At 42.0% G+C, this 144,179-nt stretch overlaps 3 protein-coding genes across 15 annotated transcripts; all 3 read right to left on the minus strand.

Moving 5' to 3' along the window:
• Nucleotides 1-823: 823 nt before the first annotated feature.
• On the minus strand, nt 824-37,667 carry Fam151b (family with sequence similarity 151, member B). 8 transcript variants are annotated; one of them, NM_001134748.1, is made up of 6 exons: nt 36,797-36,908; nt 26,615-26,740; nt 22,401-22,566; nt 16,970-17,187; nt 16,006-16,141; nt 824-1,418 (listed from the first exon to the last, which is right to left on the minus strand). In NM_001134748.1, exons 1-6 carry the CDS (start codon nt 36,819-36,821, stop codon nt 1,259-1,261), a joined length of 831 nt encoding a protein of 276 aa, NP_001128220.1. In that variant the 5' UTR covers nt 36,822-36,908; the 3' UTR covers nt 824-1,258. The 8 variants fall into 8 exon arrangements, with proteins under 8 accessions (NP_001128220.1, XP_063138407.1, XP_038958751.1 ...); XM_063282337.1 differs by having other exon boundaries at nt 835-1,418; nt 26,615-26,697; nt 36,797-37,667; XM_039102823.2 differs by lacking the exon at nt 36,797-36,908 and adding an exon at nt 27,279-27,795 and having other exon boundaries at nt 835-1,418; nt 26,615-26,697.
• A 2,038-nt stretch (nt 37,668-39,705) lies between these two features.
• Zfyve16 (zinc finger FYVE-type containing 16) lies at nt 39,706-86,622 on the minus strand. Of its 6 annotated transcripts, XM_006231784.4 has the most exons (19): nt 83,400-83,537; nt 80,885-80,943; nt 74,629-74,737; nt 71,405-73,677; nt 70,045-70,141; nt 67,090-67,251; nt 64,646-64,788; nt 62,377-62,755; nt 60,941-61,063; nt 59,940-60,095; nt 58,954-59,178; nt 56,532-56,614; nt 55,164-55,268; nt 54,585-54,732; nt 51,649-51,729; nt 48,009-48,171; nt 46,935-47,040; nt 45,915-46,082; nt 39,706-41,024 (listed from the first exon to the last, which is right to left on the minus strand). In XM_006231784.4, the coding sequence occupies exons 3-19, from the start codon at nt 74,696-74,698 to the stop codon at nt 40,863-40,865; spliced, it is 4,644 nt and encodes a 1,547-aa protein (XP_006231846.1). In that variant the 5' UTR covers nt 74,699-74,737; nt 80,885-80,943; nt 83,400-83,537; the 3' UTR covers nt 39,706-40,862. The 6 variants fall into 6 exon arrangements, with proteins under 6 accessions (XP_006231846.1, XP_006231845.1, XP_038958754.1 ...); XM_006231783.5 differs by lacking the exon at nt 80,885-80,943 and having other exon boundaries at nt 83,523-86,618; NM_001191958.1 differs by lacking the exon at nt 80,885-80,943 and having other exon boundaries at nt 40,271-41,024; nt 83,400-83,496.
• A 36,616-nt stretch (nt 86,623-123,238) lies between these two features.
• Nucleotides 123,239-124,835, minus strand: Spz1 (spermatogenic leucine zipper 1). The gene has a single exon (NM_001024297.1). It carries the CDS (start codon nt 124,643-124,645, stop codon nt 123,443-123,445), a length of 1,203 nt encoding a protein of 400 aa, NP_001019468.1. The 5' UTR covers nt 124,646-124,835; the 3' UTR covers nt 123,239-123,442.
• Between the last annotated feature and the right edge of the window lie 19,344 nt (nt 124,836-144,179).

Consider the following 144,179-nt stretch of genomic DNA (forward strand, 5'->3'; position numbering starts at 1 on the left):
AATACTGTCTGAACCTTACCAGGAAAACTTGCTTTGGGCATACAAATATTTTATTTTGTGATGTAGCTGTTATTTTTTGTCTCATTTTTAAAACGCAGGCTTTTGGCTTTTTACCAGTTGTATAGGAGCTCTTTGCGTAAATAGCGCTCCGTTATCAGATACGCCTCAATGGTGTCTCTTCATTTTTTTTTTAAGAAATGATTTTCATTTCATGTGCATGGGTGCTTTGTCTGAATGTGTGCCTGTGCACCACGTGAGTGCAGTAGTTGAGGAGGCCAGAAGATAGGAGATCTGGAGTTTCAGATGGTTGAGAGCCACTGAGTCCTGTAAAAAAGCAGCCAGTGCTTTTAATCACTGAGCCATCTCAATGGTGTCTTTTAAGGTGCTCCTCAGTCACCTACGAAATAGTGAAATAGTGTGAAATAGTGAGTGTCACACACAAGAGGCCATTCAGAATATACCTTGCAGCAGAATAGATCTCACAATTTCATTTAAGTTCTCTTGCTTCTCAGAACACAAAAGAAGCTCCTTTTTGCCTTAATCTGAGTGGCAGCGTCTTGAATGTCACCTAACTGTTATGCGCTACTGTTTTAAGACTGTTAGGCCAGAAAGATGGCTCAGGGGTGCAGCTTCTTGCTGCCACGCTGAAGAGCTGAGTTTGACCTCCAGGATGCACATGGTAGAAGGAGAAAGCCCACATTGTCCTCGGACCTCCAGACACCCGCCATGGCATGCATATCCATACAACCAACGAATACGTGCAGAAAAACTCAAGGAAGTCGCTAAGGGTTAGATAGGAAAACTTCACTCCAGACAAATATACTGCACTTCTAATTTCAGTAAAAAGTAGTTCATTTATTAATTCAGGTTTTTTTTACAAAATTAATGTATGATGATTAAAGAGACGTTATAAAAATTTGCTTTTGAGACAGGGTATTACAATATTGCCCAGGCTGGCCTTGAATTCTTGATCTTCCTGTTTTAGTTCCACAAGTCCCATGTGTTACCGCACACAGCTGGAACATTTTTACTATAATTTTAAAACAATTTTATTGCAGTTGGTAAAATCTTGTACAGACATGAGACACTGTAGTCAGAGGAGGCATACAATATGCATCTGATTAAATGAATTTAACATAAAGCAACAATTACAATTAATACAGCCATTGATTGAGACCAAACAGCAAAGGATCATAAAACCAAAGAGAAAGTGATTTAAAAGAAAAAAATATATATATATACATTTTAAAATGTATTCTTAGAGAGTGACTCGGATTCCAATGGCTTGTTTAAATTCATAGTTTTGTGGTTCCAAAATATCATAGAAAACTTGGGTTTTGTTAAAGCAGTCTCGAATGTAAAGTAAATCTTCAGTGGGGTAAATGTCGTCTTTTCCAGTCCACACGGTCAAGCTGTACCTGTATTAAAACAGAAGTGGATAGGTAAGACGGAGATCAGAAACAGGTGGAGAACCCCCCAGGCCCCCGCACTGTCTGACCGCACTGCCCTGCTCCAGGCCTTCCGCAACATCAAAGCCATCAGCAAGGAGACAGATCCCACTGCTGCCGTATAAATTATGTAATTTCTACATTTCAATTACGAGATGCTCAGTGGCTTAGAGACCCACACGGTAGCACTGGGAATGAGTCATGTTTTGTAAAAGGAGCTGATGAAAGATTTTGCTGCTGATCAAAGACTCTGTCCTCCAAATAAAATTACAACTGTGAACCTGGATTTGCTTAATAGCCTGGTCGGACTGAAACGAAATGCATGATGGGAAGAGATTGTGAGGTGATCAGCGTCACTGTCAATCCCAATATGCAGTCACTAATGATGGCCCCATTATGCCTTTGAGGTTTTCTCATGGAGTGACGGAATGCCAAGAGATGTCATTAACAAGAGCAAATGGGCTGGTGAGAGGGCTCCTCGCTGAGCCTGGTGACTGAGCTCAGTCCTAGAGACCCACTGGTGCAGGGAGAGAGAACCAGCTCCTGGCAAGCTGTACTCTGACCTCTGCATGCACACTGTGAGGCACGTGAGAACCTCACCACATACAATATACAAAAATAAAATGAAAAAAAAAAAGGGAAGAAGACAATTTTAAAGTAAGAGTCTATGCAAAGTTTTATACACGCACAGACGGCGCGTGTCTGGGGATTACTTGCCCTGTTTCCCTCCTTACTGATGTGGCCGTGTTGCCTGTGCCTGGAAATAGGACTCTCTCCAGGAACTGCATCCCATTTTCCCAGCTAGTGGGGATCCAGGAGAGAGCTCTAGGGCATTTCTGCACTGATGGGGACACAGAGCGAGTGAGGGGTGTGGCTTTGTTAAGCTCCAGTCCTGAGGAGATCTGAGCAGAAAGAAACACACAGAGGAGGAAGATGCCTCAGACTTAGTTCTCGAAGTGAAATGCAACACACTGAGAATTTTAAACTACAGTGTAGGTCACAGAAAAGAAAAATACACTTTTAATTCTATTATTTTTTTCTCAGATGGGATCTATTAATTTATCTGGGTTCCATGGTAACGAACCTTATAACAAGACACAGATATGATCATTTAGGTTAAGAAAAGAATTTTCCAGGTCATTTCTGCCTCATTAAACAGCTCTCCATTTTATTAAGACTGAAATGGGATAATAAAATTGTTATAGGATATCTTAAACTGGATTCATTTAAATCAATTCTCTCTCTCTCTCTCTCTCTCTATATATATATATATATATTTTTTTTTTTTTTTTCCCGGAGCTGGAGACCGAACCCAGGGCCTTGTGCTTGCTAGGCAAGCGCTCTACCACTGAGCTAAATCCCCAACCCCCTCAGTATATATTTTTAAAAACATTTTTATTGTGAAAAAATCACAGATGGTATATAAATCACAAATGTAGATTTTTAACCAGTTATTATATAAGTGAATGCCAATGTAACTAAAACACAGAGCAAGAAACTGTGGGCGGCCGGCACCTTGGGGCATCTGTGTGTCCCTGCTGCATCACATCCTGTCCTTGGATCCTCCTCTCACCTGTTCTACATGTTCATAACACTGCAGAGTGGTCCCCAGCCTCATCACTAGAGATGGAGAAGCATTCTACATGTTCAAAAAGGAATAACCCATAGAAAAGGCAGAAAACAAGAAGTATTTATACACTTAATCTTTAGGACTCTCAGCTTCATAAGCAAGGTATGCGTTAAAAGGCATGCAAGGTCAGATAGGTCCTGACTGCAACAGTGGGGGAACTCAGTTCCTCACTCTGCTTCTTATCGGGGGGATCTTCCAGACCCTCCTCCAAATATCAAAGAAGTATCAAATCTAACTTAGGCCATAGCTAGATCAAGACATGGCTGTGGATGTCTCACCTGACTGGCAGGGAGCAAGGACTTCTTGGTGAGAGATAAAATCTCTAAAATCAATTAAATTGTAGGCCACAAAGCCAGATTTAATGAAATTGAAATACTTCCTAATAATGTATCATACTATACTGAACTAGAACTACAAATCAGTAGCAAGGGAAACCACAGAAACTAAGCTGGCATTTAGCCTGAATGATGCACCTTTGTTATGTATTTACTTCTGAGGATCAAATCCATGCGTTTTGTATCCTAGGCAAGAACTCTACCAACACCCTAAAAAAACACACTTTTGAATGAACAGTGAGATGTTGACTAAAGCAGAGAGGGAATTTTAAAAGCTTCTAGTCTCAAATGAAAACAACACAATTCACAAGAACCCTGGATGACGGAAAAACTGCATCTGAAACTGCCAGAGACAAACAGGGAAACAGGGAGTATAGGCAGAGGCAAAGGCCTTCTAAGCGGAGCTCTAAACATGCAGGAAACAACTCTAAGAATTGACAATGAAACTACATGCAGTCAGAATGTTCCTGCACAGCACGAGGAGCCACCAAGAGGGTGAGCCCACAGCCTACAGAAGGAAAGGAAGTCGGTGCCAGTGGCACTCGGGCTAACATTTAGAAAACAGAAAGAACTGCAGAAATTAAACATCCAAGCCCTAAATCTTATAATCAGTAGAGTAAGCTAATGAACTGAGTAGAAATTTCTCAAAAGAACACAAACAGCCAATAATACTTTTAGAAAGCTCCAACACTTTTTAGCCATCAAAGAAAAGAAAAGAAAAATTTTGAGGTTCCATATTAGAACAAGAAAACAAATTCTGGAGAGAATGCAAGAAGAGAGAAATCACTGGTGGGATGTCAGACTGCAGGGACAGTGAGGACATTGGTGTAGAGGTTGCTCAAAATACTGAAGATAAAACTATCACAAGACCTAGCTATGGTACTCCTGGACACACGCGCAAAGCATCCCACATCCTATCAAACAGATACTTGCACGTTCATGTCTACTGTCTACTATTCACAATATCCTAAACATCCATCAACAGATAGCTAAAGAACATGTGATAATTATATATATATATTATATATGTTTATATATTATATATATATGTTTATATATATTATATATATATGTTTATATATATTATATATATATGTATAAAATTGAATTTTATTCAGCCATAAACAGAAATGATACCACATTTGTTAAAAATCATAGCTGAAAATTATTTTACGTATCGCAAGCACAGAAAGATAATTTTCTCTGAATTAAAACATTCCATCCCTCAGGACAACTCCTTAAGACCTAGGAAGTACTCTAAAGGAAGATGACTTAACATTCAGAAAGTAAACAACTCACAAGTCTCAGGAAGTTCCTAAAACTTACCAAACTCAGAAATCCCCCTCCTCCTCCTTTAATAAACAGTAAGGCCTGTTGTAGAGAGGAGACTTTGATCTGTAAAGTTGCCAGCCAGTTAAGTAGATAGGTCTGGGATCCCAGCTTTCATAAGTCACCACTGTATTGGGGTGAGCTCTTCGTGATGCCAATGCCTCTGAGCCATTCATACTATAGTAGTAAACAATCTTGCAAATAACCCAAATAAACTTAATGGTTCACCAAGTTGGACTTTGGTGATATCAATCCTCTATCTGGGGTAAGCAGTTATTGCTCATGTCTTCTGGGATAATGCTGTGCAACATACAAACACCATATATTTTCTCTTCTTGAAGATCATAGATTTTAGTATTATATGTGAAGGGAACAGAGTCGATAAAAGTAGAAAGGAAAGGTGACCTCCAAGGGGAGTAAGAGGTTTAGAAGGGAGTGGGAAGAAGGTAGCTGATTACATGTGATATAGACTCTATAATAATATATGCTAATTCAAACAAATAAAACTGTCAAAGCAATAAATTTAGTAAATGTGGTGGTTTAAATAAGAATAGACCCCAGAGGTTCACATATCTGAAGGTCTGGTTACCAGCTGGTGGAACTGCTTAGGAAAGATTAGATGAGGTCTTACTGGGAGATTCCTTCATGGAAGAGTGGTCTTCAAGGTTTCAAAAGCCCCTGCCAGGTACGGTTCCTCTCTCACAGATCGCAGTTACTGCTGCAGTACATGCTTGCTTGCCTGCGTCCTGCCATAACAGTCATGAACTTTACCCTCTGAAACCATAAGCAAGCTCCCAATTAAATGCTTTCTCTTGTAAGCTGCCTTCGTCACGGCAGCTCTTCAAGCAACGGAATACGAAGATGGTAAAGTTACATGAAACAACATAAAAATCATGCATTTTACATACTAACAATAAATAAGAAAATAGGAAAACAATTCCAATCCAAGAGCATCACAGGGAATTAAATAGGAATAAATTTAACACATGAAGTGTGGTGTCTGTAGACTAAGGATGACGAGTACAAGTTAACACTGTTTATCCATCAAAGCAACCAATGAGGTCCTAGCAAAGTACCTGCACTAGCTACTGTTCTGTCACTGGGAAACAACACCATGGTCAAACATGGCGAGCTTGCTTCAGCTTATGGTCTGGAGGGACAGGAGCCCATCACGGTGGGAAGGGACAGAGGTGGCAGCAGCAGGCGATAGGCATGCTGATGGGAGCAGGAAGTTAAGAGCTCACATTTCAACCACAAGCACAGAGCTGAGAGAATGAATTGAAAGTAGGGAAGGATTTATAATCTCAAAGCCCTCCCCAAGAGATGGACTTCCTCCAGCAACTCGGTACCACCTACACCTCCCTGAACAGCACCACTAACGGGGAACCTCGTGTTCCAGTACCCGAGACTGGAAGGACATATCTCATTCAAACCACCATGTTCCACTCCCCGGCCTCCATAGGCTCATGGGTATAACATTATACAAAAATGCATTTAGTCCACCTTCCAAAGTCCCCATTGTGGAGCACATTTTTAACCCTATTTAAAAGTCTAAAATCTCTTCTGAGACTTAAGGCAATCTGTTAACTGTAACCCTCTGTAAAATAAAAAAAAAAAATCATGTATTTCCAACACACAGTGGGGCAGAATGTGCATTACAGTTGTTAAGGGGAGGAATGGGAGCACCTCGAAGAAATACCAGGCCTAAGGAAGTTCAGAGCCTAGCAGGGTCACAACACCAGGCCTGTAGCCATGTCTGACATCTGGGCTTAAAGGGCTTAGATGCCTCTGTCCCTGCAGCACACATCTATCTTTTGGGCTATCCTACTCCCAGTGTGTAGTTCCTCTGGGTAGCTGTCTCGGAGGTCTAGCATTGCCAACATCTTGTAGTTTGTTGCTGCAAATCAGGCCTCATTTTCACAGCTTTGAGTCCTCTCACAGCCTCGTGCCCTCTCTGGGCCTTCACGCATGGACTCCAATGCACATGCTGCCTGACCTCAGCAGCAATCTGAGCCCTCGGAGGAGGAATCCATGAGCCCTTCATTGTCTTGCCTCTAGAGTTGGAAGCTTGTGGGTCTTTCACCTACGTTTGTCCCAGTGCGGAGCAGAATGCTTCTCCTCAATGGTGCCCATCTCCCTAACAGTTACAGTCTGTCCCCCAGGACACACCTGGGCTCTTCTTCTCTTCAAGTGGTGCATTTGTACTTCTTTTTGCCCCCTCTGCTCTTTTCACTGTATACAACAACCACACCACAGAATCAACATCATGCACTCTTGAAATTTCTCCCATTAAAGAAAGTCCTCCTTTACTTTTTAATTTAGCCTCAAGTAAGTTCTTACAGCAAAGACAGAAAGCAGCCAGAGCCATTGCCGAACACCACAGGAATGGTCTGCGGCCATCTGCTGTTGAAGTCCTCGCTTTCCTCTGCTGTCTGGAGCCAGGCCTTCCTCACAGTAGGCACTGCTCCCTGAAAGGCTCTGCTCCAGGGTCCACTGTGGCTGCTGTAAACTCTGTTTACTGCACTCAACCACTTTTCTAGTCCAGACCTCCAAAGCCCTCCACATCTCTCAGAAAGGTTCTCCTCACATGATCAGCTCCTCACAGACAGCCCACCCTTAGCACCAACTTATGAATGAGCCACTTTTCAGTTGCTGTGAAACACCACAGCCAGAAGCAACTCTTGGAAAGGGGGTTTCTGTTGGCTTACAGTAGCAGAGGAACAAGCCCATGATGGGGACACATGGCAGCCAATGGTAGGCATGGTGTATGAACAGGAAACTGAGAGATCACAAACCACAAGCATGAAACAGAAAACAAACAGGTAGAATTCTACAATCTCAGTGCCCACATCGAGGGTCACACTCCTCAGAAGGCCGCACCACCCAAACCTCCCCCAAACAACACCAAATGTTCAAACACCTGAGCCTCTGAGAGACACGTCTCACTCAAACCACTGTTGTACTCATTTTTACAGAAATAAATCGACCTAAAGTTATATGGAACCATAGAAGATTTGAATGTCTAAAGACTCTTGAGCAAGAAGAAAAATATTGGAAGTATCACATAAATTGTAATTTGTAAACTCAAATTACAAAGCCACAGTAATCAAACCCACATGCTAGTGTCATCAAAAGACTCAGAACCATGAAACAGAGCAAGGGAATTAAAAATAGTTCAACAGATTCAACATCAAAATATTCTCTTATTTGAAAAAAAGTAGGAATATTGGTATTATTCCTTACATGACAATAAAGGCAGAGGGGATTAATGAAAGCGAGACTGATAAAGCTATCACTGAGGTGGCTGAAGTTTCTTTCAAGTAATGTCTGATATGACACTAAAAGAGAAAGGGCCACGGCTGCAGCACAGTGCAAAGCAGCAATGCAGGGAGCTGCAGAGACCGACAGGGTACAAGTCAAGCACAGGGCAGAGAGAGAGCAGTCTTCAACACCTATATTAATGTAAGTCATTCAGAGTGTCATCTCTACGAGTGCAAAGGGGACAGCCAGCAGTATAAGCATCCAACAGGAAGTGAACAGAACTATGTTTTAAGGAAGAAAGGGAAGGGATTACTAAGTCATAAGCCAGAGAAATAAAACCAATCCAAGATCCTACTTAAGGAATTATCATCCAGTCTAGGGATGGGGAGACAAGATAGCCCAGTGGGTAAAACTTTGTTTGTTTGAGATAGGGTTTCTCTATGTAGTTCTGGCAGTCCTGGAAGTAGGATGTGGAAAGGGGTGCCCAGCACTCAGGTAGAAGAAGGGTGTGATGGTATGTGCACAGACCAGCAACCTCAGCATGGCGGTGGGGGAGCAAACCCCTAAGCAGGGTGGCTACCCAGCCTAGCCAATCCATAAGCACCAGGTTCAGTGAGAGACACTGTCGCAGGAAATATGGTGGAGTGTGCCTGAGGAAGACACGACATCGCTCTCTGGCCTGTGAGTGCGTCTGCATGCCTGTGGGTACACATATGAGGATGTACACATGAATATACCACACAGGCAAACTCTCTAGTCTAAGAAAAGCTCAGGTGCACCAAGGAACTGAAGACTCGTAAGGAACTAAGAGTAACAGGCTATTTAAGTCAGCTGTAACCAAATACTTTTTAAAGACAAAACGAACAAATTTCCAAAAAATTATAACTGACGCAACTTGGTTTCTAAAGCCATTGAAAGAGAAACAAATCCATTTCAGAACAGTATGTAGAAAGGTTCCTCAAGTTCAGCTTTCCCCAAAGCCTCAAGCTTACATTTCACATGCAGGCCATTGCAATGTTCTCTTCAATATCCCTGGATATATAACAAAGTACAGCACATCTTATGAAATGCACAGGATTCCCATAGCTAAAACTGGGGAGCAAAATCACGAAGATGAGCACAGAATTGGCGTCGAGACATCTCATGCCATACCCTCATGGGGAAGTGAATGGATGGTCAGTGCGAAATAGCACTAAATATTCTCTCAGTAAGCACAGAGGAAAAGAAGACACTGTGTGGGGGTTAGTCTAGATGGAACTTGCTGTGCAGACCGGCTGGCCTCAAACACATATCGATCCACCTGCCCCTGCTAGCCTGCTGGGATTAAAGATGTGGCCACCACAGGGGGCCGGGACTGCTTCTGAAGGAAGTGAAGAGGCGCTTGGGAAAACTGAACAGCCACTGGGAATCTGATGCTTGTTTAGACTGGGATCTTTGCAGGATTTGGAAAGCGTCCACATTAACAATGCCCACAGTCACTAATAATTGGATGCCTTTCTCAAATTCCCCACATGGGCATTATGTCATCACGTGAGATTGTTTCTCCTGCGGGTGTCCTGTGCAGTACAGAACACACTCAAGACTCCTGTCACGAGATGCCTCCTGGAGTCGCTGCCACACACACAAGTTTGGAGAACCAAGATGTCCTGAGACATTATCTGCTTCAGAGTTAGCTTTACCCTAGCTGTGAGCCCCTGTTCTGGAAACACTAAACAGCATGCCTTAAAAGCGAGAAGAAATGATAGCTCAAAAGGAAGAGAAAATATTGTTTAAAGAGAATATACATTTTTTTTTGCTTTGAAAACTTGAAAATCCACTGAAAGCCATTTAAAATGATAGAAGTATTAGAAGATTAGGACATAAGCAGGTACAAATAAAGACCTTCCTATACGTGCATGTTGGTATTCTGTTTAAGCTCCACCCCCACAGCTACCTGGCAGGCAGCAGCCTGGTATGCTGTGCTCTGTCCCATAGTTGCCTGGCAACAGCCAGCTGTGCCTGACACTATAAAAGGGGCTGCTTGCCCCCTCCTCCCTCACTTATTCTCTCTTACCCTCTCTTACCCCTCTTGCTCTTTGTTCTTCTCTGTTCTTGCCCCTTTCCGTCACCACCCCCCCCCTCCACGTGCCCATGGCCGGCGCCTTTCCTCTCTTCTTCTACTCTTCTCTCACTAAACCTCTCCACGTGGAACCACGGCGTCTGGGTATATCCTGTCTAGGTATGGGCCGAGATTGGAAACCCTAACATGGCAAGTGAACATTACATATACTTTAGATCCAGGCAGGGCACAACCGCCGCAAAGGACTTTTCAGAAACAGTAGCCTCCGGGGTTAAGAGCCTGGATTGCTCTGGCAGAGGACCCAGGTCACGTGGGGTTGCTCACAGCCACTAATATTTACTCCAGCTCTAAGGGATCCTGACACCGTTGCCTGCACGCTGCAGCTTCCAGTGCTCACATGGGCATGCTCCCTTGAGTGAACAGACAGAGACACGCACAGTTTTAATACACTGGGGATTTGTTACTTTTTGGAGCTGGGAAGTGAGCTAAGGGCCTCCCCCATGCAAGGCAGCGCTTGCCACGGTGGTGGTCCCGGCACCTAACCTCTAGTCTTCTATGGTAAAATCATGATCAGATTTTGTTGTTTTATCAACTTAGATAAACATCTCAAGGCTTTTGCTCTAATTTAAAATAAATAATAAATTTCCCACTTCTTCCTGTCTCAAGCTGTGTAAGGCCATTAGAGCTGTAACAATGACAAGGTTTTATAGTCTCTACAATCAGAAGTTCTGGGATGAAGACCGCTCAATTAGCTGGTACAATGAGTCACTGCATAATATCCACAGCAGTGGCTCTCAACCTGGGGGTCAAGTCTCCTTTGGGAGTCCAGTGATCCTTTCACTGGGATCACATGTCAGATATCCTGCATATCTGATATTTACTTTGAAATTCATAACAGTAGCAATTACAGTTATGAAGAAACAACAAAATAATTTTACAGTTGAGGTCGTTACGACATGAGGAACCGTATTAAAGGGTTGCAGCATTAGGAAGGTTGAGAACCACTGCTCTATAGTTTAATTTCACTCATCTTGTGTCTAGAACAGTGACAGTCATGGCATAAATTTCAAATGTAATTGTACTTATTTTGTGTTAGACTTTTGTTATGGCTACTGAAGAAAATATGCCCTTCCATAAGCTATACACTTTTCATAAGAGTAAAATCTAGGATCTGAGAACGTAGTTCATTGGGGAACTGCTTTGTTCGGCATGGATGAAATTCCCAGCATCCCCTCCATACACACACGCACACACACACATGCACACACATGCACGTGCATACACATAGTATGTGAAGTATATTTTAAATGCCAACTGAAGATAGGTAAAGTATTTAAATAAAAACATATTTGTCTTTATTCATTAATGAAATGATACTGAAAGGAATTCTAAATTGTCTTTTTATTGGTGATTAGTGTCCTTTTAGCTACTTGTTTCCAACTACTTCGTGTGACAAATACTTAGGGAATAAACTGAAGGAGAATAAACTGAAGGGAATAAACTGTTTGTTTCATATCACTAAAAAGAGGCTTAGCTTCCACAGTCTTCTAAGCCTCAAGCAACTTTAAATACTGTACTTGCATTGGGGGAAAGATTTTCCATATACAGGTGTGCATCACACACTTATACAAACATACATTGCACACATACACATGTGTGCATTACACATACATAGACGTGTATGCATCATACACATATATTTATACGTGCATGCCTCACACACATACACATGCATCACATACACATACATGCATCACACAAATACACACATGTGCATGCACATCACATACACAAACATGGATATAACACACATGCACACACGTGCATCACACACATACATGACTGTGCATCACACGCACATATACACATGCAAAGGCTAAGAGAACTTGGTAAAAATGACATGATGAAAACAGTATGTAGTCCATAAACATGAACAGATAATGAAATACAGTGCAAGTTAGCAACCAGGAGACACATGTCAAAATGGCTGATATCGCTAGCGACGACCTAAGGTATACCATTGTCCCAACTTTCCCTGATCATTTTTTTTTAAGATTTATTTATTCTATATAAGCTGTAGCTGTCGTCTTCAGACACACCAGAAGAGGGCATCAGATCTCATTATAGATGGTTGTGAGCCACCACGTGGTTGCTGGGAATTGAATTCATGACCTCTGGGAGAGCAGACAGTGCTCTTAACCGCTGAGCCATCTCTCCAGCCCCCCTGATCATTTTTAAAGCATTGTTCATATACAAACTTTTTTTTTTTTTTTTTTTTTTTGGAGCTGAGGACCGAACCCAGGCGCTCTACCACTGAGCTAAGTCCCCAACCCCATATACAAACTTATTTACATACCACTTGCGAGCAACATTTGAAATGCTGGTAATTTATGCTGTTTATGTCATGAGAACTCATTACTTTAAAAACTATTTCTCACACAATGTCCTTATTGTAAATAGACAGGTCATGGGTTAACAACCATTGGTGTTTGTCCAGCGCTTTATACAGATTCAGAATGAGGATGAAAGTAGCCACTCACTGCTCTTAAATATTATCTCTATGGATTTCGTGAGACAGTTTACTGTGGAAAAAAGACCCGAGCTTGAAGAAGTTACTGTCAACTTACTGTGCAGAATTCTCTAGGTCACTGGAATAGCCTTTGGTAATATCCAGCTGCCATGTTCAAAACCAGGGGGGAAACTATATATAATCCGCCACTTTCAACTCGAAAGACTTAACACTAGATATTTAAGAACTCTGCAGTTTCTGCTTAACAGAAAAGGAAAGTTCCTAGGGTTCACAGCACAGGGCGGCCCGCAGTGTCTGTGGTACTTGCTCCTCTGTCTGTGGCACTTGTCAGGCCTGTTAGGATCATGTTCCAAAGACTTATCTCTGACTGTGGGCTCTCTGAGTTTTTCGGGAGATCAGACATGACCTTTCAAAACCGCCATCACCAATCAGTGGAAATACTGCAGTCTGCACATGAGCAAAGTGTAGCCTTGGCCAGGTTTCCTCCCAGCTGTGGCTCTAACTCCACGGTGCTTGTGTACACGCTCGCTAAGCCTTCCGTGTCCACATAAATACTCTGTTTATATTGTGAATGCTTCTCAAACAGGGCTACAAGAAGGTGTTTTCAAAAGCTGGAGTTCTGCATAAGAATCCAACTTTTACAATTTAATTTAGTGTCACAATTTAAAAAATAATCTTTAAAAATTAATATAGTATGCTAATTGACTTCAGAGTAATTCTTCAACACTAATGAAAACCAATAAACCTCGAAGCAGCATCAGTGATAAGAGTAAGAGTCAATGAGGATGCCATGCCTGCCCAGAAGAGCATCTAAAGCATTGCACACTGTGAAAATAACTGTCTCGGGACTGCAGAGTTGTTCAGTGGTTAGAGCACGGTCTGCTCTTCCAGAGGACCCAGGTTCAACTCCCAGTGCCCACAAGGCAGCTCACAACTGGCTCTAACTCTAGTTCCAGAGTTACATACATCCTCATGCAGACATACATGCAGATAAAACACCAATGCACATAGAATTAAAAAAAAAGATTTCCTCATTAGCTCAGCACATCTTTTTTCTGCTTGTTAGCCAGACAGATTACTGTCTGGTACCCTCTAACGTCTGTCTTTTGCCATAATGCTAGCTACAACTGCTCACACAGCTTCAAGTTTAATCCATCTATAAATATTTCATACTTCAGTTTCTCATGCAAGTAGAATCATAATTACTATAAGATCATTGTGAGCTTTAATGTTTTATACTTAACAGAGATTTGTCCATATGAAAACCTCAAGCCTACAGCACGGCCTATAACAAGTATTAACCTTGCATTATGAGAGCATGCCATAATATACTCAGCCAGTCTCCGACCGGAATGCTTGGAAACTCTGCTAGCCCTTCTCTGTGCTTACATCCACTTCCTAGGTAGATAAGCCCTCACTGATACAAAGCCATGACCACGCCCACTGTTTCCTTAAGGAAATAAATCAGTTTACATCTATGATGCACACAACAACAGGCCTGCTTCCTCTATTCTCTCCAACCTGTGAATTATTAAGCAGGGCTTTTTGCCAGATGATTATAAAAAACAAGTTTATGTGTTAGAATTCTTTGTATCTCTCTGACATGTATCAAAATATTATTTTTACCAGAATTCCTGATTCTTATTATTCAAATATAGCAAAGTTTTCTTTCATAGCTTCTGGATGTGTTACCTTTAAATACCAAGAAAAGGCGACTATTCTGAAACTACATTAAAGAGCTAGCCTGGGGGCTGGAGAGACTGCTCAGTGGTTAGAGCATTTGATGCTCTTGCAGATGACCCAGGTTCAGTTCCCAGCCCACATGGTGGCTCACAATCATCTGTAACTCCAATTCCAGGGAATCTGACACCCTCTTCTGACCTCTGTGAACACCAGGCATGCAGACACTATACATGTACACATGGGTAAAAAGCACTGTACACATAGAATATAATAAATCCTGTTTATATGCCATCCTAGTCTGTTTTCGTTGGGTAGAATAAGGAAGAATAAGGAAGCTGTATGCACAGCCTTCTCTAGAGAGTCAACTGCTTCTGAACCAGTTACTAAACCTTCGCTTTGACGGCTGTAATGCCGGCTTATTCCCACTTAAGTTCTGTGAGTATGCATATGCATGTATGTCTATGTATAGGCATGTACAGGTGAGTATACATGCCCTCAGAGGTGTGATCCCCAGAGTTGGGGCTGCAGGTGGCTGAGAGTCACCTGGCATGGGTGCTGGGAATTGAACTTAGGTCCTCTGCAAGAGCAGTGCTTGTCCTTAACCACTGGGCCATCTTTCCAGTCCCTAAAATGTATTTTTATATTATTAGTGTCTATGTGTGTGTGTGTGTGTGTGTTGTGAGTGTGTGTGTACACACATGCATGCCATGGCTCATGTATGGAGGTCAGAGGACAGCATTGTGGGGTCAATTCTCTCTTGACACATTTGTGTGGGCTGCAAGGCACGATGAGAAGGTCATCGGCTTTCATGGCAAACATGTGGAATTGCTGAGCCACCCTGCCAACCCCAGCTAATTTCTCACATATGTCAAATGATTAAACTTTTGTGTGAAAAAGATTTCTGCAATGGTAGCGTTCAAAGACAAGCCCCCTTTTGTACTTACACCTGGAAGATGATAGCATTTCCTCGGAACTGCCATGCGCACAGACTGTGGAGAGCAGGCGTGACGCCATGCTCTTAAGGTCTGCTGGGAGGGAATCTGTGTGCTGACCTCATCAGTTTTCAGTCCTTCTCTCTTTCACCCACTGTCCTTTGATGATTAGTATATCATGGCCATTTTTTTTCTGTTTGAAACAGAGACTCAGGTAGCCCAGGCTAGACTCCAAGTCCCCCTGTAGCTGAGGTTGACCTTGAATTCCTTAGCCTTCTGCTTCTGTTCCCCAAGTGCTGGGCTTGCAGGCACACATACGCCCTTCTCTCCACATTGTACACTGATATGGTGATAGTTGTGGGGCTTACTCAGGTGTTGCTAGGTATTTAAATGCTAAATAGTAGCCCCCAAGTCGAGGAGATCCTCATGAACACCACCATGATGCACCACACTTTCAAATTAACTAGTTAATAAATGTCTAGAGACTGTGAGTGGGCAGTAGGGAGAGAAAGGCAGAACTTGAGGATGAGTGAATGGTTTGAGAAGAGACCAGAGGAGGGGACGAGGAAGAAGAGAGGAGACCAAGGGAGGAGGGGACCGCCATGAGAGGAGATGGTCCACAAACACCACGTGCCCAGGAGATACGGCAAGTAACAAGGGACATGTGGATGGGACATACGTTAGAATAGCTCATAACCTGCCCGATCTGGGCTTACAGCTTGTAAATAGAGTACCAGGATGCGTGTCTTTTATATGGGCTAGCTAGAGTAAGCCATTCTTACTGCAGATAATCCGTACCTGCTCGATTTCGTCAATAGCCAGAGCAACTGAGAGCACGACTGCCTCACCAAAGCTGCCCTGACAGGGAAGGTGACAGGCTGGGTTAGCTCGCTGCATATGTAGTCCATCTCTTTCACCATCGGCCAGGTGTATCCTGAGGTGGGAAGAGAGGAGTGTGCGTTTGTGATTGGAATCTTGGAAGACAATTAACTAAAAACCAAATCACCCAGGAGAAGACAGCTCTATCAGTAACTCACAGATGAGCTCCTACTCCACACATTTTCCACTGAGCTCAGAGAGAATTCAAGCATCACAGTACAAGGAAAACATCAGTTGTATTCATGTGTTTCATGGTGCTGGGTGGAACCCATGGTCTTGGGCACACTAAGCGAGCAGAACATCATTAAGCCACCCAGGGTGGTTTGAATAGGCATGGCCCCCATAGACTCATGTGTTTGAATGCTTGGTCCATGGGAGTGGCACTATGAGGCGGTGTGGCCATGGCGGAGGAAGTGTGTCACTGTGGAGGCGGGCTTCGAGGTCTCCTGTGCTCTGGCTAGATCTAATGTGGCAGTCCCCTGCTGCTGCCTACAGATGAAGATGTAGAACTCTCAGGTCCCTCTCCTGCACCATGTCTGCCTGTCTGCAGTGCTTCCTGCCATGATGATAATGGACTGAATCTCTGAATTGTAAGCCAGCCCCAATTACATGTTTACCTTTATGAGAGTTGCCATGGCCATCGTGTGTCTTCATAGCAGTGGAAACCCTAAGACACCACTGGACAACAATGAAATGTTCAGGGACAGAGCTGTGCTCCTCAGCCACACTGACACAGCTTGCTCCTGCCTGAAAGGCTCTCATGTGCTTGAGCTAACACATGAGTTTGCTCTGTACCCTACTGAAGAAATGAGTTCAGAATATTCCACACATTCTCAGAGACCAACTTGGTATTTGCTCAAAGCAAACTGATTAGAATTATCACCTTCATTGACTTTCTCAGGATGCCACCCTGTTGTCCAACCCAAGGAAAAGGTCACGTCTGGGAAGAAGGACGTCACGGTGTCCAGAAAGGCTTTGGCGTCTACTACTTTGCTGCTCCCATTTGGCCCAGGAAGGACGTCGGCATTAATCCACACAGGCCGCTGCAGGTGCTGCTTCACATTGTCCAGGAACAGCATGGATGCTCGGGCGGCTGCCAGACTGAAAGAGTTTGTGACCAGTGAGACTTCCCACACTGAGGTCTTCCTCTCTCAAATTCAGAGTCAAATGGAGGAGCTCTTATGGGACCAGAGGGCAAGACTAGCATGCACCCTACCTCCAAGTCTTTATACTTCATTTCCATGTAGGAACTTATAGATTTTATAGTGATATCAATAATGCCAGTCCCCGGACCAAACGGGGCTTCAGAGCCCCCCATTCCGGTCACTAAGTGTGAAGTGATGTACGAAAAGATACAAAGGTTTCACTTGCAGCCACACTCAAGAAGGAGAAGTTGCAGGTGGGCCCGTTCTGAGAGTGGGTCCTGCTACTTCAGCCTTTGATAAGATTGACTGCAACACTCACAATCCTGAGGGAGGAAAGGTCTCTTTTCCTTCAGGCATGATTAGGTGAGTTTGGAGACACAAACACATTTCTTACATGCCTAGAAAGCCTAAACCCATATCCTTGGGGCTGGAGAGACAGCTCAGTGATTAACAGTAGCAGCTGTCTTTCCCGAGGAACCAAGTTCAGTTCCCAGCACCCGCACGGCAGCTCACAGGCATCTGTACCTGTTCCAGGCCTTCTGACACCCTCAAGAGACATTCATGCAGGTTAAACGCCAACAAACATAAAATAAAAAATAAATTAAAAATGTATTTCCTAAAGCTAATGCAAACCCATACTCTTTTTGTATTTAGAACACTTCTGTGGAAACGAGAAGATATTTTAGCTCCACTTGAAAAATGTGTTGTCTTCTCTTCCCTACAACTACTCTAGCCACAGAATTCAAAACAGTAAAGGCTTTTGTTGCTGTTTTCATGTGTTTATCTGTTGGTTCTTGAGACAGGGTCTCACTATGTACCTCTGGCTGGCCTGGAACTTGCTATGCAGTACGTGCTAGCCTCAATTCAGAAATCATCCTGCCTCTGCCTGTCTTAAGCCCTGGGATTAAAGGAAAGGAATGCGTCAGCACACACACGCATGCACACACACACACACACACACACACACACACACACACGCACACGCGCGCACACACGCGCACACGCACACACGTGCACACGCACACATGCACACGCACACACGCACACACGCGCACACGCACACGCGCACGCGCACATGCACACGCACACATGCACACACGCGCACACGCACACACGCGCACACGCATGCGCACACACGCGCGCGCACACGCACACGCACACATGCGCACACGCACACGCACACACGCACACGCACACACACGCACATGCGCACGTGCACACGCGCACAGCACACACGCGCACACGCACACACGCACACTTGCACACACACACACACACGCACGCACATGCACACGCACACACGCACGCACAACTGGAGAACCTCACTACTTCTAAAGGCTCCTTCACCCTTAAAGATGAATGCTCCTGACCCTTTAGAAAGGTTCATCAAGGGAAACAGCTCCTGTGCTGCTGTGATAGAGGCTGAGAACCCTGGGGGCTCACCCTGCGGATGGGCGTGTCCGTCGTGCTTCTCTCCTGTCCCTCCTACTTTAAGGAGAGACTTTTTCTTAACCTGTGTGCTGAAACCAGAGGCATGTGGCCCTTGGCCTGCAGTCTCTTTCCCTTGCATATTCTCCCCACTCTGTCCCTGGAGTGGATGTCCTAGATTTTAGTGGATTAGTAAGTGAGCCTCAGGCGGGACTTTGAATTTAGATGCTTTTATTTCTCTGTAATGCGTCCTGACTTCTACTACACTGATACCCTTTAAAACCTCAATTCTGAAATCCACAGGGAGCCACAAAAGACCCTAAATCAGCAGAGCAACCCAAGAAAATAGAGCAAATTACGCAGAGGCAGAGGCAGGGGCAGAGGCAGGGGCAGGGGCAGGGGCAGGGGCAGGGGCAGGGGCAGAGGCAGGGGCAGGGGCAGGGGCAGGGGCAGGGGCAGGGGCAGAGAGGCAGAGGCAGAGGCAGGGGCAGGGGCAGGGGCAGGGGCAGAGAGGCAGAGGCAGGGGCAGGGGCAGAGAGGCAGAGGCAGAGGCAGGGGCAGGGGCAGGGGCAGGGGCAGAGAGGCAGAGGCAGGGGCAGGGGCAGAGAGGCAGAGGCAGAGGCAGGGGCAGGGGCAGGGGCAGGGGCAGAGAGGCAGAGGCAGGGGCAGGGGCAGGGGCAGGGGCAGGGGCAGAGGCAGAGAGGCAGAGGCAGAGGCAGAGGCAGGGGCAGGGGCAGGGGCAGATAGATCTTTGAATTTCAGGCCAGCCTGGTCTACAGAGAGACTTCCAGGGCCACATGGAGAAGTTCTACCTTGAAAAACAAAAATAAAAACAAAAAACAAAACTAAGAGAAAGAAAGCTGACTGTGCCACAATACCTGACTTCAAAGCATACAATCAGAGAGAGGGGTAGCACATGCTTGTAATCCCAACACTAGGGAGGCTGGTGGGGGTTGGTACTGGGATGAGCTCAAGATCTTGACTCAAGGGGTTGGGGATTTAGCTCAGTGGTAGAGTGCTTGCCTAGCAAGCGCAAGGCCCTGGGTTTGGTCCCCAGCTCCGAAAAAAAAGAAAAAAAAAGATCTTGACTCAAAAGACAAAACTACACAAACAAATGGACAACAACAACAACAACAACGACAACAACGACAAAACACTGCGAAGCTGCAGTAAAATCCACAGCATCATGCTCAAGGTCACACTCTTAACTGCTCCCCAGAGACTAATTCTGAGCACATGGGTCCCAGCCTGTGGCACTGCTTTGGAGACTACAGAGAGGCTGCTAGAACTCGATTAGAGGTGCAGGCCTGTGAGGGCTCGACCTGCACTTGGTCTGCCACTTGTGAACAGATTCGTTTCACCAGAACACTGCCCCCGCCCCCCTCCCCACAGCATCCCCCCTCTCTAGCCAGCTGGACGGAAACCCCTCTGAAACCCTGAGCCAAGGTTTGACAGACATTCTGTGAAACAGTTTGGCCACAGCGATGCAAAAGTGAACTAATACAGAACTAGTAAACTAATGCACACACTAATCTTACCTTATCCTGCATGCTTAGGAATTTTTTTTTTTTTTTTTTTTTTTTAGAAATTGAGGGCAAACACTCAAAACACACGGAAGAGGAAGAGGTTCAGAAGTTTAAACTGCCTGGTGCTGTATCTCACGGCCAGGGAAGGCTGCCCTGGCCCTGAGTCCTGAGATCTGAAGCTGGCCCGGCAGTCCCCTTCAGGGACTAAGACTCTGCTAGTAAAACAGATGAACCACTCACTGTAGGTGTCTTCTATTGTCCTGGTGTAACGTCCCCTCAGAGGCTCACTGCTGAGTGAGAGCTCCCTCTGTCTGACTCTCTCTGGACTCTGGCTGGCTGGTCAACTCACCTGTTCTGGCTCCAACTCCTCTCCACACGGACTGGTTCACACCGGCGTCTTTCACCTTTTAACTGAACTGCTCTGCTCTGCCTCTTACTAACTTTGGCAATCTGTTCTAATCTTCTGGCTTGTCTGTCTTCACCCGTGTCTAGCTTGTTCTCTCCTCAATCTGTCTCTGTACAACTGTCCTAGTAAAACTGCCCTCTCTTCTTCTCTCTCTTTGCTTCCCCCATACCCTGCTGGTCTCTCTCTTAAATATCCTGTTTTCTCTCTATTCTCATGAGAGTTGAGCATATCCAATTCTGTCAAATCTTTCTCTGATTCATCACTTTGTCTGCCTCTTAATTAGACATCACTTTCAAACATGGGTGCTTCCTTCTACAAAGTATCTTTACCTTCACTGTTTGGGTTTAAAGGTGGGTACTAAGGTAGGCCTTATTCCAGCCAGAGGGACTAAAACTGTGTGCTAAAGGGGGGTGGGATGGGGAGGGTTCTGTATTTCAGCCAGAGAGGCCACATTGCTGCATTAAAATCCCTCTAGAAATCACCACCCACAAAACTCTCTGGTCCTCAGATGATTCTGTAACTCAACCTCTGTCAGTCCAGACTCCTATACATCCAGGTTCTACACAGCCACTCATCACAACCAAGTGACAAGGATGGCTGGACATCCATTCACCCACAAATGGTTAGTTAGTTGGTTACCCACAAGGTTGTCAAATCCTACTCGCTAAAGTTTATTTTTAATTTATATATGTGTGCCATGTGGGTGCAGTTGTCTGTAGAGGCCAGCAGAGGGTGTTGGGTACCCTGCAGCTGGAATTACAGGCTGCTTTGAGCTACCTGACATGGGCACTGGGAGCCAAACATGCGTCCTCTGACAACTACTGAGCTCCCTCCAGCCCTGAGAGAACGTCACACTGAAATATGATTCAAAGGGGGGGTGGATTTGCCACCAAATCTAGGTTTGGATGGCAGTAGACACTGGAGTTTGCAGTCATCTGTTCTGCATCCCATCAATTCCTCATGGCCAAATGACATAAAATGTCTGTGACAGACACTGGAGGGAGGTGACACTCATTCCTGCTCACATGGTCAATTCCTGCAAAACAGTATTTTAAAGGATGCTTTGATTACTGACGACTGCATTTCAGACAAGTGTCTTTACTAACGTAACACAACAGAATTGAATATGCAGGTACTGGCTCTGTTACAGTCCTCGCCTCTCTGCACCGGTGGAGAAAAGCACCTTTGTTCTGCCATTCTCTGGTATGATAGTTACATTCCTTTATAAAAGCTGACTTTAGTCTTAGAGGTCCTGAAGGAGCAATCTTAGCCATTAGCACGATGTTGTCTTAAGTCTATTCTAGAAACACAGGAAGGTCTAAAAATTCATTTCAGTTTGGATAATGTATAAGAATAGTCAGTTGTGATCATTTAAATAGATATGTTCACTCCCTACAGACTCATGTGTGCGAATGCTTGGTCCATGGGGAGCAGCACAATTAGGAGGTGTGGCCTTGTTGGAGCAGGCGTGGCCTTGGTGGAGGAAGCTGTCACTGTGGGGGTGGGCTTTGAGATCTGCTATGTTCAAGCTATACTCAGTGTGGCACAGTTTCCTTTTGCTGCCTGTGGATGAAGATGTAGGACTCCCAGCTCCTCCAGCACCATGCCGACCTGTATGCTATGCTTCCCACCATAATAATGAACTAAACCTCTGTAACTGTAAGCGGGCTCCATTGAAATGTCCCTTTATACGACTTGCTGACTCGTCGAAACAATAAAACCCTAACTAAGAAGTAGCCACAGAGACGCATGTTTTACTGTTCTCCCTGAACGTGAATTGTAGCAACACGAAGCACGTCTGTAAAGTACCTCTTGAAATCCAACTTGATGCCTTTGTTGCTCTTCGTGACCTCAGCCAGCCACTCCTGCAGAGTGTTGTCACTGCCTGTCTCGGGCGGGTGGGCCATGATTGGCTGGCCATGCTCTGAGCCGTCGCTAGGAAGAAGGACATCAGCCTCGATCATGTGGGCGGCACCTGCCCAAGTAAGAGAGCTCACATTACTGCCAACAAGGACGGGACTTCAGGAGCAGCGCCTCAGTGCCCTGTGAGAAAGAAGGGACACGGGGCAGCTACAGAATGCCAGGCACTGTATGAGGCCAGCACGCTATCCTTAGATCCTGCAGCCCCTCAACCATTACCCTGCCCATGAATCTTTCTAGCATCTAGAAAAGTGAACACAGTAAGGGAAGGGAAGTCTATTAAGTATTTGTTGCTAACAAAAATAGTATATTTGAGCAGAGAGTGTCCCTCAAAGGTGCTGCACACACACACCCACACAGCCACACCCCACACACACCCCTGTGTACACACAGATATACAGACATACAGAATCACAGACACATACATGCATTATCTTCTTGATACTCAAATTAGATTCAGGGATATTCACTGTTCATGTCTGAAATGCTACCTAAAAATTAATGTCTTTGATTTAGAGCTTGGCTACTTTTTAGAGGTGGCTTGTTTTGTGGGACAAGCTATCACTGTGCAGTTCAGGCTGATCTCTAACTTGCAAACGGTGCTGCTCCAGCCTCCCAAATGCTGGGATTGCAGGTATGCACCCCCCCCTCCAGCTTTGAATGTGTGCTGCCAGGAGAGAAGCAGAAACAGACATCTGGCTGTGGGTATTGTCCTAATAAAACCCTGAAACACAGCATCAGCACTGGGACCTGGGGAAGCATCAAAAAGGAAGGAAGGAAATAGGCAAAGCAGCATGGAAATTATCTGTAATTTGAAAACTGACACTTGTCTTAATTTTTATATTTATCAAGTGATATATTTATAACTTTATATATTTACTTATATTCTATACAATAAAATATAAATATTTTATATTTGTATTTATTTATAAAATTATACACACACACACACACATACATACACATTTGTGTGCATGCATGTGAATGCCATGGTGGCAGAAGACCATGTGCAGGCGTTGTTTATTTCCTCCTCTGTGAGGATCTGGGTGTCATACTGAGGTTGTCAGGCTTGGTAGCAAGCCTGTGTACCCACTGAGCAATGCTGGTGGCCCCATCTGTCTTATGCAACACTGTCGTTTGTAGTAATGGTAGATCAAGAGAACACCGACTGAATGTGTGGAGTCAACATAGGCAGTTGCTGGGGGATGCTCAGCGTCAACTGTCATGAGTGTGTGAGGAAAGGTAAGCGATTAACTATTGGACTTTTTATTAGTGTACTAAGGAAATATTTCCAATTTAGACCCCAAACCTCCCTAGAGACCTCACCTTCCATATAATCCCATTACTAATCATATTTAAATATGAGTTTGGAGAAGACAAACTTTCAAATCAAAGCACAGAAAAATGTAAGTTAAGTGCCAACAGGGCAGCTGCAAGACTCTTTATGAAACTTCAGAGAGACCGCTACTCCCACATAACTATGTGAAGAGAATTTAGAATTTAGAATACTAAGAGTGTATGTCCACAGTAATCACACCTATAGACCAACTGGCCCAGAATGAAGACTATCGCAAGGCTATTGGGTTTCTGGCTTTTGGCTAAAAGAATAGTTTATAATTTGTTAGGTAATAAACCCACAGCCTGGGGCTAGAGAGACGGCTCAGTGGTGACCAGCCCTGTTTGGTATCCACTGGCTGGCTAATACTGCAAAGGATCTGGATTCAGTTCCCAGCACCCATGTGCTCAGGACTCTTTGTAACTCCCCTTACAGGAGACCCAGTGCCCCTTTCTGGCCTCTGCAGACAACATGCAAGCACACAGTGGACATACATACATGCAGGCAGCAGACAGAACACTCAAGACATGGAAAATTATTAAGTAAATCTTAAAAAATAAAACATATATACACATACATACATATACCCACATGCCATATATATATATATATACACATACATATGCATATATACTATATATATATCCCTGCATGCCAGAAGAAGGCACCAGATCCCGGATCTCATGACAGATGGCTGTGAGCCCCCATGCTGCTGCTGAATGAACTCAGGACCTCTAGAAGAGCAGCCAGCTCTCAAGCCCTCCCTCCAGCTGAAGCGCACATGTTTATAGGAGATCAGGCATGTACTTGGATCGAAATGAACAGAGATAGAGCTGGAGAGATGGCTTACTAGTTAAGAGCCGTGAGCACTTGTTGCCTGCCACCTAGTAACACAGACATCCGGGCCGTAACCTCTTACGGCCCACAGAAGTGTCTGTAAATGGTCAGCCTTGAGGAAAACAACTCACACAGTAAAGGTCACCCCTTGTCAACACGAGTGACAGGCTGTGTGCTCACAGCCTGATGGTCAGTGCGGGGACGTGGCTTTTCTGGAGAGCTGCTGTCTCTGCACATCAACACTCATATGCAGGGTTTTGGGGGTACGCTGTTAGCTCTCCTATATGGCAAGCAAAGGAATGAGAGCCTATGCCAGGTTCAAGCCTGTTCAGACGCCCCACAATGAAACTACTCCCGCCTTGACTCTTGCAATGAGAACTTTCCCCCTCCCGCTCAGGGGTGCCGCCCTATCTCAGGAATTCACTCATTGCTCTCCTTCAGTGTGTTTCAATAAAACTTCTCCTTGTCTGTCCATGTCTGCTGACTCCTTTTCCCTGCATGTGCTGCTGGCCTCCTATATGCCAGTTCACAGGGCAGACAGGAAAGTAGTAGCCAAAAGTGGCAACAACTCAAAGGTTTGTTAGCTGATGAGTGGATAAGATGTGCTCCTTTGTGTATAAAAGGATGCAGCAGAGATCTGTGCCAGAATACAGCAACCTCAGAACCACACTCACCGAAAGGAATAGCAGAATTGAGGCGAGGAGGTGGGTTGGGGTGGAGGGCAGTATTCGATCCTGGGGTCAGGAACAAGCATTTGCCTTTAAGAAATGGCAATTCGACCGATGCCAAAGGCTTTGTGGTAGGTTAGCCAGGCCTGGGATGCAGCTCAGCTCTGTAATTCCCACTGCTTGGGAGGCTGAGGCAAAAGACAAGTTTAATCAGCCTAGACTACAGAGAAAGTTTAATGGAAAATAAAAAGAAGAGCTGGGCGGGAGGGTCTGCAGTTAAGAGTTCTGGATTCTCTTACAACGGACTAGAGTTCAGTTCCAAGCACTCACATGGCAGCTCACAACTGCCCATAATTCTGGTCCCAGAGAATTCAAGACTCTGTTCTGGCCTCTGGGCACCAGGCACACTCATGGTGCATAGATACACATGCAAACAAAACACTCTAGTACATAAAATAAAAATTAAAAAATTAAAACTAAAAAGTACAAAACAAGATAGAAAAGTAAGAAGAACATGGAGACACAGCTTAGTGGTGGTACTTGCCCAGGACGCTCAAGGGCCTGGAGTCAACATCAGCACCACTAAACACACACTGCTGGGAAGAAAGCAGCCAGAAGGAGGCAGCAGGTGCTCGGACGTGCCAGGAACAAAGCCTAGCAGAACCAGGGCAGGCGGATATGAAGACATAAGCTGGCTTGTACAAGGTTCTCAAGTCACTAGGATGGTTTGAAGGCTCCAAAAGCCAGCACCCATCCTTCACACGAATGCTAAGAGATAAAGCAGAGGTTCAACAGATGAGTGTCAGACTCGTATCACCCTGACGCTAGGACAAATGGCACTGCTTAGCTGAGAGTGAAATGAGCCTGATAATTTCTAACTGTAGCAACCATCCCTGGTCCAAATTCTGCAACAGAGTCTGTTTCCAGAGCCAACTGGCAGCAGGAGCATCCACACAGCTGCTGCCCACCCTCCAGGGGACCCTGCACTCTCTTCTCTACTGACTGTGGCAGCCTGGTTCCCAATTCAGCCAAATCGCAGCTCAAGACATTTTGCTTGGATACCAAAAAACATACTCAGATAATATGTTACCCAAAGAAAACTGAAGTAGTCGGGTATGGTAGCTCCTGTCTAGAATCCCAGCACTCAGAAGGCTGAGGCAGGAGGATCGCAAGTTTGAGGCCAGCCTGGATTACATATCAAAGAGTGCTTTAAAAATGAAATGAAATGAGATGAGAAACCAATCTCTGCAGAGGCCGCTTACTCTTCAGGGCGTCGCTCATCTGACACTTGTGGTTCGCTGCGTGGTACCAGAGTATCTCAGCACCGTCTTCTGCCGTGATCTGCCTGTTCCTCAGAAAATACGTTAGTATATTTTCACTCCAGGATCCTAAAATAACAATATTTACGTGAAAAGAATATTGGTTTTGATGGGGAATGTTTTTAAGGTAGATACCATGATACTGTGAGATACAATAGCAGGAAATATTTCTATCCTGAGGTAAATAAGCATGCCCATCGTCTCATCGATAGCCATTTTTAAGCTGTGTGAGTGTGTGTGCATGTGAGCACACAGATGCATGGAGGGCAGCTATACTCTTATTAGCTTAAGTCTCATCCGCATTTTGATGACCCATTGTCTTCACGGTTGGTGCACATTCCACCTCTGGACTCCCTCAACCTACACCTCTGCTCTTTATCCTTTAACCAGCACTGCCTCACCTCTCCTAGAAATAGCCCACGCTGTTATCTCCACTTCTATACAGTCGAAAAATTTCAAGTTCTACAAGTAATGAGATCCTGAAATGTTTTTTCTTTCTGTAGCTGGCTTATTTCACTAAGGCACAATAATACGTTCTAGGCTCCTCTGTGTAGCCACTAGCAACGGCTTTGTTAGAGTGGGATGCTGTTCTACTGATAACACGTACCGCATCTTCTTCATCCATTAGTCTGCCATTGTGGTCTTCCGTGGCTTCCAGGCCTTGGCTATTCTGAATGTTCACAGACATTCATTTACAAAGTAGTGGGTTTCTTCCCACGGGTATGTGCCCAGAGGAAGGAAATGCTGGATTACAGGGTTAATTTTTTTTAATAAAGGAGTGGATAACATAATGAGGGGAAAAATGAAGCAATTGAGCTAGGAAAAATAGACTTATGAAACAGAACATGTAGTGTGATGTGTGGAGCTGCAATACATATAATCATGCACCATGCTATAATTAGTCATCATAAGTATGGTCTGGAGATCAGAGCAGGAAAAGCATATAGGAGAGAACAGAATTGCTAAAAATTAAACACTCAAGAACAGAAATTCTAGACTGTGTCCTCCAAGAACCGAGGTCCTCTGCACAGGGCCACGGCAGTATGAGAACAGTGAGGGCAGCTCCATCTCCTTCACGGTGTATCTGCTTTCAGACCATGACTCTCTGGGCAGCAGTCACAGGCTCAGCTGGCACACACAGATAAAAGTATTGCATATATCCTCCAGTTGCTTACAGCATACCAGTTTCTCTATCTTGTTATCAGTGCTAAGCCTAACTAACCTCCTTGTGTGCGAAATATTCTGCCCTCTGCCAACTAACTGTCTGGCAATAGTTAAAAGCCTAAAAAAAAAAATGCTATCACACATTGCCAATAAAACATCAGGAAAAGTGGGGAGTTTGAGAGATGGTTCTGTGGTTGACAGCACTGGCTGCTCTTTCAGAGGACCCAGGTTTGACTCCCAGCACCACCATGAATGCTCATAGCCTTCTGCTAAGTCCAGTTCCAGGGAATGAACTCCCTCTTCTAGCCTCCATGGGCACTTACATCAGAGCAAACACATACATAAAATAAAAGTAAAAAGTATATAAAATTTAAAAATATATATGTATATATATATAGGATAATTACTCTTTGGTCAGAAAATAGAGCTTCTTTCATTTTGAACTACCTCAGTTCATTTCCATCCAAGTGTATGTATCTCTCATAGATATGGCATTATTTTTAAGAGTTATTTATTTTCTGTGTCTGGGTGTTTTGTCCACCATGTCTGTGCCTACTGTCTGCAGAGACCAGAATACAGCATTGGATTCTGGCACTGGAATCATGGACAGTTGTGAGTCACCAAATGGGTGCTGGGAACTAATCCCAGGTCCTCTGCAAGTGGCTGTAACCACTGAGCAATCGTTCCAGACCCAGCATGTTGGCAGTTTACATACCAAATTATACACCACTCCTTTAGTCAGGAAATAAGGGTCAATACAGATAATGTCTGGCACCTTTAGCAAGCACTCTCCATAGAGGAAGGAGAGTTGACTGAACACTGCTCCCAGCACTGCCCACCCCAGCACAGGGTCCTGGTCATATATGCAAAAGTATGCATGACATATTTAAATATTCAATTTAATCATTCTAGAAGGAATGTTAATTTTTAGTTGTGACAAATACCAAGCAAGAAAACAATCAAATCATAGTATACATTCATGATAAAAAACATAATGGTTGTGGCTTTGGACATGAATCGCACATCTCAGCAGCTCAGGATAGAAAGATTCTAAGTTAGATTCTCATGTAAACCAGCCTAGACTACATAGCAGGACATAAGATCCTGCCTAAGATAAGGTAAGAAGAGACAGATAGACAGAGACCAAATGACTTAGAAAATTGGTCCTTCTTTCCTGGCACATCGGTTGCCAGAGCAAACCTGGGCATTCATAAACAGTGCACATTAGGTTTTGCCGTGGCGCCTCTCAGCTGTCTTTACAGTGGATTCAGAGTTTTTATTAAGGCACTTTACAAAATAATAACAATACACAATGATGCAGGACTTTTAAGCATGCCAAATACATTTTTTCTTAGGTAGACTGCTATTCTGTACTTAGTGAGTTATAATGGAGTTATGTCCAGGTAAGCTAATTGTTGAGTTAAAATATCCTAATCAGGATACATTCAACATACCTACAGCATCATAGCTCAGCTCAGTCTACTTTAAATGTTTGGAACATATAAATTAGGTAAATTATGACTCTCTGTAATGACCAAGGCAACATGTAAAGCAAGCATTTACCTGGGGGCTTGCTTACAGTTTCAGAGGGTGTATCCAGGGTTGTCATAGCAGGGAGAGGGCAGGCAGGCATGGTGCTGGAGAAATTGCTAAGGACTTATATCTTATTTAAAGTCGAAGGCAAGACGGGTTTGGGCCTGTCATGGGGCTTTTGAAACTTCAAAGCTTGTTCCCAATGACACACCTCCTCTGGTAAGGCCATGCCTCTCAGTCCTTCACAAAGTAGTTCCACCAACCACAGGCAAAGCACTCGAACATGGGGTCCCGTGGGGGCCATTCTCACTGACACCACCACAAAGAATCTCTGTCCTTTGATTGAGAAATCCTAGTTCTATGGACTTATTCCATAGACAGGTAAGATTACTTAGGAGAACACATTACAATCAAGAAAAATAATGCATGGTCTGTAACAGCAGAAAGGTAAAACTTTAAATGTTTGTCAACACTACACAGGGTCTGTTCTGTGGCCATTAAAATGAGCAAGGAACTACCCAGGTACCGTGGAGTCTCACAGACAGGAGTGAGGAGAGCACTAGAGCAATGGTGCTCTACAGCAGGAGGGCAACGGAGACCTATGCACAGGCTACACAGCAAGGACAAAGTCAAGGCAGCTAGTCTGATGCCTCAGCATCTTTGTGAGCGTGTTTTCTTTTTGAGATCTCATCAAAGAGAGGGCATAAGATATTATAGTTCCAAATGGAATTTAGGGTTAAACAGAGATAGGAGGACATTTATATGAGTGTATACATTTTAATAACAAGGTCCTTATAAGTCCACAGGGAGAAAGGCAAGTAGAAGTTGAGGTGGTGTAGTAAGAAGAACTCAACTAGTTATTTCTGGAAGAGGCCCTGTGAGTCAAAGGGCTAGAAGGGCAAGCACACGGCCATCCACACCCCGGAAAAGCAGTCATGTCAATGGGCTAGAAGGGCAAGCACACGGTCACCCGCACCCCAGAAAAGCAGTCATGTCAAAGGGCTAGAAGGGCAAGCACACGGTCACCCGCACCCCGGAAAAGCAGTCATGTCAAAGGGCTAGAAGGGCAAGCACACGGTCACCCGCACCCCGGAAAAGCAGTCATGTCAATGGGATAGAAGGGCAAGCACACGGTCATCCACACCCCGGAAAAGCAGTCATGTCAAAGGGCTAGAAGGGCAAGCACACGGTCACCCACACCCCGGAGAAGAGCAGTCATGTCAAAGGGCTAGAAGGGCAAGCACACGGTCACCCACATCCCGGAAAAGCAGTCATGTCAATGGGCTAGAAGGGCAAGCACACGGTCACCCGAACCCCGGAAAAGCAGTCATGTCAATGGGCTAGAAGGGCAAGCACACGGTCACCCGCACCCCGGAGAAAAGCAGTCATGTCAATGGGCTAGAAAGGCAAGCACACGGTCACCCACACCCCGGAAAAGCAGTCATGTCAAAGGGCTAGAAGGGCAAGCACACGGTCACCCGCACCCCGGAGAAAAGCAGTCATGTCAATGGGCTAGAAAGGCAAGCACAGGGTCACCCACACCCCGGAGAAAAGCAGTCATGTCAATGGGCTAGAAGGGCAAGCACACGGTCACCCACACCCCGGAAAAGCAGTCATGTCAATGGGCTAGAAAGGCAAGCACACGGTCATCCACACCCCGGAAAAGCAGTCATGCTAACACTTTAGCCCTTTGAGATTTGCTTCAGACAGGAGAACTGAAAACAGCGGCATGGTGGTGGCTGTGTCTCCTGTCAGAATGCCCCTTTCTTGTTAGATGTCCTTACACCACACTTAGGGTGTTTCCTTTGTATAAGAAACACCTCAAGTGCCAGGGCTTTTCTCCACACTTGTGATCCCATGCCATTGTGTTACAATGTGCTATGCCTGTGTGTGCATGTGCATGTGGAGACCAGAGGACAGTCACAGATGTCATTCTTTATGAACCTTCGCCTTGTGTTTTGAGAAAGGGAGGCTTGCTGACCTGGAGCTTACCAAGAAGCCAACTCTGGGTGACATGCTATCTACTTCCATGGACCCACCTGCTCCCATCTCCCCCAAGTGCCTGCCTATAGCACGGTCCCTGGTTTTCACACATGTTGTGTAGATGGAACTCTGGTCCACATGTTTGCAAAGCAAGCAGTTTTGCAATTGAGCTCTCTTTGGCCCCTCCATTGTGATTTTGACAACTACCTCTCCCTCTTTTGTGGGCCTCATGGGAAGAAATACCTAAGAAACTGATATTGAATTGAATTAATTGCTCCACTATGTGTTTGGAGGGGAAAAGTCTCACCTTACCCCATAAATATGCACCATAAACATTTACAGAAACTCTCTTAAAACCCACAGTACAAAACCAGAGAGAGGGCCCCCAACCTTGGGACAGCCCACTCTACTCCCTCTTCAGAGTTTGATAAATATAAGAACAAACAAAAAGAGATGTGAAGTTAGAGAGAGGTTTAGTCAGATCTGGGGGTGGGGGAAAGATGAATTGATCAAAATACATTGTTTGCAATCTTCAAAGGGTTAATGCAAAAAAAAAAACTTAATGTGTATGTGTGTGTTAAAAGGCAAAAGGCAGTCAGAGGTGAGGAGGCCACAACAACTGCCCCAATACCTAGAGTAATGGGGTCCAGGGATGCAGGAACTCCCGCTCAGTCAGAGGCGCACGTTCCTTCCCGTCTGAATTAGTGCCCTGAGCAGACCCTTGGGTGCTGGCTCCCCACCAAGCACCACAACACCCAGAGGAAGCCAGACTCCCAGGTGCTCTGAAACGCCCAGGATCACAGAGGAAGCTTGGCTTCCAGGAGCACAGGTAAACCCAGAATCTCAGGATTACAGGAACCCAGAATCACAGAGACAGCCGGACTCTGAGGAGTTCTGACACAACCAGGATCGCAGGATGGACAAGCTAAAGTCAGAGACAGCAAGGGCAGGCAATACTAGGGATAACCAGAGGGCAAGAGGCAAGCACAAGAACATAAGCAACAGAAACCAAGGCTACTTGGCATTATCAGAACCCAGTTCTCCCACTATAGCAAAGACTGGATATCCCAACAGACTGGAAAAGCAAGATGTGGATTTAAAATCACATTTCAATGATGATGATAAGAGGACTTTAGGAAGGACATAAATAACTCCCTTAAAGAAATACAGGAGAACATGGTTAAACAGGTAGAAACCCTTAAAGAGGAAACATAAAAATCCCTTAAAGAATTACAGGAAAATACAACCAAGCAAGTGAAGGAATTGAACAAAACCATTCAGGATCTAAAAATGGAAATAGAAACAATAAACAAATCACAAAGGGAAACAACCTTGAAATAGAAAACCTAGGAAAGAGATCAGGAGTCATACATGCAAGCATCACCAACAGAATACAAGAGATAAAAGAGAGAATCTCAGATGCAGAAGATACTATAGAAAACATTGCCACAACTGTCAAAGAAAATGCAAAATGTAAAAAGCTCCTAACCAAAAACATCCAGTAAATCCAGGACACAATGAGAAGATCAAGCCTAAGGAAAATAGGTATAGAAGAGAGTGAAGATTCCCAACTTTAAGGGCCAGTAAATATCTTCAACAAAATTATAGATGAAAACTTCCCTAACCTAAAGAAAGAGATGCCCATGAACATGCAAGAAGCCTACAGAACTCCACATAGAATGGACCAGAAAAGAAACTTCTTCCATCACATCATAACCAAAACATTAAATGCCCAAAACAAAGAAAAATAGTAAAAGCAGTTAAGAGAAAAAGGTCAAGCAACATATAAAGGCAGACCTATCAGAATTACACCAGACTTCTCAGAGACTTCTTAGAAGATCCTGGACAGATGACATACAGACCCTAAGAGAACACAAATGCCAGCCCAGGCTACTACACCTAGCAAAACCCTCAATTAACATAGATGGAGATACGAGGGTATTCCAAGACAAAACTGAATTTAAGCAATATCTTTCCACTAATCCAGCCCTACAGAGGATAATAGAAGGAAAAGCCCAACACAAGGAGGGAAACTACACCCAAGAAAAAGCAAGAAAGTAATCTTTCAGCAAGCCCAAAAGAAGATAGCCACACGAACATAATTCCACCTCTAACAACAAAAACAACAGAAAGCCCACATTCACTTGAAAGGTGAGCAGCACACTACTCAATGATAACTTGGTCAAGGAAGAAATAAAGGAAGAAATTAAAGATTCTTTAGAATTACTGAAAATGAAAGCTCAACATACCAAAACTTATGGGACACAAGGAAAGCAGTGCTAAGATGAAAACTCAAAGCTCTGAGAGCCTCCAAAAAGAAACAGGAAGGAGCATACACTAGCAGTTTGACAGCACACCTGAAAGTTCTAGAACAAAAAGAAACAAATACACCAAAGAGGAATAGACATCAGAAAATAATCAAACTCAGGGCTGAAAATCAATCAAGTAGAAAACAAAAAAGAATCCGTACAAAGAAACAAGAAAACCAGGAGCTAACCAGACTAACCAGAGGGCACAGAGACAGAATCCAAATTAGCAAAATCAGAAATGAAAAGGGAGACATAACAACAGGAATTGAGGAAATCCAAAAAGATTATCAGATCCTACTACAAAAGCCTATATTCAACAAAACTGGAAAATCTGGATGAAGTGGACAATTTTCTAAACAAATACCAGGTACCAAACTAAATCAGAATCAGATAAACCATCTGAACAGTCCTATAACCCCTAAAGACATAGAAGCAGTTATTAAAAGTCTCCCAACCAAAAAAACCTCAAGGTTCAGTGCAGAATTCTATCAGCCCTTCAAAGAAGACCTAATACCAATACTCTTCAAACTATTCCACAAAATAGAAACAGAGGAAATACTACCCAATTCATTCTTTGAAGCCACAATTACACTTATACCTAAACCACACAAAGACCCTACAAAGAAAGAGAACTTCAGACCAATTTCCCTTATGAATATAAATGCAAAAATACTCAATAAAATTCTCGCAGACTGGATCCAAGAACACAATAAAAGGATAATCCATCATGATCAAGTAGGCTTCATCCAGAGATGCAGGAAAATTTCCTGAACAGAGCACCAGTGGCTTATACTCTAAAATCAAGAATCGACAAACGGGACCTCATAAAATTGCAAAACTTCTGTAAGGCAAAGGACACTGTCATTAGGACAAAACGGCAACCAACAGATTGGGAAAAGATCTTTACCAATCCTACATCCAAATGGACGGCTAATATCCAATATATATATATATAATTCAAGAAGTTAGACTCCAAAGAATCAAATAATCCTATTAAAAAGTGGGGTACAGAGCTAAACCAAGAGTTCTCAGATGAGGAATATAGAATAGCTGAAAAGCACCTAAAGAAATGTTCAATATCCTTACTCATCAGGGAATTGCAAATCAAAACAACCCTGAGATTTTACCTCACACCAGTCAGAATGGCTAAGATCAAAAACTCAGGTGACAACAGATGCTGGCAAGGATGTGGAGAAAGAGGAACACTCCTCCATTGTTCGTGGGATTGCAAGGTACAACCACTCTGGAAATCAGTCTAGTGGTTCATCACAAAATTGGACATACTACTATCTGATGACCCAGCTATACCAATCCTAGGCATATACGCAAAAAATGCTCCAACATATAATAAGGACACATGCTCTACTATGTTCATAGCAGCCAGAAGTTGGAAAGAACCCAGATGTCCTTCAACAGAGGAATGGATACAGAAAATGTGGTACATCTACACAATGGAGTACTACTCAGCTATTAAAAACAATGACTTCATGAAATTCATGGGCAAATTAATTGAACTGGAAAATATCATCCTGAGTGAGGTAACTCAATCACATACACACATACACACACACGCACACACACACACACACACACACACACACAGAGTATGCACTCACTGATAAGTGGATATTAGCCCAAAAGCTTGGATTACCCAAGACACAATCCACAGACCACATGATGCTCAAGAAGGACAACCAAAGTGCCACTGCTTCACTCCTTAGAAGGGGGAACAAAAATATTCATAGGAGGAGATATGGAGACAAAGTTTGGAGCAGAGACTGAAGGAATCGCCATTCAGAGCCTACCCAACCTAGGGATCCAGCCCATATACATAGAGCCATCAAACACAGACAATATTCCTGATGCCAAGAAGTGCATGCTGACAGGAGCCTGATATAGCTGTCTCCTGAGAAGCTCTGTGAGAGCGAGGCAGATGCTCACAGCCAATCACTGGACTGAGAATGGATCCCCAGTGGAGGAGTTAGAGAAAGGACTGAGGTAACTGAAGGGGTTTGCAACCCCATAGGAAGAACAACAATATCAACCAACCAGATTCCCCCCCCCCCCCCCGAGCTCCCCGGGACTAAACCATCATCAAAGAGTCCACAGGGATAGACCTATGGCTCCAGTTGTATATGTAACAGAGGATGTCCTTGTCAGCCATCAGTGGGAAGAGAGGCCCTTGATTCTGTTTGATTCTGTGAAGGCTGGATGGCCCAGTGTAGGGGAATGTCAGGGTGGGGAGGCGGGAGGGAGTGGGTGGGTGGGCAAGCACCCTCATAGAGGCAGGGGGTGGAAGGATTCAATGGGGGAGGGGGGGTTCCGGAGGGGAAATCAGGAAAGGGGATAACATTTGAAATGTAAATAAACAAGATATTCAATAAAAGAAAAGTTAAAAAAAAAAAAAAAGGCAGGCTGAGCAAGCCATATGGAGCAAGCCAGTAAGCCGCACCCCTATATAGCCCCTGCATCAGTTTTTGTCTCCATTTTCTGGCCCTGCTTGAGTTCGTGTCTTGGCTTTCTTCAGAGATGTACAGTTTGAAACTGTAAGCCAAATAACCCATCCCCACTTCTTTCCCCCAAAAGACAGAAGGCTGAAGAGATGGCCCAGAGGTTAAGGCCACTGACTGTTCTTCCAGAGGTCCTGAGTTCAATTCTCCAGCAACCACATGGTGGCTCTTAACCATCTGTAGTGGTATCCAATGCCCTCTTGTGGTGTTTCTGAAGACAGCTGCAGTGTACTCATATAAATAAAATAAATAAATAAATCTTTTTTTAAAAAGGTGGAAGGTTAAAAAAAAAGGGTAGTATATGCGGTATGTATGTAAGACCTTTCTGGAAGGATCCACCCACGAACGTGCAGCAGAAGCCTGAGGAAAAATGGGTTGAAGGTTGGGAAGGAGTATAGACCTTAATGAACCATTTTGAGCCTTTAATATCAAAAATAAATTTTCATTTTGTATTTAAACAATCGATTTTCCCTATATTGTTTCCACCTTTGTCTCACGGAGATACTGACACTGGCCTCTGTAAAGCCACCCGCCACTTGAACACTCCATACCCCGCAAATACTGGCATTTACAATAACAGAACAGGGAACGGAGTAGGCGGCGACCGCAGAACCCTCCACACTTACCCGGGCCCCCAGCACTTGCTGCCATGGTGACGGACAGACGCCGCGGTCTGCGCAGGTGCACAGGTTTGGCACACAGAAGGTTGTCTGCGAGGCGGAAGCCAGACGACCTGACCGGAACCTCGGCGCTGGCGACTGTGCTAGATGTGCGCACGCGCACTGCAACTGCTGGGCTGGGGGGGTGGGGGGGAAGCAGGGACGGTGTGGAGAGAGGAGGGGTTGTGGGAGAGGATTGCAGGGCACATTTCCCACAATGCAGAGGTCTAGTTCTGTTGTTCAGCTACTTGTCCCAGGGTACTGCGGGCTGCAAAGCTAGAATACATTACCCGACAGCACAAATGGAAGTGGTTCTCGCCCAGCCCTTCAGAGGGTAAGATTTTTAAGACACTCTGCCTTGAGTGGCTATTATTTTAGCCTCAAGTAGGCCTCCATAGTCTCTGGATTTTCCCCGTCCCAGCCAGAAAACACTATAGCCCCATTGCTTTATGGCCTTTTCATTTTCTACCTGTATTTTCACATTTAAAGTTATTACTGAGTCAGGTACGAATGATAATCGTCCTAGAACACCAAATCAGTTGTCCCAAACATTGCATAGTTTTGTGGAGTTTTTGCTGCTTAAGAAAGTGATGTATCATGGACATTTTCAAAAACTTTGGTGGAAATATGAGGTATGCAGTTTAGAGCAAAGTGAGAGCAGGTTTCAGTTGCTATCCGACGGTTCTTACATTTTAGGCTGGTGGTGTGCTAAGTTAACACATTCCAAAGGTCTCACCTAGTCACCAGGACATTAGGTCAAGTGAGCAATGCTATTAGGGGAGCTAAAAACAGCACGAGATGATTTGACAGAGCTTCAACACTCCACACCCTGAAGTTCTAACCACCAGCTTTATTAGTAACGAAATGGTTATAATCAAAGTACTCCTAAGAATACAGGCAAGATTTCTAATCTGCAATTAAGATGCTGTTTACCAATCGTTGAGTAAAAATGTTCAGACAGAAGCAATGGAGCCTTTACTATCCTAAATATAAAGCTACATAACCCAAGTAATTAATGGGGTACGACTATTCAATGCTACACTTTATGTAAGAAATGTCACTATGAAAATGGTGTGGATGACCCTGAAAAAACTAAAAACAAGTCACTGTGCATGTAAAGCAAATCACTGTTGTGCAAGCAGCTGTGCCCTGTGCTCACTGCAATGTTAACTCATAAAGCAAGACACAAAACCAGTCTACACTCTGAGGACAGATGAACAGATGAAATGCAGCACAAGCCCGTTGTTTCGGGGTTCACACAGGAGACCCTGTCATTTGTAACAAGCATGAGACTGCCAGATGTTAGGTGAAGGAGGACAGGGACAGGAAGACCAAGGCTGCATCATTTCACTTCTATGCTGACTTCAACAAAAACTGATGATGGTAGTTTCTGGGGCTGAAGGGCAGAGTTAGAGGAAAGGGGGGCACTGGGAAGATGTCAGGACACGTTTGAGGTAGGAGAAATAAATTCAAGTGTTCTGTCATACAACATATTAACTACAGTAATCCCAATGTGTTGTGCTTTTTAAAACCTAAGGAATAAGGTCATTGCTGCTATTACGTCTGAATGCTGGGATGCTACACAAGATAAAGATGACTGACTACCTGTTGAGGGTATGTGGTAGAAGAAGAACAGGGTAGGTCCATGCAGGTGGGATGTGCACAATATTTAGGGTCATAAAGGTTCTATTGCTTCTGTCTGAACAAAAGCATCTTAATTTCAGAAAGGAACAAAAAAAACTAACACTGCTAAATTTTCATGTTTCTTTTTGCTGGATTGTGCATATCTTGAGTCAAACATTTTAAAGCTACTCAATAAAATATAAAACCTAGAATAAGTCAGAAGTTTCTGTTTTATTTCAAGAAAGTCTTTTAACACTTGAATCATATCAAAATTATTCTATTAAGAAACTTTTATGAAACAACACAGAAACCTAGGTTGTCAAGAACCTACCCAACTGTGAACATTAAGACTTTTATTAATCAATCATAACTGTGTATTCTCTCTACAGCACTCTTGGTGTTTCAGACTTCTAAGCCAAATGCCCATTGTGCTGCAAGCTCCTCCTGAGGTGGACACGGGCCTCTTCCAGTCAGTCCCCACACTCGAGAGCCCTTTCTCCACAGCAGCAGTTAGAGGGTCCTATATGTTCATTACCTGTCCCACAGATCTACCTCCAAAGAGCCAGATTCTAGTCAGCTGATAAACCTGGTAATGGTCCTTTTGTATAGCACACACAGACACACAACTTGCTCAACAGATGTATAAATCAAAGTATATTGCACCTCATATTTCAAAATGCAGAGAAACTGAGTTGCATTAAAAGTCTTAAGACCATAAGCAGATCATTGTGGATTGACTACAAAGAGTCAACCGATTTCTTTACTAAAATTTCAAATTAAGTGCCAATGTGAAGAAAAACTGTGATCAAGCAAGTGTCTGCATTCAGAAAAACCAATCTCCAAAGGCTGCTGTACAATGTGCCTCTACCATTTGAGACTGGAATCCCAATTGTTACCGGTTGTAGACACTGAAAACAAATTCAACGTTACTTTACCACAGAAGACCCTCCCACTGTTTGGGAAGTTCGATATTCATAAATTGTGTAGTTATGCTACAGAGTGTATATTATACTGAAAAAGAAACAAATTATGTGAACAAAGGGAGGGTGATATGAATCATTCTTACATCATTTCATTAAATGTTGTCAGTCATAAGCTGCCATTTTATTTACTATCTGTAACATTTCACACTTCGTGTGGCTACTCTCCTCAGTTATGTCTTTGGCTGGTCCAAGGGTGGGTGATTCAGAGGAGACTCATGTGACTGGATCTCTAAGTTGCAATGCTTTATAAATAATCCTCACACAGGGCTATTTAGTGTGGCTTCCTTTTCTTGATAGATATAATGAGTGTTTTTAATATAAAAATATACTTTACATAATAAAAAAGCATCAAAACAATGATTACATTTTATATAAGTTAAATGATACATTTTTCTTCTTTTCTTTTGCTGTTTGAATTAAACAAGAAAGCTCTATCACAACTTTGTGTTAAGTTAAATATTCCATTATAAAAAATATCTAGCACAGAAAGATTTAAAATATGCAAAAGTATTAATGTTTGTTGAAATTTACACTTCATACATTGATGTCAATCGAGAAATCCCTAAGGATTAACATGGATGTAAAGAAACCTGCTTTAGGATTCAGTTATTGCCACACAATGACTACTTCACGGGTCGTCTGGCCTGTCGTCATCTGAAGAGTGTTAAATACAGCAATGTACTTTGTAAGGAAGGAGAAAGAGAATGCACCCTGATACAAAAAATATTGCCTATTTATATATTAGCAAAGATTTATGAAACACATTCCAAATCAAATGTTGCTATAGAAACAACAGACTTAAATAGAGAAGCACAAAGTCCTGAAGCACCCGCAATTATTTTAATCAGGAAAAATGATATATTTATATATGCATATGCATATATATAATTTGAGAAGAAATAAAGGCAAAATTCTAACTTTAATCAGAGTTTGTATGTAATCCTGGATGTAGGTCTCCATCCCATTTATACAAATAAGTTATCAGCTTTAGTCAAAGAACTGTAAGTCTAGAATCTTGAAACTGGTCTTCGTTACTGAAATACATTTTAAAAGAGACTTCAAAACCAGTATTCTCATTAGCATACACACAAACAGGTATCTCCTTCATTAAAATCATATATAAAGAGGTATAACTAAGTGCAGATACTTTGGCTTAACATTTAAATTACACAGTAAATACTATAAATTTTAAGTTAGAAGAAATATTTCTCCTTTGTTCTTTTAATAAGCATAAAGCTATGAAAATGGTGATTCTTTAAATTTTTAGGTACTTAAATATAGTGCTAATGATTTTTAAAAATCATTCCTACCTAAAAAGCAAAATTATATATTTCAATTATCAAATATTTAGTGTTGTGACATTTCAGTTTTAGTGCTGGGATTCATTTTAACATATCAGTTTGCAACATAGAGCACAGTATGTTCTCTCACTCCAGAAGGTTTTCTAAAATGAAGAATGCTAACTCTATCTCGAGTGGCACGGTCGAGTTGGAGGTCCCGCCGTGGATCACAGGTATCAGAGCGCTATCAAGATCGTTTAGGTAATGCTGAGGCAGAAGCTGCCCTTCACAGCCTGCCTGAAATTCAACCTGGAAAAAAAAAGAAATCTTGATAAGGTAACCCTAGAAAATTAGCCCTCTTGTGTTGCTTGGCCGAGAAATAGGTAGCATTTTTGAATATTCAGCATAAGGATATTAGTAAAACAATGTTATTTTCAAAAATATATTCTCCCATTTCTTTTATCTCTTTACTATAATTATAACATTATAAATATTGTCACCACTTTATGTTTCCTTTCAACTAAATACATATGTAAATTATATCAAAGTTATATCAAAGTTTTTTAATAATTAGCAATGTAACTCAATTTGAATTAAAAAATCAACTTACTGTGTTTCAAACTGTTGCAGTACTACGTTCTGCATGAGATATATGTGCAGCTGTGTGCGGCTGTGCAGCTGCATTCCCCTCTGCCCACAAGTCGAGTCCAGAGGTTTGACCCCGGGGATCACTAGGCTTCTACTCAGCCTCTACCTTATCTATACAGTGTCTCCCTGTCTGTAGCCACACTGAAAGCAGCAAGCCCTGGACTCTTGCTTCTGTGCCCACAGCAGTAGGGTTACAGGCTACACTGCTGTCCGTAGCTTTGGAGTGGGTGCTGGGTCCAAACTAAGGTCCCGATGTTTGTGCAGCACACACGTTATCCACTGAGCTGCCTCACAGGCCCAGCAATACTATTTGACATTAAGATTTAGTATTATTGATGAAGTTTCTATTTTTATACATCTAATGATAAAAGGAAAAAGTGCTCACTCAAGCAATGCTCATCCCTGAGTTGCCTTGAAAAGGGGTCTTACAGTGAAGTAATGAAAACAAAGCGTGTCTCTTCAGTAGGAAGTGTGAGTTACAGCTTGCTGGAGAAGCAGACTAATACATCAACTACTCCTGCTTACAAAACCAGTTCTAATGAAGACTCTGCCTTGAAAATTTATACATAATGTCAAAAGTTACAAGCAAGGTTTCACTAGCCATTCTGGGGAGGATAAAGTGTTTCCACATTGTTGTGGTTTGCCCTGAAGTTACTGTATTTTGATGTTAATTCTACTGCCCCAAAGACAGCTGTCTAGTCACGTACTCAGGACTCAGGTGACTTCACCAGAACCACCTCTCCATTGAATTTGTAAAGTACAGGTGAGGGGCAGGTACAGGATAGAAGGAGGCCTGTCATTGGAGGAGAAGGAAGGATGGGCTGGAGAGAAGTTTGAAGGAAGAGGAGGAGACTAGGAGAGAGAAGGGAGATGGAGAGACGGGAGAAGCCATGGCAGGTGGTGTTAAGATTCTGCTCTGTGTATTACAGGTTGTTATTAATGTTCTCAAGGGATGGATGGTACTGGGCTTTGTATGTTTAAGTGGGCAATTATATCTTACCAATTGGATCTAAGATTACTCTGTTGTGTGTTCTTTTATGTGAGGGTTTGAGTATAGGAAAGTGTGCGGCTGGGATGAGTTTCCACTAAGATATCTAGCAGATACCTTGGGACACCGCGGCGCGGACCTAGCGGGGTAAAAGACGACATTAATCTTTTCTATTTTTATATTTTTACAACAACACCATGTAAAGGTCACTACTACTGAGAGATTATCACTGTTGAATAGGTAGGTACTGGTGAGTAGAGATGCACATTAAGGTAACACTGCACACCCTACTGTGCTGAGGCATGCTTGGCCTCATAAGGGACAGAATGACATGGTTTCTGCCCCGGAACAGAGCCAGCAGGGCATGGACCTCCACAAGAGTTGATGGTTGCTGTGGGCACAAAGCTCCTTGTACAATAATGTACATATTTTCATGTTCCTCTCTTGAGGAATGTCCTCTCTGCCAAGGTTAATGACTCCATGATAATCAGAGACAGCACAAGTCCAGGAGGCAAAGATGTGTCTATGTCTCAGCAAAAATAGTATACGCTGTGACTTAAAAGGGGGAACACAAATATTCATAGGAGGGGATGTAGAGGCGTAGTTTGGAGCACCGACTGAAGGAACGGCCAATCAGAGCCTGCCTCACATGTGCCCCATATATATACAGCCACCAAACTAGATAGATGGATGAAGTTTAGAACTGCAGGCTGACAGGAACCAGATGTAGATCTCTCCTGAGAGACTCAGCCAGAACATGTCAAATACAGAGGTGAATACCAGCAGCAAACCACTGAACTGAGAACGGGACCCCTGTTGAAGGAATCAGAGAAAGGACTGGAAGAGCTTGAAGGGGCTCAAGACCCCCATATGAACAACAATGCCAAGCAACCAGAGCTTCCAGGGACTAAGCCACTACCCAAAGACTATACATGGACTGACCCACAGCTCCAACTGCATATATAGCAGAGGAAGGCCTTGTTGCGCACCAATGGAAGGAGAAGCCCTTGGTCCTGCCAAGGTTGGACCCCCAGTGTATGGGAATGTCAGGGTGGGGCAGGAAGGGGGGATGGAGGGGGAGGGGAACACCCTTATAGAAGGATGGGATAGGGGGCTTAGGTCCAAGAAACCAGGAAAGGGGATAACGTTTGAAATGTAAATAAAAATATATCCAATAAAAAATAAATACAAATAAATGATAAAAATATTCCAACTATAAAAAAGGCTATAGGAAAGAATGATGAAAACATGATTAAAAAAATATATATATATAATTTCTCGGGGCTGGGGATTTAGCTCAGTGGTAGAGCGCTTACCTAGGAAGCGCAAGGCCCTGGGTTCGGTCCCCAGCTCCAAAAAAAAGACCCCCCCCCAAAAAAATATATATATATAAAATTTCTCTATGAATTGTATAAAGAACTCCACAGGGCTGGAGAGATGGCTCAGTGGTTAAGAGCACCGACTGCTCTTCCCGAGGTCCTGAGTTCAAATCCCAGCAACCACATGGTGGCTCACAACCATCTGTAATGGGATTTGATGCCCTCTTCTGGTGTGTCTGAAGACAGCTACAGTGTACTTATATATAATGAATAAATAAATATTTAAAAAAAAAAAAAAAGAACTCCACAGATCTAAAGGAACAGAGGCAGCTGTACTATGAGCCAGCTAGTCAGAAAGCTACTAAGGAAGGAGATAAAGAGATTTGGGGAGTGGTGATCTCAAGGCAAGATCCCACCCAGGTAAGTTTTTTGTTTATGCTTACAAAGGCAGGCAGATTCCTAAACCCAAGGTCAGCCTGGAACTGAAGGAGTTTAGGTCCAGGTCTAGGCCCAGGCATGGTAGGAATGGTAATTTCAGGGTGGGATCCCATCCAGCTACCTTATTGTCTTTGCTTGTGCTTGCTGTCTTTTCTGAGAATCAAGGGGCTGGGGTCTTGGGATGCTGATTCATGGGATAATCAAAATGGAACCTGAGGTAAAGAATTGGTATGTAAAAAGACTGGGCTTTTACACACACACACACACACACACACACACACACACACACACACACACAGACACACACACACACACACACACACGGTGGGGGAGGGAGGGAGGGGGAGGGAGAGGAGGGGGAGGGAGAGAGAAAGAAAGAGAACAATCTGGAAAGCTATCTCAAGCAGAACACACAGGGCATCAGCTTGTAACCCACAAATTGTCTTTGAGTCATTTGATTCTCTGTTCCTCAGAAGCCCTTCTCTCAGGAACCCTCTCCAAGTCAAGGCTGGGCCTTGGCATTATTGCACCTATCAAACTGTCAAAGTTGAAAAGCTCAATTTGGCTGGAGATGCAGCACAGTAGTAGAACACTAGCCTAGCATGCACGAGGCCCTGGGTTTGATTAAAGTTGCTAAAATATAACGGTGTGAATAAGACCTGTCTCAGAAATTGCTGACAGAAGGCAGGCTTAATGGCAGCAGGCCTATTATAATCCTACACTGCAGGCCAAGTCAAGAGGATCACAAATACAAGGTTTCCCTAGGCTATAGGATAGGTTCAAGTTCAGAGCCTGCCTTGAAATAAAAAAATGAAGGGCTAGAGAAAAAAAATGTCCTGAGATGAAACATCTGCCCAGCATGTAGGAGACTTGGGTTCAAGCTCTCAATGCATATTTGGGAACTTGTTTTATGGTTATACTCAAGTTTATGCAAAAGTAAAATACGTCAACAAACTAAATTTCAGTCAAAATATATCAAATATTCATTAGTTGTTATCCACTTATTTAATCAACTCTGACTACTATACAACCATTAAAAAGAATATGTACTAATATACAATCTCTGATATATTAAAAATGTATGGTAAATAAGACATTTTGAAGAAGTGATAAAAAGTTTCACTACATATATACACTTGCTTGTACATGCATAAAATCACAAGAAAAATACAGTATCAGTTAAATAACTAATCAAGGGGCAATGTTTAAGGAGAGTCAGGAGATACAGTTCTGTTTGGGAAGCATTTACACTGTGTTCTAAAGTCCACATCTCCATGGCCCAACAACTCCATATTGTACAGCATGACTGCAGTTTCTGGAAATGTTTAATGAAATGGTGTGTGTACATGTGTTTACTTTTACATGCTTGAGTCATATAAATCTAATTAGAATACATTTCAAAGTCTATCCACACAGGGCAGTAAAAGTCTGACCAGTCAGAGATTAACAGAGGGAACATGGGTGCGACGAATTCTGGCTCAGTGACAGGAGTGTAGCTCAGTGGTTGAGTACTTGTATAGCAGTAAGGTAAGGCCTTGGGTTCCATTACCAGCACCACGAAAACAAAAGGAAGAAAAAGGAGGCTTCCTTTTCTCAAAGGGTTAGGTAAAAATCTTGATTTCAGGAGCAGCAAAATGGCTCAGTGGACAAGCTTGACCATCTGAGTTCCTAGAACTCAATGACAGGAGGAGAAAACCAATTCCTGTGAGTTATTTTTGACTTCTATACCATGGCCCATACGCCCCACATACAAATCAATTTATATCAATATAAATCTCAAAAGTACATCACAAAAGTATGTCTTACCATATCAGTGTCAACAGAAACTCTGAGTCCAATTCTGTTCATTCTGTTACTCTTTAGAGTCCTCAGGTGAGGGCACAGGGCCGCACTGCAAGCCGTGGCGATCTCTTTTGCAAACTGGTAACTACTCGAGGAGAGAGAGATATCCTGGTCCTTTAGGAAGCAGAACACCTGAAAATCAGTCCAATTGGGAAAGAAAGCATGATTGTAATTAGAAGCAACGAATAAGTTCAATTAAAACAAATAAAAAGGCAACTACTGCTTTTAATTCAACTTTAATAAAATTCCAACATTAGATCTTTGAAATCATCAGTTGAGAGCATTCTGTATCTATAGCCTGAATATGTATGATAAAAAAAAATCGGAGATTGCAGATTATAGGAGAGGTCCAACTATTTTTGCCCAAAGTTGACTTGTGTCAATGGAACCCTTGTTAAGTTAGTTCAGACCTGACACTATAAGAATGTGTGTATGGAATCCAGTCAGACAAACATGCTCTGTAGCTGCTATGTCATTCTGTACACAAGATGACGGAAGAACTGGCCCTCTGATGGCAGAGAGGACACGGGACTGCAGACTGGGAAGCTATGGTCAGTACCTTCATAGTGTCTATTTCAAGTCAGAGAATGTGTCAAAATGGTTTTCCCATGAGTGCTGATTATAAGTTGGTGTCAATAAAATCTTTTAGTAAAATAACAATATAAAAGGCTAATTTAGCCAGGTGTGGTGGTGTACATCTTTGATCCCCACACTTGGAAGGCAGAAGCAGGAGGATCTCTGTGAGTTTGAGGCCAGCCGGATCTACAAAGAGAGTTTCAGGACTACGAAGAGAAACCTTGACTCAACAAACTATCAATCAATCGATCAATCAGGGATGTGAGAGAGTCTGGGTGAGGATCCGTTTCCATGTGGAAAGTGGAAGATATAATGAGCTATACTTAAATAATCATAGGCTGAGGATTCAGTAATACGCAACACACACACTATCCTCACAGCACACGAAGCAGACATCTTCTTCTATACCTCAGTGCATTTCACAGTCTTCTCTTCAGTTTCAAAATCTGTTTCCAGTTTTATTTTTTCACTTGGAAATCCTTCTAATGACATCCCATCCACTGAACTGATAACACTATGTGATAAAGCAGAACACAGTGCAGTTAGTATATGGTGCTTTCTATGAAATTCATTACTGAATTTGGAAAGTGAGATAATAAAGTCAAAGTTTTATATTTAAAGTATCAACAAATATCTCAATTGTATATAAATACTTATCACAATTCCTTGTGTTATAATCTTTTTATCCAGTAAATTATATCTCCTTTTTTATATGTCCAATTCGGTCCTAGCTTTAATATACTTTAGTTTCTTAATAGAAAAGTATCTCACAGACTAAAAGGCTATTTTCTGGGTTACTTGTGTCACTAATTCGACAGGTGCAGCCTATTCTGCAGACAGCTCTGAGTTTCATCTCTAGCACCATATAGACTGGGCATGGTTGGTACAGGCCTTTAACACTAGCACTCAGGAGGCTGAAGCAGGAGGATTTTAAGTTTAAGGCCATCCTGGGTCACATTCTGAGTTCATGGTCAGCCTAAGCTACATGGCAAGACCTTATTTCAAAAATCTATTTTGGAACTGTTTCCTTGTTCTTCCTTCTAGGCCCTTAATCCATCTCCAAAACTATGAGACTAAGGGCAACTGAACACAGTAGTGACAGCAGTAATTGGTAAGGCCTCTACTGACTACATCACTAAGTCTCGCTTACATTCAGGAAATTAACATAGGAAACCCTTATTTGACAAAAAATGTATACCTGTATACCATATATCAGAACAGTTTTGCCTTTCCTTAGCCCTGGACAAAGCTACCTAATTAATGTTTTGAAATCAGACCCTCCCCCTAAATTGATGGTTCATTATAGCATCCTGCCCAAGGAAACTTACGAGTCTGATTAGTTACATGCTTGAAAAAACATACTGTATTAATTGGAATAGAAACATTAAAGTCAATGTCCTAATTCTATACTCATTTATAAAACATATCATTGTAGTAAAGGGATGTTTTAATCACCCCCCTCCATCAAATAAAAATTCTTACCCTTTGTTTTTCCTTTCTTCCGAATCCACCCAACAGATGTCCACATATTCTCTCAGGTCTACTGCATCAACTTTTCCACACTGAATTTTAAAGTCCTTTTGCTCTCGTAGAGCCAGCCGTAAGCCATCCATGGTCTCTGGGGTTATTTGAACCATTAAGCCATCTAGAAATGAGAGTTACGCTTCATATTGAGTTTGCCAAAACTTCAGTATGTGTGCCAAGTAACAGAATTTACTATTAAAATATTTTTGGTTCAAGATACAAGTTTTAAATATCCTTTGCTTATCATTTAAATGACTCTTTTTTTTAAATTAGGAAAATAAAACTATTTCATAAAGTTAAGAATTATTTTAAGGCTACACAAATAAAGACAGTAGGTTAAGCTTTTGAATCAAAGTACAACAAAAAATATCATCCCCATGATGAAGCAGGATTACCTAGGGATGCAAAGACAGCTAGACATATGCAAATCAGTAAACACCACACCAACTGACGGACAAAACCATGCATGAATCATCTTCCAGAAGAAAACACTGAATAAAATTCAACATCCATTTATGAAAAAACTCTCAATAAATTAGGTTTGGAAGGTTTAGAAGGAACATATCTTGAAACAAAAAAGGCAACGTGGGGCAAGCTCACAGCAAACCCCACAGTGAAAGGGGAAAAGCTGAGACCACTCCTTTACACTTCTGCTGGCACACTAGCGTAGTTACCCAGACACTAGGTCAGGAGGAGACAAGAAAGGGTATCCAAATATGGAAAATGGAAGTCAAATTGTTCCTGTTTACAGATTGTACGAATCAGGCAAAAGTCAGTTAAAGTTGAACACAAAAGCACGATACAAGATAAGGAGCATGTTTATATATACAACAAGCCTGCTGACAAGGAAATTAAGGCAGCAATCCTTCTTATAACAGTAACGAAAAGGAAGAAAATTAATGAAGAAATCAGATGATTTCTACAGTAAAAATGGCAAAATACCAATGAAAGAGTCGAGGACACAAGAAAGTATAGACATGGCCTTGTTCATGAACTAAAAGGATTGAAATGGTCAAAACATTGATATTATCCAGAACAGCTACAGACTCAAAACAATCTCCATCTAAATACCAATGGCAGGTTTGAGTCTAGCCTGGGCTACAAACTGAAATTTTTTTTCTTTTCCTTTTTTTCGGAGCTGGGGACCAAACCCAGGGCCTTGCGCTTGCTAGGCAAGCACTCTACCACTGAGCTAAATCCCCAACCCCTTACAAACTGAAATTTTGTTGCATAAAATCAAAAGCTGCTTTAAAAAGTTCACAAATGATCTGATAACACTTTTTAAAACAGGTTCTAGAAATGTCTAAGAGATACTTAGCATCACTACAATGAAATGCAGATAAAACCATCATATTTCTCCATATGGGTCAGGATGATGATGATGATGATGATGATGATGATGATGATCCCACAAAAAATAAGCCAAATGCTGGGAACTGGCCAGGGCTTCAGCATTTGCCAAGCCAGTGCTCTAGCCTGAGCAACATTTCCAACCAGAGAAGGAGACTACTATGCACTGTTGACAGTAATGCCCCTATGGAGAATAGCACATGAGTTGCTCAGTAAGCCAGAATTTGAACTACCTTATAATCCAACTGTTCACCCACTGGGTGAACCTCAGATGAAATTAAATAACTAATCAGAGTTAGCCTGGACGTGGTGGCAGAGGTCTGTGACCCCAACACTCAGGAGGCACAGGAGGAGGGCTGAGAATTTGAGCTTAGCCAGAGCTACATGGTGAGCCCATGCTAGCCTAAGAGAATGACCTCTGATGTTCTCCTCCAAAAGAAACAACAAAAGTAGAGGAAAAAGAGAGTGAGAGATACGTCCACATCCTCTTATTTAGCGCTAATCTAAATAGCCATGATGTGAAATCAACTGAGGTGTTTAAACAGATGAATAAAAACATGGTATAGAGACATAATGGGATATTATTCAGCCAGAAAAAAATCCCTGAAATCCTGTCATTTACAGCAATGTGGACAGAACGAGAGGTGAGACATTAGATTGAGTGTACAATCACAGAAGGAAAAACAATCTCTTGGTTCCAGTCACATGTGGATACTGTAACAAAAGAGTTACTTTAACACAAGAAAAAATAGTGGCTCCTACAAGTTAGGGAGGTTAGAAAGGACAGAAAAAAGATTATATGATGGTTACCATAATACAAGTACATGCCTAGAATGCTGCACATACAGAAAAGCAACTAAAATTCACAACCTATACTTTATATTAACACAAAGAGGTAACAAGGGTTTAAGCAGACAGAAGTGGTGGTTACCCTGACTTGACCGCTATACATTCTATGTATGTTCCAAATGATCGCCTCTGTATGAATATCAGCAGGTAGAAGAAGACAGTCGACAGAGAACAGTCGAAAGCTGTGAACGAGCATCTCACAAACAAGCTAACAGTGCATCAGTATGGGGAAGGCGCTCTACTTGCTGATGAACAGGCAATGTACAATGATGACCATACTCAGAAAGACCAATAATACCGTGACTGCAGACTGTGTAGGTGAGTGAGGAACTTAACAGCCTAAGGGTAATGAAACTGGACAATTACTTTGCAAAATCACTCAGAAATAATCTATGAAACTGAACATTTACCAAGCTAACTGGCTGAGGAATTCCAATCCTCGATACATATGAACCCTACTGTTTGCCATAAGCAACAAACAATCTAGAAGTTCATGGTCAGGTGAACAAATCATCACTTATTCACAAAACGTTTAAAGACGCTGAAACTGAACAAACTAAGAATACAGAATAGGAAGGAACTAGGAAGATAAAGAAAGGGAATAATTCTCATTCTTTTTTTCTTTTCTTTTTCTTTTTTTTTCGGACCTGGGGACTGAACCCAGGGCCTTCTACCACTGAACTAAATCCCCAACCCCAATAATTCTCATTCTTAATAAGCATAATGAAGTAGCATATTCTATAAATATACTATAATGTAAGAGAATAGTACACACGGCAGTTAGTCTAGTAACTAACTCTTGAGCAAGGGGAAAGAAGGCTCAAGCAGACCCAGTACTGTCCTGCTCTAGACTTAGAGATTATTTCACATAAGTGTGTGGTACTGACTGTTTTTAACAACTTACATAGTTTTTATGTAAGCATCAAATATATTCTCTTTTTTTTTGGTTCTTTTTTTCGGAGCTGGGGACCAAACCCAGGGCCTTGCGCTTCCTAGGTAAGCGCTCTACCACTGAGCTAAATCCCCAGCCCCATCAAATATATTCTTGGTTTTGTTTTGAGATAAGATCTTACTATGCAGACCAGGCTAGCCTTAAACTCATAGAAATCCACCCACCTCTGCTTTCCATGTGCTACCATACTTGACAGATTTTTTTCCCTTTAAAAAAACAATTAATATTGAGTACTCTATCTGCAGGTACATCCACACACCAGAAGAGGGCGTCAGATCCCATCACAGATGGCTGTGAGCCACCATGTGGTTGCTGGGATTTGAACTCAGGACCTCGGGAAGAGCAGCCAGTGCTCTTAACCACTGGGCCATCTCTCCAGCCCCACAAATACATTTATTAAAGGTAAAGAAATAACAACTTTATATTAAAACATATGAAGTGTATTACCTTCGACTATGCTGGATTTGGCAAGAAATCCTGAAGATGTTTTCAGAGCACCATTGAACACCACAAAACTTGCACCTGTCACTGATAACAAATAAGTTATATTTTAATCTGTCCATTCTCTGCTGTATTTATTACCCAAAATGTAGAATTTCTGCATTTCAAATATTTCATAAATGTTATTTTCATAACACATTAAAATATAACAAAATTTTAAAAATTACAATATTAGATAAAATAGTGTTTCAAATGAAGGACTACTGTATTATTTAAAATGTTTGTGCTTTTGTTAATGAGGGTGTCATGAGTCAAATTCACTGCAGGTGAACATAATATTTGTAAGTCCCTGTGAGGAGAATGGTTAAAGTACTTTCTTCTAGTTAAGATCCCTAGAGTCCATGTAAATCCTGGATGGGTGTCACTTGAATCTAGCCTTTGAAGGCAGAGATAGACTCCTCAGACCAAGACAGCTAGCAAGACTAACATGTCAACTATCTGTGTGGTTTGAATGCTTGGTCCATAGGAGTGGTACTATTAAGAGGTGTGGTGTTACTGGAGCAAATATGGCTTTGCTGAAAGAAATGCATCACTAAGGGGTTGGGCTTCGAGGTCTTATATGTTCAAGCTAGGCCTAGTGCAGCAGTCTCCTGCTGCTGCCTACAGATCATGTAGAACTCTCAGCTCCTTCTCTAACACCATGTCTGCCTGCACGCCACCATGCTTCCACGATGATAATGGACTAAACCTCGGAAACTAAGCCAGCTCCAATCAGATATTTTCCTTTGTAAGAGTTGTAGGGGTTATGGTGTCTCTTCACAGCAGTAGACTAAGGCATCCTGCCTCCCAAGAGGTCTCCACATGCACACCTGTAGAAAGAATATCTTGGGCGTTGTATGGATCCATCACCTGTCAATTAAAAAGCTATGGCTTAGACAGGTAATAGGTAATAGGAGGTGGGACATCTGGGAGGCAGAAAGAATTCTGCATGGAACCTGAGCACAGGTAACCGACCACATGGCAGAATGTAGTATTTTAAGTTATATCTACTCAGAAAAGACTCTAGCTACATGGCCAAGGCATTTGAGTCTGAGTCTTACTTCTGGGAGCTTGGGGCTGGGACGAAGAATCAGCACTAATTTCTACACATACCTACACACATGTGTACCTACAGATATGCAAAACATGCTTGCATACACAAATAAAAACCACACAAATGAAAAGCAGAAGAAGGAAAAATCAAACATAGCTTTTGTCAGTAATCTCACCCCTAGAAACATTACACGCATGCATACAAGGTTACTCATAACAGCAGTTTTGTAAGTAGCTGAGCAATGGGAACCCATATGACAGTGAGACAGCTCTCTGACAGATAACTGCCAAATGGAAAGCTAGACAGTGCAGTTCTTCACTAGCACAGAATAACCTGAGAGGTTAAAAACAGCTTAAGGTGCACAGTGGAACAGGCATCACAAACTCCCTGGAGGATGCTCTTGAGGATGTACATGGACACCCTTGCCTGAGTGTGTGTTACACAAGGTCTCTGGAGAGACACATGAAACAGTAAGCTGGCTTGGTGATCTTTAACAGGATGCCTAAGTGGTTAAGGGGAGACTTTTTTCACCACAGCATAGATACAAATAGTCTTAATCTTACCACAATGTAAATATGTCTTATTAACAATAAATACTTAAAACTCCATAAATTTACAGGCTGTGAAGATGGTTTAGTCAATAAAGTGCTTGCTGTACAGGGATGAAAATATGAGTTCAGATCCCCAGCCTTCATGTACAAGACTAAATGTGCAGTCACAATTGTAATCCCAGCAGAGGTAGAAGCAGGAGGACCCTGGGGGCTTACTAGTTAACAAGTCCAGGTGAACTGGTAGGCTCAGGTTCAGCAACACCCTAGCTAAAAAGACCAAGGTGGCAGAGAGTTGAAAACATCCTATTTTCGTAACTCTGATCTCCACGTGTACATGTGCGAACGTGCACAAACACAGAGCTCTTAAATTTTTTTTTTTGAGCTCTTAAATTTTATACTGACAAAAGTGTGTCAGTTAATGGCAAAGTATAAAAGTATAAAATCAAATCTAAACGTATCTATTCAACTTACATATTAATAAACAAGAAAATACATTAACATATCAACAGTGGCCTTATTTTGTAAAGGTAGGTAGGTGTGTGTGTGTGTGTGTGTGTGTGTGTGTGTTTTGCAGGTACCCTCAGAGTCCAGAAGAGGGCATTAGATGCCCTGGAGTTGTAGTTATAGGTAGCTGTGAGCAGGCAGATACTGGGCACCAAACTGAGGCCTCTGTAAGAGCAGAACACACTCGTAAGTACTGAGCCGTCTCTCCAGCGTCTACTTCTTTTCACTGCTTTTCAAAATGAGTATACAACATGTGCAGATGAGTATACAACATTACCTTTATAACTGGAAAAAGTCAGTGAGAAAATCAGGCTACTGAATGTTATCCTGTTAATATTATGAACTGCTTAGCTTCCACCCAACTTTCAATATGTTAGGCTGCTCACAAGTCAGGGGATGGCAGCAGCTGTTGTCCTGAGGCTGCTCACTCCACCATCTTCATCCTTTCTCCATCCCCAGTCTCTTGGCATTATAATTCTTCACCCTGGTCCACCCTGTGCCCTCCCAAGCAAAAGGAGCTGAGCAGAGACTGAACAGATGTGGAAACATCTCACTCCGGAGAGCGACAACTGAAAGAGGATCCTTCACAACAGGATACGCTAAAGGTGCCAAAAGGAGCAGATTTCCAAATCTGTACATCTGCTGTAGTCAGAAACAAAACACAGAGGAGGAGCAGTTCCCATCTACTGTGCATGCAAGCTGAAATGTTAGCACACCGTCCATCGCTAATTCACAAACAGGCAATGGGCATCTGTTTCTCTTTGGAGGGCCTCTTGGAGGGCATCATAACTTACCTTTCCTTGGCTGACCAGTGGCACTGTTGGCCTGAGTCTGATAAACTCCATCACTCTGTACACAGACCAGATGAGAATCTGCTTCTGTACTAAAACTAGCCCCAATACTGATGACGTGCTCGTTAGAAGAATTTATTACCTTCAATACCTGAGGGGGAAAAATACCACATTTGTTAAGAAAACATTTATGTCTAGACTAGAAGTAGTATTACTGATTACCTTCCTAATTACCAAGCTTTAGTCTGAACAACTCCTTGTGAATTTAACAAAGATAGATAGACAGAGGGATAGACAGACAGACCGACCGACTGACCGATTGACCAGCTGACTGACCAAAGGATGGATGGACAGATACGTATGGCAGGCAGAAGGTAAAATCTCCTCAATTAATAAATAAAGTAATTTTAAAAAGGATAAAAAACTGGGTCAAACAAATTGTCTATTAACAAACTTTAAAAATATAAAACATGTTGTTATGAATTAGATAACCTGATTCAAAATAAAGAAACAAACAAAAATGTCCAGTCTCCGGAATTGCTGTTCAAGTGTCTTTAGATCTGGATAGGCAAGTATACTTACATCACTGTACTTTTTCCGAGGTATCTTTATACAGCTTTTCCCCATTTCCATATGGATTAACAGCTGATCGATGTTATGCAATGTATACTGGTAATTTCGAAGATCCTACATAAATGATCAAAGTCCCATTAACATTTAGCCATCCACTATACACCTCCATCAGCACCTACAGTTTAAGTCTTCTGACGCAGTCCTATCAAAATGCTGCACAGAAAGACAGTCCTAACTTGAAAAACAAAACACCTCCCCACCAGGAAACCCACAAACTAATCCTTCCAACTCCTTCTCAAAGTAATGCAGACTATTCTCAGGAAGAAGTTTGCAGTGCCTGGAGACTGCTCTCCTTTCCTGCTACAGCTCTCCCAAAACAGAAGTCCTTTCTGTATCAGTTGCCCCAAAGCTCCTGTGTTAAAGGCGCATTCACTTCCAGTGCTCCTCGGGCTGGGCTGAGGTGGAATGTCAGTTAGCTGAGGCCTGCCCTCCTGGGACTATTAGGATCCAGACCCTTTCAGTTTCCTTTTTCTTCCAAGCACTCCCTCCAAATGCTACCACAGGCCTAAAACAACAGAGCCATAAGACCTTGACCTGAATCTTCTGAAGTCACAGCAATAGAAAACTATTCTCGGGCTGGAGAGATGGCTCAGTGGTTAGGAGCACTGACTGCTCTTCCAGAGGTCCCGAGTTCAAATCCCAGCAACCACATGGTGGCTCACGACCATCTGTAATAGGATGTGATGCCCTCTTCTGGTGTGTCTGAAGACAGCTACAGTGTACTCATATGTAATAAATAAATCTTTAAAAAAAAAAAAAAAGAAAACTATTCTCTTACAAGATTATCTCCCATGGTTTGAAAAAGTAACGGAAAACTGAGAGGCTTTAAGCTAGCTGTCAATGGGAACCTGGAAGTAGGTCTGCTAAAACTTTCATATAGTAACAAGCAAACATAAGACAACAGTGTGGGAGGAAGGGAACTCAGAGGTCGCCTTATCCATGCCTTCCTACTACAGATGAGGACACCAAGATCAGAATTTGTCCAAAATCACGACGCTGATTTACTTCACTAACACTCTCACTCAGCTTCATCAGTTTTAGAGGTTTGTGAGGAAGCCTCCACTACCTACGTCAATACGCAAGAACAAAACAGTACAAGGAACCAAAGGACAATCTGAATTAGGGACACATAAATTAGGACACACTGTATTCTAAAGTGAAGCAGAGCTCATTTATATTAAGTGGTTTAGAACTTATAGATGTGCCTTCAAATACCAAATACTCCAAATTAAAATGGACAAATAAAGTAGGTGAAATATAATAAATAAATGTTTAAAGAAACTATATTTAAAACAACACAATAGTCCAGTTACTTACAACAAGTAAGTTCATAATAGTATGTCCTATTTCTCCGAAAAGCGGTCTCCTGCCTCTGACACTTGTTAGAGGAGCAGGATATGCTGCACATGAAAAGAATGACTGTTACTGTCAACGATAGCACAAAGTCCAGTGTTTATCATTGTTATTGTCTTCTTTCAAACAGAAAGTACATATAGATACCAGTCAGTTACCAGAGAAAAGCAAAAGCTGTCCATGCAGCTGCTAGACACTGCAGCTGGAAAGCTGGCACAGACTGTCTTATTTAAATCTATAGCAAGCAAGGTTGTCTATACCTACTTAACAGATAAAAAGGTCGAAACAAAGATAAACAAACTTGCTCACTTAACTGTTAAAAAGATTTGAAAGTGGGCTTTTCTGACGCCAAAGCATTTAATTTTTTATTTTACTCCATAAAATTCCCAATGGGAAAGAAAAATTATAATAATTGATTCAATTCCTATAAAGTTTTTCTAATTTAAAAAGAAATTAAAAAAATTAAAACTTAATACTTTTTGGTCTTTTCTTTTGTGATGCTGGGGATTGAACCTGGGGCCTTGTACAGGAGAGGTGAGCAATATACAAGGGAACTCTAATATATAATATAACCCTAGTCCCCAAGCTCAAGACTTTAAAGATCTACACTTAATATATTAAGTTGTGGTAACAAAAGTAGTAATTAAAAATTAAATTTTGACTTTGATGATAGGGGTTCCTTACTATGTAAAACAAATATTTGATTCTATATAAAAAATTAACTTTAATCTCATATTTTGTGTGTAATCCTGAGAATTTGCAGCATTTTACTCTGAGCCAGTGTTTTCTCTATCTGGACCAGTGTTTTATTGCTGATAATAAAATTTGGATGCTGTTTTTATTGAAGATTGGGACAATATACTAATTAGCCATCAATCACTATGAGGCCATAGGCATGGCCAGTAGCTTCAACAGAAGCACCTAAAAGTAGTAAGCCTGGTTTTCTCACAGTGAAGCCTAGAAGATCATGGAGTAATGAGGATCTTCTCAGAAACTGCAAAGCTGAGCACTAGTGAGGAGGAGTCATGGGTAGAGATTAACTAGTCTCAACGTCTGTATTTGTTACAGTCGGCTGGACCTTAGATAGGCTTGACACTGAAGTTAGCAGAGCTCCTGCTGTTTAGAGATATACTTGGATTTTTTAATGGAATTTATGGGACATTTAATAACAAAAGTTAAAGTACCAAGATTATGATTAAAAAAAAAAAAAACAGCTTTCTCAGATCAGCGACCACCTGTTTTCACATCGTCAGTCATTAGTCATGAGACTGTATATGGACAGCATGTCATTCTAACCGTTTCCGAGGGATGCTCATATCACTCATAAGAAAATGAGGTTAGAAACTCAGTGTTTACATTAACACACCCTTTACAGTTTTCTTGACTTTTAACACTAATTGTATTTCTATCAGTCTAGACATCTTTCACAAGTACGCATTCTGAAATAGAAGTAACTAAATTGTCTCTAAGATAATACATACTAAATTATTTAAGTCAAGTTCCTCATAGTTAAATATAATTTGCTACAGGTAAAACAAAAAAAAAAACTTTTTTAAAAAAAAAGCCAGGAATAAAGGTACAGAGATATTTTTAAAGTGTAGCATTAGAAACAATTTTGAAATGACAAAAATAACCATATATAAAAGTCTAACAATTATAATAGTGCTCAAACCTTAATCTGTGTCTAAAGTAGGCATGTAAACACACACACAAACTTGTACGTAGGCGATGTATTTTATAGTACTTCTGAGTAGTTAGGTAAAGGCTAGGAATATAAATATTAAAGTGAGGAAGTGAGACTAAGGAAATGGCAACTGCCATCTCTAAAGCACTTTTCTAAAAGTCTTTAACCCTTGACTCCATCCGCCAGTGTTACTACAGTATTACACTGAAGAATCACTTGCTTGTGTACAAGCAGAGGGGACACTAAATTGCCTACTGTGTGGTTAAAACACAACTATCAACAGTACACGACTTTATGAACACTTTAACAGAAGTAGTGCTGTCAGTAATGTGAAGAGCGGTGTTTTGCCTTGAGAGCCGTAGTCTCTGCAAGTGAAGCGGGGACCGGGGTCTGAGGTCATCAGCTTCACAGGAAGTGTAAGGGCTGAGAGCGGCTAGAGTGGCTGAGAGTTATGAGACCTTGCCTCAAAAATATGAAATATTAAGGTAAGTTATATAACTTATGAGCATACTAATTAATACTAATAGCTCATGAAACACCATCTTTGTCACACTAACTTGATACAAGAGGGTTGTTGTGGAAATTTAAAAATACACCAAATCAAAAGTAATTCTATTAATCTAGTAAAAATTACTTGATTTCTCTACTGCTTTATCTTCAGTATATCTGAAAATACACCGGCCTCACTATTTTCCAGCTCACCTTTGTATTCTGCGCCTAATCTCAACATGAGACGCATAGGGAAAGCCTTTGCCCAGGGAATCTCCAGCTTGTGGATGAGAATGCCACAGAGAAAAGGGCTCCTTGGTACTGGGAGATCGTCAAGTTTCTGAAAGGTAGGTGTGATGAATAGGAACCCTCCGTGATCCTTGCTACTGAGAAAACTCTCAGTAAAGGTCAGATTGTCCAAGTTTTCTACGTACTTCCCTGGAAATAACATTATTAATAAAGATATTTTAAGTTGTGATATTATTATTTCGATAAAATATTCTGAGTCTGAATGTCCTAATACACATTTTCTTAAGTAAAAGCAATGCAGAGATCTTTGCTGTTCTTGTATTTCTACTCTTACAGCAGCCTCTGTTGGATCTGGTAGAGTGACATATCTCAAGAATGCCTAAGGCCCTACGGTTACTTCATGGCACCCAAAACAGTAAAAAGGCAAAGTGGGGAGCAGAGCCACTCCTGGAGATTGGGTTGGGGACTATAAGAAAAATTTGAAAATGCTCCCAGTTACAAAATATCTTAATATTTTTCTCCTTTGTGCATGGCAATAAGAAAAGTTACTCCCAGGGGCTGGGGATTTAGCTCAGTGGTAGAGCGTTTGCCTAGCAAGCACAAGGCCCTGGGTTTGGTTCCCAGCTCCGAAAAAAAAAAAAAAAAAAAAAAAAGAAAGAAAAGTTACTCCCCTTCCAATGGAATATAGATAAGGACACAGATACATCTAGAAAACTGAGGCGGCAAAGGTATTTTCACTTATAAAATTAGAAAACTACATACAGACACTCATCACATAAACGTCTAGATTTAAAGAAATCAATGGTAACTAAGCTCTTTGTAGAAGCCATCAGTTTCTTCACACAGTAAATCTTCAGCACAACCCGTATGGCTGAAATATAAAAGTCTTTAACTAGTTTTCCACCCCTAGTCTCGGCAGTTCAAAACAAAATGGTAATAAAGTAATGTACCTTTCGAAGCATCCTTATATATGGTGATGAATAGTCTAAAGATGTCCTTAGGAACTGTATCCTCATTTGGCAAGCATAGCAACAGGATAATAATTTCTGCCTGTCCCAAACCATGCAATCCATTGGTTGAGAAGTACCAATACTTATCTGAGGAATCTTGAGGAATAATGACATACAACTATAAATGTCAATTGTTATTAATTTAAAAGCTAAACATTACTTTTGTATAAAGCACAATTTACCCAATTTTTAAATTCTCTTGATTAAAAATGTTCCTGCTGAGTGGCGTTTGTTTCAGAGAGGGAAAAAAAAATCAATGTGTTACTGAATAGTAAAGATTATTTATGATTGTGAATGATTTATCTTATTTACTTTAATTAGGACTCAGCATTTGAGAAGCAGAGTAGGGAAGGCTGTCACAGGTTTGAGGACAGCCTGATCTACATAGTGAGTTTCAGGCCAGCCAAGGATATGCATTGAGTCCTTGTGTCAAAAACAAAGAAAAGAGGAAAAAGTCTTTACTGTTACCTAATCATGATTTCATTTACAAAGTTCGGTCTATCTAAAAGTACGACAGAGGACAGGCGGTTAGACACTAAGCATCAAAAAGTGCGTCCGCTGGGCCGAGAAGGCAGCCTAGCAGCAGCAGGATGCTTAGCACCCATACATGAACGCCTACATTGAATCCCTAAGGGACATGGGAGGGAAAGGAGGGGTCAGGAGAGGGGGCAGAAGCAGGCAGAGGGAGAAGGAAAATGAACAAAACAAAACCATCGCAGCTCAGCTGAGTATGCTGCAATCCCAGCACTCCACAGGAGGAGGCAGGGGAACCTAAGTCAGAGGCCAATCACTGTTCCGTCTAGAATTATGCAGTCACATTTGGCTGAAGAGTATGCAAGTCTCTTCATTTTTCACTATTTGTCAACCAAAATGCAACATGAAGATATACTCAATTTAGGTATCTTTACTTGAAAAATTAGAAAAAATGAATCTCTACTTACAAAATACCAACTTGACATTCACAAGTAGGTTTGCATTTAGAACAAATGTGGCAGGAGGAAATCCTTCACTTTCAAGAAGCAAAATGATCTGCTCATGAGATGGATGTTCTTGTACTACAGGCACTAAACAGCAGAAATGTGTTATGTTAGTCAGGACAAACGGCCTCTCAAATATGCTTGAAGTGAAAAAATGTCTAAATCTACCAAAACAGTTGAAAACAAAACCAAACACATTTTTCGAAACTGCTTCCCACTCTGTTCAATAATTACATATGCATTTTGTCTTTCTACCTACTAAACGCCTAATGAATAGATACAACTCATATATATATATATACATATATATATGTATATATATATATATCAATTACCATTGATGTATAAAAGTTTTGTACTTCTCAAGTTTTAAAACACTTTTATCGAAAGTGGATTCTAGGGCCGCAAAATGGCTCAGTGGGTTAAATCACTTGTTATGCAAGTTTACTTCCCTAGAACTTATGTAGAAGGGAGCAGCCCAGTCCCTCAAAGCTGTCCTCAGACCTCCTCACATCACACGCACATTAACGTGGACTCTAATGTCTCAAGAGAATCTACATTCGGGCTTCCTGTGCTGCTTGCTGCCATACACATATGGGTGACATGTACCGCAGCAATGCAAAACCGGACGACCAATCAGAAAAATGCATGATACTCAGGAACAGAGCTTAAAAGCATGTCTGTCTCTGGAGTAAGCTCACAAGATGTCTCCTACAGGCAACAGGGTAATAGTAAGCCTCTTCTCTCTGTGCTGACACGCAAACAACAACCCATGTTGTTTCAGGATGTAGTCTATGCTTGGGGAACAGGCAACTTTGAGTGGGAGGCACTCTGAGTCTATCACAGGAGACCCAGCTCATCTGCTTTCACTTTTCACAAAGAAACAGAGACCCGGTGAGAGCAACTAACATGCTTAAAGTCATACATGAGGTAAGTAGCAGACGACGACCTACAGTTTCATGCTTTGTCACTGAATTACTGCTATTAAAAAAAAATAAAAGCTAGAGTTAAAACTCAAAGTAGAAATATTTCTGATGAGTTTCTTCATTGTGTTAGACTTTAATTCCTCCTAAATCGGAGATCCACATGTAATAAATGACTCAAAAATTCAAATCACTTTGGATTTGTTTTGTACTTTCTACAAGCTAAATTATCACCCCTTATACATAGCATAACAAAAATGTTTAAATTTTTAAAATGCATTTTATATACTAGAGACAAAATTCATATGTCCTTTTTAAAATGTTATTTTTCCTTAGAGCAGATATGGTATCTCACACTTGTCCTCTCAGCAGCCTGGTCTATACAGCATGTTACATGGTAGCATACAGCTGCACAGACTTTGTCTTTAAAATTCCAAACTAAGGGTTCTTTTCCAATCTAAGTAGCTACTATCCTACCTGATCCATCTTCTCCAGATGTGGCCAGAAGGGGAGGCAAACCAACATCGTCATCTGGTAGAAGACTAATGTTATTGCAGACACATTTGGCAACACCACACAATAACCTATAGTCTGAAACACTAGCAACAGGCAAACCAGTATTAGCAGGGACAACAGTAGGAGTAGATGGCTCCTCACTGTCCACAAAAACATCATCTTCTAGTGTGAAAGGGCCAGCTGTGGGCAAGCCTTCAGCGCCTGTGCTCCCAGGCAGTATTTCCAGAGGTGCAGCACGACAAATCGGACTCTGAGTTATCTCACTTCTTAGAACGTCTCCTACACTGTTGTTTGCTTTCTCCACCATAGGAGAGGGGGTATGGTCCACTTTATTTATCACCTGCAAAATAGAGAATAGAAAATTAAATCAGTCTATATTCTCTGTTCAAGAGTGAAATGTTGATCTCCATAACCAAAACTATTTTAATAAAAATAAAAGAAACCAAGGTAGGCTTCTAAAGTTCAATTTCCCAAGACATGAAGGCTCTCTGGCTTCTCCACATTCAGGTTTCACCACATTAAGGAGCACAGAGGTTTAGTTAATGACTGTACCTACTATATTACACAGTGACCGACCGACTCACTCAGTTCTAGACTTTCTCCATAAAACTGCCTGGGGAGATGGGGAAGGAGAAAAAGGAAGGTGGCAAAGGAGTGGCTGGGAAGCAGAGTAGAGAGCCCACAGCAGCACCCCAGAAAAAGCAACCACCAAGTCGTCTTCATCAAAGCCTCTTTCTCTTTCAGACTGCCCAGAACGGATTTTAAGGGGAAGAATTCATGACAGTGAGTGTGTTTAGGGTCTGTTCTGTTGGGACAGTGACTAAGGATACATGTGAGCTAAGGACTATACCTTTCCTAACTCTGCCTACCTATAGAATTTACTCAACAACTTTCACTTGCGGGCGGTATAGATCACATGACCTCTACTTATACCTGGTACTGCAAACTGTGTAAATGCAAGCATAAATAGCACCAACAAATACTTTCTTCAATGTATAGAAACCATTAAGCTAATATTAATCTAAATTAAATTATGATTCTCAAGTTGCAGTCCAGGAATGCTGAAGTCCACAAGGTCCTTTCAGAGGAACAATGAGGTCCTAGCTTTTCTTCATAAAACCAACAGAATCCATCACACCATACTACATGTCGAAACAGAACAATGCCACTCTCCACTGACTGAAGTGATCTGGTTTTCAAAATATTATATATTGGCTCATATATTATAGAGTTTATAAAATGGTTTTACTTTTTAAAAACTTATACCAAAAGAGGGCATCCAATGCCCTTATAGATGGTTGTGAGCCACCAAGCAGTTGCTGGGAATTGAACTCAGGACCTCTGGAAAAGCAGCCAGTGCTCTAAACCTCTGAGCCATCTCTCCAGCCACTATTATTTTTAATTAATAAATATTTTGAAGTTTTTTCTATCTTTGTTTTAAAACAGTAATTATAAATACATATAACCTATATAACCTATACTTTGCAGCTCTCTATAACATTTAAAGTTTATGAAGAGGTTCTGAAGTTATTTGTTTAAAAACTGAGAATCACTGCCTAGAACTAATGTTTAAAGGGGTAAACACAGGGCTGGAGGGATGGCTTGCAACTATGAGTGCCTACTGCGCTTACAGAGGACCAGAACTGACTACCAGCACCCACACCACGCTCCACATCCAAGGAATCCAATGCCCTCCTCTGGCTCTGTAGGTATTTGCATGCATATATATCTATATATCTCCTCAGAGACAGACACACATACACATAATTAAAACTAAGTTTTTCTTTCAAAAAAATTACTATCTATTAACAATGTCAATCCAAGCATATCTCAGATCTAGGGGACCCAGGCTCTATAATGAAGCAAGTATGAGTGTACAAAAGCTGTGTTTACCTTGTAGTGTAGCCTACTACAATGGAATACAGTGGACGACAGCACTGTATATATCTAAAGAGAAGATCACACCTTTATTACAAACACTTTACTACTAAAGAATGCTAATGGCCATTTTGAGCTGTTGGAAAAATGAGGCTGACAGGCCTGCCCAAGCAGCACTTCCCACAATCTTCAACTCAGAAATAATGTAGTTTGCAAGGTACTATAAGGGAAGCAAAATAAAGCAAAATATGCATATACATTTTTCTAGGCAAGTTCAAGGCATCCAGAGGATAAGCACACTAATAACCACGTGAGGAATTGTGATTTAACTAGTGCTTTTTAGGTTCCTTACTGTGGGCGCATCAGGTAAGACAGGACTAAAGTCATCAGAACACCTTTTACTTCCAGAGGATAATTTCGTAGTATCTGCAACTTCACCATTCGGCAGTATGCCATCTGCAAACCATACTCTCTTCTGTTCTCGGGAACATGGTCCTAAGATGAGTTGGAAAAGTCAGTTGGGTTATTTGGCAATATGGCAGTGTTATAACACCAGACAGGCCTGTTCATGTTGTCAGAATCCTTCTGCTATTCACCCAAAAGTCCTACATCCTCAGAGAAGCCTAGGAAAATGGCTTCTCTAATTCATGTATCCTGAGAAGAGTCCTTGGCTGTCTAATCCACACCAAGAGAGAGCAGCAGAGCAGTTGTGGCCATGGGAGTCTCGGGCTCTGAAAGGAAAGGGGAATCTTAGGGCTTATGGACAGTGGGGAAGATATAAGGCGAAGTCTCTATGGAGTGGCGTGTTAAGTCAGCTTTCCATCGCTAAAACAAACCACTGAGGAGATGACTGTTTCTCAGTCCTAGGTGGCTTAGCTCCATTTCCATGGCTTGTTACATGGTGAGGAAGATGAGGCAGGGCAGAGCTGCTCATCTCAGGGTGCCCAGGAAGCAGACAGACACAGTAAGAAAAAATGACAAAGCAGATACTTTCCAGGACACACCCCAGTGACCTACTTCCTCCAGCTAAACCCGCCTTCTAGATTTTACCCCTCCCAAAAGGTCATGGGATTATGAAGCAAACAATAGATTAATTCACTGATTAGCTCAACACCTAAGAAATCCAGTCACTTCCCTAAAGCTCCATTTGTGAACACTGTACTGGGGACCAAGCCTTCAACACAGGAGCCTTTGGGACACATGAGATTCAAACTATAACCAGCAGCTACTGCACACACCTTAAGGGCTGAGTAAGGTACAGGAAAGAACAGACCAGGGCCTAGAAGATAAGCGAAGAAACCACACAGATAACAGAAAGAACTAAGTTTGAAAAGAAGTGTGAAACTGGATCACTTATATATTTAAGAGGTCTTTTTGTATTTTCATTTAATATACAAACAGCAACACTGTAGTTCTTATAATATGGGTCATAAACCTTACTAATATATATTACCATTTCCTCTCAAATCTGGAGGAAATATTTGCTTAACAGCAGGAAGACTTATTTTTGTTGTTATTGTTGTTATTAGAAAGCATCTAGACAAAAGAGTTACAAGAATTAAAATGAGATGATTTTAGAACATAAAAACACAAGAAGTTTCATGTCTCCTTTTTAGAATGGAGAAAATATAGAAAAATGGAATTAAGTACATGTATTTGTAACATGGGTGGGTGTATTAAACAAGGTACCTTTCTTACATTTACAATAGTCTGATGATTTAGATTATCTATTCAAGAACACACAAATCATTTTAGACACAAACTTATTATCTTTAGGGTTAAAATATATAATTTTATTACTATATCTCTATTCAGATATGATTATAAATAGAGTAATAATCTAAGCCCCCCACCAACTCAACTCTCAGAAGAATCAAATTTATCTTTAACTGATATTTATAGGTATTTTCTAAAATGTCTCAGCCTTTGCTTCCAAACAATGTCTGCAGATATATACTGGCCTTGTATGAGGCTGAAAACGGCCACAATCTAGAACAAACTAGCAGATAATTCAAAGGTTGAAATAGATGCTATGGTAGTGCATGTCTGTAACCAATGACTCATGGTAGGTCACTTGAGTTCAGAAGCTTGGACTAGCTTGAGTCTTAAAAACAAAAGACAAATTCATACATAATAGTTTGCTATTATTGTAAAATATACAATTAAAGAGAAGTTTTTAAAGAAAGAGTATTTACTGGTTATCACTAGAACCAAGCCCCCATTCTACACTGAGCTCTTACATGCTGTCCTGGAAGTCTGGAAAGCACAAAGCTTAACCTTGTCTTCTTGCTAACTGGCTGTGGTCAGAATGTGCCAGGCATGGGGACTGGTGGGAAAGGGAGGCCAAATGTAGAAAAGGATGGGATTCTTTGTGCCCTAATCCCTGCTAGGATTTCTGCACCAGCAGCAGCACCAGCACCACGAGCAGCAGTTATGCCACAAGTCCTGCGACTTTCAGCACTCCTAACATTGAATCTAGAACTCTCCCTCAGTCAACTGAGCACCAGCTGTAAGAGAGACACCTTGATGCTTCCAATATTTGCCACATGGTACCTTCCCAGGGGTCACAGAGCTTTAGCCATATGATACTTTAGCCCCCAACGCTATCCCCTTCCACTCCCTGCAGTTCTGTGAATCCGAGACTCCGAGTCTCCACCATGTATGTATAACGGGTTCCTTTCAGAAATCCCCCGACACACAACTGGTTTCTCTTTTCTGTCTGGATCCTGACTACTAGAGTATTTCTACTTAAATAACTTATTCTTGGTGTAAACCACAGCAGTTTACTCTGGTTACCTTCGACATTTGGTTGTTTCAGTGCTGAGATGGGCAAAGCTGTAGGTGAAGGTATGCTGGACGTTTGGGTCTCCTGAAGTGGCTGGGCAGTGACACACTCATTAGAATGATTAGACTTAAGACAAGCACCACCTGGACTCATCATCCTTTCAAATGCCTGAGCTATAAAGGGGAAAGAATAGTATTAACAACTTATGCTTTTGACCTTCCTAGTAAGCTATAATAAATATTTGATTTTTCAAGTTATAAGGAGAAAGAAATAAATGGCCAATCATGAGAAAGTGGCACTTGGCAAAGGTGTCCAAGTGACTAGCATTTAGTTGACAGCACTCCACTTTGATAAGCTATAAATGAGTTATTTCAATATTTTTCATTGTTGTATGCTTGATATCCACTATAGAAAAATCATCTATATCAAATACAAGTGTCTGTTTTTTCCTTTTACTCCTATGATCTACTAGCAAAATACTCTAGAGTAAATCTTTAAGACCAAAATGATTATTTCTTTAATCCTCATTTTAAAGTCTTCAATGGCTCTTTTATTTGTTTGAGACAAGGTCTCTCTGTGTAGCCCTGGCTGCCCTGGAACTCACTCTGTATACCAAGCTAGCCTTGAACGTAGAGATCTGCTGCTTCTTTCTGCCTCTCGAGTGCTGGGATTAAAGGTGTGCAGCACCATCCCCAGCCTTTATGTTTATGCTTTCTAATGAGAGTAAAACTTTAAGCTGTGTAAATGACAGGCCCTGTGGGCTCCACATCCCTCGTCTCATCTCTGCGTACAACCCACTGGCTCACTGTGAGCAGTGACCTGAGCCTTTGGTCTTCAGGCTAAGCAAGTACAGTGTATGCTGTCTGCTTTCCCCTCTGCCTGGGACGTTCTCTCCATAGGTTGTCACACAGACCCAGTCTATTTCCTTCAAGTCCCTAGTCATGTATCATATTATCATAAAGCATTATTATGGCCATTGATCTGTTTCTATCTATCTTTGTACATTTTTCACTTTAAATTTAGGGTATTATTACCATCTAATGGCCTCTCTGTTTAGTATCCATTTATCTCCACATTCAAAATTTCCACTGTTAACAGAACATCTATTTTGTTCTCAGCTAGAGCTCCAGAATACCAACTACTCCCTAAATATTATTGAATAATATTTCAGTAAGAACAAGGAACAGTACTGGCAATGGTATCTTCAGCACTTCTCCAAACTGAATGATGGTAAGTGCTATCTATCATTGCTACAGTCTTCCTTAATACCCTGGAATGACAGCGCTCTCAGAATCACTCCACTAGCTAGTAAAGTCCACACTCAGGTGTCTGGATCCAAGTCTACCTGACAGTATTCAATGCTGCTGAAGCTCACGCAATCCTGGAAGCGTTCTCAACACCAACAGTCTCTACTCAATCCTTTCTTCCACTGAATGCACCTCACAGACTGAGTCTGTTCATGTCTGATAAAATTGTTTACATGACCACTTCAGTCAGTTTCTAGCCTAGAGTTGACATTTTCTTGTAATATATAAATCATTGATATTTCCCTATAAGAAACTATGTAAGATATCGAAATACAATAAAACAGGTTATCTAATAAATTCACTCCATGACACATTCTTTTGTGTGTGCATGTTGATGGAAATTAAACTCCTGGTCTTGTACAAGCACTCTACCATTGAGTAACATTTCCATTATACATTATATCTTTGAGAAACCCAACTTTTATCCAGTGTTCTCTGAAGTCTCTTTAATGAGCGTATCCTCCTATCTCTTGGCCTCTACAGTTATGATGTCTCTTCCCCAAATTTAACCTATCAACTCCAACAATCCTGGCTTTTTAAGTAGGAACTTTAGGTGGAAACTTGCTGTAAAATTGTAATTCTAGCAAACTGCTTGGGCGTATAGCTACAGAAACAGTGCAAAAAGAAAACAATTATAAGCATGTAGCTTCTTTATAAACAATGGCAATAACATAAAAATATGTTAAAATGATATTCTATTATCTTCCAGAGTATAGGTCAACAGCAGGGAGTAGAGCAGCTTACCTCAGGCTAACAGACTCACACCAGAGCTTTTTGGAGAATTGCTGAAAAAATTTATCTTCATTCAAAAGAGAAAAACAAATTATTATCAGGCATTTATTCTCCTGGCTAATAGGAGCTAGTGCACAGGCCTGGTCAAAAAAAGGGTCAAGTAATTTTTGTTGGGAATTAAATGGTCAACAAATCTTTGAAAATGCAAAAACTACTCAAAAGAACAGATATGTATCTAGAGGTGAAAGCATATTATCTCTCTTTCTCTCTCTCTCTCTCTCTCACACACACACACACACAACACACACACACACATACACACACAGACACACACTGTGGAAACTCGAGACCATCAAGACCACTGCTGAAAATGGAAACTAGCTAGAGAGCCAAGAAACAATGGGAAAAACAAACACGTGACATTCTAAAACTAAAAAACAAGAATAGACCAAAATGTGCACACAGCATGGTGTCTATGAGTTTATAGAATCATACATGAGTCCTTATCTTCATTTTCATTTTGGGCAATTGTCTAGCAGGTAAAGAACTACAGCCTTGCCTTCTAGCACTACTACAGAATCCAGAGCACCAATACATGGGCACTTTTACGACTGTCTCCATTTAGATGATGAGGATGGCAGTGATAATGAAACAGTCGGCAGGTGAAATGCAGCACTTAGGGACTTGGTACCTGTTAAAGGATAATCAACTGCCACTCCAGAACCTGAGTGTTTCCTTTCCAGACTGGTAGTGTTAATTGTGAGAGTAGTATAAAAAGAGAAACTAACTTGACATGTCCCACCTAAGCCAGGTAAGTCAACACTAGGTCCTTGCCTTAAGAAAATAAAGAAGTTTATCTTTGTCATAATCCAGTTATTCTTAATATATGTTCATTTATGGAAGAAAACATGTCAGCTGAATACTCACCTTTATTAATAGTCTCATAGCAGATCACACACACTCTTGCTTCCTTTTCTAGATACTGAAGCTTACATTTCCTGTTACAACAGACACCACAAAATACCTATAAAGAATAAAACACTCAATTTGGTTTTGTCTCAAGCACAGTAGAGGCAAAGGGATAGAAGCTCAAGACCTAATCAGATGAAACTTACTTTCTTTTATTATATGATCCATTTTTTTCTCATCACCACAACCACGAATATAATTATTTAATGATCTTTAAGTCAAGATTACTGAACAATCTTGACCGTCAAGGTTAAGTGGAATGAGAGATGTCTAGTTCTGGGTGTGCCTATGAGGGTGTTTCAAATGAGATTGGCAAACAGAATGACAACTAAGGGGAAAGACGTGCCCTGGATGTGACCAGCACTGCCAGTAGACTGGGGACCTGGCGAGCAGAAAAGTGGACAAGCTGTAGTCTTCCCGAGCAGGTCTACTGCTGCTGCCATCACTTGAGGACAACGAATTCCAGCTTCATCAGCCCTATCAATGACTCCAGGGAGATCCAAGGCCTTTCGCATCACACAGGACTGCACAACTCATCCACCACCACTTTGATCAAAGGCTTTCAGCTTCCTGAACTAAGCGGCGACAGCACTATCTGCCACTACAACATACAGATAACCACTTCTGGAATAATTAGCTCCTAACATCAAATTTAATGAACCCCTTTATAATTATGCATATATAATACATATATGCATAATACATATGTGCATAATACATATATGCATAATAATTAATATAAATATACACTAATTGTTTTTCTAGAGACCTCTAATATAATGGATATTTTTATTTATATGATATCTTTGATAAGGAAACATTTTGAAACCAATTATGTTAACTGAAAGGCATTAAAAACTTCCTTCAATAAATGTCTATCATTTAAAAAGCTTCCTGTACCAGCCCAGTGGTAATAAGCTTGCCTATAATTTACAAGAACCTGGTTTTCCTAAATAGGACACTATTTTGCTAAGGTAGAAAGAGTAGTTTGATCTGAAACCAACATGAAGAATACTGAATAAAAAGCATGCCTTAGAATTCATAGACAGCATCTTTATCATCAACCTCAATCAGGACACAAAGTCTGGCACGGCATTCTTTATAGGCCACTGGCTCTCTCTCTATTGTTTTCCTAGACAATGATCAGGAAACTGGCTGCAAAATGGGTTTACAACTAAGAACTTGGAACACTAATTTATCAATATGTGAGAGCACAGACACTTAGAGGACAGAAAAGAGAGTTTTCCTGGTGTCTGAGGACCCAGTTTTAATCCTCAGGACCGTGGACGAATAAAAGGCTAAGGTTTCTATAACTTACTTTCCCACAAGCTCGGCAGTGGTGTCGCCGTTTTGTAAAAGTGAATTTGACTTTGCAGTTCATACAGTTTGGAGCTTCTGAATCAGGAACCCACGTAGGTTGTTTCTGGCCCAAAACCAAGCCTTCTTTCCGTATATTCTCAGGCAGTGAATCCTTGTTTGCTGTTACAAAACTGGATCCACCTTCGAAATTACTTTCTATGTCGATATAATTGGAGTTGAAGCTAACCTGAGAATCAGGTGTATGATCTGCAGGGCGAGTGGGTGCAGCAGCAGCATTTGCTGTGCTTGGCTCGCCTGCTGGCACACCTACAACATGTGGCTTACTCGGTCCCTGTGAACTGCTTGTTCCTGGTGGACGACTCGGCAGCTGCTTAGGTCTAGCTCCTCCGACAGCCTGGGTGTTAATACTGGGGACTGGCACTTCACTCCGTATGTCAGGCTGACTAGCAGATAACCCTCTTTCCGTTGGAATTGCGCTTTTTTCTCCTACAGAAAGACCACCATTTTGTACTGTGTTTTCTTTATCAGTTGTTTCACAAATCACAACGCCTCCACTTTCGCCAGCAGCTCCTGCTTCAGCATTGAAGTATCTATCACCAGCATTTTCATCACATAATCCTTTCATATCTATCTGATTCATCTGCAATTGTGAATCACTTGCATTTTCTCCAAAAGACATGGTGTTAGAGTTCTGAAGACTCTGTTCCTTCAGAAAAGCATCAAGTTCAGCATCGCTAACCAGTATGCCACTTCTCATGCTTTCATCAATATTAAAGTAATCTAACTCTTGCCCATCCATATCGCCACTGGAAAAAGTGAGAGCTTCGCACTGACCAGGAGCCTCTGAGGCACTCACAGTAGGGGGTGCCATTTGAGAGCCAGCTGCGGCAGGGTTGGTACCCTCAGGGTACTCCAAAGGCTCACCGCTGATTACCATCTCCTCAAGTTCAACCTCTCCATCCCCTTCCTTATCATTTACTGGCTGAAGAAACATGCTTTCCTGCTTTTCCTTCTTCAGGAGATCTGTCTCCCCATCTAAAGCGGCACTCTTCTGTATCTCCTCATGTGCAGTTACTGCGTCATTGTTCTGACCTTTAGACTCATCAGAGGGTAAAAAATCACCATGTGCATTACAGTCAACTAAGGATCCACACAAAGACCCAGACAATGAAAGACAGGACAGTGAAGGGGACACACCATCACTCGAAACATGTAGAGATGAAGAAGAAACTTGGACGACATCATTATTATCTTTAAGGTCTGACTTTACCGAGTCCTCTGCCACAGTCTGCTTTATGAACACAGCAGTTCTACTTTCCTGGACAGAAAAGTCAGGTAACTTGAAGTTTTCATCTTTTGAAGTTGGGTCATTTGGGGATATCTCTTCATTTTTTGGAAGCTTGCAAGGCATAGCAATTATGTTACCTCCTTCTTCTAAACACTTTGTACTATTGCCTGCCATGCCTACTTTCTCTTCTGCCAAATCACCGTCATCTTTTAACAGCTCACATGGCAGCCTCTGGTATTGTGGGCTATCTTTGGTATTGGACATTTCTGAACTCTGTTCAGTCAAAACAGATGGCATGCCAAAATCAACTGTTTCTAACTCATTAGAAATCATTTTATCCTTTAAATTTTCTGTTCTACTATATTTACAAGAATCAGAAAGTGCCATGTCCACTTCTGCACCCGATTCTTGGATCCTACTGTTATCTCTGCTTTGCACACCAGCGTTGGTATCCTGCTCTTTCCTGACAGCCTGACTACCACCGTCTACTGAAGAAACAGCGAGAGTATCTGAAACTGAAGACAAATCCAATCCGATCAAAACCTCTGAAACTGAAGATGAGTCCAGTGTGATCAAAGTATCTGCAGGAGACTTCGAGTCATCTGGCAATAACTGTTTAATGTCTTCCTCACTACTGGTGGCGTGTACTAAGTTACCCATGTCACTTATCAGGTCACAGACAGGCTTACTACATCGTCTCATACATGAAGGCTGGATCTCATCTGAAGTACTAGCATCCACAGAAGAAAGAAGATCAAGTCCCGCTACGTTTTTTTCATTCTGTTTAGAGGTTAACCCCTCAGGTATCTTTCCTTGGAGAAAAGTCTCATTTGCTTCACAGCATGTTTCTGATGAGGCATGACTACTAATGCATCTTTGGTCCTTTGACAGTAAAGCTAGCTGTGGAGAGGCCAACTCTGAAGAAACTGAACACTGGTTAAAAGCATAAACATCCTGCACATCTTGGAAGTAATCTTGTTTTTCTAGGAAAAAAAATAGAAACAGTTATGTGGATGACCCAAATCAAATAAAGGTTATGATGATAAGGTTTTAGGACTTCACATTGACTTTCTATTTGCTATGAACTGTTCTAGTTTTACCTCTTAATTGTCATAGGTGACAGAAACACTGTCAATAACTCAGCTGCACTGTAAACCATACCAGAAAAGGCTGATGGGCAATTTTATCTTTAGCTGCTTTTGTTCTGTCATTGTCCTGATTGAGTTGACACAATCTAGAGTCACAAACTTGACACAAGCTAGAGTCATCTGCGAAGGGACTCTCAGTGAAGAAAACATCCCCACCATATATCTGGAGGCCAGTCTGTGAGGGTTACTTTGATTAGTGGTTCATGTGAGAGCGCCCACTGTGGGTGGTGCTACTTCTAGGCAAGTGGTTCCAGGTTGTATAAAAAGTAAGGAACAAGCCATGAGGAACAAGCCAGGAAGCATTACTCCTCCATGTTCCTTGCATCAGTCCTTGAGCTCCCCCCCGACTCCCTTCAAGACGGATTATATTCTACATACTGTGAGGTCTATTTCCTAACTTCATTCTGAGGAAATACCATCTCTTACAGAAATGACATTTCATTTTACAGAGTTCTATCTATTTGTTTTTAGCTTCTTCATCAAGATTTTCTAAGTTTGTATCTACAAAGTAACTTTTATTTTTGACTATTGGTATAAAAATAAGCTAATATGGGGTTGGGGATTTAGCTCAGTGGTAGAGCACTTGCCTAGCAAACGCAAGGCCCTGGGTTCGGTCCCCAGCTCCGAAAAAAAAAAAAGAAAAAAAAAAGACAAAAATAAGCTAATATGCTATAATAAAGCAGGCACATTTTTGATAGAACGTTAACAATGTGACCAAGAATGAATTTGAATTTTGTTAAGGAGACATTTTAAGATTCTAGAAGCAAAGTAGAAAAACCAACAAACCTGGGTTCTGCTCAAAATCATCAAGAAGTTTGTCCAAGTCACTGACAGCTGCTTTAAAGTAACTGTCCATCCTCCCTGCGGGCTTACTCACAGTTTAATTCTTTTATGTCTAGAAAATAAAAAGTGCAATATTATATCTACTTTCTACTATATAAATATTATACCACCCATTCTCTGTCAATACAACTATCAAAGTAGAAACAAAAGTAAAATTAAACAATACTTCTTTCCCATAACCTAGAAAGAAAAATGGTCTCTACATGAAAATTTCACAAAAGTCAACTTTTACAACACAACATCTGTACACACAGGCTGTGTGGGAAAGCTTCCTGACCTGTGACGTAGCTGAGGCAGAAACTCTACCTGGTGAGCTTGAGATACTGCAAGAACCTACCAGTGACCAACACCAGAAGGAAAGAATCCCAGCTAGGGGGCTCTTTCTCACTTAAAGGGACAAGTGACCATCAAGGTAATGAGGAGCATACCGAACTGAAAATAGTTCAAATAAAGTTTAAAGACCAAAAAATCATAGCAACATTAAATCCAAAACCAAATCATCCCATCTACTGGAGGAGTGCTAGGGTACTATTACTCTGAGAATTAATAAATTAAGGAAAATGAACAGAGAATAATCCTTCACTATTTACAGAATACACTATCAACAATAGTTGTTAAGGAAATGTTCTTTAGGTAAGAATTTGAATAAATAAATGCAGACGGACTTAAACTTAAAAAAAAGTCTTTTCATAGCTTCTAATGCAATAAATGGGTAAGCAATGTTACCAATGAGTGTTAAGACTTTAGAGGAAAGTCTGATAGGGGACTTTAAAATGTTAGGGTTGGGTCGCTTCACTGCAATCCAGTGATCAGCTTCACCACTGATAATGTGGAAGAACAACCTCACAGAGAACATGAGCCTGAGCCTAGTTATACCACTAACTGCATGCTTGCAAGAAACTCAGTCATTTAAAGACAGCTAAGGAGATTTAAAACAGCAACAAACAACAACAACAACAAAAAGAAATAACAACCACAGCAAAACCCAAAACAACCAACTTTTTATGTTAATACAGGAGATATATATATGTGCATATACATACATATACACACACACATATATATGTATACATACATATGTGTGTATATATATATGTATATATATATATGTATATATATATATATATATAAGAAAGAAAAATTACTTCCAAAGTATTACCAAGTATCTTTTTAAAAGGTGCAATAAAGCAATGCAAATTTTATAAAAATACATTCAAACAAAAGGACAGAGATAATTAAAAACATTCCAATGTTGCCTGGGATACAGAAGAACAGGAGTGAAATAAGGTTTTTAGAACTAAACATGATTGAGAGGCCTGACCTAAGGCCTCACGTGATTCAGAAGTAGAGAGCACAAAGGGAGAGATTACTAAGCAACAAGCACAGAGAAAGAAACGATTGGTGTAAAATAGAAATGTAGAGGTCCAATCCTAGAACAAGAATAGTATTCCTTCCATAAGCGGTAAAGAGTCTGAGAAAACTTCATTTGAAGGCAATGTCAAGAATTTTTTCCAGAATTCATGAAAAACTCAATGAATAAAAATACATCACATCACAAAAAAAACAGAAATTCACATTTTTAAAGTACATTATAGGCGAACAACTAAACTCCAAAGATAGAGCAGCCAGAGAGAAAGGTCATTTTCAAAGTTACAACAATTACACTTATAACAACACTAAACCAAGGTACACTTCAGAAGCATTTTCAGTAACAGTCTATGGTATCCTGATTTAATAAAGCCTATTAATTCTTGTCTCCATTGTCAAAAAAATACCATTCTACCATACGCACAGAAATGTACACACACACACTATATCTATGTATCTCTATCTCTAGATCTATATCTACCTCTATATGCAATAGAAGGAGTTTGAAGGAAGAGACAATGCAGGAAGTGAAAGGACACCAAAGCATATTCTGAGAGAAAGAAGCATCTATGCAATTATGAAACAGGAACACAAAACCATAGGGAAGGAACACATGGGGAACAGTTAATCAAATGTCAACAGTGGAAATCTTAAAAAAAATCTTTCATAAGACACACTAACAAGATTAAATGTATTTGTTAAAAAGAAGCAAAACTTGAAACCAACAGTTTAAACTTCCAATTTGGGAAACTATGTTGAACAAACAATTTATCCCAAAGAGAAATACCAATAAACTGACTACTAAAGAGTATTGGGCTTGTGGCTGTGAGCCGCCTTACGAAGCATTCACTTACGCATCGTGTTATATTTATATGTTTTTGTTATTTTTTAACGTTATTTGTTTGGATTTTTGACAGTCTCATTTTGTCCACAATGTCCTAACTCAATATAACCCCCAAATAACCTTGAGCCCCTGACACTCTTGCCCCTCCTGAGTGCTCCTGTTACAGGTATACAACATGACTTGGAAGAGAGCGCGTGGAAGTGGCTTCGTTCACAGAAAAGATGGAGGCAGCCACAGCGTGTAAGGTCTTTAGTGGGCGGGTAAGTAAACCGAGGTGCAGGTACTACTTAGTGAGATCCGTTAGCCAGCCACAGGAGCACAGGAAGGACCTCTAATCACATACAAATAAATAGGGACTCTATGATCCAACTATGTAGCATTCTGGGAAAGTAATGCTACAAACATAACGGACATACCAGTGACTGTCAATGGCTTGGAACTGGGTAGGGCTGGAGAGGGCTAAAGAACACAGAAGACAGGGCTGGGGATTTAGCTCAGTGGTAGAGCGCTTACCTAGGAAGCGCAAGGCCCTGGGTTTGGTCCCCAGCTCCGGAAAAAAAAAAAAAGAAAAGAATACAGAAGATATTTCATGGTAATAAATTTACCTGTATGATACAATGATGAACCAAAAGAATAAACACTTAAAAATATCCATATAAGTTTATAGCACAAAGAACATCTTTCAATGTACACCTGACAAAGAACAAAAGACTTAAAAGGTCAGAGACCCCAGAAGGAAATACTGAATGGACTAAGCATCAAACCTGATTACAAATGTATGGAACAATGCCCTAACGGGGAATGGAGGAAAAGGAACTGCCTTTTGGAAATAAATGTTTAAGACTAAAAGCAAAAGGAACACAAGCACAGAACTCTCACTTCCTAAAGTGACTACTTACTTTAGTACATGCAGAGTGTTATTTAAGTTACTTAATACATTTACTGTAACATCTGGAGTCACCTTCTGGAATTTAAACTTTCATAGGAGGGGGCTAGCATTTTGTTCACTCATATATTCAGTGTCCTTTTCCCGTTCCCACTTTTTGTTATTTTACATGTATAGGTGTTTTGCTGCACATATATTTATGTACCACATGAACACCTGAAGAGGTATCATATGCCCTGGACCTGGAGTGAGGCAACATGTGCTGGAAATTGACCTGAGTCCTCTTAAAAAGCAGCCAGTGCTCTTAACTGATGAGCCGTCTCTCCAGTCTCATATTCAGTGTCTTTATCAGCGCCCACTGTGTAAGGTATGCTGGTGAGTGAACACAAGAGTTTCTGGAGAAATGCAACATGATTGGTTATCATTCTGGAATTAAATTTCTCAACAGTAACAACAGAGCCAAGAAACATGGGAGCCATGCCTCTAAAATCTAAAAGTTACAAATGAAGCCATCAACCAAATGTGAGGGTTGAAAGAGTGTTTAGATGTACTGAAAGATGTGTTTTACAAATTACAAATATACAGGAGACTTCAAAGGGAACAAAGACTTGAAATCTAGGGAACAAAAGGAATACATACAAGATCATAAAATGGTAGCCCAGGAAAATTACAATATAGCAGGCCAGGGACAGAAACAAGGTGCCAGAGATCTTACAAATGATAATGTAAAACAACTATATTATTGGATATATTTGAATATACTCAGAGGTGAATAGCCTATCTTGTCTGAGGGCTTAAAATCCCAAAGAATACAAAGTACACTTTAACAAAAGCATGAGTCAGGAGTGGTGGCACAAGCCTTTAATCTCATCACTCAGAAGGCAGAGGCAGGCAGAGATCAACACCAGCCCGGTCAACAGAACCAGTACCAGAACAGCCAGGACTACACAGGAAAAACCTATATCAAAAAACAAAACAAACAAACAAGCAAAATATAAAATATATTATGAAAGGTGCATGAGCAGTAGAGAGATACAAAAACTTAAGGTCACTTGTTACTCTAGAAAAGCAGCGATTACGTAATGATACACACAGATAACTCAAAGTTAACGTGTAAGTAGCTTGAGGGTGCCAGGGAAAGAATGGGCACTGCAGTGCTTAGAGAGGGTGGGCGCAGCCAGGCTAACTCCTGTATTTAATATGCAAATGCTCCCAACTAGAGCAGGGCAGGCGTGAAGAGGAGAGGGAACTGAACAACTAAATGTGTTACTCAAACATCTGGAGGTTAAAAACACTGAAGTCACTAGACTGAGGCTGTCTGTTTCAGTTTTGTGAGAATTAGTCTTTACTGCCCTAAGGCATCTACTTCTAGTAACAAATTAACTTCATCCCTAGACATTTCAAGTATTATTTTATTTGTATCATCTGTAGAAGAATTTAGAAATAGTTGCTGAATCATCTTCCCTGTTCTATGATTCAAACAGGAAGCCTAGACTTAAGATGAGGAGTCTACTCATCTCTGGAGAGTAGGATTCTGGGTAAGAGCAATAAAGGGTAACTACATTAGGTTATTCAGCATAGTAGCTCATATCATTTAATCTTTACGTATGGTATGGTTACCCCACCCCCTTTTTGAAAAAGGATCTCACTAGTGATATACCCCTAGTAGGCCTGGAACTTGCTATGTACACCAGGATAGCTTTGACTTGTAGAGGTCTGCTGGCCTCTGCCTTTTGAATACTAGGATTAAAAGTATATGCATCAGGCTAGTTGTCCCTTTGACAAAAAGAGAAAAATAAACTAGAATGGTAAAAAAAATAAGCCAGGAGTGATGGCATATGCTTGTAATCCCAGTACTCAGGAAATAGGCAAGAAGATCATAAATTCAAAACCAGCCAGTCTGATCTACATAGCAATTCGAGACTAGCCAGCACTGTATAGTGAGACACTATCTCACAAAACCAGTAAACATACAGTTTTCACTAGCAAAAGTCAGCGAACTTTAAAAACAAACCAAAGATTCCAATAAAGAACATCTATTTGTGGGCTGGAAATGGCTCAGTGGTTAAGAGTATTGACTACTCTTCCACAGGTTCTTTTTCAATTCCCAGCAACCACATGGTCACTCACAACCATCTGTAATAAGATCTGATGCCCTCTCTGGTGGGTCTACAGTGTACTCAGAAAAGAATAAATACATTTAAAATATATTTTTAAAAAATCTTTTTGCGAAGTGTCTCAACATAACACACTACTAAGCATATTATTTGAAGTGCCAAAAATACAGGAAACAATACAACTCAGCATTTGTAAAAAGTATGACAACACAAGTACTTTTTGTTGAAACTCTAACACGAAGTACTTACTACTAAGCTGTGGGTTTTTTCATTTCAACGAAGCAGACTGTGCTTTGTGGCTAGCAATGCATTATAGATTAAAGAAGCAAACTACATGCACATACTCTCTACTTATGAATGACTCACTCTCTACTGTTTATGTGGAGACGCATTGGTAAGATTTGTTTCTAATCTCGGGTATATGAAAATGACCTTTACCTGATTACTTCTATGATTTACTCGTAAGTGTGGCTGGCCGAAGAGTACTTCCAGAAGATAACCGTCCTCTATCAAGTGTGGAGGGCTCTAACTCCTCAGGCTCTCAGGCTTGGCTGCAGGCTCCTTTACCCATTAACCCCTTGTGCCAGCCCAACGATGACTTGAGACATTTTTACTAACTTAACCACTTAAATACTCTCAGATTTCCAAACACATTTTTGTAGTATTTACTTTCAAAACAGTTTTAAAAGTCTATTCATGGTTTTTAAAAAATTGCTAACAGGGATGATTAATAAGAAAATAAAACACGAGTAAAACTTCTAGAATTGCTAAGGTGAGAGACAATGAGGACACGAGCAGAGACTGAGGTGAAGATGACACAGAAAAATAGCTAAAGAACCAGAACGCTTGGAGACTGAAAAAAGGAGATGGCTGGGATTACCGACAGATCCCACACTGGGTGACCGGGTAGACCAATGGACATATGACTGACCATCACAGGCAACTCAAGAGGAACAGAAAGAAGGGAAACACTTTCTCGACTACCTTGAAGCACCTTGAGAACATCCTGGGGAGATGTCCAAGAGGCTGTTGAATGTAAGGACCTGGAATACAGAGAGGATTCTGAGATAAATTAGATTTGGAAATTGGCAATTCACGGCAAAACAATGCTGTGAATCGAAGTGACCTACAAAAGGATACAAGAATATAGAAGCCTGACAGTGGACAACTAATGGTCCCCAAATCTGTCTACATAAAACTATGCCCTGGGTTACACATACTTCTGTAGGAACTAACCAATATACAACGTCAAAACTCTGTACAACATAAATCCATTTTCCACAAAGATTGTTAAAATAGTATTAGCAAAGGGGAAAATACAGAGGAACAAATACTAAACAAAATCTAGTGCAGGATTACGTAACCCTCTCAAAACTAAATTATACATCTCTACGTTTTACTTTAACAGGGTAAAAAAAGATAATTTTATTATTTTCCTTAAAAATAATATAACAAACCCTTATAATATAAAAAATAATAAAAATCTGTTAGAAGGCAGTTGGACACTAGGCTATAAGTGGGTATAAAAATTGTACAGAAAGACAGTAATACAATCATGAAGGAAATGTTCAATGTACACTAGAATAATTAGGATTTAAAAACATCCAAGATTTTTTTAATATAATAAAGTATTTGGTGTTGGTAAGGTATAAGTTTTAAAAAAGAATCTCAACAGCTAGGGAGAGAAAATGATACAGCCTCTCAGGCAAACAATGTAGAAATAGTAGAAAACCATATATAGTAATAGTCTGGGGTGGGAGGAATCCAAATTCTCTCTTTAAATTCAAGAAGCCAAAACTACTGAAAAATATGCAGATACTTTACCAATAATTAGGTGAAATAAGTCAAATAAAAGACCAGGGATACAACAGAAAATTATAGAAGGAATCCAAGTTAACTTCTGTCTACCAAAATACATTAAAAGGGAACATAAGACTATGACCTAGCAATTCAACCTCTAGAAAAACACAGTTCTCAAGAACACAAGGAACTTTCAATGTTGCAAAGTTTGTAAGTGGGAAGTGCAACAAGTGAAGAGCTCATTTAATTCCATCAGTTTTCTCATGCTTTGCTGAGAAATCCTAAACGTAGGGTCTTCCAGGTCTTCTCTCTTCTAGCCATTAACTATACAGAGACAGATTTCCTTCATGTGCTTTAAACTTAACAAGACAGCACACCAAGATGAACTAAGAAACACAAGAATTCAGCTGTCTTTCTACTATGACAGACACTAAAGTAACTTGCTTCCTGGTAAAGCAACGCCACCCTTCTCTCTAAACTTAGTTTGGAATATAGTTGGCTTTCAACAGAGACATTTAGTTAGTGCACTGATGCTTTACTCTCATCTTGTTTAATTCTGAGATGCAATTTACTGTGTAACCCAGGCTGGCCTATAGCTCAATCCTCCTGCCTCTGTTATTTGCTGGAATTACAGTCATGACCCACCATGCTTCATTGTATTATTATTTTTAAGTGAATACGAAAAAAGAAAAAAAGAAAAGAAAAAGAAAATTTTGAGTTTTAATTTCCAAAATGTTAAATATTCTGCAATAACAATTACTTTTTCCTCAATATTTTTCAATTGTTATTATCTTCAATCAGATGGGGAACTATGTGTAATTGGTATTATGACTGGGGATAAAAAATAGTTTTATCTATAAGATAGCTACTTCAAAAAGTAGTTTTTGATCATATATTATGTGTATAGCTTTTTAAAAAGTAATGGGTGTATGTGTAAGGCTTTTTAAAACATGGGAGAGGCGAGGAACACCCTGGTCATCAAGTTTAAAATGCAACAGGAGCAAAAGGGGCAAAGAAAAATGTCAAAATGTTAAGCAGCTAGCTACTTTTGCATGGTAGAATGGTAACTATCTCATTCCTGATTCCTTCCTCTAATTTTTAAATAGTTTGCCACTAAACGTGTAGTTTAATATCAAAGAGAAGAGAAAAATAAAGAAGTTACATGAAAAAGCAGACAGAGCTCTACTCAATCTAACCACCAAAGTTTTGCCAACTCAAAAAACACCAAACTCAAAGTGACGGAATCGGATGACATCACCAAATTATTCTTTGAATTAAAAAGATGAACTTAATATTAAATTTATGGGCCGGTTTTCTGACATGTCTAACCAAGAACATGGGTCTGGAATGTAACAAATTGCAATCACGGTCGTACCAACAGGTTAACCGTTAAAAGTTAAGGTCATCTCTTCAGAGGCACCAAAGACAAGACAGCGAGCGAACACTGGGGCATCCGTGAGACGGAGGAGACGGCGGCGATAACCGGTGCCTGTGGGACTCCCGGGATCCAGTGCGCCCCGGCACGGCACAGCCGGCCTGAGGTGGGGTGGGGTATCCGGGCCGCACAGAGCCCAGGGCGGCAGGCGGGTCCCGGAGGAAGGCGAGGCCAGGCCGTCGCAGCCCAGCGAGTCCCCGGCCGCCCCGCCCCTCCGCCCGCAGTACGCTGAGGAGAGGCCGGTGGCGGCTCCGGGACTCTTACCTCCCCACCCCGCCGAGCTCTCCGGGACTCGACGCGACGCCGCAGTGAGGCGTGCAGGGTAACCCGGCCACAACACCTAGGACAACCCGACGCCGACACAGATCTCGTCCCCAGCCGACCTACCACAGAGGGGCGCAGGCGCAGAGAATGCTTCTCGCTGCCACACCCCCTCCAGGAGCCTCATCTCTGCGCGTGCGTGCTGCTCGGGTCCGAGCCCAGGCCCAAGGGCGCGCCGGAAGTGGCGGAGCGACTCTGCTCCCCGCTGGAATCCTGCGCTCGGACGCTGTCCAAAGAACGCTCTGCTGCTGGCCTCAGGGGGCGACTCACACACACCACAGCTCAACTGACGCGGCGCTCGGGTTTGCACCGGCCAAAACCAGCGGCGGACACTGTATTTCACCTCCAAATGCTGATCCGCGCGCGAGCGGAGCGACAGAGCCCGCCCTACCCTTCTGGCTGTACTTCTGCATTTCCAACCCGCTGTAGCCTCCAGAGCAGCTGCTGTCTAAAATCAGAAGCCAGCTAACCTCTCTGAAGGAGATGCGGGACACCTGTGCTCTCTCTACTTCGGCCTTTCGTCCTTTTCACCACAAGTTCTAAAATTCAAAGCGAGAAGAAATTAGTAACCGGACCTGCTTGGGGACAACTGGCGCAAGCTGATTGCAAGCCTTATCGCTGTGATTTGGGATCAGAGACTTAACAATCAGAGCTCACATCCTCAGTTCAGTAATTGCCAACCATTGTTTATCTTTCAGAGATTATGGATCTCTAGTTCTAGTGTTTCTAAACTCTAAAGTGGAATTGTGTGATTTTAGATCAAGAGCAAAACTTTTTGGTTGTATAAAATGATTGACATGTTCTGTGACAATACAAAAGAGATGCTTTGCTTTCATTAGCTAATCTTAAGAATAATTCTGCAAAGTACAGTGTGTGTTTTCTCTTTTATACGTTGGACGCTGTCCACAGATAAAATGGGCCATCGTCTTTTTGGACCCTTAATTCAGAAGCAGGGGCTCATGCATACAAATTAGGGGCAAAAGTATTTATATAGTACAATGTAAGGACAAATAAGAGTTATTTTAAAATGAACAAGACGCCAACACTTTAGAGTATATGCAAATAAATTCACACAATAGCATAAATGTCCACCACATTTTATTCATGTTCAAAGTTAATAACGAAACAGAAACAGTGTATTATTCTCCATAAATCTACATTACCAATTTGCTTAATTTATGGATGAATGACATTGGTGAGAATAATGTGGATACTCTCATACCCTGGTGTGGATATAAGTTAAGACAAATTTGGATGTAAAGTAGGATTTCTGAAAGAGCCTGCTTAGTAGCCAGGTGCAGTAGCACAAGTTTCCTCCTCCCCAGGAGCACCCGTAAGGAGAAGCAAGGTGAAGGCAGAAGTTCCAGGAGGAGAGAAGGGCAAGAAAAACTGATAGGGATCGAGGAGGGCAAGCACCTGCCTCTCTGTCCTACCTTGCTCCTATTATTGGAAATATGTTCTTGACATTGAAACTATGAATCCAGCCCCTATTCTCTCCGTCCCCTTTCACTACCTGAATTTGAATTCTTCTTCTGTCTTAGCTTTAGCTTTGTGACTGAAATTGCTGGGCTTAGACACTCTGTTAGTGAGATTGTGGTCGGAATACTACATAGCCTGAGATACCCACATAGCACAATTGACTGATCATTTGTCCCCACTGACTGACTCCCTTTGGTGAATTGTTGGATTCTATTCCTGTTGGTACGGCAGTGCCCTACGTTAACAGCCTTCAGGCATTTTTTTAAATGGACTTTCTGGGGCGGGAGGGGTGGCTAATCATGTAGCACTGGCAGCTCTTTCAGAGGACCCAGAATGCTCAGAACTCACATGGCCATAAGAAACAGTGAGGGGATCCAACACACAAGCTGCAGAGACATAGAGCAGGCAAAACACTCATACACATAAAAGAAAAACTCTTTTTTTCCCCATCTTTATTAACTTGAGTATTTCTTATTTACATTTCAATTGTTATTCCCCTTCCTGGTTTCCGGGCCAACATCCCCCTAACCCCTCCCTCTCCCCTTCTATATGGGTGTTGCCCTCCCCATCCTCCCCCCATTACCGCCATCTCCCCCAACAATCACGTTCACCGGGGGTTCAGTCTTGGCAGGACCAAGGGCTTCCCCTTCCACTGGTGATCTTACTAGGCTATTCATTGATACCTATGAGGTTAGAGTCCAGGGTCGGTTCATGTATAGTCTTTGGGTAGTGGCTTAGTCCCTGGAAGCTCTGGTTGGTTGGCATTGTTGTTCATATGGGGTCTCAAGTCCCTCAAGCTCTTTCAGTCCTTTCTAACATTCCTTCAAGGAAAACTCTTTTAAAAGCTGATTTTGTTAACATAAAATCTTGACAGCCACTCTATGTGACTGTTGCCTTAGAAAGCCCTGGATTTTTTTTTGTTTTGTTTTGTTCTGGTTCTTGTTGTTTGTTTCTCAAGGCCTGATCTAAAATATCAATAGTGCCAAGATTAAACCAATGCTTCCAATTCCTGGTCCCCTTTTTCTTCTTTCGTTCTTTCTTTTTTGTTTGTTGTATGAGTGTATGTGCGCACATGTGTATTGTTATTCTTTTGTTTTTTGAAACAGGTTTTCTTGTGGTCTGTAGCCTTGGCTGTCCTGGAACTCATTCTGTAGACCAGGTTGCCCATGAACTCAGAAACCGGCCTGCCTCTGCCTCCTAACTGCTGGGTTAAAGCCCTGCTCCACCATTGCCCAACTCGGCTTAGTCCCTTTTCCTCTTGAGAGACCCCAGCTTAGCAGCAGTAACGCCATTTTGCAAGGCTGTACTTAGATGACTGGTTCAGGGAAGGGTCAGAACACTGAGAACATGGCGGCTGCCAAACAGGATGTTTGTGGTTGAGCGCCTGGCAGCAAAAGGGGGAGATGGAAAGCCCTGGGAGAGGTCAACACCCTAGTGGAGGGTGGAGTCAGCCGTTATGTTCCAGGAAGGCGGCCAGGGAACTTGCCCCTGGGCTGAACCCTCGCCTCATTAGAATCCACCAATTATGTTCCTGTAACCATGCATCTGCTTCTGTATGCTTGCTTCTGCTCCCCAGAACCCTATAAAAAACCCGTCCCTGGTACCGCGGGGCGCGCCAGTCCCCCGAGTTGACTGAAGTGCCCACAGGTGCCTGTGTATCCTGATAATAAACCCTCTTGCTGATTGCATCCAGTGGTCTCGGTCTGGTCGATGGGCTTGAGGGTCTCCTTCCCGAGGGAAAGTTCTCTCTGAGAACTTTTCACTCTGGTGACAACAAGCACAAATATGTGTTTAGAGAATCTCTTCACCAGTGCAAATTAAACTTTGTACCAAGCAGCAATACACCGGTAGTTAAGGAGAGGAATGTCTAAAATGGCTGTTTACAGAGCACACAGAGAGCAATGTTTCACACCTACATGTGAACCAGGAGAATGCTTTACAAATGGGTATCGTTTATTGACCACCTACTGAAAGGAAAATTACACAGATTTAAGGTTTAAAAATATAAAATTAAAAGAATAAGTTCCAAAATCCACAGACTCAGGGCTAAACACTTTCCAGGCAGGGCGGGGCCCGCCCTGCAGCCAAGACTGACAGGCCATAAAGATAAAGAAAAGGAATACAGGAACTAGCCCTGGCTTCTAAAATCCTGAATGCCCCAGTCAGCATGTACTCTTCTGTTGTGCTGTAATCTCACTGCCATGTTTAAATGAGCCAATCACTTATAGCCGCGCCAGAAATTAGCCAAACCCCCTAGCTTTCCCTATATAAACCCCTGACTTTTGAGTTTCGGGGTCGACACCTCTGTCTCCTGCGTGGGATACGTGTCAGCTCAGAGATCCCCATAATAGATCTCCGTAATAAACCTCACCTTTGCTTATTACATCCGAAATGGTCTCCCTGTGCCTGGCGTCCATGATTTCCCGAGACATGAGTAAGGGTCTCTCTCTGCGTGGGATCTTTCATTTGGGGGCTCATCCGGGATCGGTGTTTCCTGGGGCGCGCCATCCTGAGACTCGAGCTAGGATCTTTCACTACTTCTTTTTAGCCCTGATCTGTTAGATGAGACAAGCGTTTCCTAGGATAAACAGTCTTGCTCAGTTGTGAACAAACCTAGAGCTCAGGAATGCCCCCTGGTGTTGAGAGTGCCTGCCTAAGCTCACATATTTGCAGAGGGCTTTCTCTGAACAATGCATTGAGGCACACACTTCCTGCAAACAACCTGTTATTCTTTACACAAGTGCATCAGCTGCTGGGAGAACAGCTTTCCTTCAGTTCTTGCAGGACAGTTATAATTAGGACACTTAAAAACAGTTCAAACACCCCAAATTCATTTGAGTGTGTTTTGAAATCAGTGGCAAAGAAATGTGTGGGATGATGTCACATCTGAGACAGGCACAAGATAGAAGGAGGCCTGTCATTGGACGAGAAGGAAGGATGGGCGGGAGAAAGGTTTGGAGGAAGAGGAGAGCGAGACTGGAACAGAAAGGAGGAAGAGACAGGAGGGACAGAGATAAACCATGCAGGACAACATGGCGGTGACCTTAAGATTCCACACTGTACCTTTACAGGTTGTCACAAATGTTTTTAAGGGATGGATGTGTATTGGGCTTTGTATGTTTAGGTGGGCAATTATATCTTATCAATTGGATCTAAGGTTATTGTGTTGTGTATTCTTTCATGTGTAGATTTAAATGTAATGGAGCGTGGGGCATGGTCTGGGCCACCATGGAATTGGAATGTGTGCTTCTGGCAAAATATCCAGCAGATATCTTGGGGCACTGCAATGCCAGACCTAAGTGGGGAAAAAGACAACATTAGTTTTTTTACTTTTTATATTTTTACAACAACAGAAACAAGTAAGAATATCATGAGGACTTGTTGATAAATCTTATTTTTAAAAAAAAATCTGCTTTGGACATCAATACTTGCTTGTATACCATAATTTCACTGTATTTCCTATCAAGACAGACCCATTACAAATGCTCTTATCTATTTATGATTGAACTATGTTTTAACAAATGTGCACGTGTTGTCTAGACTAACTTCACACTTCTGCCTCAGCCTCCAAAGTGCAAAGATTACTGGTTACATGTTACTTTGTTAACAATAAATTAAAAGAAAAACTATAGCAGTGTTACTTTGTGACATCAATTGTTTTGTAACTTGTGGCTATGTTTGCCCAGTTGAGCTGTTCTATAACATATTAAGTTCAAGACTGATAGCTTTGTTTCCTTGTGACTTCTAGAATAATAAGAAAAGCACACATGCTACTATGAACTAAAAGGCCGGTCCTATGCAAATGCAAGTGTACTTTGTGTCACTCCAATTTGCTCTCAAGTGTTGTCTCTATGCACAGTACATTGTTATGGGAGTTACATGGATTACAAGAATGACTGATTCAGGGCTTTAACACTGAGGAAGTTCACAACCCACCCTGCCATTCTTTTATTCACTAGCATAATCATTTGAGAGACTAATGAAAAAGGATACAAAGTAATATATGAGTTTTTATCAGTTAAATCTTCTGCAACTGGTTAAGAAAAGAAAAGTGATCATGAAATACAGTAAAAATATGTTATGAAAGCAGGGGGCTGGGGTGCTAGAGAGGTGGCTAAGCAGTTAAGAGTCCTTGTTACTCTCATAGAGGACCTGGGTTCAGTTCCTATCGCCCACATGGTGGCTCAAAGCCACTCTAACTCCAGTTCCAAGTTGTCTGGTGCCACCTTCTGACCTCCCGGGGCACCAGACATGCATGTGGTACACATACACGCAAGCAAGCAAACACCCATACACATGAAATAAATAGATCTAAAAAATAATACTGAAATTTCTTAACAAAATTTGGGTTTTGATATTTGCTTTGAAAAATTACTTGTATCAACTTTGATCTCTAAACAGCTCAATTATAACTAAATGCTTTCTATATTTCAGGAAATTCATCCTGAGTGTATTATATTTGGAAAATTTATTCCTTAGATTAGCCAGTCATTCCTTAAATCAACAGCAGTTTTTTTTATGAAAAACGCCCAGAATCTTAATGATTTTAAGAGGCTTATGGGCTCACGATATAGTCAGTGGTAGAATGTTTGGCCAGCATGGGTGAAACACTGAACTCTATTTAAGCACTATAAGGGGGTAGAACTTGGAGAGCCAAATACATATTAATATTACTCCCATTACTCCCAAAGCCATTCCTTTTTAAATAATCTTTTTGTCTGTTTGTTTGTTTGGTTGGTTGGTTGGTTTGGTTAGTTGTTGATTGGTTGGTTGGGTGGTTGGTTGGTTGGTTGGGTGTTTGGTTTGGTTGATTGGTTGGGTGGTTGGTTGGATGGATGGTTGTTGATTGGTTGGTTGGTTTGGTTTTGGAGATGGTATCTCTGTACTGTTGGCTGTCCTGGAACTAACTATGTAGGACCAGTCTGGCCTCAAACTGGGAGATTTGCTGCTTCTGCCTCCTAAGTGCTGGGATTAAAAGTATGCACCACCACTGCCCAGCATACATATTTTTAAAAAACAAATCTTAGGAGCCTAGATCCTTATTTGTTAGATGGGAATGCCCTATGAACAGTTCCTATTTTTTTTTTGTCTTTATTCTTGAGAATTCCATACACGTACTCAATGAAAACATGATCGCCAAATTTCTCTATCCACTTCTAAGCTCCACTTCCTACATGGTCCCTCCCAACTCCATATTCTCTTTTTAAAAATAACCTATTAAGTTCAATCAGTGTTTCCTGAATGTGGACGGTTGCATGATCACCCAGTGGAATATGGGAAATCTACCTTTGGCCACACTTTCAAACAAGCATGAGCCCCCGCCCCCAAATGCCCAAGCAACCCCCAATCACCAATAGCTCCTCAGTAAGAGATGAGGTGGGTCAGCACCTCCCAGTCTATGCTGGTTCAGTTGGATCGATCCTGTGCTGATCTTTCACAGCTAACCACAGTGGGTGAGAGATCATAAGTACAATAGGCATACCACATACAGAAGCTTTCATCTCATAGGTCTCCTCACCATGATCTAGCTCTTACATTCTTCCCACCTCCTCTTATTACATGTTCCTTGAACCTTGATGACGGTGATAGAGAGGGAAGAAAATGTCTCATTTAGGGGCTGCACACTCCGTCTCTTCTTCTTCTCAGCACTTGGGCCACACATGCATTGCAGCATCCCCTATTGCCTGCTGCAAAAAGAAGCATCTCTGGCCAAAGTCGAGGACAGCCCAAGTCTATGGATAGGAACACAAATATGTAAAATGCGATTTGATAGACCCACCATTTAGCAAAATATCAACCGCAGGTTCTATCCTAGGGCCTATGGCATCCTAAACCATGCAGGATCCAGCAGGGTTATAGTATAAGGCATGATCCCATCCTCAGGAGCAGGTATCAAATCCAACCAGAAAGCAGTTAATTCCCCATAATAGTCATGCCTCTATTGTCCACATCCCATTCATTTCTGAACACTTATAGTAGCTGTATGGTATCATATCTCATTTATGACACCTTTGTGCATGTATATAACTCATAACTGACCTCCCTTTTTCTTTTCTTTCTTTCTTTTTTTTTTTTTTTGAGCTGAGGACCAAACCCATGCGCTTGCTGGGCAAGCGCTCTACCACTGAGCTAAATCCCCAACCTCAATTGCCCTCTCTTATCTGCCTGCTCACCTCTTCCTGCTGGTTCCCTTCCTTTTACCAAATAGTCCCTTCTATTTGATTTTTAGCCTAGACTATGGACACAAGAGAAAATAAGTAGTATTTCTCCCTCTGAATCTGGCTTTCTTTAGCTTAATATGTTACTCTTTAGTTCCACCAAATTTTCTAAAAATAATATGATTTTGTTCTTTTTTTTATGACTAAAACTTCTGTCTTGTCAATATACCACATTTTCTAAATATCTGTTTTCTTTAAAAAAAAGTTTATTGCATTTACTTACTTTGCATATTTGTGTGTGTGTGTGTGTGTGTGTGTGTGTGTGTGTGTGTGTGTAAGCAGATGCATGGCATGGCGTATATGTGGGTCAGAGGACAGCTTGTGTAGTCACTCTCTCTGTCTACCATGTGGATACCATGGATTTAACCTCAGGCTATCAGGCTTGGTGGAAGATGACTTTATTCACTGAGCTATCTGTGTGGCCCCTATGTATCTATATACCATTCATCTGCTGAGGAGTACTGTGTGTGCATGGCAAAAATGTGTGTGTGTGTGTGTGTGTGTGTGTGTGTGTGTGTGTGTGTGTGTCGTCATTTAATAATAGCATTAAGAAATAGGACCTTCACAATATAATTAAGTCATGAAGACAGGTCTCTCATGGGTAAAGTCAGCCCATACACACACATTGTTTTCAATGCTTGAGTTTATTCTCTTCTTCCTTCTGCCAAGTATGAACAGCAAGATAGTGCTGCTTCCAAGAAGCAGGCCTTCACCAAATACTAAACATGCCAGAATCTTCTCTTTAGACAGCTTCTCTGTCTAAAGATAGCCAGTCAAATTTTCTATCACTTTCTCTGTTAATTAAAATAAAGGAGAAACCTACACATGAAATACATATAGTATTAAATAAAACAGCATTAAAAAGAACTTGGTTCCAGTTCACACGATAGATATAAAACAGGATCTCACAGTGGAATCCAAGTAGACCTTGAACTTGTGATCATCCTGCTCCAGCCTCCCCTGTAGGCTTATATATTTTTTAAAAAAACCTACTTTAATACCAGTACTTAAATGCTTTAAACTCCCTTCTAGCCTACCACCCACAAGAGATAGTGGAAAGGAAAAGTTAATAGGACAAAGGAAGATGTGGGTCTGTTTAGAAATAGTTCTTTGGCTTCTGGTCTCCTTCTGCACCCAGAGCTAAGGTTGTCCCAAGGCTGTCTGTACCCAAATTCCGCCTGGAGAGAGCTAGTCTCCCAGGAGTGCTCTAACTCCTAAAACCACAGGTAAAACTACCACTCTCACTCCAATAACTATCCAAAGAGGGACCTGCCAAGAGCACACAGGGCACAGGAACTGTGGAGCAGCCAGAAACAGGATCCTTCAGGTCTCCAAAGAACTGAGGCTGTCCCAAATCCTGCCCTGAGAAAGCTGGTCTCCCAGGAGTGCTCAGACTCCTAAGATCACAGGCTCACAGGCCTGCATAAGGACCATATTCCAGTCAGAGACAGCAAGACCAACTAACATCAGAGATAACAAGATGACAACAGGCAACGGCAAGGACATAAGTAACAGGAACCAAGGCTGCTTGGCTCCTTCAGAACCCAGTTCTCCCACCACAGCAAGACATGGATACCTCAACACATCAGAAAAGCAAGATTTGGATTTAAAAACACATCTCATGATGATGGTACAGGACTTTAAGAAGGACATAAATAACTCCCTTAAAGAAATACAGAACAACACAGGCAAACAAGTAGAAGCCCTTAAAGAGGAAGCACAAAAATCCCTTAAAGAATTACAGGAAGGTTGGGGATTTAGCTCAGCGGTAGAGCACTTGCCTAGCAAGCGCAAGGCCCTGGGTTCGGTCCCCAGCTCTGAAAAAAAAAAAAAAAGAAAAAGAAAGAATTACAGGAAAACTCAACCAAGCAGGTGAAGAAATGGAATAAAACCATCCAGGATCTAAAAATAGAAATAGAAACAAAAAAGAAATCACAAAGGGAGACAACCCTGGAGATAGAAAAACCTAGGAAAAAGATCAGGAGTCATAGATGCAAGTATCACCAGCAGAATACAAGAGATAGTAGAATTTCAGGGGCAGAAGATACCATATAAAACATTAACACACTAGTCAAAGGTAATGCAAAATGCAAAAAGCTCCTATCCCCAAGCATCCAGGAAATCCAAGCCACAACGAGAAGACCAAACCTAAGAATAATAGATATAAAAGAGAATGAAGATTCCCAACTTAAAGAGCCAGTAAATATCTTCAACAAAATTATAGAAACTTCCCTAACCTAAAGAAAGAGATGTCCATGACCATACAAGAAGTCTACAGAACTCCATATACATTGTACCAGAAAAGAAATTCCTCATGTCAAACAATAGTCAAAACACCAAATGTACAAAACAAAGGAAGAAATATTAAAAGTAGTAAGGGAAAAAGCTCAAGTAACATATAAAGGAAGACCTATCAGAATTACACCAGACTTCTCAACAGAGACTATGAAAGCTAGAAAATCCTGGGCAGATGTCATACAGACCCTAAGAACACAAATGCCAGCCCAAACTACTACATCTAGCAAAATGCTCAATTAACATAGATGGAGAGACCAAGATATTCCATGACTAAACCAAATTTATATAATATCTTTACACAAATCTAGCCATACAAAGGATCATAAATGGAAAACTCCAACACAAGGAAGGAAACTACACCCTAGAAAAAGCAGGAAAGTAATCTTTTTTCAACTAACACAAAAGGAGACAGCTACACAACCATAAGTCCACCTCTAACAACAAAAATAATAAAAACAATAATCATTGGTCCCTAATATCTCTCAACATCAATGGACTCGGTTCCTTAATAAAAAGACATAAACTAACAGACTTGATACATAAGCAGGACCCAGCATTTTGCTGCATACAGGAAACACACCTCAGTGATGAAGACAGACACTACCTCAGAGTAAAGGCTGGAAAAAATTTTCCAAGCAAATGGTCCCAAGAAACAAGCTAGAGTAGCTAGTATAATATGGAATAAAATCTATTTTTCAACAAAACTTATCAAAAAAATAAGGAGGGACACTTCATACTCCCCACCCCAAAAAAACCTACCAAGAACTCTCAATACTGAACATCTGTACTCCAAATGTAAGGGCACCCACATTCATAAAAGAAATTTTTTCTTAAGGTCAAAACATACATTGCACCACACACAATAATAGTGGGAGACTTCAACACCACACTCTTATCAATGGAAAGGTCATGAAAACAGAAACTAAACAGAGACACAGTGAAACTAACAGAAGTTATGAACCAAATGGATTTAACAGATATCTCTAGAACATTTCATCCTAAAACAGAAGAATGTACTTTCTTCTTAGCATCTCATGGTAACTTCTCAAAAATTGACTATATAATCAATCACAAAACAGGCCACAACAGATACAAGAAGATTGAAATAATCCCATGCATCCTATCAGATCACCACAGACTAAGGCTAATCTTTAATAACAACAAAACAACAGAAAACACACATACACATAGAAGCTGAACAACATTCTACTCAATGATAATTTAGTCGAGGAAGAAATAAAGAAAGAAATTAAATTAAATTTAGAGAAAATGAAGTCACAACATACCCCAAATTATGGGACACAATGAAATTAGTGCTAAGAGGAAAACTCATAGCTCTGAGTGCCTCCAAAAAGAAACTGGAGAGATCATACACTAGCAGCTTGACAGTACATCTAAAACCTCTAGAACAAAAAGAAGCAAATACACCTGAGAGGAGTGGATGGCAGAATATAATCAAACTCATGGCTGAAATCAACCAAGTAGAAACAAAAAGAACTATACAAAGAATCAACAAAACTAGGAGCTGTTTTTTTTTTTTTTTTTTTTTTTTTTGAGAAAATCAACAAAATAGATAAACCCTTAGCCAGACTAACCAGAGGGCACAGAGACAGTATCCAAATTAACAGAATCAGGAATGAAAAGGGAGACATAACAATAGAAACTAAGGAAATTCAAAAAATTATCGGATCCTATTACAAAAGCCTATACTCAACAGAACTGAAAAATTTGGATGAAATGAACAATTTTCTAGACAGATACCAGGTATCAAAGTTAAATCAAGATCAGATAAACTGTTGAGATGGTTTCATCTCAACAGTCCCATAACCCCTAAAGAAATGGAAGCAGTCATTAAATTCTCCCAACCAAAAAAAGCCCAGGACCAGATACATTTAATATAGAATTCTATCAGACCTTCAAAGAAGACCTAATACCAATACTCTGCAAACTAGTCCACAAAATAGAAGGAACACTACTGAATTCATTCTTTGAAGCCACAACTACAGTTAATACCTAAACCACACAAAAACCCTACAAAAAAAGAGAACTTCAGACCAATTTCCATTATTAATATTGACGCAAAAATTACTCAATAAGATTCCCCCTAACTGAATCCAAGAACACATTTAAAAAAATCATTTACTATGATCAAGTAGTCATCATCCCAGGGATTCAGGGATAGATCAATATACAGAAATCTATTAACATAATCCACTATATAAACAAATTCAAAGAAAAAAAACACATGATCATCTCATTAGATGCTGAGAAAGCATTTGACAAAATTCAGCACCCCTTCATGATAAAAGTCTTGGAAAGATCAGGAATTCAAGGCTCATACCTAAGCATAGTAAAAGTAATATACAGCAAACCGGTAACCATCATCAAACTAAATGGAGAGAAACTTGAAGCAATAACACTAAAACCAGGGACTAGACCCTCCCTCCCTACCTATTTGATATAGTATTCCAATTCCTAGCCAGAGCAATTAGACAACAAAAGGAGCTCAAAGGTATACAAATTGGAAAGAAAGAAGTCAAAATATCACTATTGTAGATGATATGATAGTGTACTTAAGTGACCCCCCAAAAATTCCACCAGAAAACTCCTAAACCCGATGAACAATTTCAACAAAGTGACTGGGTATAAAATGTATAACTCAAACAAACCAGTAGCCTTCCTTTACTCAAAGGATAAACAGGCAAGAAAGAAATTAGGAAAATGACACCCTTCACAATAGTCACAAATAATATAAAATACCTCAGTGTGACACTAACCAAGCAAGTGAAAGATCTGTATGACAAGGACTTCAAGTCTCTTAAGAAAGAAATTGAAGAAGATCTCAGAAGATGGAAAGACCTCCCATGTTCATAGATTGGCAGGATTAATATAGTAAAAATGGCCATCTTGCTGAAAGCAATCTACACATTCAATGCAACCCCCATCAAAATTCCAACTAAAGTCTTCATAGAGTTAGAAAAAGCAATTCTCAAAATTCATTTGGAATAACAAAAAACCCAGGATAGCAAAAGCTATTCTCAACAATAAAAGAACTTTTGGAGATGGGTTCGGTCCCCAGCTCGGAAAAAAAGAAAAGAAAAAAAAAACTTTTGGAGAAATCACCATCCCTGACCTCAAGCTGTATTACAGAACAATAATGATAAAAACTGTATGGTATTGGTACAGAGACAGTCAAGTAGATCAATGGAATAGAATTGAAGACCCAGAAATGAAACCACACACCTATAGTAACTTGATCTTTGACAAAGAAACTAAAACCATACAGTGGAAAAAAGACAGCATTTTCAACAAATGGTGCTGGTTCCACTGGAGGTCAGCATGTAGAAGAATGCAAATTGACCCATTCTTATTGCCCTGTACAAAGCTTAAATCCAAGTGGATCAAGGACCTCCACATCAAACTAGATACACTCAAACTAATAGAAGGAAAAGTAGGGAAGAGCCTTGAACACATGGGTACTGGGGAAAATTTCACAATTTTCACCAATGGTTTATGCTCTAAGATCAAGAATAGACAAATGGGACCTCATAAAATTGCAAAACTTCTGTAAGGCAAAGGACACTGTCATTGGGACAAAATGGCAACAAACAGATTTGGAAAACATCTTTTCCAATCCTACATCCGATATAGGGCTAATATCCAATATATACAAAGAACCCAATAAGTTAGATTCCTGAGAATCAAATAACCTGATTTAAAAATGGGGTACAGAGCTAAACAAAGAATTCACAGCTGAGGAATATTGAATGGCCAAGAAGCACCTAAAGAAATGTTCAACATCCTTAGTTATCAGGGAAATGCAAATCAAAACAACCCTGAGATTCTACCTCACACCAATCAGAAAGGCTAGCATCAAAAACTCAGGTGCTGGGAAGGATGTGGAGAAAGAGGAACACTTCTCCATTGTTGGTGAGATTGCAAGCTGGTACAACCACTCTGAAAATCAGGCGGGTCCTCAGAAAACTAGACATAGTACTACCTGAGGACATAGCTATACCAGTCCCGGGAATATACCCCAAAGATGCTCCAACATATAACAAGGACACATGCTCCACTATGTTCATAGCAGCCTTATTTACAATAGCCAGAAGCTGGAAAGAACCCAGATGTCCCTTAACAGAGGAATGGATACAAAAAACATGGTCCATTTACACAATGGAGTACTACTCAGCTATTAAAACAGTGACTTCATGAAATTCTAAGGCAAATCAATGGAACTAGAAAATATCGTCCTGAGTGAGGTAAGCAAGTCACAAAAGAACAAACATGATATACACTGAGAAGTGGATATTAGCCCCAAAACTTGGAATACCCAAGATGCAATTCATAGACCATATGAAACTCAAGAAGAAGACCAAAACGTGGATGCTTCAGTCCTTCGAAGGAAAAACAAAACAAACAACAAGAACCAGAACAAAACAAAAAATACTTCCTGCCCTCTTGTGACTGAGTAGGGAGATAAGACTCATCCAAGCAAAGCAACCATGAGCATGAATGGTGTGTGTCATTTCCAGGTTGGACTCTTTACTCAACAAGGTAGGGTCACCCAGAACCTACTTTCCCTGTAGCACAATCACAAAGATCATGTGTAGCTGAATCCTCGAAAGCCTAAGGAACAAAGCAACAAGAAACAAGCCTGTCGTCATGTGCCACGGGGACTGTGGGAAGTGTTCAATGGTAGCCATTTAGCTTAGTTACTCTCAGCACAAAAACTAAACCTTCAAGGTATTCCTTGAGGTATGAATGTGATATTTTCCCTCGCCAAGTGAACTACCCGAAGCTTTTAATTATTACAAGTGACAAGTATAGTTTATCACAAAGAAGTACCTCAGAGAGACAGGTAAATTCTTCTATGTGTTAAGTGTGAATCATTTATAAATGTAGAAATAGGCTATGTTCTGAATGTTTAGATCCCCTCAAAATTCAGATGTGAAATACTGTTTCCCAGATGATGGTATTAGGAAGGAGGAGTGGGCCATCGTGAGATTAGGAGGGCTTTGCCTTCATCAAAGGAATCATTTCAACACCCAGCAAGGAGTCATCTGTGAAGGAAAAATGGGCCCTTGCTAGACCTTGCCAACACCTTGGTCTTGGATCTCCTAGCATTTAAAAAGTGTGACAGATAAAATTTTAATGTGTAGTGTTTCGTTATAGTTCTCTTAAGGGACTAAGACAACAAAGGATGTACCACTCCATCCCAACAACCAACAGCTCATGGTCATAGATTTTATTTCATCTCTCTACCCTATAGATGGATTCATTCACACACACACACACACACACACACACACACACACACACACACACGTATGTGTATGTGTATGTGTATGTGTATGTGTATGTGTATATGTATATATGCTCTCTCTTTCTCTCCCTCCATCCCTCCTTTCATCCATCCCTCCTTCCCTCCCTCCCTCTCTCCCCTCTCTCTAATTGAGAGTGTTGTCTCGATCTAATCCAGAGCTCACATACGTTGTGTAAGCATTGCCAAATCTCATTTTTTCATATCTTTTTATTGATAAACTTTTAATGTAGATTTAAAAGATAGACAATTTTCAAAGTGGAAATAACAGCACAAAAACACCTGTAGTCAACACCATCAATTCACTTTTATTCCCTCAAAAATTATTTAGTTTTTTAGAAATGAAGTTCATAAACAAAAGGGAAATAAAACTTAACCATTCATTGACCAAGAGTTTCAGGAGAGTAAGTATCTTCATTTGTCTTCTAAAGAAAACCCATGCTGGGGACAAGGCTCCATTAGCAAAGATCTCCAGCACCACATAAATCAAACAAGGTGTAATCCTAGCAATTGAGAGATGGAGGCAAGAGGATCAGAAGTTCAAGGTCATCCTCAGCCACTTAGACTTCAAGGCCATTACATTAATCTTTGTCTCAAAAAATTTTTAATTAAAAAATAAAAATTAAAGAGACCGATGGTGAAGTAGTTGGTTTAAATATGTAAATGTATTTACACTCAAAACATTAAATATAGACTGGAGAGATGGCTCATTGTTTAAGAACACTTACAATTCTTGCAGAAGACCCAGGTTCAGTTCCCAGCATTCACTTTAAGATGACTCAACCTTCTGTAACTCCAGTTCCAAAGAATCAGTTGCCCTCTGACCTCAATAGGTATCTGCACAGAAACTCATGCAGACTTGCCTACATATAAATGGATAGATAGATAGATAGATAGATAGATAGATAGATAGATAGATAGACAGACTTTAAATAAATATCAAATGAGTTTCTTTTTTTTTTTTTCGGAGCTAGGGACCGAACCCAGGGCCTTGCTAGGGCCTTGCTCTTGCTAGGCAAGCGCTCTACCACTGAGCTAAATCCCCAACCCCATCAAATGAGTTTCTAATCCATAATGCTAAGTCATTTCTCGTTTTTTTCTTTTGTAAATGTATCTAAGATCTTTGCAATTCTTTTTACCATTCCAAATGTTTGATACTATAAAAAAATCCTGTTATATCCTTTGCTACAATCATAGGAAAAATATTTAAATTGTCAAATATTAACTTTTAATAAGCTTAGAAGTTAGTTATAATTCTAGTGTTAGATTTCTGCTTTCTTATTTTTCTCAAATTCATAAAGGAGTTTGAATGAGAATCCTTTTCCAAACTTCTGAGTATGTGTGAGGGGGCGGGGATCTTACTATGTAGGGATGACATCCTGGATGACCAGGCTGGCCTCAAACTCACAGAGATCCAATTCCTCTGCCTCTCAAGTGCTGGCTCTCTACCTGGCTCCTATTGATTACTTTAATATATTAAAGGACAGTCGTAATATAATTTCTCTACCAAACTTGCAAAGATATAGACATAGCATATTGGTACACATATGTGTAAGCCTTGTTTTGAAGCTGGCACATGGGAGCTCGCCAGCGCTCAAACGCAAGATGGAATTGGCATTACCAGGCACTCAGACAAGAGCCAACATTTGGTCACCTAACTCTACTGCCAGTACCATGCCAACAGGAGCTAAAGAGGGAGAGCTAAAATTCCAATCAGGGGGATGAAGTCAAACACTCCACTTGCTACCATGTGGCTGCTGGGATTTGAACTCAGGACCTCTGGAAGAGAAGTCAGTGCTCTCAACCACTGAGCCGTCTCTCCAACCCTGCTTGCTAGTCACGCCAATAATGACACTTTACAGGAACAAGTTCAAACCACAGCTAACTTGCTGTGTGCCAGTTACCAGCATAATGAACTTGAGCCATTGTCTTATCTATACACAGAAAAGCCAGGTATATGGGTTAACACTTTTTTTTATATGCACAATAAATATGGAAAAAAAAAACCCACCACCACTCCTTGAGTGAAGGCTTTTTGTGAGGGTCTGCTATGATGGGCCACTGTGTATAACGGGACCACACAGGCACAGGTCATTAGGTGCCATTTTCTTCCTAGTCATGGCATCCCGGTGCCTACTTCCTTTATCACCCAAGGACTCTTGGATAGGATTCTGCTCTTGATTCTGTTACCGTTCCTAAATCAAATTTTCTCCAGTGACTGAACTGCTTCTATTTCAGCGGTGGCCCTGTTGTTTCTATTACAGGGTAGAATCATTCTGGGTGGTTTTCTTTTTCTCTGTTTTAAAAGGGTATATTTGGTAAAAGACCTCAGTAGATCAAAAAGTGTGAGACTTACACAATGCTTGTTTTCTTTCGCAGTAACATCCAGACACAGGTGACGTACCGACATCATGAGCTTTGCTGCCTAAATTCAACCCCGACTTTGAAACCTAGTTGCTTGCTTGTTTTAATGCCTATGGCTGCTGTTGCAAAAGTCACCTCAAGATCCAAGGTGGTCGAATCCGTTCCTGTAATCACACCTCAGTCTCAACTAGCAAAAAGGATAGAGGCGTGGCGTATATAGAAAAACGCACGCACGCATAAGCTGTCCCTTAATGAAGGGTCTGAAGCTGGTACAGGACGCTCTTTGTTTAAACTTGCCGGCCTAAATGAAACGTTAGGGTCGTAAGTATATACAAGGAAAATCAGGCATATTAGCTACTTTTCTCTTCCCTGCGACAAGAGAGAAGACAAAAGCTACTTAAGGAAGTAGCTCACATTTATTCCAGCTCACAGATTGAGGGCGGGGTCCTTAAAGCAGGGAAACCGCGTGGTGAATGATGGGAGGAGCATGGGGCATGTGGTCCCTGTGCGGGTCAGCAGGCAGAGATAGAAGAAGACTGGTGTAGAATCTTAGTCCCTCCTTTTCATTTAGTAGAGGACACCAGCCTATGGGATGTTACAATCCACAATCAGGGTGAAGGCTGTCTTTTCAGTCTCACAGATTATACCATTAAGGGTTCCGTGGCCAGTGTCTACTCATCGATGAAGCCAAATGAAGACACCCTTTCATCACCCACAATGCCTCCTCTCCAAGCCCATTTTTGTGAAAATGTCTACTCTCCGAAACCATGGAATCTCTCCACCGCTCTGCTTTCTTACTAAGGCCAGCAGTGACCCCAAGAAGACAAATGATCTTGTGCCATCTTCTTTGGCTTCATGGCACCTGGTCGAAAGAGAAGGTGCTTTGCCCCTTGGGGTTTCACTATGCCAGACGCACTTCCTGGATCTCTTTGAGAACCTCTGGGAGCTGCTCCTCCTTGGGAACACCTACAGACAGACCTGCGCACAGGGCTTTTTCTCTTCCTTAGTGTCTCCACAGACGATCTCATCCATTGATGCCTTCCAATATTATCACCATGTGCTAATGATTCCCAGATCCCTCTTCTGAGCCGGGTCCATCTAATTAACCTTTTACCCTGAGGTCTCACAACAACAGCATACAGTAGTTAGCACAGTTATCTGCTGCAAAACCGAAACTCAACAGCTATCGCTAATGGACAAACGTACTTTCCAGTCCTTCTGAGAACATAAATGTGCAGAGTTTGTTTTTACAAACTTAGTACTTTTGTTCATAGTATGGATCTAATAGCGTTGTTCCCTGCAGGAAGAACAAAGCATTAGCCAAACCCCATCTCAAAAGCTCAGTGTTAGGTTTTGGATCCAGTCTAGCTCTGCTTCCAGCACTCACTGTACCAGGAGACGGTATCACGTTGCTCAAGGTGGGGACCATGCTGCCTTTTCTCTCCCGCCACACACGTTGAGACTACGGAGCTTTATTGACCTTGACCCCAGTTCATCTCAGACCCTCAACCCTAGCTTCTCACTGTGACCACTCCCTCAGTGTTATATAATCTGCTTTTAGCCTTGCTCCTCAGAGTGTGACAACTCGCTCATCTCTAGACAAGTTCACCTCGAGCCAGAGGCTCCCTGTCCTGCAGGCAGCTCACACTGCTACAGAACCAGGTCTCCCTTTGCTGTGTCCTCTGCTTCATGTGAGCTACTCCACCTTTCCCACTTCTCAGATGTTTTGTCCCCAAATCCCTTTCTCCATGAGCTTGCCCAGCCTACCTAATATAAACGTGCATCACCTTGTCTGCCAAGCCTAGCGCTTTATGTGGGTTATTCCGGCTGAATACCCGCTCTTAGGCCTGCGAATGACCCTCCATATCCTGGAGTCATCATATATGGATTCGTCATATAGCGGACTAAAAAATATAGAGGAAAAGGTTTTTCTTTAAATAAAATGTCTGACATAATAATAAAACAATCATGGAAGCATCAAACCAGAAAGTTTAGTTGCCATGACAACCATGTTCCCAATTTGATACTAAGGCTGGCAAAAACTCAAACTGCAAGAGAAAAAAAAATGTGATGGATTTATGGCATAAGTGATAAAAAAAATTATGTGTTCTAGAATCCAACAGTTTGTTTCGGTTCTAACTGTGGTTCCTAACCTTGCAAGTTAACTCCTTAGTTCTGCTCTCTTTCTATTTCTATTCCCAGAGCAACATACATAGGAATAACACTTAACCAAGACCAAGTACTGGGCTGGAGAGATGGCTCAGCGGTTAAGAGCACTGACTGTTCTTCCAGAGGTCCCGAGTTCAAATCCCAGTAACCGCATGGTGGCTCACAACCATCTGTAACGGGATATGATGCCCTCTTCTGGTGTGTCTGAAGACAGCTGCAGTGTACTCACACACATAAAAATAAACAGATCTTTAAAAAAAAAAAAAAAAAAAAAAGCATGTGCCACCCATCCATCGCCTGAAGGGATACACAGCATTCCCAAGACAGAACTCTTGGTCTCCTCCTTCCTCCCGTCCAGTCTACGGGACCTCAACTCACTCCTTTCTGTTTCTGCCACTGTTGAGGACATATGCTCACCTTCCTTTCCTCTGCTGTGGCCTCTCAACTGACCTTCAGCTTCCGTTCCTGTTTCCACTCAGAAGCCAGAGTGCTTAGGATACAAATAGGACCATCTGACTCCTGTCTGAAACCTGACAAGGGCCTGGCATAAACATCCAAACATCTTGGATTTCCCAGAGTCCATCACTCATCCAGCTGTCAATTATTAAAGAGTCCTTCCCCTGGCCTGGAACGGCACTGACAGACACATTTACTATGCATGTTAGTATGCGCTTGTAGGATATCTATTTTAGTCTTGATTTACCATGCTATAGGAACTTCATGCAACTTCTGATTTTTAGATTTTTAAGATCTTTTTGTGCTTATTTTTTGTAATTCAATGGAAAATTTTTGTCCAGAATTTTCACTTGACGAGTTTTCAGGAGTATTATTTTTACAAGATTTATTTTTAACTTGTGTGTGTGCATGTGCGTGTGTGTGTGTACACGAATGGGCACGTTCACACGCGTGAAGTGCTCGAGGAGGCCAGAATAAGGAGCCAGATCCTCTGGAGCTAGAGGTACAGGTAGCCATAGACTGACTAACATGGGAGTTTGGAAACAAACTTGAGACCTTTAGAAGAGCAGTAAGCAATTTTAACTGTGGTACTGTCCCTTTGTCCCCAGCAAATATATTTTTACTATTTTCCTAGCTGACTCAATATTCAGGGTTTCAGAATGTTGGCTGATAAACATTTTATGTAACTTGTAAGTATAATTTGCAATCAAAAGATTTTAATACCCACATCAATATATTTTATTGAATGTTTTTCTATAAGATACGGTTATTGGAATATTCCTGAAACTTAGAAATACTCCAAATCAGAGAACTTCTTGGGTTATCACATCAACTAAAATATATATTTAATTTACGTATGTGAGTACACTGCCGCTGTCTTCACACACACCAGAAGTGGGCATTGGATTCCATTGCAGATGGTTGAGAGCCACCATGTGGTTGCTGGGAATTGAACTCAGGATCTCTAGGAAGGGCAGTCAGTGCTCTTAGCCATCTCTCCAGCCCCTCAACTAAACTTTTTAAAAGGGCTCTTAATATGGGTACCTTTAAACTTCAACATGAACTAAGTTTTCGCAAAAAACAGTCAACTCCTAGTGACAACCGGGTATATCTTGTTTCCAGCGTGGTTGCTGGTGTTGGGTGTTTTGTTGTTGTTTTGTATGTGGTTTTGTTTGGTTGAGGCAGGGTTTCACTGTGGAGCCCTGGCTGGTGGGATTTATGATGACCCTCCACGCTCTGCCTCTCAAGGGCTGGGATTGTAGGTGTGAGCCACCATGCTAGGCTCGAGATATGTCATTAATAATAAACATTCCTGCATAATTAACATAAGCAATGACGCTGGATAGAGCCAATGCAGCCTGGCCTAACAATGTGCTCATGTGGGATGGTTCAGTGGTAGAGTACTTGCTTGGTGTAGTAAGGTTCTGGGATTGAACACTACAGAAGGATAGGTTTTGTCACAGGCAGGGTCACAGCACTTTGAGATGCTCCGACAGGGTTTTTAGAGGAAAGATTTTTTTTCTTCCCAGTGTTTGCTTTTTAACGTGTGCTGCGATCTCTCTTTGACTTTCAATGTCTAAGCAAGTGGCTAATTTGTCTTTCATTAGCCAAAAACATTTTTTTTTGCTATGTGTCAGAATGTGTGTAAATGTTTAAATGTGTAAGCATCACAGTAAACTACAGACTGCATAACCACATTAAGATAAAAATAATATAGGCAGAGTGGTAATGCCACACAACTTTAATTTCAGCACTTGGGAGGCATCGGCATAGAGATCTCTGAGTTCAAGGCCAGTCTGATCCATAAAGTGAGTTCCAAGATAGGCAGGTCTATACAGAGAAAGCCCGTCTCAAGCAAAGCAAAGCAAAACAAAACAGTTAAATGTAATGTTATAGCTTGGTTATAGTGCTCAGTCTTTAAATTGGCAAATAAATAAAAACATCTCATAAGCTATGGCTGAGGGTATAAAGCTAATTGTTTTTCTATTCTTACTTCTGTCGTGGATTTTTTTTTTCTTCTGGGTTTGGTGGTAGATAAGTACACAAAATGTATTTGACACCGAAAGTGAAATATTTACTGTGAAACTTTACAGCTTCTATTCAAGATACCAATTCTAGCTATAAAAGTTTATTGTCTTCTTTAGTTACTGAATTAAATTATAATTTAATTTAAAATTACCTTAATTAAGGTAATATAATTATAAAAATGCCTTGATTCTAAAAATAATTGAAGCACAACTTGTTATAGTAGTAAATACTTTAACTACTTTTTTTTATTTTTTTTAACTACTTTTTTTTTTTTTTTTTTGGAGCTGGGGACCGAACCCAGGGCCGTGCGCTTACTAGGCAAGCGCTCTACCACTGAGCTAAATCCACAACCCCCTACTTTTTTTTAAAAAAAGATTTTATTTTTATTTATCTGGGTGTGTCTGTGTGAGTATATGCCCAGTGTGTACAGAAAAGTGAGTAGGAGTCCCTGGAGCTGGTGTTTTTTAGGCAGTTGTGAGTCACATGATTCACTCCTGGGAACCAAACTCTAGTCCTTTGGAAGAACAGCAAGTCCTCTTAACCGCTGAGCCATTGCTCTAGTCCCCAGATATGTTAATTTAAAACTAAGAGGAAGGTGTGTAATGTGGCTTAGTGGGTATGGTGTGTAGCTGCTTGTATTCTAATGCTAATTATGCTCCCCCCAAAAAAACTGATTACAGTAGTGTCTGTGCTAGCTTCTGGGAACCTGACCCCAGTTGGTTCTCATTGGTAAATAAAAATGCCAACAGCCAATAGCTGGGAAGGACAGACAGAGGCAGGTCTTAGGAATTTCCCAGGCTTGGGACAGAGAGAGAGACAGAGAGACAGAGACAGAGAGAGACAGAGAGAGACAGAGAGAGACAGAGAGAGAGAGACAGAGAGACAGAGAGACAGACAGAGACAGAGAAACAGAGACAGAGACAGAGAGGAAGGGAAATCTACCTTGCTGAGAGACGTGAAGGAGAGAAACACCACGCCTGAGAAGAGTGCAGGACAGAAAGGCATGGCTGTCAAGTGGAGGAGCCGGGAGAGCGTGGCCCTGTTGGACAGCCACCTGGGTCCAGAATGGCCAAGACAGAATATAGAGTTTAGTAAGCAATAACTCAGGATCATTGCAGGAGGTGGATTAACCACATGGAGGTTAGGCAGCTGCACAGCTCAGCAGAGCTGTTTAAGGCGTATCAAATAAAAAGGGTTTGTGTGTGCATCTCATTCAGGAATGCAAACCATTGGGGTGGGTAGTGAACCTGCTGCTGGGATTTGTTTTTTAAAATAATTATTTTAACAGGGGTGGTTTGAATGTGCTTGGTTCATCAGAAGCGGCACTGTTAGGAGGCGTGGCCTTGTTGGAGAAAGTGTGCCACTGTGGGCGTAAAATCTTTGTGACCTTCCTCCTAGCTGCCTTTAGAACAAGACAGAAATTTCAAGAATATTTGTTTCTTTGAACTAGCTGTGTAAATGTTCCCCCTTTAGTTAGCCAAATCTAGAAATAATACAGGACTTAATACCATCTGCATAGCTGAATGTGGTGGCTCATGCCTTTAAACCCAGCATTCAGGAAGCAGAGGTAGATGAATCTCTGTGAGTTCAAGGCCAGCCTAGTCTACCTGGTGAGTTTCAGGATGGCAAAGGCTACATTGTAGTGAGACCCTGTCTCAAAAACAAAACAACAAAAACAGAAAAAGAAAGGAAAAGGAAAGACTATATGCTTACTTCATTTCCACATGAGAAAATATGGTTTAAACAAACCAGAGAACCTGATATCCAAAGAAATAATCCAATGGTCATTAATACATCAACGTCCTATATAAGTAAATAAAATATTTGGGGACCATAATGGCCCAAGGTTTCTGAGGAAGAGTAGAGAGAGCTTCGATCCTGGATTCTTCAAACTTGAGAATGGCAGGGATTGGCTACTTGCACCCTGCCAGCCTGGCACCATAAAGCCTGCTTCCCCATTACCCTAGTCAGAATGTATTACCGTGGCAGGTATGAGGCTTCACTTCTTGTTTGAAAACCCCTCTATGCTGGTATCAATGTGTCTTAGTCAGGGTCTCTGACACATGGCACAAAAACATCATGACCAAGAAGCAAGTTGGGGAGGAAAGGGTTTATTCAGCTTACACTTCCGAATTGCTGTTCATCCCCAAAGGAAGTCAGGACCGGAACTCACACCGGGCAGGAACTTGGAGGCAGGAGCTGATGCAGAGGCCATGGAGGGGTGCTGCTTACTGGCTTGCTTCCCCTGGCTTACTCAGCTCACTTTCTTATAGAATCAAGACCACCAGCCCAGGGATGGCAACACCCACAGTGGGCCCTCCCACCCTTGATCATTACTTGAGAAAATGCCTTACAGCTGGGTCTCATGGAGGCATTTCCTCAAGGGAGGCTCCTTTCTCTGTGATAGCTCCAGCTTGTGTCAAGTTGACACACAAAACCAGCCAGTACAACCCGGTAAGGTTTCTCCTGGACCTCGGGCCCTTCAACCCCTGCGTATGTAGATGAAGCACCCTCCAACATCCCTGCCAACGGTGCACAGCCACACAAACCTTTGCCCCAGAGACACTGGCCACCTCCCCAGGGGCATAACTATCCCTTTTGCCCTTCCGATAAAGGAACCGATTTTCCGAAGCTGTTCCCAGGTGTGCTTGTTGCCTGCAAACTCACGGTAGAGAGTCTGCACCTCACCTGGTGGCTACCCAAGTCTCCCTCCCTCCAGCCCAGCTGTCGCACATGGGCCTGGCTACCTGAGGGAAAAGCCACGGGGCAACAGAATGCTTGTACCTATTTCTACCATCTAAGAAGGAAGTAGTTATGTATTTATTTTCAAGTGTGGAAGTGTGGAAGAAGAGGGGGACCGGGGTGAGGGGTGGGGCCATGCAGAGGCCAGCAGTATGGCGTCAGATTTCCCTGAGGGAGGAGCCACAGATAGCTATAACCCACTTGATATGGATGCTGAGACTCCATCCCGGCTAATTTTATGTCAACATGATGCAAGCTAGAGTCGTTTCATTGTAGGACACCTCAGTTGAAAAATGCTTCCTTGAGATCCAGCTGTAGGCAAGCCTACACGGCATTTTCTTAACTAGCGATGACGTGTCGGTGCCATCCTTGGTGGTCCTGGGCTCTATAACAAAGCATGCTGAGCTACCAGGAGCAAACCAGTAAGCAGCACTCCTCCATGGCCTCTGCACCAGCTCCTGCCTCCAAGGTCCTGCCCAGTTTGAATTCTCGCCTTGGCTTCCTTCAACAGACAGGATTCGGGAGACGTAAGCCACATAAACTTTCTCCTCCAGCTGCTTTTGGTCATGGCGTTTTATCACAGTAGGCAAGGCAGACCTGAGCTCAGGTCCTCGGCAGCTGCAGTGAGTGCTCTGAACTGCTGAGCCATCTCTCTCTCTACCCCAGCAAGCATTGTTAACAGCATACTTTGTAGCATTAATCTGAACTGCATTACCAAAACCTCACCCCTAAGAAATATGGTAGAAATATGGGAAGAGCTTTTGCTTCCACAGGCATTGTATTAACCAGCCATCATAGCTATAATGCTCTGTAAGGACCCACTGAAAGCTCAGTGAGCTTGTTATAAGTTCATGCATCTTTGGGTCTATCCATGGTGCTCTAGATTGGACCCACTTGGCCCTGGCTCCAAACTGTAGGTAGGCTTCAAGTGGGTACCTTGGTTTTCTTATCTGCCTTGGACACGCGCATACTGTCCTCTTGGCATAGGACAGAGATCAGAGGCCACGCCCGATGACTGATTTCAAGCCTTTACTTTTAAGCTCCCTTAGTTTCATCTCCCAAAGGTAGTCACATGAGTAAGTGCAAGTTAAGGCATAGAAAAGTACACTCCCCAAACAGGGCCACGCAACCACGTAAGTATAAAAACAGGAGAGTGTGTTAATTACCTTTCTCACTGCTGTAACATAAGCACCTTAAGGAAGAAAGCTTGTACTTGGCTTACAGTTCTAGGATGTACAGTCCATCATGGTGGGGAAAGCACGGCAGCAAGTACCGTCCTGGGAAGTACTCTGCACACTGCCGAAGGAGAAAGATAGTCATCAATGTCATTCAGATACGAGCCTTGCAACCTGTATTAGTGACCCACGCGCAAGGCGTACTGGTGTATTAGTGGTAACAATGTTATGGGAATAACCTATCACTTTCTGATTTGATTCAAAGCCCGCTCCATGATAGGGAACACAGACCTGACCCTGCTAAAATGGCCAAGAGCCTTAGACTAGATAGGTCACAGGCCTACGGGAAAACCTACTACTGTTATTCTGCTAAAGGGACATGGCCATGAAATAACGCCTGAAGACAGAGATCACGGATCAGTGCCTTGTCCAGGTCTCCATCAGAGAAGCTTATTCTGACACTAGATGGGAATGAATGCAGAGACCCAACTGAAGAAAGTGGGGAGAATGGGAGACTTGAGCATGCTCAGCCCCAAATGAGATTCCCATAAAGCCCCTCCCCCTCAAGGCTCAGGAATGTTGTGGAAGAGGAGGAGGAAAGACTGTAAGAGCAGAGGTGATGTAGGACTCCAAGGAAACGGTATCTTCCAGACATGGCCTAACTGAGGCTCATGCATACTCACAAAGACTGTGCACAAGGCCTGCACAGGGTCGAGCCAGATGGGGTTCCAGCTGAGAGGACATAGGTCCCCACTCAGGCTAGCTGGCAAAGTTTTCTCCAATGGAGTCTCACTGGGTGTATCAACCACACCTCCGGGAAGGCCCCACGCCCAGGGGGAGTTTGGCAGCACAAAGGGAGCTCTGTGCTATTTTGCGTTCTTTGGGCTTTTTTTTTTTTTTTTTTTTTTTTGTCTTAGTCGTTTGTTTGTTTTGATTTTTGTTTTTGCAGGATTATTTTTCCTGGGGTGTGTGTGTGTGTGGTGTGTGTGTGTGTGTGTGTGTGTGGTGTGTGTGTGTGTGTGTGTGTGTGTGTGTGTGTTTTGTCTCACTCTTTTTTGAATATGAGAAAAAGGACGGGAAGTGGGAAGGGATTGAGAGAGAACTTAACCAAAGTATATTATATGAAAAAAAATGTAAACTACAAACTCCACAGACATGCCCTCCGGCCGCTCTGTGGAAGCTCTCAACTGAGGGGCCTTCATCCTAGGTGTCTCTAGATTGTGTCACAGAGATGAAAACACCAGCACAGAGATATTAAAGTAATTTCTATCATTAATGCACTTGCTTTAAAGCAGATTTAGGTTTAGAAAAAGTTGAACAGCACACAATTCCCATATACTTCTCTTCCTGACCACAGGCCTATTTCATTTCAATAGGAACCTTTTTGCTAAAATGTTGGAGCCCAGCTTATTTCCTTTCCCCCTCAAATATTCCCACTAGAACCCTACCTCCCTTTCTCTCCCTCTCCCTCTCTGCCTTCCCTGAACACACACACACACACACACACACACACACACACACAGAAGCTTATCTCGATCTGCAGCTGCGACCTCCAGCGACCTCCTTAGTCATTTCATAGATGTCAAGTGATTCAGTAGGTCTCAGCTGAGAATGAAAGACTGTAGACTCTAGTGCTTGAATTGAGTCCTACCGGATGAAAGGTTTAAAAACTTGGTTTTCTCATTATTAGAGTAAGTGCTCGTTAGAATAACTTCTCAGTATTAGACTTTGACATCCCCCCTTTTAGCTCCCTCTTGCTTGTTCTAATTTTCTTTTTCTGCATTTTGTTCATTTGCGCCAACTTTAACACTGATTCTTTTTCCTCATCTATTGTTACAGAGAGACCATTGGAACTACCTCTGTAATTATGCAAATAAACTATTAACTCTTCTTCAGAAGGCCCGATTGTTTCCAAATCAGGAGAGAATCCAAAAAATTCTTAATTTTTTTTTTTTTTTTGGTTCTTTTTTTCGGAGCTGGGGACCGAACCCAGGGCCTTGCGCTTCCTAGGTAAGCGCTCTACCACTGAGCTAAATCCCCAGCCCCAAAATTCTTAATTTTTAAATTACATTTTCATTTAGTGTGGTGGTGGGGGGTGGGTGGCATGTGTGCCATGGCCACCCATGGAGGTCAGAAGGCAGTTTGCAGGATTAGCGCTCTCTATCCAGTGTTGGATAAGGGATGAACTCTGATTATCAGACTTGACAGCAATTGCCAGTGCCTGCTGAGACGTTTCCCCAACTCACTCCCACCCCGACCCCCCCCACCCTCCCATCCCCCCCCCCCCCAGGAGGCAATTCTCAGTGGTGTGTGATCTCCTTGCTTGTATTTCTGGGGCAGAGCATTGATCTTAGCTAAGTCTGGTCATTTTTACATCCATACATTCTATTCTGTCCATCCATCCATAGCTGGTGGAATTTTCACTGAGCCTGGTAACGGGCAAGTGCAGAGCTTGTGGGTTTGAGAGGAACTGCCTTCCAATGCTTGTAGACTCACATCCCTGCAGCAATCCCCAGCCCCTACTACCCTCAGGAATTACCTCTTGAGTGACTTAGTTTCTTCAAAAAGTACCACCAGCACCTTGTGTTTGGGGCAAAAGTTGTGGGCAAACCCTAGCTGTTGCCCGTCTGGGAGCTGAAGGACAACAGACAGAGGGATTTCTGTTAGCTGTATCAATCAGTGCTGTGGCTCCTGTCTGATGTAGCAAATAAACAGAAGTGGCCGCTTTAAAAACAGAAACATTTATTAGGCATATGGAAAACCAAAGCCTTGCTCCTGAAATCCCCTTCCTGCTGTTTCCTGCACATCCCGATGAGTGGCTTTATCCTTCCAGTTGCTCAGAATAAACTTGGGCACAGCCCTTACTCCTCTCTCCTTCCCCTCATATTTTCTCAGAGCCATCGGCAAATCTTGGTTCAGGCTTCCAAAATGCATCTTCTCTCTGGTGCAAACTAAGTCTCTCTGGTCTGTTGCAAATGGTTCCACTAGAGTTGTTCTTTTGGCTCTGTTGCCCATGGGGGGAAGCCACTACCTGTGTTTGCTCTCACAACTTAGTACTCTCCTGACACGGAACACCCATTATTAGAAATCAGGTGCTCCCCTAGCCTACCTTCAATGACTGAGCACCAGCAGCTACCTCGTTACCAGTCCGCTAACCCTTTCAAAGGTCCCCTGCCATCACAGACTGCTCTCTCTCTCTCTCTCTCTCTCTCTCTCTCTCTCTCTCTCTCTCTCTTTCTCTCTCTCTCTCTCTCTCCCCCCCCCCTCTGTCAGTGTCTGTGTTTCTGTGTCTGTTTCTCTCTGCCTCTGTCTCTTGTCTATTTGCTCCCACTCCCAATACATTCCTTGTGCTATATCTGATCCACAGTGTGATCTCTGCTGCATTCCTTGGCCCTGGGCCACCAAAGTATTCAAAAAAAAAAAAAACCCTCACATGAGCTTTCTTCCTGTTTCATTATTAACTTGGAGTCTCGGTGTCTTAATGTGAACCCACTAAACCCTAGGAGTCAGAGCACCGGTGGCACAGAAAGGAAAAAGCAAAGCGAGGAACCACCTATTCCTGACTTGTCCTATGCCACCAGTGACATGGCTGTGGCGACTCTGGTCATCTTCTAACCTCCTCCCAGGCCCATTCTCTGCTTTTCTCTTTGCTCCTCTGGAGGGGAGAACAATGACTGCTTTGGTCCTTGGTGAAGTGTTTTCCCTGTGTTATTGAAGGCGTGGTCTCCAGCTGAGAATGCTGCAGTATTAGCAAAGTCTAATAGATGGCCTTTCTATTGTTGGGGTCATGCTCTTGAAAGGGTGTTAGGACACTACCTCTCTTCCTTGTCCTGGCCGTAAAGTGGACAGATAGGTCATTGGCCCCAAAACAATGGAGTCAGTCACTCAGTCATCCAACCCGTGAGCCAAACAACCCATTTCTCCTCATAACCCGGTCATTTTGGATATTTTTGTTGAGGTATTAGGAAGCTGACCCACCAAACTGCCTTCCACGGGTGTTTTGATGATTAAATCCACAAGATTTCTCCTCCTTTCTGTCTCTGTGTGTGGCTTATGATCAGGCAGAACTTGGTCCACTGCTCTCTGGTTCCCTTCTCTGGCTCTCCATCCTCCATCCTGTGTCCTCTGGCTGTGGGGGCGGAAGCTCATCCCTGCCCTCTGTCAGTTCCACACTGCCTCGCTGAGGTCTGGTTGTGCCATCAGCTCTCCCCCACATTGGATTTCTTCTACCAAAAACCCCGTCCCATTTTCTTGGCTAGATGGATAGGGCTGTCTTTCAAATCCCCGCCATGTGCTGCTAATGACTGATGTGATTTCCTGCTGCACGGACATTCCTCCAGCACATGACTAGCATTTGCTGGCTTACATATCTACCTCTACCTTCTAGGAAAGAAGAATCATTTTAGAATCCCGCTCTAGGTATTTTGTTTTCAAAACCAGAAACGAAAGCGTCTGTTTCAAAAATGCTCTCTAGCAAGCATTGCCTCTCTGCCCACTGGGAGAGAGATGTTTCTGAAAGATTTTCTTGGTCCATTACTACAACCTCACTATGACGTCGTCCTTATCAGAGGAGAAAATGAAGGCCCCTCGAAATTAAGTAACAAAATCATAGTTGGTGGGTAGTGAAGCTTGACTTTCCATTTGCCTCTGTATGGTTAAAGGGTTTTCCTCAGTATGGTGCACATGTACATTTGTGAATCAATTTCAAGCACTATGTCCAAAGAAACTAGAGAGGAGCTATAGCAGGTTGACCTGCTACTGTTTGTATTCTCATGTTAATACTACTTCCTCAAGAGCAGTCTCTCTCTCTCGCTCTCTCTCTCTCTCTCTCTCTCTCTCTCTCGCTCTCTCTCTCTCTCTCTCTCTCTCTCTCTCTCTCTCTCTCCCTCAAACACACACACACACACACACACACAATGAGAAGTCCATCATGAACTCAGGTGATGTCATGTGAAATTTCTCCCCATTCTAACTGGTCAATAAAAGGATAGAGCCTGTTTGGGGCCCCCAAAATGGTTGCCCCAAAGAAAGTCCTAATGTAAGATACTGAATGACCCTGCCTCCAGTTATTGGTGATTGGTGAATAAAGATGCCAACAGCCAATCGCTGGGCAGAAGAGAAATAGTTGGGGTTGAGTTTTTGTGAGCATGGAAAAGAGGAGAGGAGAAAAGAGAACACCACATAAGCACACCCTCAAAAAAGGAAGAAGAATCGCTAGGAGAGAAGAAGGGAGAGCCACCATGGCTAAGGGGCCAAGAGAATGTGGCCCAGAGGGCTGCCTGGTTGGAGTTGAGAGCAGCCCAGATGGAACACAATAAATAGTGATGGCCTGGGGTTATCACTGGGAACGTAGATAACAGCACAGAGGGTAGGCAGCTGCCCAGCTGTTGTGCTGCCTAAGCCGTAGTTAAAAATATAAAAGCTGTGTGTGCTTTTTATCCAGGACTCAATGATCTAGGGTGGGTAGAAACCCCATGCTGGGATTATTTAATATTTTGTTACTACAGGAACTTGTGAACCCATGTAGGGCTGAAGCCAGCATAGCAAATGGATGAATGCACAGATAAGCATGCCCCCCATCCCCACCATACAATACAAAAAGTTTGTACCTCTATAAAAATATTCATTTATCGGCATGTGAACATGAGTGTGTATACAGGCATGCATGTACATGAGTATGCTCTGCCTGTGTATGGAGGTCAGAGGTCATTCATGGCTCTCCCTTTTCAGGAGTGATTCACCTTGTTGTTGGGACAGAGTCTTTGCCATTCTGCTCAGGGAGGCTGTTCGGAGCCATCAAAGGAGAAGCTAACAACTAGCTGGTGATCTTCCTGAGATGAGTCCACCTTGGATTAAAATCCATGACAGATTTGCTCTAATAGGCAAGACCCAGGATAAATTCATTTTAGGAAAGAATCCTGTTGTTAATATGCTTTTTCTGTTATTAGATATATAACTGTCACTAAATATTAGCCCATCCTTTTGAGCAGATCTCTGCAGAACAAAGATATACTATCTTGTAGTGATGCTCTGTGGACAAATAGATAATAATGCTCTAAAATTCCTGATTTGATTCAAATAATTTTAGGAAGAAAGTTTTTAGAGATGGTCTAAGTTGCTAGGAAGATGTAATAAAGTTAGAATCAAGAAGAGAATCTTCCCACTCCTCAGAATAGTAAGTAAAGGCTACATAATAAGGAATATAATGAACTTTCATAATCATTCTAAAAATAGAAATAGATGGGAACATGTTTGTATCCAAGGAAAAACATTTAGGTCCAAGGATAGTCACTGGTATGCACTATGATGAGACAAGGCCATGTAAAAACTGTTGCTTTGAACTTTTAATGAATATATTATAATGAAACACTGTTTTGAACTTAATAACATCCTTCTGTAGCATCCGTTCTATGTAATATTTTATCTCTGAAGTAGTTTTCTAAAGAATTTTTGTCTAAGTAGGTATAAAAGACGTGGGAGTTTTGGCCCATCTACCCATCCATCCATCCAAATGTATATGTCTGTTTGTCTATATATATGTGTGTGTGTGTGTGTGTGTGTGTGTGTGTGTGTGTGTATGTAAGCATGCATGAATACTTGTAGAGTTGTGACAGATGGACGTGGCCCAGCCAGAGTGAGGGCATATGAATGTTTGAATATATATGTGTCTGTGCATATTTGCCTGAATAGAGCACCTTAATTATTTTCCTTTCCTTCCTCTCTGGTTCACAAAAAGTTAACCTATTTATCCAGAGAGGCTTCTGTCGGATTCACCAGAGAAAGGAGCACCAGCAATAAATCTTTTCACTTATCCCCTACTGTTTTATAATGAGGTGCTAAACAGTTTCTCCCCTCAGGGGAACTTAGACAGGCAGGTCAGCTACTGAAGCTAAGTGTCTTAGACTTAAGATAGAAAAATGTTTTAGTATTATCCAGCAACCCTAAATATCTCTAAATATAAGACAAAGTTTTATCCCCACTGATGCTCTTCCCCCCCTGTTGCCTCAAGAACCAAGAACAAGAAAGAAAACCAGCCCGTCCCCAGCAGAAGGTAAAACACGGGGGAACTGGGCTGTCTTTCTTCCTTACCACTGGGTACCACTCAGGGAAGGCAAAATGCAGTCTAGGATAGGAGTTCTAACCCATTTTTTTTCTCCTGGTGAAAACATCAGGAGCTGGGATGGCAGCTGTGGTTCTTAGACTCCTGTGCACCCAGACAGGTCCTGATGAGCCTGGGACTGGGGTGGAATCTGGCTTATCTCTGAGTGAGTGCCAAGAGTACAAAGGGGGCTTCTACAGAAGACGTAGGCGCAGGTCTATAGAAGCCCACCCCTCCCCCCAAGGTGGTCCTTGAAGAAGGACACAGCACTTGTTTGTCCAAACTATTTTATTCATGGTAGATGAGGGGGCATATGCCTTACTTGGGGTGAACCAGGCATTAAATACCTTTTGCAGGAAGGAATGTCTAGGAAAGAAGGCTCATTGACTAAACACTGGTGGCCTATCTAGGTATGGAGAACTCTAGGTTCTATGCTAAGTGACCTGTTTTCATCATCCTCTTAGTGTGCCATGGTCACGTGTCATGGTCACATGCTCCATGATAGGAACGGAGGCAGGAGCTAGTTTGAACTCCTGCTGTTCTCAGTTATGAGATTTACCAGGATTCTGAACTTGCTACTACCTACCAGTCTTTCTGTCTGGTGGCACAGTCCACTGCCCGACAGGTCTCTTACTGAATCTTGGGGTTTGCTGAATAGGCTAGGCTGGCACACCAGCAGGCTCCAGAAACCTGACTGTCCACTTCCTCAGCGTTGAGACTACAGCCATGGCTCTGCCACCATGCCTTGATTTTTACATGGGAACTAGGGATTGAACTCGGGACTTGCATTGTCTCATTGTAACCTCTACTAAGGTCTAATTTGGGGGCCTTAGTGATGGAGTGCCAGTCTATGTGAGATCTGAATCGAACCTCTTCCAGGACCCCTTGAATGACAGTCACAGAGGCTGTGATTGATGCAAAAGCAAGAGGGACTTTATTATTCCAACATGCTGGGGTCTCACCAATTTGGGAGGGAGATGACCCTGAGCAGACTCTAATGGGATTATATACTTTTCAAACCATCAGGGCATAATTCAAACAATTGGGGTAGAATTTGAATAATGGTAACTAGGCAGGGTAACTATGTACGACTGATGGATCAAGGCAACCATTCAAACCGACTCAGTAAACCGTTTTGAGACTTTCCAAATGGTGGGGGGTCAGTTGGGAGTCACAGGTGGCTTTGTTTAACAGTTTGGCTTGCAGCTGTTCCAGGAACTAAACTAGTGGTTTTTGTGGGGGTTTTTGTTTTGTTTTGTTTTCTTTTCTTCCTGGAAGGGAGGGGGTCCTTGTGCTTGGAGGTTTGTGGTGGAATTTTCCCACTGGCCTTAGATTGATTCCAACTCTGCCTCTTTCACCTGGCAGCACAAGGCTGTGTGTTGAGTCCCCATTTCAAAAATTTTCTATCTTACTAGTTCTGTTAATGCTCATTTTCATGATCTTTTTCACTCACCAAATGTTTTTTTCCATATTTTCCTACTACCCTAAACATTCCTATATTTTGTCTTAAAGAAACATTTCTCACATATCTATCTATCTGTCTGTCTGTCTATCTATCTATCTATCTATCTATCTATCTATCTATCTATCTATCTATCTATCTATCATTTGGTGGCAGGGGCTCAGAGTCTCAGTATGTAGCCCAGAAGCTCTGATTTGCCTTCAACTGGCTGTGTAGTATACAGGGTGGCCTCACACATTTGATCTTCCTGCCTCTACCTCCTCAATGCATGTACACTACCACATACTGCCTTCAAACACTGCTTTTTCTGAGACAGAATCATATGATGTGCTAGTTTATAATGTGTACTTAATTTATAATGTTAAACAATATCGATAAGTATTTTTGACAAGCCAATCAGCTGGAGTAAGAAAGCTGTTTTCTGTCAGCCCAAGAATGAAATCAGTGACTGTAGAGAGATAGCCTTAGCATACTGTTCACATCTGGATTCATCCTGACTATAAACTATGGAGAACACCCTCATTTATCCATATTTCTTAGTAATCTATTTACTTTTATTTTATATGAATTGGTGTTTTGCTCAAATGTGTGTCCATGTGAGGGTGCAAGGGCCCCTGGAACTGGAGTTATAAACAGTTGTGAGCCACCATGTGGTTGCTGGGAGTTGAACCTGAGTCCTCTGGAAGAGCAGCCAGTGCTCTTAGCCACTAAGCCATCTCACCAGATGTAATGGTTATTCCTGATTGTCAACTTGACTATAACTGGAATGAACTACAATCCAGAATTGGAGGGCTCACCTGTGATCCAGATCTTGAGGCTGGAAGACACAAGTTTCTGACCTGGATCTTGGCATGGAGATCTTGAGGCATAGTGTCCATGAAAAACTTAGGCCCAGGCAAGGTAGTATATGCCTTTAATCCCAGGAGACGGAGGCAAGAAGATCTCTGAGTTCAAGATCAGCCTGGAACAAAGCAAGTCCCAGATCCAGGCATGGTGGTGCACACCTTTAATCTGGGACACACCTGCTGGAGACCTACATAAGGACACTGGAAGAAGGAAGATCACTCTTCTTTGTCACTTACACTTGCCAGCACATCGGTTGTAATCTCTTCTACAGAAGATCAGCTGAATCAACCAGCCTCATGGTACTGAGAAACTACTTGATTCTTGGACTTCCCATTCACAGCCGACCATTGTTGGAGAGTTGGACTATAGACTGTTCAAGTCATCATAATAAATTCCTTCAATATAGAAAGGCATTCCATAAGTTCTGTGACTTTAGAGAAACCTACTAATACACCAGACCTGATTTATCCGTGTTTTAAAAGAAACTGGTAGCCTGAATTTCTGAATGTTCTTCAGTTGAACGGATCACAGAGGACACCTTATTCTGAGGCTTGTACAAAATTAACTGCTCTACAGGGCAAAAATTAATCTGTTGGTACCAGCACATCCCCCATGTAACACATCATACATTTGGAAGTTCACACTGCTATCTAAATCACAGTTCTGGTTTATTCTAATCTAACCTCTTTCTGATCTTAAGGGTCTACAGAGAGTGAGAACACTGGGCAAGAATTCCTATTGGTAACTCAAGTCTCCAGCTTCAGGTAAGACCCATTTCACACTGTTACTTCCCATTCATAATTATAAAACATGATGCTTTTTAGGAAAGTTCCATCTTGCAGTGGAGATAAATCATGGGCCTGATGTTGTAGCTCAGTAGGTAGGTTTGCTCGCTTGGCATACACAGAGCCCTGGGTAAGAAGGATCTGAAGTTCAAAGTCATCTTCAATTATGTAAAGCATTCAAAGCTAGTTGATGCTATAGGCCTTGTCTTAAAAAAAGAAAACATGGGGTTGGGGTCTGGAGAGATGGCTAGGCAGTTAAAAGCACTGACTGCTCTTCCAGTTTTGAGTATTTTGGGTTCAAATCCCACCCACCTGGCAGCTCACATCTGTCTGAAACAAGACCTGATACCCTCATACAGACATAATACATGCAGACAAAACACCAATGTGTATAAAACTAAACAACGATAACAAAAGAAGATAGAAGCTAGATGGGGGCAGGGGCAGATTTCTTTGAGTTTGAAGTCAGCCTAGTCTACTTAGTGAGACCCTATCTAAAACAAGCAAACAACTCACAGATAGCATTTGGATTCAGCTGTATTGTGTTTGAGGGTGGAGAAATGGCTCAGAGGTTAAGAATGACTATTATTCTTCCAGAGGACCTGTGTTTGATTCCCAGCACCCAGACTGGGTGGCTCACAGCCATCTGTAACTCCAAGTGTGATCTGATACTCCTCTTGTAGGGGGAGAAGTTGATAGTAAGGTCTGTTTCCCTAATTGGTTCTTAATTTGGTCAATAAAGGAGGCTAGGAGGCAATTGCTGGGCAGAAGGAACAGATGGGCCTTCAGGGTCCCAGGAGGGAAAGGAGATGGAGGAAAAGAGAAGGGAGTTTCGGTCAGGCTTAGGAAAAGGAGCACACAGTTGTCATGTAAGATCTCGGGGGAGCCAAGGTGGATAGCCAAAGAGGTCAGCGGAAGCTGGCTGATACAGGCTAGCTGATAAGTTCAGCACAGGAGATCTGTGCCCAGAAATTGTGTTAGTAAGCAAATTCTAAAATAATAAAACTGAGTGTTTTTCATTCCGCAGAACAAAGGTGGGTAGAGAGAGGTGGTGGATGGGTAGTGGTGGCTTGGTGAAGCTAAGCCAAGAAGAACAAAAGAGTGGGGCTGGCAGCAGCTGATCTCAGAGCTAAGCTGGGAGAGCCCAGAGTGCCGGTTGAGTTCCTGGGCAAAGGCAGAGTACACACATCATCCCCCCACCACACACACACATACCTCTTTATAAACAACAACAAAACCCAAAACTAAAGAAAACAAAAAGTAAAGCATATACTATGAATCTTTAGAAGTCACAGGTTACTAGATAACATGTAAAACCCAAAAACTCAGGGAATATATTAATGGAATATTAAATAATATTCCATTCCCAGTAGTTGACCAACACAAAATGAACTTGATAGTATCTTTGTAAACAATTCTCTCCTCTCTCTCTCTCTCTCTCTCTCTCTCTCTCTCTCTCTTTCTCTCTCTCTCTCCCTCTCTCTCTTTCTTCCCTCCCACCACTTTTTCAAAATCAAACAAGCAAAACCCAAGAAACATAACCCCACACAAAAACAAGAATAGAAACTAAAAAATATAAGCAAAAGTAGTACAATAAAACGGGGGGGGGAGGAGAGAAAGAGGAGAAAGTTGAGGTGGGGGAGGGATCTGGAAGGAGTTAGGAGAAGTCTAAAATGTGACCAGAATATATTGTATGCAACTTTTTTCAACCAAAAAAAAGAGAACTTATAAGAAATAATTTAAATTCAGCTGTGGTAAACAAAACTACATAAAATGTGTTTTGTTTTTGTTTTGTTTTGTTATTGGCCGTCTAGTGGTCCTGGCTGAGGAGCTGTTGCCAAGAGATGGTGGCTGAGGGAAGGGAGTCGTTTTCCTCAGTGATGTAGCATTACTAAATCGTCCGTGCTACTTGAGCTCATGCAAGCAGCCCTGATTAAACTCAGTGTCACAGGAATCAAGCAGAGTAGAGGGCATGGAAACAGAAGGGGACTTGCTAGAAAGAATGGATTCCACAGGAAATAGGAGCAGGTTGGAGAGGGTGATGGGGTGGAAATAGCCAAAATTGTGTGTGTATACATATGTGTATATAATATATAAAGTTATATAGGTATGTATATGTATGTATATACGCATATAAGTATATATGTATGTATATGAATATCTCGATAACAAAAATAAAAATAAAAATAATGGTAACCAATCTCCCCAACAGACCAATTCCAAAGGAAGCAATCTGAAACTAACCAATAGATTATTTTCCATAGTGTCTGTTTCAGAGATTTACAAGGAAAAGGACCAGGAAATAGTCTGCTTTTCTTTTTTTCTACTTTATCTACCCTTTCTCTATGTACAAAACCTTTCTAGAACATAGACAAATTTCTCCAGCACCCAGATAAACCAAGTGTCTCTAGCTTGAAATCCTAGAATTGTTACCCAAATTCCTATATTTAACCCAGGATGGGGTATAAACGTGAAACCCAGTGAGGTAGACCTCTTTTACTCTCTGTGTCTGTGGCGTACTTACCTTCTGGAGCTCCTATGCCCAACCAAATCTCTCCAGTTTTATAGAATTCACTGTCATGGGACAAAGGCTGCAGCCTAGGCTTTCCACTGGTGTCATGGCGGAGCAGAAAGACATGGTATTTTACCTGCAATTTGTATCTGGATAGGTTTTGTCAGCCATCTTTACTGCGGCACACTCTCCGGCTTTTTTGTTGTGGTGGTGGTGGTTCTCTTTCTGTTTGATAGACTCTCTGACACCAGTTTAGAATATACAGGTGCTCAGGAACTGGGAGCCTTGGCCACTCCACCGTCAGTCTTCTGCTTGCTCTGCCCATGATGCCACGTGGCTTTTGCTCAGTGAGAAGCAAGAAAATGTGCCTGCGCTGTCTGTTTTGACACTTAAGTCCAGCTCCCTTAAAGGGTTCGTTTCCACCCCACCCACAGCAGAAAGCTCACTTCCTCTACTTTTTTTTTTTTTACACCAAAAAGGAAGAGTCTAGAAACACCTCTAAGCTTCTGATCAAGTTACGATGGCCTTCGCCCAGAGGCTTCGGCTCCCCAGTGTACCCTCATGCATGAACTGAGGACCAGAAGAGGGACACCGGGGAGAGTAGAGCCAGAGCTAGAGTTAGGAGGGGTGAAGCGTTCTAGGATGCTTTAGCTCTGTAGTTTTCCTGTCCTGTCCTCAGTTATTTTTCTCCCTTAACTCCAACATATTCCACACAAACAGAATAGGGAAACTAAATACTAATAGGAAAACAGGCTTTAAACTATCACAGTTAGATCATTGTAAGTTGTGGTTAAAGAAATTAGAAGAAAACAATCAATCAAACCAATAAAGTGCTTTCCTTTTATTCTTGTTTTTACCCAAATTTTCACTTGGTTAACAATACATACAATAGTTATTAAGGCCCAAACTTCTCTAACTACTGAGATAATATGGGTTTCTCTTATCCTATGCCTCCTCCTTGGTGGAATCAGAAGATCTACCCTGGGTGGATAACAGTTTTGGCTCAAGTTGGATCTGCTTGTGGCGGCTTCTACCTAAAGCTGCTAATGGTTCTCCTTTTCCCCACAAGAGATTTCTTTGCAACGCGGGCGTTGAAGCGGTTATTTCGAGCCTTCTTAGTAAGGCAATCATTAGGGCACCTGAAGATCTTTGGTTTCCTAGTAATCGTGCCTTCCGTTGTCTTCATAGTATGCTTGGAACCGTCCATCTTTTCTGCTTCCGCTAACTTCGGACATTTCTTGTCCTGCTCGCCACATTTCTTGTCCTGCTCGCCACATTTCTTGTCCTGCTCACCACACTTCTTGTCCTGCTCACCAGACGTTTGCAAAGGCTTCTCGTGCCCGGGTCCTGCTTCGTGGAGATGTAATTCCCTGAGGATATCCACCCTCTGTTGTAAGATCTGACATTCGTTCTCCAGCAGGGCTGCGATCAAATGCAGCGAGTGGGTGTCTTGGCTCAGTTTCTTCACCTGCTCCTCCAGTTTCTGCTTGGAGGGTACCTCGTTGTTGTTTTGGGTTTGCGAACAGACTCGACTGCAGTCAACAATGTCTTTGATTTCTTTATGGCATTCCTGATATGATCTCATGAGTTCGCTGAGTTCATTGTGCTGTTTACTCCAGTGGTCTGCTTCCTGCAGTAACTGCTCCATATTGTTCCTGAGTTTTCTGTACTCTCCACGAATGTGAACTGACCCAGTCCGACGTCTTTTCGCGTTCAGCTGCACGCCGTCACAGCCTCTCTTTTCTTCTGAATTGCACAGGTCCCTTGCAAACTTTTGTACCATGTTCTTAGCACTATGGCTTTTGAATAACATCTCCTGCCTCATTGTGTTTTCTCTCTCTGGGTCGAAATGAATGAATAGATCATCTTTAAATCGAAGTTTATTTCTCTTATCAAAACCTCTGATGTTAAGTTCTGACAGGTCTTCAGGAATATAGGTATCATCAAAAGGATCCCCATCTGTAGTCTTCTCTTCAAAGCCTGCTATGTTTTTAAGAACATCTTTAACGTCTTTTAAGAGATTGCTAAATTTCTGTACCTTCCCTTGTTTTCTTATTGGACACATATTATTATTTGGTTCTGAGAAGGAGCTGCAGCAGAAAGTGGGGAGTGATCCGATTTCAAGGAGGGAAATGGTGATCCCAGTATTCGGTGGTTTTTGCTTAGCACAAGGAATAGGGCTAGGAGATGGAGAATGGGCAGGCATCTCAGATGAGCTGTCACTGTCTGCCATTGGGACCTGAGGAAAGCAGAAACCTTAGAGATTCCAGGAAGGACAGATGGCAGTCTCCTGTGAGTCGGTGGAGATGGTACCAAGCAGGAATTATGGACCAGAGTTAAGGACTGAGACCAGGGAGATGGTGTTCAGGTAGAAGGTTACATCTCAAACAGCCCAGGGGGAGGGGTTGGGAAGGGAGACCGGGAGCTGAAGCTCCATCTCCCTTCTGCTAGGCTTCTGGTATTTTTTCCAAGGCCCCAGCAACTGGGTCTTTATTCTGTCATTGCCCCTCTGGGGCAACACATTCTGTTTCCTTTACATCACAATGGAAGTCCCTTAAACTCCTGTCCCACGACTCAGACACCACAACCAACCTTACTCCTCCCTCATGAGACCTCTCCACTAGCCTGCCCCTCTTTTCTCAGCTCTTCATTCTAACGGCATTACAGTAATTTCCCTCCTCACCCTCCTACCTCCAACCTCACCATACCATACAGAGCCAACTGCAACCACAGTGTTCCACCTAAATATATATACATATACATCTATATCTATATATACCTATATACACACGTGTGTGTGTGTGTGTGTGTGTGTGTGTGTGTGTGTGTATAGTTGAGAGAAAGCTCATCAGGCTGAGTGAGGACTCTTTCACAGAAGGGGAAAGTGTTGCTCCTGGGGTGGGAGAGAATGCGGGGAGGTTTTAATGAGAATGGCCTCCACAGACTCAGATTTGAAAACTTGGTCACCAGGGAGCAACACTGTAAGGATTAGGAAGTATGGCCTTGTTGAAGGAAGTGTATTACCTAGGGGGTAGGCTTTGAGGGGTCAGAAAAATCTATTGCAAGCCCCGAGTCTACTTCTCTTCCTGCTGCCCACAGATCTAGATGTAGAACTCTCAGCTCCTCCTCCTGCACCCTCTCTGCCTGCCTGTCACCATGCTTCCCGCTGTGATGACAATGGAAACCACTGAAACTGTAAGCCAGCCCTGATTAAATGCCTTTTTTTTTTTTTTTGTAAGAGCTGCTATGGTGGTGACAGGATACCAAGCAGAAGTCTCAAAGTGCTCCATCTTTAGTGATTTTAGGATACTAATGTCAGAAACACTTTCATTCATAGTCTGCTGAATGTTACGAAGCTATTGGAATGAGTCAACAGCACAGTTATAAACTCTCTCTCTGTCTCTGTCTGTGTGTGTGTGTGTGTGTGTGTGTGTGTGTGTGTGTGTGTGTGTGTGTGCCCGTGTACACGCACATGCACGTGTGAGCATACCGGGCAAGAAACCCAAGGCTTCTATATGGTACGTGAGTGTTCTGCCTCCGAACTATATCCCCAGGCTCCAATTGGGAGTCTTTTTAAAATGTGGCACATGTAAGATAGGCCTTCTGATGTATTTATTACTCTTCCAGTCCATGAAATAAAGCTTGGAGAGTTCTCATAGTACCTGATTAAAATGGCAATGTGTCTAAAGCATTTGAAACAACTCGGTCCAATCAGGAGCTATATTTTTTAAGAGTGGGATAATCTGAGACTTGGGGGAATGACTCCATGGGTAAGAGCAGCTGCTTGGAAGTTTAAGGACCCTGAGATCAAGTACTGGTTCTGATGTAATCCTTGCACAGTAGGGTGTGCCTATGGGACTGTTGGCGTTCAATGACTGCCTCCAAGATCAGTGAGAGACCATGTCTTAAAGGAGTAAAGTAGAATGTAGATAATTAGATACAGCATGTCCCTCTCTGATCTTGCACACTTAATGGTCATGTGTGCCATACATATACACATCAGCCATACATGTTCACACACACACACACACACACACACACATGTTCACACTCAGACATCCTTAAGAAATGAAATCATTTGAAGCCTATTGTATTCTTGTCTTTGAATCTTAGCATCAGGACCTTCAGAATATTAAGTCAGAGAACTTTTTTTTGGTAAGGCTCCTGTTATGGAAAACTCTACTGAATAGCTTTCATGCTGATTTCAAGGGGGAAATCCACACTTATTCTTTCTCTGTAGAGAAGAAAAATTTGTATTTATTTATTTTTCCTTCCATAGCTATCAACATTAGCCTTAGTTTCTTTGAGCTTCCTGCTCATCTCTGGGCAACCAGGCTCAATGTCACAGCCACGGTAGGCTCTATTCAGCAGAACCTGGCTTGCATTCTGTTTAAGGGTTGCTTTTTTTCTAATTCATACAGTGCCCAGAAGCCAGAGGTCAGAGGCCACCCTCACACTCTCCTTCTGGGTTTCCATTTGTCTGTATTTCCACTTAACTCAAAAGTACCATCTGAGACAGGTTTTGTTGGTTTGGTTTGGGGGACTTTTGTTGTTCTGTTGTTTTATCATTCCTAGCTTTACTGCATTGTAACCGGAAACCATCTCTTGTCGAGCATCTATGGCACCCTGAGTTTGAATGGAGAGAGAGATTACATTGCTGAAGCAGAAAGCTCTCACTCAAGTACCAGCCAGCAAGCATCTTATATAACCACAGAACAATTACGGAAGACAAAGTTGGCACAGTACTATCATGTAAATTGCAGAGTCTCCTGGGTTATCCCGTTTCCCCACTAAAATTGTCTTTCTGCACCTGAATCACACCACACTTCCTTGCCGTGTCTAGTTTCTTCTAGGACTTTCCCAATGATGACCAAATAGGCTTTTCGTGCTTATCTCATGTCTTATCATTTTCTTGAGGTTCTGTGCTTTAGGTAGGAATGTCGCAGAAGTAGCATGCCCACATGCCCTCAATTTATCTGCCCTAAATCTAGGGAGTCCATTTGCTTTCGGCCGTTGACTCATCTATCATACAGTTGCTGTCTTTGCATTTGTAATTAACAAATATTAGATGAATGAACCTGAAGGATATGCGAGGGCCCTGTCCCCTCTTAACTTTTGTGCTGATTTTAGTTCCACAGGAGAGCCTAGCCTGTTATTACAGTGTTCTACTGGTAAATGTTATCACCACAAATCCTTTTGTTTTTATTAATAGGAAGCATTTAGTAAAGGATTCAATTATTTATTCAATCATGCGCTACACAAACATGGATTTATAGATACTTAATAAAATTATCTGAGTCTAAAAACAATACCACCAGGCCCGGGAGATAGTGCAGCATATAAATGAACTTGCTCTAAAAGTAAGAGGATCCGAGTTCAAATCCCCTACACCCAGGTTAAAAGCCAGAGAGAGCCTATAATGCCAAAATTTGGGGTTAGATAGAAGTGGATCTTGAGGGCTCTGTGGCCAGCCAGTTTTGCTGAAATAGCACAGTGCTATCATGTAAATTGCAAGCTTCAAGTTCGGTTCGAGATCCTATTTCAAAAAATGAAGTTAGAAAGCAATAGAGGAAGACACCCCCACTCCCACCCCAACACTGTAATAATAGGCTAGATTCTCCAGTGGAACTAAAATCAGCACAAAAGTAAGAGGGGACAGGGCCTTCGCATATCCTCAAGGTATATGAATTCATATGCCCACATATCCTGTATACAAGTTCACAGCATCATACGACACACTACCACCACCCCAACACACACACACACACACACACACACACACAAACACACACACACAAACACACACACACAAACACACACACAAACACACACACACACAAACACACACACTCACACACACACACAAACACACACACACAAACACACACACAAACACACACACACAAACACACACACACAAACACACACACACAAACACACACACACAAACACACACACAAACACACACACACAAACACACACACACACACAAACACACACACAAACACACACACACAAACACACACACAAACACACACACAAACACACACACAAACACACACACACAAACACACACACAAACACACACACACAAACACACACACACACAAACACACACACACAAACACACACACACAAACACACATACACAAACACACACACACACACACAAACACACACACAAACACACACACAAACACACACACACAAACACACACACACAAACACACACACAAACACACACACACAAACACACACACAAACACACACACACAAACACACACACACAAACACACACACACAAACACACACACACAAACACACACACAAACACACACACACAAACACACACACAAACACACACACAAACACACACACACAAACACACACACAAACACACACACACAAACACACACACACAAACACACACACAAACACACACACACAAACACAAACACACACAAACACACACACAAACACACACACAAACACACACACAAACACACACACACAAACACACACACACACACAAACACACACACAAACACACACACAAACACACACACACACAAACACACACACAAACACACACACACACAAACACACACACAAACACACACACAAACACACACACACAAACACACACACACATACACACACACACTACTATTACTTATGTCCTTGTTCAAATACCTAGGGATAATTTGAATATGGCAGAGAAAGTTTGGTAAAATAAAACTTGTTTGGGCAGTTGTTTTATAGTTTATTTTATGTGTGTACATTTTTGTATGTAAGTATGTGTGTGTGTGTCATGGACATGCCTGGTACCCTCAGATCTTGAAGAGGGCATCAGATCTCCTGGAATTTGAACTATCATATGGGTGTGGGGTACCAAACCTGAGCCCTCTACAAGTGCTCCTAGGCCACAGGCCATCTCTCTAGCCCTCCCAATAGTTTAAGAAATCGGTATCTTGGAGCTAGGGATTTAGCTCAGTGGTAGAGCACTTACCTAGGAAGCACAAGGCCCTGGGTTCGGTCCCCAGCTCCGAAAAAAAAAGAACCCAAAAAAAAAAAAAGAAAAGAAAAGAAAAGAATAGAAAAGAAATCGGTATCTTACTGATGACTACCAATGTGGTTAAGACGCCAACGTGTGGTTAGAATCTTAGGTTTGTAAGGGACGCTGTGCGATGTTTGTTTTCTTTTTTAAAGGGGGGCCTGGTGTACTTGAGCACTTGAACAGGGCATCGACCCCCTGGAATTGGAATTATAGGTGGTGTATAGATGGGATTAAACATTGCCACGGGGGTGGAATATCTAACTGGGATCCAAACTTGGGTTCTTGGCAAGAGCAGCGTGTATGCTTAACTACTGACTGGTCTCGCAAGCCCCTGCAAGGTGTCGTTTTAACATCTTGACTTACGTTGTAACTCTCGAATGTAATCCCATATTTGTATATAGCCATCTCGTAGTAAGTTTTTCTAAAATCGAAATTTTTATTTAAAAAAGCGAATAGATGTAGCTGAGCAGGTCCGAACCTTCTCCTCAACAGGTGTTTTTACCACCAGGTGGCGATATAGACCGAAGACACTGTCATTGGCTGAAGGAGTCCGAGACGGACTGCTGTGGAGACGGACCGTTGTGGAGACGGACTGTTGTGGAATCTGAGACGTGTTCAGGCACAGCTTTTAGGGCTCAGGAATGTCAGTTCTCAAGGACTTGACAGAGTTGTGATGGAAGTCTGGGGAGGCAGGTTCTATGGGCAGGAGGCTGCAGCAGTGTTTTACACACCACTGTTCTGCAGGGACAGCAGCTTTGGCATTGCTGGGACTGGCTCCTCTTACGTGCCTGTTGCCAAACGAACCTGTAGAATACAGACAGAAGTTCTGTAGCAGAACAAAGTCCAGAGTAGAAACTGCTGAGAAACTTCCCTAGAGTAGGGAGCAACTTCCTTTGGGAGCAACAAGTCGGTATTTGCAGAGTTAAAAAAGCCAAAATAAAAGCAAAGCCCTCACACCTTATCAGCAGACTTTGAGCTCTTGGAGTCTGGCCCAGAGACTTGTGATGTCTTAATCAAATATTCAAAGCCAAACTCCTCATGATTCATGTAGCTTCCCCACTCCCCACCAGAAATGGCTAATCTCAAGAATAGCTCACCATTGCTATAAACTACTGCTTGGGTGAGCGTGATGATCCATGCATACGGGCACTTACTGACAGACTAGGTAGGACTCACGTGGTGGGAGGCCGAACGGACTGGGATAGTTGTCTTCTCTTCCACATGCCACAGACAGACAGACAGACACACCACACACCACACACACACACACACACACACACACACACACACACACACACATACACACTAAGGAAAATATAATACAAATTTTAATGAACTATGTAACAAAGAGTGAGATGCCCATTTCCCTCTTTAGAAATGGACTGACACACAAATGGGACATGAGATACAAGCAAGAACTGCCCCCAACTATTATAAAAGAGTCCCCATCTCTCTGTGACAGTGACAATCTATCATCTCTATATATCTGTCTGTCTGTCTATCATCTCTATCTGAGAATGAGCCCACTATCTCTCTTGAAGCACTTTTTTTTTAAGTCTTTTTATAGCAGCCCTTTTCTGGTAAGTAGATTTATTTCGTGCTGCGGAAGGAAGGGCTTTTTGCCACTCATTCTCAGCTTGACAGTAGTCACTAGCTAAGTAAAACTTGAGTTCCAGGTTCGGAAGAAATGGGCAAAGGCAGAGCATGATAGGGGACAACACCCAATTGGCCTCCTCTGCACCCCTGTGTGCATACAAACGTGTGCACATATACTTGTATGTATACCACTCACACATGGGAACATAAACAAAATAATAACTTACCAGAAGACTTTATGACTTGTATGTGACTAAAGCTCTAAATAACAAAATGTCTGCCCCGTGAGTCATTCACCCTGACCCAAGCTCTCGGATTTCTGCAGGGAAACCGCAAACACTGTTCATGCTTTGACTCCATGTGACTCCTCAAGCTGTGAGAACATGCCTTCTTGCCCACCTGCATTAAACAAAGTTTCTCAAAGACTTTCTTGCTGGTAAGCCCAGAAGGCAGGTTTCTCTGCTGCCCCTCAGCAGAAAACTATACATCTGGCTACCCCAGACACGTCGGCTCAGAACTAGCGATGGTGGCCGATAGCCTGCCCCAGACTGGTTTAGCTGCTTCTTAGACCAGCAGAGTCAGTTAGAGCAGCTTGGTCGGTTGCCCACTTGTCCACATCCTCAGTTTGCCCAATGGTTCCATTTGTGAGCCTGGTTATTAAGGCATTGAGCAGTGTCTGGTATTTAATAGGTACTAGTGAATTCAGGATTTTCTTTTATTTGTTTCTGGAGACAAGGTCTCCTTCCCTACATCTTGAACTCAAGTTCCTCTTGTATTTGCCTCCTAAGTGCTGGATTACAGGGGTGGGTCCCTACTCCTGACTCAGGAAACTGGACATTTTCATTTTTATTTATTTTTAAAGACATTTTAAAGTGATATAATGCGACTACAGTTCTTCTCCCACTCAGTGGCTGCTGTTGGTGCTGTTTGTTGCCAACTGCCCCTTCTTGGAGTCATTCTCAAAGACTTTTTTGTTTTGTTTTGTTTTTGTTTTTGTTTTTGTCCAGGGCTACCATCTAAGCCTTGCTTGGTCAACCTCGTGGTCAGCTGGTTTCCGCACAGATATTCCTCAGACGCCTTGGATGGCCATGTCTTCTACATCTGTAGAGGATGCTCTTGGTACCTCACATGCTGCTGGATACCTCAGGCCTAAGACTTGGGCCTTCTAGTTTTTTCTAGAAGTTCGTAGCTTTGCAGCTATGGCTTTCCAAACTCTGAGAAGCACCTCTAATGCACTAAGTTTCTCATATACTATTTCCCCCCTTGGCTCTTGTTACCTCCCATTTGCCTGGCCCCTCCAGCAGCCTTCCTACTGAACAGGTTAACTTGCCTTGGAAGGAATCATGCTTGACTTTCGCTCACCTCTGACATCCTACGTATCCCCAGGAACAGTTTGAAAGTCTAATTTCTATAGGTACTCATGCTCTGTAAGGGACTCTTTGGAAATAAGCAAGTCTGCCTACTTGTGCCACTGCCTCGTAAAATGGTGTTTCATCTTGACTTTTCCAAGGCACAGTCTAGGTGCAAACAATAAAATAACAGTAAAATCAAAAGCCTTATTTTGTCTGCCTTAAACAAACCTCGTAAGATAAAACAGACAATCAATATATACAGTTCTTTTTTTTTTCTTTTTTTGGTTCTTTTTTTTCAGAGCTGGGGACCGAACCCAGGGCCTTGCGCTTCCTAGGTAAGCGCTCTACCACTGAGCTAAATCCCCAGCCCCTATACAGTTCTTTGTACGTGGACTCTAGCTCAGGATCGGACATGGAACCATCCCATCAAATTTTGCATAATCGTAAGTGCACATAAAGTGTCTGAAGCTGACTTGTAGAACAGTGGACCTATAATGGGGGAAGAGGGAATCATCAACAGAGAGCATCGGTAACAGTAGAAACTTCCTAGTGTCGAAGGACAGGTTGACAAGCATCCTTGGAGTAGTAAGCCTCTCTCAGAAATGTTTGTCATGGCCGTCCTGAGGTTTGTGTGATAGCCCCTATGTGTGTTTTAGGAGGTGCTGCCCTTTGGAACAAGTGAGTCTATCTCAGGTCAGCAGCTTGTACCTTCCCACTGGCAGGAACCCGGTTTTCAGTCTGCTCCACCCAGCCTGCTGCCATGATGACCTTGCTCAACAGGAAGAGAAATCTAGGATCTGTTCTCTGTACTTCACCCTTCACGCTGAATTCTCTACTTGAAGGATTTTCTCCAGCTGCAATTTTTTTGATTATTCTCCTTTGTTTTTTGTTCGTTTTGTTTTGAAAATTCTTCCCGAAGAGCTTTATTGGAAGAGTTCAGGCTTTCTACTGAGGAGTTTATGAGGGATATCAGCTTTCCAGGGTTTTGTGTTCGTTTTCCAACAGAGTTTTGGCTTCACCCAGGGAGCGAGCGGGATCACTCCACTTCTGCTTCCAGTCTGTGCCTAGCGATCAGGCCGACTTCCTTCAGTCTGGAGTGGAAATGGCTTTTCATCCTTCTTCAGCTATTGTCAACAAAGCCGCCTTTTGTGAGACATTCATCATCTGCCTTTAACTTCTAAGTCTGGTCACCTGCCAGCAACTTCAGCTGCACAAACCCTGGTGCTCAGAACTTGAAATCCGTTTCCTTTGGGAGAGTACTTGCTGCGTTTTGGAAATTTCTGACAGTGCTAATTTGGATCATTGCATTCACTTCAGTCTCCAGCTTGTTATAAATATTCGAGTCTCTCTTTAAACAGGCACACACATGTACACACACACACATACACACGTACACACATGCACACACACATGCACACACATCATACACATGCACACACATACACACATAAACACACACATGCACACACATCATACACATGCACACACACACTCACACACACATAAACACACACGTACACACATGCACACACATCATACACATGCACATACACACGTACACACATAAACACACACATGTACACACATGCACACACACATAAACACACACATGCACACACATCATACACATGCACACACACACACTCACACACACACTCACACACACATAAACACGCGCACACACACATGCACACACATGGCTAAGAATGAAGCACTGTTACAGAACATTGCCTAGTACATGTAAGGCCTGGGTTCCCACAGCAGCAGCAGCAATTGCTTTTGTTTTGTTTTTGAGAGAGGGTCGCCTGTAGCCTGAGAGTCAGGCTGAAGATGGCCTTGACTTGAAGATGGTCTTCCTGCCTTCATTTCCTGAGAGCTGAGATTACAAATGCGCTCCACTATGCCTAATGTATATGCTGCTGGGGTTTCCTGCATGACAGGCAAGCATTCTTCCCACTGTACACACTGAGTTATATTCCCAGTGCAGCACAAATTTAATGCACATTTAATTTGCCTATATAGATTGTGTAGTGAGATAGATCAACAGGCAAAGGAGTTTCCCACCATGCCTGATAACTTGGGTTCAATTCCTGGGACCTGCATGATAGAAGAGAAGTGTCCCCCTCCCATCCACCACCCAACTTCTCTCAATTTGTCCTCTGACCTTCATATGTACTATGACACACATGCATATGCACATAACTTAAATTGTGTATACAACTTAATCTGATAAATGTATATTTTTATAGTTACTCAAATAAATTAAAAACACATTTAATAGAACCATTGCAGTAAACAAAGTTCCCAAAATTTATATGTTTTGGGTTGTTTTTTTTTAAGTCAGAGTATTACCCAGCCCAGGTTAGATTCAATTCATTATGTGGCCAAGGACGGCATTTGGCAGTCTCCCAGTAGCTAAGGCTCACTTTGAGTCTTACATTTGGTGCATTGGCCAGGAATTCAGACCCTTGGTGATGACAAGAGAAATGGTGGTCGGAGAAGTGGCTCGGCTCAAGTCAGGTACTGCGGTTGTCTGTCCTTGTGTGTCTTCTGTCTCTCAGTTTGCATCAGGAAGGCTTAGAGAAGCCTCTGGTCTGTGGGCAGTCCTTTAAGGTGGGCAGACATGCCTTAACACCATGACTGCAAGGAGTCCGGAGGATACTTCAGCTACCCTGGAGCGGGTTGGGAGGACCCTGCTCCTTTTCAAATCTGCTAGACTCCATTCCAGCGGGAACCAGCCAAGACACCTGGTTACTGGGTTGTTTTGCCCGTGGCAGGTGCGAATTGTTTGTGTCTTCCTTGTGTCTCTTTGCGTTATTGGACTGTGAGATGACATGGGACAGACTATTTCTCACCTTAATCTTATTCTGACTCATTTTAAAGAAGTTAGGCCTTTGCAACTTGGAATGGCCAGCTTTTGATGTTAGATGGCCACTCCCCAGGGTGTCAGCAGTAGAAGATAAAGTGTTTCAAAAGTCTTTACCCCTGCTAACACTTCTTTGTTTATAGGAATGGTCACAAGGTGACAAGGAACAACAGGAGCCAACTCAAGTTCAGCATCCAGCTCCATTCTTCCTGGCAGCATCAGCTTTAGGACTGGAGAGATGGCTCAGAGGTTGAGAGCACTGACCTCTCTTTCAGAGATCCCAAGTCCAATTCCCAGCAATCACTGGTGATTCCCGTTTTTTTCTCTGGACTGGCTCCTGAGTTTTAAGGCTCACACAGCATTTTAAGGCTCACACAGGCTTGCCCCCCACCCCCTTTGCTGAGTGCAGGCACAGTGCATGCTGGCATCCAGGGTCCCTAGAAGGTCTAAGGCTGGGACCTCCTGCAGTCCTAACTAGGCTATCCCTGAGTTCAGAGGTGAGTTCAGAAAGCAGGGCTCCACACCTGGATAGGAGAGGCCCCAAGGGGACAGATGCATCCCTCACTAGAGCTTGCAACAGACTCCTGGTCACTCATTTTGTTCAGTAAGTGGCTATCCTTCTTGCCAGGAGAAGTACTCATTTCTTGTCTGAACAGATGTGGTCTCTGACTTGTAAAGAAAAGGTCTTCACGATCTGATGCCCTCTTCTGGTGTATCTGAAGACAGCTACGGTGTACTTAGATATATAATAAATAAAATAAATCTTAAAAAAAAAAAAAAAGAAAAGGTCTTCACTGACGCTATCCTGCCACATTTAGCCCACTGAGAGGCAACAACCACTTCCTGCCATGTGCCTTAGGGCACTTAGAGCAGATACCTAACCCCCACCCCTTGAGGCCCCAAAGTTCTTACAGGTTCTCTTCACCACAGAGGCCAAGAAACTGGCTCCCGGACCCACAGGGAACCCATCCAGATTGGGACTTCGACTCGGTAGAAGTAGGGAATATCTCCAGATATACCACCAGGCTCTTTCAGCAAGTCTCAACAATAATTTGGCCAAGGTTTAGATATGATATTAGACAGGAAGTTGATAAAAGTGGCATTTCTTGAACAGGTCACAAAGACTATATATGTACGGCTATACACACGTAGACCCTGAGAAAACAGAGAATTCTAGCATGGAAACCCTGGCTTCCATCAATTAGTTAGTTGTGGACATTAGGAAGAAGTTACAGATTCAAGAAAGATTAAGAGAAAAGTCATTAAGGGATCTAGTGAAAGTTGCAAAGAGAGTGCAGAAGAGTGCAGATTAAGAAAGAAAAGACATTGAAAGAAGCTTTGGTTAGAGTCCTTCTAGCCAACAAAGCCTCCGGATCTAGGAGAAAAGAAATTCCAAGCCTCAACAGATTGCTGGGAGAGAAGTAAGGTCTTGACCCAAACTCTAGGACCACTGAAGCAGCCAGAGGCTTATTTATCAAAACAAAACAAAACAAACAAACAAAAAAAACTGGACCCAGTGGTAGCAGGATGGCTACCTTGCCTTCATATTATTGTAGCCACAGCACTGTTGGTTAAAGATACAGATAAATTAACTTTAGGACAGAATTTGATTGTGACTACCCCCTATTCGATTGAAGGCTACTCAGGTAGCCTTCTGACTGATGGCTCAGTAATGCCCACATGACTCATTATCAGACTTACTAATCAACTCTGGCTGAGTTATTTTCCAGCCACCTATTTCCCTGAACCCTGCGGCTCTCCAACCTGACTCTGACTTGGACTGTCCACTCCATCAATGTAACAAGGTTCTGGCCCAGTATACAGTATCTGACCTGACCCGAGGGACTCTCCTCCATCACAGACAAAGCAGACCTGGTTTACGGACAGAAGCAGCTTCATCCATGAGGGTCAGAGGAGAGCAGGGGCAATGGTGACTACAGAAACGGAGGTAATCTGAACTCAGTCTCTCTTCCTCCAGGCACTTCAGCTCAAAGGGCCAAGATAATAACATTAACAGAGGGAAAAGGACTGGCTGTTAGCATCTGCAGGGACAGCCAGATATGCATTTACAACTGCTCATATGCATGAAGCCATTAACCAGGAATGAGCGCCCCTAACAGCAGAAAGAAGAACTGTCAAAAATAAAGATTAAAATTGTACAGGGCACCAAAAAGGAAACAATGGCTAGAGATAACAGCCGGGCTGACAAGGCTGCTAAGGAGGTAGCCTTAAGGAAGCAGCCATCTCTAGATTGGCCATTGTCCTATCTGAACCACCCAGAGCAGCTGATATATACAGAAGAAGAAATTAAATGGGCTGGTAGTGACTGACTGAAGATAAGCAAATATTACCTACTTTAGTTTTTTTTTTAGCAGGAACTGTTCTCAAAAGATCCACAGAGTCACTCACATGGGAGTGAAATAAATGACAGACGCAGTGAGACAATCTAAGGGGACTTTCAAGGATATACAAAACATTCTTGAGTTCTCTGCACCCAAATCCCGTGGGTGCAGAGGGAGAGCTGAACCTTCAGAGAGGCAGACACGCCTGGGAAACCAGAAGAGACTGCACTCTGCGCACATCCAGACGCCAGAGGAAAACACCAAACGCCATCTGGAACCCTGGTGCACGGAGGCTCCCGGAAAGAGCGGCGCAGATCTTCTCGGTTGCTGCCGCCGCGGAGAGGACTTAGGCAGTACCCCACGAGTACACTTGAGCCTCGGAACCTCAGGTAGGACCAACTTTTCCCCTGCAAGTGACCTGCCTGGTGAACTCAAGACACAGGCCCACAGGAACAGCTGAAGACCTGTAGATAGGAAAAACTACACGCCCGAAAGCAGAACACTCTGTCCCCATAACTGGCTGAAAGAAAACAGGAAAACAGGTCTACAGCACTCCTGACACACAGGCTTATAGGACAGTCTAGCCACTGTCAGAAATAGCAGAACAAAGTAACACTAGAGATAATCTGATGGCGGGAGGCAAGCGCAGGAACCCAAGCAACAGAAACCAAGACTACATGGCATCATCGGAGCCAACAAAATCATAGAAGAAAACTTCCCTAACCTAAAAATGGAGATACCCATAGGCATACAAGAAGCCTACAGAACTCCAAATAGATTGGACCAGAAAAGAAACACCTCCCGTCACATAATTGCCAAAACACCAAACGCACAAAATAAAGAAAGAATATTAAAAGCAGTAAGGGAAAAGGTCAAGTAACATATAAAAGCAGACCTATCAGAATCACACCAGACTTTTCGCCAGAAACTATGAAGGCCAGAAGATCCTGGACAGATGTCATACAGACCCTAAGAGAACACAAATGCCAGCCCAGGTTACTGTATCCTGCAAAACTCCCAATTAACATAGATGGAGAAACCAAGATATTCCATGACAAAACCAAATTTACACAATATCTTTCTACAAATCCAGCACTACAAAGGATAATAAAGGGTAAAGCCCAACATAAGGAGGCAAGCTATACCCTAGAAGAAGCAAGAAACTAATCATCTTGGCAACAAAACAAAGAGAAGAAAAGCACACAAACATAACCTCACATCCAAATATGAATATAACAGGAAGCAATAATCACTATTCCTTAATATCTCTCAACATCAATGGCCTCAACTCCCCAATAAAAAGACATAGATTAACAAACTGGATACGCAATGAGGACCCTGCATTCTGCTGCCTACAGGAAACACACCTCAGAGACAAAGACAGACACTACCTCAGAGTGAAAGGCTGGAAAACAACTTTCCAAGCAAATGGTCAGAAGAAGCAAGCTGGAGTAGCCATTCTAATATCAAATAAAATCAATTTTCAATTAAAAGTCATCAAAAAAGATAAGGAAGGACACTTCATATTCATCAAAGGAAAAATCCACCAAGATGAACTCTCAATCCTCATCTTCGGTTGGTTTATATACAAGTGTGCAATTTCTAGGCTTGAAAGTAAAATGATGCTATCTGGTGCTGGATAGAGGAGCCTTATTTTTTATTATGGCAGCTTGCTATTTTTGTAACATGGTGATTTGGTTGAACACAATAAAGTACAGTAGTAACTGATCTCCCCTTCTTCCTGGATGAGTGAGGAGATGATTAAATGTTGATGTCAGCATCCTTGAGCATATTCAGATGAGCTTCTGCTTCTGTTGAAAAGGATGCTGTGTTTGATTGTGGTCCGAAGCTTTGAAGCACTACTTGGCATCTCCTTCCTTGGAGGTCTCACTGTTTAAACATAACAGATTTGATAGCTTGTTGGTAAGGTGAGGTCCAGCTTGTCTCCACCAGGTCATCTTCATGTGAATCCGGTGGTTATACGGTTTTGTTCTAGGGATATTTCATTTTTTTAATAACAGTTTTAGCTGACATTCATGGAGAGAATGAATCCTTAGAACTGTGCCACTAGTGAAAGGAAATCCTGTCTAGAGTATGTTTCTTTACAAAGCTGTGTCACACCATCCTTTGGGCCCTCTGCTGGAAAAGTAGAATCAAGTCTCAAATAATGCCTTTTAAATTGTATCCTCTAGTATTATAGATGTAGGACAGTACTGTATCATACCTCTGTGGATGTAAAATAGCTTGTACCTGCTTTATGATACGTAGTAGTGACCGTGCTTTATCAGAGCTGTTTTTAATGATGTTGCTCAGAATGTTTTCTTTCCAGATGATGATTGAGAAGCTAATTTAAAAAAAAAAATGGTGCCAGGTACCACAAGAGTAACAGAACTGTGCTGTTTTCTCGGGTTTTGTTTTTTGTTTTTTTTAATGGAGTGTGCTGGATGTCTCTACAGTTTTGTTCAGATGACTGCAGAACCTGGAAAAGCTGTTGCTGCTGTTGATGCATAACACACTGCTATTATTGGTCTTTTTATATAAATATAAATATAAATATATATATATACAGATATATAATTTGAATTTTTTGAAACTTTAGCTGTGCTTTCAACTTTGGAAAAAAGTATCCCCGTTTACTGTGTTGAGTTGGCACTGTACAGAAATTAACAGCCATATTGGTCTAGAAATGTTGAACTTAAGTTTTTTCCATTTGTACAGGGGTAACACACTGTATTAAATATGTAAGGTCTTATCTACGTGGGTTTGATTACAAAAACTAATAAAGTATTCTCTAAATTAAAAAAAAACATATTTTAAAGTTCCCATATATTAATCCATTTCCATTTTATATTGATTTTCCATTTGATTATATTGTGGTCTGAGAATATGTGATAGGATTTTTCTTTATTTTTTTTATGTTCTTGAGATAAATGATCAGTCCTAGAAAACATTCCATGTTCTGAGGGAAAGAATGTCCTCTTGCTGTTTGATGAAATATTTTGTTGTTAATTGAAGTGTTTCTTGATTTTCCCATCTGGGTGATCTCTACTTTAAGAAAAGTGGAGTGTTTGATCTTTGTTAAGGTTTGTTAAATATTATTAGATATAATATTTGGCTTATATATTTGTGTTCTGTATATACACATAAAACTAAATAAAATCGTTAAAAAAATAAAAAAATAAAGTCCTCCATCAAAAAAAAAAAACATTCTTGAGGATATAGTGACAAACTTGAAAGCTTGCCAGCTGAACAACACTCCCAGGTACCCCAAACATCCAAATTCCTGACTGTGAGGTAAGAGAATAAGGGCTACTGGGAAAATAGATTTTACAGAGAATAAGCAGGGAAGGTATGGCTCTAAGAGTCTGCTGGTATTTGTGGACATTTTCTCTGGATAGAGAGAGAGAGAGAGAGACGTTCCTAACCAAGGCTGAAACAGCAAACCCAGTGACCAAGAAATTACTAGAGGATATCTTACCCAGGTATGGATTTCCTCATATGATAGAGTCAGACAGTAGACTGATAGTTGTGTCCAAGGCAAGTCAGGATGTAGCACAATTCATTGGGGGCAGATTGGGAATTGCATTATGCATACTGACCCCAAAGTTCAGGGCAGGTAGAAAGGATAAATAGAACATTAAAAGAGACCTTAACTAAATTAGCCTTAGAGACTGATGGGGACTGGATGATGCTCCTTCCCTTTGCCCTATATCAGGTAAAAAAAAAAAATCTCCTTTCCAGATGAGACTATCCCCTTTAAAATAGGGTATCCCGGCTCCCATTGTATGCAGCCTAGAGTTGGCAGCTATTACAGACCTGAAAGATAATTTAATATTTAGGGTCAGAGTTATCCAATAGGCTCATGAATATGTTTGGCCTAAATTATGTGCCCTCCATGAAGCAGGCTTGTTTCCAGAACCACACAAGTCAAGGAGACTGGGTCTATGTGAAGAGATTTCACCAAGGTGTACTTAAACTCAGGTGTAAAGGGCATTACGTCATCATCCTATCGACCACACCAACTGCTATCAAAGTGGATGAAATCACCACCTGGGTACATTACACTCATGCCAGACCTGCTTCTCCACTAAAGAGACTACCTGGCTCCAGCTATACCAAAATGGAGGGTTCAAAAGGACACCAACCCCCTCAAGTTAAAGTTGACTCAGTCTCAGTCCTGAGTCTATTGTCCCTGCTAACTATATGTACTGTGTGAATCATATCCCCTCTTTTATAAAGACATTGAGTTAATAGCTAAAAATAATGTTTCTACATATAGATGGTCATAGGAAGATCTAGCTTTAACCCTCCAGACTGTATCGGAACAGGGTCTCTGTCTGGAGAAAGTCTCCTTGTCACATCAACACCTCTGTAATCAGACAGTTCCCATAGTTTATTCCAAATAGATTATTCACCCCCAGAACAGACATGGTGAGCCTGTTCGTCAAGACTGACCCCTTTGCATGAATGGGGTGGTTCTTAATTCTTCTACCCCAGATAGGTTCTGTATTTTGGTTCAATTAGTGCCCCACATAACCTATTACTCAGAGAAAATGGTATTAAGAGCCTTAATAAGACAAATTGAGAGAGACCTTATGAGACAAAAGAAAAAAACCTATCTCTTTGACTTTAACCTTCTAGGGGTAGGGCTAGCCCTGATTGGCACAGAGATAACTGCACAAACATTAAAGAGAAGGAGAGAGAGGGAGAGGGAGAGGGAGAGAGAGAGACAGACAGACAGACAGACAGGAGATAGAGAACTAGAACAGTTTAAAGACATACAGAGAATTAAAACTTCCATCTCATCTACAGGAGTCACTCACTTCCCCCTCAGAAGTGGTGCTCCAGAACCCTAAGGGGTTAGACCTATTGTTCCTTGAACAGAGAGGTTTACGTGCTGCACTCAATGAGGAGTGCTGTTTCTACATAGACCACACAGGTTTAGTTAAAGACACAATGGCTAAAGTATGAGAGGGAGTGGCTGTAAGAAAGAAAGAGAACAGAGCTTGAATCCTGGTTTAATTCTTCCCTGTCCCAGTTATTCAGGGTCCCGAAGAGGCTTTCTACCTGTGGGCCAAAATGGGGGTGAAGAGAAGGAGACCAAACAAAAGTTCTGTTGTCAAGGTCTCGTTTATTGGGGTGAATGTTACAGCTTTTAAGGCTTTCAGGTAGGGGGAGTGTCCTTTGTGAAACACAGAGGAGGGGGAGGTGCGGATACAAGCAGTGATAGCTGGAGGCAAAGAGGTCAGGCGGTGGAGACACTGGGTGTTGATTCAGGAGGTAACAGGTATCTGCTAAGGGAGCTGAGGCATCCCTTGAATGTTATCTTCCTGTGCCATAAATTCATGGGAGAGGCTTTCATTCAACAATCTTAAGACTTATGGCAGTCATCTTAGGGGTGAATATCTGTGGCCAAACAGCCCAAAGTCACCTAGCCACTTTGAGCCATGCAGTCAAAAAGCGGCTAGGCCCAAATCCAATACGGCTCCGTGCACTTCCCAATGGTTAACTACCTTAGTGTCAACCCTAGCTGGACCCTTGATTATCCTACTTTTGCTGTTAACCTTTGGACCCTACATTTTAAATCGCTTAGTTACTTTTATTAGAGAATGGATTAATACAGTACAGCTGATGATACTTAGTCAACAGTATGAAGACATACCTCTCAATGATTCTACCTATGAGTTAACAGAATGTGGTTAATTATTTCAAGATTGAAACACGAACAAGGAAAAGGGGAGAATGAGAGCCCTGACTTGGAACTTCCCACTAGGCCTTAGGGAGGGTCTCTGAGTCCTCTCCCTGTCCAGCCAATTAATGTAAAGGTCACCAGGACCACCAATTAATATGTGCCTAGTTGCTGTTGCTATAATCTGTCTTCAAAAATAAAAAGTTTATGAAAGAGAGAGAAGGGGTCGCCTCTCCTCTGGGTGCCGGATGACCCCAGCATGCTGAAATAATAAGCCTCTTGCTTTTGCATTGAGCTCCGTTCTTGAGTCTCATCTGGGGGTCTCCTAGTAGCTAAGGCTCACTTTGACTCTTACACTAACAACATGGAGGGTAGGCAGCTGCTCAGCTAATGTGCCGTTTAAGGCATATTAAAAAATAAGGTCTGTGTGTGTCTTTCATTTGGGAACATAAACCATCGAGGTGGTAGTAACCCCACACGAGGACTTATTAAAATATTTCTACTACAGATCCCTCGTCAACTTTACACACAAACACATCCCCCAGGATCACACATTAATACACACATCGTCTTCTGGGCTCCTTCAAGAGGCTTGGGACCCAGTGCTGGCTCCTCCCTCTGTAGCACACACAGCTTGTTTTCTAGGCTCTTGCTGGCTTCATTCCACTGCTGCTGCTGATCTTGGTGGTCATACACAGTACTGGAATCTCCAAAGTGCTGGGGTCTTCTGCTGCGACTGTGCTCTACCTTTCACTAGTAGCATTTCTCCAGCTCTCTTCAAGGACTCCAAGCCTCAGTTTCTCTGCATAAGCCCTTCAATCCTGGGCCTTCAATTTCTACTGAGGCTGCACCTTCACCAGCAGTC

Source organism: Rattus norvegicus, chromosome 2 (assembly GCF_036323735.1).
Source record: "Rattus norvegicus strain BN/NHsdMcwi chromosome 2, GRCr8, whole genome shotgun sequence".
NCBI classification, from domain to species: domain Eukaryota; kingdom Metazoa; phylum Chordata; class Mammalia; order Rodentia; family Muridae; genus Rattus; species Rattus norvegicus.

Coding starts and splice junctions, on each gene's coding strand:
- Zfyve16 (XM_006231783.5), bottom strand. CDS start 74,698: ATGGACAGTTACTTTAAAGCAGCTGTCAGTGACTTGGACAAACTTCTT. Junction 62,756..64,645: donor TCTTACCTGATGCGCCCACA/GTAAGGAACCTA, acceptor TCTATTTTGCAG/GTGATAAATAAAGTGGACCA. Junction 54,733..55,163: donor CTCGGAAAAAGTACAGTGAT/GTAAGTATACTT, acceptor TTTCCCCCTCAG/GTATTGAAGGTAATAAATTC.
- Spz1 (NM_001024297.1), bottom strand. CDS start 124,645: ATGGCAGACAGTGACAGCTCATCTGAGATGCCTGCCCATTCTCCATCT.
- Fam151b (NM_001134748.1), bottom strand. CDS start 36,821: ATGGCAGCAAGTGCTGGGGGCCCGG. Junction 26,741..36,796: donor AGCAAGTGCTGGGGGCCCGG/GTAAGTGTGGAG, acceptor TTGTTATTTTAG/GATCCTGGAGTGAAAATATA. Junction 22,567..26,614: donor GATGAGCGACGCCCTGAAGA/GTAAGCGGCCTC, acceptor TTACTTGGGCAG/GTGCCGCCCACATGATCGAG.